The 144,179-nt window shown below is 44.7% G+C and overlaps 5 protein-coding genes across 7 annotated transcripts; 2 read left to right on the top strand and 3 right to left on the bottom strand.

The window, feature by feature from the left end:
- The first annotated feature begins 59,613 nt into the window (after positions 1-59,613).
- Positions 59,614-64,095, top strand: LOC127316990 (uncharacterized). 2 transcript variants are annotated; one of them, XM_051347502.2, is made up of 4 exons: positions 59,614-60,163; positions 60,728-61,025; positions 61,117-61,908; positions 61,999-64,095. In XM_051347502.2, exon 4 carries the CDS (start codon positions 62,328-62,330, stop codon positions 63,927-63,929), a length of 1,602 nt encoding a protein of 533 aa, XP_051203462.1. In that variant the 5' UTR covers positions 59,614-60,163; positions 60,728-61,025; positions 61,117-61,908; positions 61,999-62,327; the 3' UTR covers positions 63,930-64,095. The 2 variants fall into 2 exon arrangements, with proteins under 2 accessions (XP_051203462.1, XP_051203463.1); XM_051347503.2 differs by having other exon boundaries at positions 59,624-60,163; positions 61,999-62,380.
- Positions 64,096-69,892: 5,797 nt separating this feature from the next.
- On the bottom strand, positions 69,893-89,669 carry LOC127316992 (phenylcoumaran benzylic ether reductase Pyrc5). The gene is made up of 5 exons (XM_051347505.2): positions 89,280-89,669; positions 71,471-71,605; positions 70,796-71,033; positions 70,453-70,656; positions 69,893-70,330 (listed from the first exon to the last, which is right to left on the bottom strand). The coding sequence occupies exons 1-5, from the start codon at positions 89,652-89,654 to the stop codon at positions 70,164-70,166; spliced, it is 1,119 nt and encodes a 372-aa protein (XP_051203465.1). The 5' UTR covers positions 89,655-89,669; the 3' UTR covers positions 69,893-70,163.
- Positions 72,249-87,881, top strand: LOC127316994 (uncharacterized). The gene is made up of 2 exons (XM_051347507.2): positions 72,249-73,247; positions 87,535-87,881. The coding sequence occupies exons 1-2, from the start codon at positions 72,956-72,958 to the stop codon at positions 87,672-87,674; spliced, it is 432 nt and encodes a 143-aa protein (XP_051203467.1). The 5' UTR covers positions 72,249-72,955; the 3' UTR covers positions 87,675-87,881.
- A 5,664-nt stretch (positions 89,670-95,333) lies between the features above and the next one.
- LOC127316993 (phenylcoumaran benzylic ether reductase Pyrc5) lies at positions 95,334-98,011 on the bottom strand. The gene is made up of 5 exons (XM_051347506.2): positions 97,725-98,011; positions 97,075-97,209; positions 96,201-96,438; positions 95,883-96,086; positions 95,334-95,764 (listed from the first exon to the last, which is right to left on the bottom strand). The coding sequence occupies exons 1-5, from the start codon at positions 97,920-97,922 to the stop codon at positions 95,598-95,600; spliced, it is 942 nt and encodes a 313-aa protein (XP_051203466.1). The 5' UTR covers positions 97,923-98,011; the 3' UTR covers positions 95,334-95,597.
- Positions 98,012-111,799: 13,788 nt separating this feature from the next.
- Positions 111,800-115,551, bottom strand: LOC127316995 (uncharacterized). Of its 2 annotated transcripts, none has more exons than XM_051347508.1 (5): positions 115,045-115,551; positions 114,141-114,960; positions 112,445-114,024; positions 112,252-112,374; positions 111,800-112,156 (listed from the first exon to the last, which is right to left on the bottom strand). In XM_051347508.1, exons 1-5 carry the CDS (start codon positions 115,470-115,472, stop codon positions 112,039-112,041), a joined length of 3,069 nt encoding a protein of 1,022 aa, XP_051203468.1. In that variant the 5' UTR covers positions 115,473-115,551; the 3' UTR covers positions 111,800-112,038. The 2 variants fall into 2 exon arrangements, with proteins under 2 accessions (XP_051203468.1, XP_051203469.1); XM_051347509.2 differs by having other exon boundaries at positions 115,039-115,160.
- Positions 115,552-144,179: the final 28,628 nt, after the last annotated feature.

The following is a 144,179-nucleotide window of genomic DNA, read 5'->3' as shown; positions in this document are numbered from 1 at the left end:
AGGTGATGGTGGACTTGTCCTTGGTAGCGACAGGAATGGCGTTACTCCCAGTCCTTGGAGCGGTGTTGGTGTTGTTGTTGTTGGGGTTGGGGGCTCTCATTGGGGCACGGTTGAAGTTGTTGGTGTTGTTCTAGTAGTTGTGGTTGTGGTTGGGATGGCCTCCTGGCCTGGGGTTTCCTCCACTCCGATTCTGAAAACCGGGGTGTGAAGTCTGCATCTGGGGCTTGTTGTTTCTGGGGGCAAAACCTCCGCTTGAGCTGGGGCGATACTTTGGAGTGTTGCTGGGCCCACTCTGGTGCATCATGCGGCGTTTGCGGTTCTCATTGGCTTGATTCAACTTGCCCTCCATTTGGATGGCGGAGTCCACAAGGGCTTCAAGGTCGGCAAAGGGAATGTTGACCAGGATAGTCTGCATCTCATCATGCAGTCCGTTCAGGAATCTCTCCTGCCTCTTCTCAGTGGTGTCAGTCTCATCGGGGGCGTACCTTGACAGTGTAAGGAACCTGTCGCGGTATTCTACCACCGTCATCTGTCCTTGCTTCAGTTCGCGGAATTCATCCCGCATCTTCTTGATGAGACCCGGGGGCACATGGTACTTGCTGAACTTGAGCTTGAAATCTGCCCAAGTCATGACTTGACCTCCGTTCATGGCACGGGTGCTGGTCCACCAGGCTCGGGCTGGTCCGGCAAGATAGTGGGTTGCAAACAGGACCTTCTCATTGGCTTCCACTCCGGCGACCTCCAAATTGTTCTCCATAGTCTGGAGCCAGTCGTCGGCGTCGAGGGGTTCTTCAGTCTTGCTGAACACCGGAGGGTTGGTATTCTGGAAGTTCTTGAGTTTGGATCCGGGATGATCATGATTCCCATGGCCTTGGTTAGCAAGGTTTTGCAGGGCTGCGATGTTGGCTTGACGTTCAGCCCTTTCAGTCTCCCTGTCTTGAAGCAGGGTTTGCAGCAGTTGCATCATGGCATCGTTGTTGTTGCGATTGGGAGGGGCCATCTGAATATACCGGAGATTATAAGATAAGAGGGAAATTCTATGGTTTATTTTGAATTGAGTTCAAAAACTTGTAAAAACTTGAATGCTTTGGATGACACACACAAACATTCATTCATTCATTCCACATCACATATTACAAACTAGTAGTTCAATACTCCAATGGTTTTAAGAACCATTTCACATGCTACGATACAACCGACGGGATACAACTCATGCCTACATCAGTGCTCAGGTGTGGCTGCCCTCATCCTCAATGTCGATGTGAACGACATCATCAGGTCCTGGCTCCAGGAACGCGTAATCCTCCTCTTCAGTGAACTCGTCATCCTCGAAGTCGTCATCGTCACTCAGGAAGGCACCTCCTCCCTGAATATCGATACCGGCTTCGTCTTCCTCCATCTCCTGCAGCTGCTCCTCCTGGGCCTTCACCGTGGTCTCAAGTGACGCTATCTGAGCGCGAAGGCGCGTGATAGTGACATCCTTCTTCGCACACCGCAGGCGAAGCTTGTTGCGGTCCCGAGACAGCATCCTGATAGCGTCGCCATGGGTGGCCAGGGCGAGGTGAGTCTGGTTCGCGTACATCCTGGCGTTATCCAGATCCTGCTGAGTATGGTACAGCATGAAGTCTAGATGCTCGGCGTGATGCCTCAGCTCAGGGTGAAACTGCAGAGCCATGGGTACTCCTGCGGCATCATGCTTCACTAGGTGAGCGAAACGGGACGCAAGCAGGCGCACCGCGTTCTGTCCGCAGAGGCGTGCCAGTGCTTCCTGCAGGCCGCGTGCAAGGCCATCGAGCCAGTTGCTCTCACGGAAAGAGAACAGGATTCTCTCCTCGGTAGGAGACTCCATGTTCCCCCTCAGATCTGCAGTAATGATCCATTGCATCTCGCCGCCAGGCTGATCGTTCACTTGGATCCCATGGAACTCGGGCTGGAGGCGCCCCAGAAAGTTCGAGACCGCAGTGAGATCATGCTCGAAAATCAAGCTGCCTCCGTTACCAAGTTGGTAAAACTTGGTGTTGACGGGTGCGTTGGGCTCCATCTGAAAGTGAATTGGGAGAGTAAGTTAGAGATTTGAACAATTGTGGCAAAATTTTAAGTAGACATAGTAAGAAAGAGCATGTTTTAACCACTTTCGAAAAATCCTCCAAGACAAGAGTACGAATAAGTTTTTCATAAATATTCTTTTCATTTTGATTTCAAAGTTAGGTTTTTATGAACGCCCATTCTAACTAAGGTTTTCTAAGGTCAAATAATGGCTCTGATACCAACTTGTCAACACCCGGATTTTTAGGTCCAGATGCCTATTATGTCATTCATCGCAATCCCAGGATAATATTGTTGCGAGGCATAATAGTCGAATATCACAGTCATTATTTATTACAAGCCATAATGTCTTACAATCTTGAATCACATGATTCATCTTACATAAATAGTTGATCTTTCAATCAACATCCAAGCACAAGTTCATACATAGCGGAAGCGTAACTATAGATGGACTCTCTAGTCCACAGGCCAACATTTGACGTCAGAAACCCCTAGTTGTCGTAGGCGTCCTGCTGGTCATCCTCGTGATAATTCTGTTCATCATCGTACTCTGGCCATTTGAATAGCCAGGGACAAAGCCGTAAGTACTTTAAGTACTTGCAAACTAATACTAGTGTAAAATGCTAACTAAAGGTATTTAAGCTCTAGTTTAACTTGCATAAGCCAAATTTTAGTTCACAAGCTTGGATCGTGTACTAACTAACTCAAGTGGGAACATTAGTGTCATTTCCACAACATTGGTATAATTCCAACAAGTCACCAATTCACCATTCACAATCACTAATGTTTTCAAAAAATCTGACACCGGAAACTGTATGGCCCTTCCAACCGTCCGTAACCGTGGACACGGCTATTCGAATAGATTTACACTCTGCAGAGGTTGCACACTTGTGCCACAACATTTGATTTCATCCGTCGGAATAACTCCGAGTCACCGTAACACAGTACGCGGATCATCAACCATAACCTTTCACTTACACATCCTAGTATGAGCACCTCTCCCCATGAGCTTGGCCTCCCAGTGAAAACCAACTGTTAACCTCGGAACTGCACAGGGCTTGGCCGTACAATTTCACCTCAATTCACATCATATCTTAACAACGGAGGCAGCCTCGGCATAACCCCTATGACGTGTGTTCAGAGGGAACTCATACTAAAATCTATAAACTTCCAGTTACGCCCTACCCATAATCAGGTATTGTGGGGGTACTCAAAAATTGGAAAGGTATCGCATTCAAACCAATATCAGAATTTTATCAAAAATCACTATCTTCTCTTGTTCACCATCAACTTCAAAGCATTCAATGGAATGCTTCATCATTCCAAGGTTTCAAATTCAACCAGTCATATGTTCCCATCTAGAGCAGTCAAATTTTAATATTTTAGCACTAGCACTAATCATGCGGGGTGCTACATTGCTTTGCTATCTATAAGACTAACTTTGCTACTCTAGTAGTTTTACTCACCTATACCATTTGAAATCACTCTTTGAAAACACAACACGTAAGACTTGTATGATATAAATGTAGGATAGGATTGTATGAAGAAAGATAAGAATCATGGTGCCTTGCCCAAGGAGGGCTTTGCACTTTGCAAGAGTATTAGCTTGCCTTGGTAGTTCTCTAGGTTTTCTTCTTCCTCTTCTGGGTAGAATTCTCCTTCCTCTTGGAAATCTCCGGTGCTAGCGTCTAAATTTGAATACGAGGTATAATCACTAAACAAACTCAAGGACTATGCTAAGCACATCATTATCTCACAAAATCTAGGCTAAGCACACACACAAAATAATTTGGTGCATTGGTTTCTTTATTAAAGAAAAGTGATTTCCTCTCATAGCATATGTAGTTAATAAATTTCCATTTAGTTCTTGAGGAAACTAATTTCCTCTCATTGAAATCTTCTTAAGATTTAACTTCTCAAATAACCATACTTGAATTCATATTGACCAAAGTCAACATTCATTATCAGTATTTGAGAAAATGATTTAAATGAGGTATGTCACCTCATACCATTTGATAATTCTATAAATGATTTAAATCTCCAAATATTCATATAGGAGTGTTTGGACCAGGGGTACAAACATCACATGAATTCATTTGGGACAAGATTTAATTGAAGTAAAATACTTCATATGCTTTACATAATAGTTTTGGACAATATCACATAGCTAAACTAGCCATATAGTCCATTAATTAATCTAGGGCATGATCATGCAAAGTGACCACACCATTTTCTTGCAGAAACAATTAGTGTAAGTCAAATGTGAGCTATGGGCGTTGGAATGAATTAGATATCTATTTTGGTTGATTTTTAATAATTATTTGAATATGAAAAAGTCCCTGCCTTCTTCTTTTTATCATTTTATTTCCACAACAGATCTCGAGATGAGACCAGTGGCATAATGTAGATCTTTTTACTAGCTTTCCAAATATATAAAGTTTGTTAAATTTGGCCAAGCCAAACAGATTCTATGAATTTTCAAAGTTGGGTTCTGTATTGAATTTAAACTAAATTTATTAAACGAGGTTTGAATTAAAAAGGCCGGCGGGAAAACTAACTGGGCCCAAACGTTTAAAACGGCCTAAGGCCAGCCCACCACGCATCTGTGCACACGCGGGCCGCCTGACAGTGGGCTCCACTCGTCAGAGACTCATAACGCCCGAAGCGGTATGGATCAACGAGGCGCGTTGGATTAGAACGCGATCTAACGGCGCACAGGAATCGTCATCGACGGCGAGAGAGGGGCTCGCCGGCGGCGCAGGTAGGGGGTCGGAGGCTCACCGTGGCTCCAGCTAGGGTCAGGCAATGTGCGCGGTGAAGTTGTGGACGACGGCGAAGCTCCTGGTACTGGTGGCAGCTCCAGGGGCGGCGTCCTTCTCCGGCGATCGTCGGCTACTGTGGGCGGCGGCGATCTTGCAATTGGGAGCTTCTGGTGGCTAATCAAGCATGGTGAGATGCTGAGGCGGTCGAGGAAGGAGAGGGGAGTGTGCTGGTGTGAAGAGATGGTCGAGGCGAGGCCTCCTTTTATAGGCGCGACGGTGGCTGTGGTGCTGCGGCGTGGTCGACAAGGGCGCGGCTTCTCCGGGGGTCTAGGGAGCTAGGCGGCGACGCGGTCGTGTTCACGACGTCACCACGGTCCTCGGAGCGTCAACGGCGCAGTAAATGGTGGCGTACGGTGGTCGGGCGGGCGCGTGTACTGTCGCGGCCGTGGCGGGCGCGTTTGTCCTCTCCGGCGGCCGTGGTCGCCAAGGCATGACGTCGGCGTGTCCGGCGAGCTCCGCGTGGCGAGAAGGGTACCACGGCACGCGGATATGGTCGGGGTACGGCGAGATTTGGCGGGCGCCGCGTGGCCGGGTCGCGCGCGTCCGTGCGCCAGTGACGTCGCCCATGCCGCTCGCGGCGTACCTGGGCGCGCGTTGTCCGGGGCTTGTCGGCGTCCTCGCGATCGATGGCGAGTACGGGCGATCTCAGCAGGGCGTGGGCTACGCGTTGGACATGGTGGCCGTGGCGATGGTGGAGAGAAAAAGAGGGAGGCGTGTCGAGGGCGACGTGGCCGGCATGGCCATGGCTGGCCATGATCTGGTCGTGTCCATGGCGTGCTCTGGCGTGGGCTAGGTAGAGGGATGTCCAGGGAACTTGGTTGAGCCAAGAAATGGTCAAGGGGCAGCAAGGTTTGATCAAAATTTGGAAATTGAGATTGTTGAATCTGTTTCAATGTCTCATCTTGGCATGCTTATATCTTGTGATTAAAAATGAATTTGGTATCATGATCTTTACAAAAGTTGTTCACCTTGTTGTGTACTTGGATGACATGCCAAGAGTTGGATTTGTTTAGTTTAGAAAATTTGAAATAGAGAGGCTCAAAGTGGTGACCAGACTATAAAAGTCAGAAATGACCATTATCATATGTGATCATATTTTCAAATTTGAATTTGGTTAAATTGGTATATCTTTGATTCTCAAAGTTGTAATTACTCATTAATATCATATTACAACTATTGGTGAAGATCAAATGGGTCTAGGGTCAAATTTACAAAAATGCCATAGACCATATGTTAGGGTTTTTAGGGTTTTTATAATATTGGATTTCTTTCTCCTTTTGATGGTTTTGATTTATGAGGATCACTTGATCACTCTAGGGTTTTGGAGTTCATTACATACACAAGGTAACAATCATCATGGTATATCACTCAAAATGCACAAGTCCTATGCAGAGTACTATATGCAAAGTAAAAGTTTTTGTTGGTTCTGAAATTTGGATATTTGGAATTTTTCTTCTTCCTTTATTTGAAATTTGGGATGTTACACTGATCAACGCCGAGACCGGCGCCAGCTTGAGGAGGACGCGCGGGCTGTCCGCCGGCACTCGTGGTCCGAGGTGGAGGTCCTTGGAGGATGAATGTCTCATCGAGGCGTGGAAGCAAGTGAGTTTTTGCCCCATCACCGGCGCAAACCAAACCGGGGGCAAGTACTACAAACGCATTCTCGATTGTTTCAACGAGAAGAAGAACTATGGTGATTACGCCACCATGGAGATGAACCGGAACGAGGGCACCCTCTCTCACCGTTGGAACTTGATCAAGGCGGCGTGTAGCAAGTTCCACGGCTACTACGAGAAGATCAAGGCACGGAAGGAGAGCGGCAAGACGATGGTCGATTGGGTATGATCTCTATCTTATTTGCGTATGAATTGTTGATCAATGTTGTTGCATATGAATTGATGATGCATATGAATTGATGATCAATGTTGTTGCATATGAATTGATGAAACATATGAATTGATGATCAATGTTGGTGCATATGAATTGATGATCAATGTTGTTTCATTGTTTTGCATCATATGTTGTTAGACGCGCAATGCCCTCGACATGTACAAGCACCAAAACGAGGACAAGGACTTCCCGTTTATGCATTGCTACAACAAGCTCCAAGGTTGCAAGAAATGGGACGACCTCCTATCCACTCTCTTGAAGGACGGGGAAGATGGGCCGGTCGATCCAGCCGGCGCCTCCACCAGGCGCCCCATTGGCAACAAGAAGGCCAAGGCCGACAGGAATGCGGTGCCGGTTTTGGCAGCCATGGACGCCTCCATCGAGAAGATGATCACCTCCTTCTCGGTGGAGAACAAGGAAGCTGCCGATAGAGCCGTCGTCGTGTGGAAGGCCATCCTCGACAAGCAAGACGCCAAGATCGAGTTGTAGAGGGAGAGGGTGGAGGCGGCGAAGATGGAAGCTCACGCCGCTGCCATGAAGGCCACCAACGAAGCGACGCAGCTATCGTTGGCCAAAATGTCTCAAGAATCGAAGATCTTGATGGCCAACATGGAGAAGATGGACCTCTTGGTGCGGGCGTGGCACGAGATGTACCGCGAGCGCATCGGCCAAGAGGTTATGGCGGTGCGAGCTGCGTCGGCGTCTCTCCCGACACCGTCCACGTTCATGTCTACCCCGGCACCGTCCCCGTTCATGTCTCCCCCGGCACCGTCCCCGTTCATGTCTGCCCCGGCACCATCGACGTGAAAATCCTGTTGCAACGATGGAGCTGCCGCCGGCCACCGATGAGGAAGCCGTCGAGGTTGCGCCGCCCGTGACCTCCTTCGTGTGCATGTGATCATCTGGCTTGGAAAGCCCTTTTTTTGCGCCGGAAACGGCGATCTGATGGCCGTGTGTTGGCCCAAACTTCTTATTGCAAAACCTATTCGTATTTGGTGGCCGTGTGTTGGCCCAAACTTCTTATTCGTAGACTTATTCGAATTTCTATGGTTATGTTTGAGATTTCAAATTCAAATTATCTATCGGGGCCGCCTGTTTGGGGGCGCCGGTGTGGGAGCAGCTCCCCCAAATGGAGGATGCTGTGCTGGCGCCCCCCAAACGGAGGTGCCGGCACCCCTGCCGGCGCCTATTTGGGGGGCGCCGGTGGAGATGCTCTAACATCATCTCCACCCGGGAGCCCAATACCACCCTCAATAGTAATTTGGGGGCAGACGACAAAACTGGGCTCACACCTGCGCGTCCAATAAAACGACGGCGCCGTTTCGAGCTCAATAAAACCACCGGCAACTTCCTGCGGGTCCCTTCGTGCGGGGTGTCGAACGGGCGCGCCACGCCGGACTTCTTCTGCAGACCCCACTCGTTAGCGAGACATGGTGTCGGCCGTGTTTTTAAAGACGAGTAATGGCGCTCGTCGCCGGAAATTGAGGCGGCGAGAAGGCCAGACATCGTACGAAAGCCCACACGGTCGAATCCGTCTCCGCCAGACAAACACACCGCCGGTGCCGATGGAGTACCGCCTGTCGCACGGCTGCCACCTATCCTACACCGGCTACGCGGTGCCGCCGCCTCCTCTGGATGGACCGGAGCTGCGCTTGCTCATTGAGGAGCGGCGCGCAGATGACGCCGGAGGAGCACCGCCGTCTAGAGTGGGCACCAACCAGCCCGAAGTGGTACCGCTTCATCCAGCAGGAAGCTACATGCAGCTCGGCCTCCAAAACATCGTAGTCTACCTATGCAGTGTTATCATGTTAATGTTTATATTATCCTCAATTGTACTCCTTAAATGGCCACACCATGTCAAACTTTGTTGGTCCGGCTTATGTGGGACCAGTTAGTCGGTTCGGCTATCAACACTAGTGGAAAATGGGGCTTTTGCACCGGTTGGTAAAGCCCATATTTACCGGCTGACCAACCGGTGCGAACCGGTGCTAAAGGGGCACCACGTGGCCTGCAGCCGAGCGCCCGGGCGGAGGACCTTGAGCACCGGTTTGTAACACAAACCGGTGCTAAAGGTTTCTGCCGCGGCAGCGTTTTGGAGCCCTTCCCTGCCGCGGCAGAGAATTTCACGAAAACGCTGCCGCGGCAGACTCTACCGCGGCAGGCAATTTCACGGTAGAGTCTGCCACCACGCCTCCATTTGAAACACGTTATAATGCACACATATAGGAAACCATTATATTACATAAAAATGTTATGAATATATCGATCGAAGTGACACACTTCATGCATATATGTCTACATCAACTTCCAAAATAATTTCTATGGATCAGCAACCTCCAAAATTGATTGGGCGCTTATGGTATTCTCCGTTTGGATCTATGACTTGGTCAAGTAAGAATCCCATCAATTCTTCTTGAATTTCTCGTACACGCTTGGTTGCTAGAATACCGTCCCGCAACCGTTGAATCTAATAATTTCAAGAAGGTGGTTAGTATATATATATATGAATAAAGCACAACACAATTGATCGATGGTGATAAAATAAAATTATGAATGTTGTTTATGTACTTCAAGTTGATCTAAAATTTTGTCCACCTAGTGGGTCGTCTGGAAAATGAACTCGCAAACTTAGAATCCGTATAAATTATTCCTGTCTACTTGCCTCAAGCACTTTACGAGAACAGAGTTCAATCAAAATAATAATCAAGGATGGTAATAATGATACTGAAACTAGAATTAAAGCGATGTGCGGGCCTAGCTAGTGGTACTTACTGGTATAGGTCTAAGTTCATGCTCTTTTTTCCACACACTCGGAGCCTTCTTGGTGAACCGTTTCCAAGCCCTCTGGAGCATATCAGCCATGTCCCCCCACGCTGCAAGGGGTTTACTTTTCGAGTCCATGACTTCCACTACTCCGACGTCAGGTTCAATGACTAGCAGGATAAAGTGAAACCTGCGCACATGCATAACTCATCAATTACCTTAACATGGAGTAAGCGAAAAAATATTTAATGTGTTCAAGACAGTAACACTCACAAGAAGTTATAAGGAAATAGTATTTCCCTTTTGTGTGGGTTTTTCCTTAACGCCGATACCAAGTTATCCCCCGTGTCCTTGGGATAGCGTACGATACTATACTCATGCACGGTATATGGGTCAACAAACCCAATGTCATAGATTTATCCAAATCGGCATTCGCTGACCTTCATTCTGCATAATATAGTGAGTATAGTTCTATGCATGCAATGGCCGAGCCGCGGTAGACACTTAATTGCATAAATAATACTTACAAACAATAGGCTCTCATCACAGATTTGTTGAGGGCGTTTTGATTGAATAACTGAAATAATTCAGAAAATTCGATGTTTATCACGTCATTTCCATGCCCGTAGTGCTCATCTTTGATTGCCAGCATAGTGCTCATCTTCATTCTGCATAATATAGTGAGTATAGTATATGCATCCAAGTACCACTTATCCAAGTTCCTCCACTGCGACCCATCAGCGGGGTGTCTCACCATCTCGTCTTTCTTACGGTCTTCTTTGTGCCATCGCAACAACCTGTCATGCTCTTTGTTTCTGAACAGAAGTTTCAACCGTGGTATTATAGGAGCATACCACATAACCTTGGCAGGAACCCTCCTCCTGGGGGGCTCACCCTCAACATCACCAGGGTCATCTCGCCTAACCTTATATCGCAGTGCAGTGCATATCGGACATTTTTCCAAATTTTCGGACTTCTCACCGCGGTAGAGGATGCAATCATTAATGCATGCATGTATTTTCTGCACCTCTAATCCTGGAGGGCAGAGAACCTTCTTTGCTTTGTACATACTGTCAGGCAATTCGTTATCCTTTGGAAGTTTCTTCTTCATTATTTTCAGTAACTTCTCAAATGCCTTGTCTCATATACCAGCCTCTGCCTTCCATTGCAGCAACTCCAGTGTGGTACCGAGCTTTGTGGTGCCATCTTCGCAATTTGGGTACAACTTTTTTTTTGTGATCCTCTAACATGCCCTTTAACTTCCGCTTCTCGTTTGCACTTTCTGCTTCTCTGTGTGCATCAGCGATGGCCCGACGAAGATCATCATCAACAGACTCATGTGATTCCTCCACATCTTCAGCTCCCCTGCCTCTTCATCTTCACCATGCTCCGTTGCAGTATCACCGTAGGTAGGGTACATATCATCATCCTCTTCTTCTTCATTGTCTTCCATCATAACCCCTCTTTCTCCATGCTTGGTCCAACAATTATAGCTGGGCATGAAACCTTTCCAAAGCAGATGGGAGTGAAGGACTTGCCATTGACGGTATAGCTTTAAGTTCCGGCAATCAACACATGGACAACACATAAAACCATCCGCTTGTGGGTTTTCCTCAGCCACACGGAGAAAATCTTTCAGGCCTGCAGTGAACTCGGGTAGGCGTCGGTCAACGTACATCCATTGCCGCTGGTTCATCTACATCATATAATTAAGTTTATCAAAAAACCATTACAAAACATCATAATATAAATAGTGAAATGACCACTTTACAAATGAAAGGGTAAAGTTGCTTACCTTGATCGAGGAGGAAAGAAAGTGGAGAAAGCTTAAGTGTCGCTCCGGCACCTCATATCATTTTTGTTTTGTGTGAAACCAAGCGGCATCATTCTCTCAGACATTTCATCGAGCACCTCATGTGCATGGAAAAGAAAAACAAACAAGCACACAACCCTCACACCTTCCACCAAGAAAAAATAGAGAGGGCTGGCTGGGGGTGAGCTGAATTTATAGGCAAAGGGGGGCTTTAGCACCGGTTCGTCTCACTAACCAGTGCTAATGTTTACGAACCGGTGCTAAAGGTTTTGCGTCTGCAACGTGCCGGCGACAAACCTAAAGATCCTGCACGAACTGGAGCTAAAGCTTTGCTGGTCCCCTGCAACGTCCTAGCCACACGAACCGGTAATGCTACCTTTAGTCTGGGTTCGTAGCACAACCGGTGCTAATGCTCTTTGGAGCAAAAAACCAAAGCCCTGTTTTCTACTAGTGCAACGTTAGTAAGATGAGTCTTTAGGTTGGGTTGCAACAGCTTAGACGTAGATATGGTGGAGACTGCATAATTTCTGTCCATATGGTGATCTGTGCAATGAAGTGAGCTAAACCCGGTGAAATGTGCAATTCCCTCCCTAGTCTCGCATCGGGGTCATAATTTTTGGGTCGTTTGGATGTCCGGTGGTCTCTATGTTCTTGCACAACACGGGTATTAAAGCAGAAACGCCCGGTTTGGCCTTTTTCAGGGATATGCCCGGGCGCAATGAAAATCGACAACGCCGTTTGCGAACCTAAACTATGTAGAGGCTACAACGAGATCGGGAGAGGATTGCCAACCTAAACTACATCTACAACTACAATAACGTAGAGGCTAGCCAAATGATTCGGATGAGAAAAGACCCTTTCTATGCACTTGTCAAAACACCAGGAAGAGATGACTGCTTGGAAGGCAGTGTTTCGACAAGAACTTCTTTTATTATCTTACAGAATGAAGAAAATGAGAGCTGCTACTTACAAAGTTTGGCTTTATATCTTTCTTAATAGATTAGTCTAGGCTTGCCTTTTGTTCTTTTCTCCCTCTTCCCTCTTCTGTACACCTTGTACAGCTTGTAACTTTGTAAAGTCTTTTTTCTTTAATAATAAAAATTGCAGTGGGGTTTTTCCCCACTGTTTTACCCTAAAAAAAAGAGATGACTGCTAGTTGATAGCATACACACATCTGTCAAAGAACAAGTCGCAATGTTTCTTCACGTCATGGGCCATAACTAGAGGTTCAAAGTGATCCATAACACATTCAGGCGATCCACGGAGACTATCTCTCGATACTTCCAATAAGTGTTGTATGCAGTTGGGTAGCTCAGAGGTGAAATGATCAAGCCACCATCAAACAACATACCACCCAAGATCAAGAACGGCTACAGGTGGTTCCTATATTTCAGGGAGAGTATGTAAGGGTAAACTCTACCCTAAACTATATTCTGGTTAACTATGACACGTGGGCGTCCAGGCCGGCCCGGGCCAAAGGGGAAGGACACACACGCGGTCCATGCCGCGACCGCGTCGACACATTTCTAGCCCAAATTTGGGCTTGGTTGGGTCTCCGCAGACACGATGGCCCATTTGCGTGGGTCCACTGGGCTAGGTTTTCCAGGTCCTCCTGTCCTCAACGCAAACCAAAATGGACCGAAGCGGTTTGTTTGCGTCGGACCGCTGAAGATGCCCTAATGAACAATGTTCTACATTTGAGGTGAAATTCTAGCTTTTACTGGTTAGATCCGGTTAATATCTGTGTCGTGTTATTGATTAGATAGAAATCTTTGGTATGTGTAACATCCCAAATTTTAAAACAAAGAGAAAATGAATTTCCCTTTTTCCAAAAATGAGCACCAACAAAAACTTTTATTACATATGGTGCTATGCATAGTGCTCATACTTAATCTTTGTGTTATTGCCATGTTGTGTGTTTACAATCTTTGACAAAGTGCCAAGACCCTAAACCTTACCCCTTTTCAAAACCAAGGAGAAATAAAGAGAGTAAAATAAAATAAAAGGGATTTCTATTTTCGTGCCCTCGGGTCGTTAGTTGTACTCAGTTTTCCCCAGCCCCTTAGTTTTTCCTCAGTTTTCCCCAAGCCTATGTCTGAAACCCGCAGAAGGAGCTCAGACGGAAGGAATCCGTTTATTTGGATGTTCTGTGCTGACGTGTTGCGCCGCGTCGTCTGTGGGGCCGCGTCGTGTGGGGCCGCGTCGCGTGGGGCTGGTAGAAAGGGACCGCGTGGGACAGGACGAGAAGCGTTTGGTTGCACGTGAGCAGGAGCTGGGTTTTGTCTCTCTCGGCCCAAATTGGCATTTTTAAGAGCACCTTTTCCCCTCTTTCTCTCTCTGTCTTTTTCACCAAATTAGTATCAAATCTAGAGAAGCTTCTATTTCTGTCTTTCTTCAATATGGCAGCAAATATAGTAGCAAATCTCTGGGGTTATTTATGCCTTTTGGCCCTCGTTTTTTGCCCAATATGGCAGCAAATCTAGTAGCAAATCTAGAAGCTAGTATATGATAAATTGACAACAGCATAATCACAAAACTAAGTATAATACATAAACTGCATACAGCAGCCAAAAGCAGGCAATAACGTTGTTAATGTTCACGACAAACTAAGCTGAAAAATATACAAGACGCACGCAATGTATGGACAACAAGAAGATTAGGATGAATGAATTTGTTCTTCATTCCTCCTCATATATTTCTTCGTCGCTCCATTTGTGCATTTCCCCAAGGAAATATTCATTGAACTCCTTCCGTCTGCAGTGTGCGGCCAATACATCCTCCAAACGGTATGGCTTGTGTTCATTTCTCATACCGTAGCTTCCTATTCTATCCACACGTACTGGCCACTCATCCCAGGCCTTTGTATCATGAGAGTACTCTCTGATATAACCCAAATCCGCGTAGTAGATGCTGCCAGGTCGAAGTGTCGGGTACACTCTGGTGTCGACGGAGATACACCGGATATAATTCACGAAGAAGGCATTACGCCAATGTTATCGACCGGATGGAGAGAGCGGCTCTGAGTGTCCACACGGTACACCAAAGGTTTGCCCGCCAAAGCCTCGCTGACCAACAACACAAGCAGCAGATCACCATCCGACTTCACAAGGTAGAACTTCTGACGTCCAAGTTCTGGAAATGAAATTAGTGTCTCCATCTTGACAGTGCTCGCGCGCTGCCGCAACTGTACATTGGTGCACACTATTCTTCCGATCTCAAAATTGTCCGCAGCTACTGCATACAGTTCACCATTGAACGGGTTAATGCAACGCAGACAATGGTTCTTGATCGAAAATCTTCCTTCTCCCCAATCTTCATTTATATCCTTAGTTGGAGTGCTCTCATCGACCCAACCAATTTCCGACGGGTAATGTGCGGCAACGAAGACCATAGTCGGGGATTTGATAACAGCGACTGATTTCAGAAAACAGATGGCATCTGCGCCTCAAACATAGTGTTCAATTTCTTTGTGAGTGGGTTCAGCAGCCGTATCTTGTGCGGCGGGTTCTTCTGGGCAAGCACGATGACACCACGGCAAAAGCCGACGAAGTAGTATCTAAAATATATTGATGAAGATAACATTCAGCACTAAGATGTGTTTAAGATTGAAAATAAAAAGGTAGATATGGAGGAATTTGAACCTTGTATGAACTTCCGATAGATCTATGGTGACGTAGCGTGATGTGCCGAGTTGGAGGAAGGTGAACTCAGCGACGCGTGGAAGGGCGTGGTGTAGCATGATCCATTCGTCCAGGTGCACGTCGGGCTCAGGCAAACCCGAGCGCCAATTTCTACAGACTTGCCTCATAGCAGAGTAGGTGTCGGCGTACTCCTCGTTCACCAGTAAGCATTGGCCGATCTTGTGAAGTGGTCCATCAGCCGAGAGAGAGGCCCAGTTCACGGAGGCGCCGCGCTTGGATGCGCCGCCCTCGGAGGCGACGCGCTCGGCGGCGGCGCGCTCGGCGCCGATGGGCTCGGCGGCGCCGGGCTCGGCGGCACCGGGCTCGGAGGCGACGGGCGCGGAGGCGACGGGCTCGGAGGCGACGGGCTCGGAGGCGACGGCCGCCGGCGCATTCTTCTTCTCCATCGCCGGCAGGGTAGCGTGCGTACGGCGGTTGGGGTTTTTTCGATTTGGAGAAGTTGATGGGACGTGAGAGGGGTGGTTTCGTGCGTGAGCGAGAATGAGACGACTGTGTGCAGAGGGAGGGAGGGAGGGGCTTACGCGTCCTAAATGCGACCCGTGTCCTACGCGTCCACTATTTGCACGTCTGCACCGCGACACGCGTCAACAATGGCACGTCTTGCACTTCTGCACCGCAACACGCGTCCTCGGGTCTAACCCTGGAAATTTGGATATACTCAGGTATACCCCCGAGTCATATACTAGCATTTTTTGTGTGCTCAGTTTTCTCCTTGAGTGCTAATACTGGCTAGTGTAATATACTCAGTTTTACCCTCAAGTGGCTGGTCAACAGAGAGTCAACAAATAGGATTAACTAGTTAAATGAGTTATTTAATGTGCAAAAAATTCCGAAAAAGAGTGTCACTTAATCATGGAGTCTTTACCACAAATTGCCACTTCTCAAATCATAGATAAATCATAGATAAATCAAGTTTCACCACAAATTGCCACTTCTCAAATCACCTAGTAGCTATGAAGGTGCATGGTTTTCCATAATAAGCCCTACCCAAAACAGCTTTCCCCAAAACATACTTTGTCTGAATGAGGCCATAATTTTCACACTCATGTAGATTTGTATTGCAAATAGTTTGAGGTAGGCCAAGATGGGTTTCACTGTACAAAACACGCATTTTCCATTTTTTAAATCTCATATTTGAATCCCTTAGTCTGTTTACTACTCACTTGCCCTTGGTTTCTTGATACTACTCAGTTTTGCCCTCTCCCTTCACAAACTCTCACAGACGCCCAACATTGCCCTGATTGGTCTAGCCCATGTCACGCGGATCGTGCCCGCCGACCGTTGATCGTATGATCTAACGGGCAGGATAACCCCTATCTCTCTCTCTGGTCGGGGGCACCACCCTCTCTCTCTCTGTCGTCGGTTAGCTTCACGCAAAGTTTGGGTTTCTGCATTATTTTTCACGAGCTAAATTATAAACTCTTTTTAGGCATTACTTTTCATGCAAAAAATGATAAACCATCACCGATTTGTTGTAGCCATTACTTTTCACGCAAAAAAATGATACACCATCACCCATTTCTTGTAGGGATTGTACCCATTACTTTTCACGCAAAAAACGATAACATCACCGATTTTGTTGTAGCCATTACTTTTCACGCAAAAAATGATACACCATCACCCATTTCTTGTAGCCATTACTTTTCACGCAAAAAAACGATAAACCATCACCGATTTGTTGTAGCCATTACTTTTCACGCACAAAAATGATACACCATCACCTATTTCTTGTACCCATTACTTTTCACGCAAAAAACGATAAATCATCACCGATTTTGTTGTAGCCATTACTTTTCACGCAAAAAATGATACACCATCACCCATTTCTTGTAGCCATTACTTTTCACGCAAAAAACGATAAACCATCACCGATTTTGTTGTAGCCATTACTTTGCACGCAAAAAATGATACACCATCACCCATTTCTTGTAGCCATTACTTTTCACGCAAAAAACGATAAACCATCACCGATTTTGTTGTAGCCATTACTTTGCACGCAAAAAATGATACACCATCACCCATTTCTTGTAGCCATTACTTTTCACGCAAAAAATGATAAACCATCAACGATTTGTTGTAGCCATTACGGTAAATGATAAACTATCACGAATTACCATTTCTTTTAGGTATTACTTTTCATGGTAAAATGATAAACTTATCACGAAGTTCCATTTCCGTCAAGATAGTCCGCATTACTTTTTTGTTGAGATATATACCCCCACAACGGTCGTCTCCTCCTTAATTTATTGTGTAAACCCCCACAACGGTCATCTCCTCCTTAATTTATTGTGTAAACCCCCACCAACGTTCACCTCCTCCTTATTTTATTGTGTAAACCCCTACAACGGTCATCTCTCCCTTATAAACACCCACACGGCCATCCCTTGTGTCAATAGGTTCTGCCTCTCTCTTCTTCGTTCACATACACTTGATCATCCATTGCCATGGCTTCCACGTCTCGGACGCGGACCGGAAGGGGAAGGGGAAGGGGAAGGGGAAGGGGAAGGGGAAGGGGAAGTGGATCATCATCATTGCCACCACCACCGTCAACACTGCCATTGATCATAGAGAAGTTCTTCATCGTCGTCTATGAAGACCCTTTGGTCAAGAAGGTACGTACGCGTTCCCACATATATGATACATGTGATTAACTATGGGCATGTTCTCAAAAACCTTTAATTTCAAACGATCGGCGCTCGATCTCTTTGCAGGAACTCCCAAAAAAGTTTGCGGACTATCTTGACGGCCAGGAGCCAGCTAAGGTGTATCTGCGAGCAGCTGACTGCGGTCCCCATCTCTGGACCGTGGAGGTCCTATTTGACGGACAAGGCCGGATGTACCTCGACAAGGGCTGGGAGAAATTCGCTATCGCGCACGGTGTGGATTTCGGCTGCTACGTACACTTCAAATATGAAGGCGATGATGTGCTCACAGTGAAGGTGTTCGACGGAACAATGTGCAGGAGGTACTACTACTCAGACGACGAAGATACTGACGATGAAAGCGACGACGACGTGAAGCCATGCATCCATCCCCTTTAGATAAGGGGATTATGACCAAGAATATATATGTAGCTTCATATGCATCGATTTAGAGATCTAGCTATTTTCTATATATTATGCATGTAAAAAATAATATCGCATTTCCACTATTATTCGGGCACCACATCCTCCAAACGATGCCAATGCCGATGCCAATATTGGCATGGTCAGAACGGCTATGCTCGCCGCCACTGCTAGGTCAACGTCGGGATGCACAATGTTTAGCATAAGAGTCACTTTAGATTAAGCTGCGAAAATAGTCACCTGCCACAGCGGTCATTGGCTGCGGAGGCCCCACAGAGCGGCAATATATAATTTTCTATAAATAAATAGACGACCCACTGGTCATTGGCTGCGGCAGCCCCATAGAGCGGCCCCATTTGTCATTGGCAGCACCGCGCATACAATCAGGAAATAAAACGGCCCACTCGTCAGCGGTAGATGGATGGCTACCCGTCAGCACGAGACAGTCAGAGAGGAACTGACCTGACGGTAACGGTAAGGCCTCTGACCTGACGGCAACCCGCGTCTTCGAGGGGTTTCAAACTAGAGGGAGGGGAAAGCTGAGGAAAAACTAAGGGGCTGGGGAAAACTGAGTACAACTAACGAAGCAGGGGCACGAAAATAGAAATCCCAAAATAAAATGTGAGGCATATGTGGGCTAATGGCTAATTCTCCAATAATTGGCCTATGCCCTATTTACCTTACCCAAATGGTTGGAAACCATGAGTAAACCCAACCAACCTCATTTGAACCCAATACCATGATCCTTTGGATCAAAGATAAAGAAAGAAAAAGATTTGAGAAATTGCAAAAACCCTCACATATGGCTTATGACCATTTTTGAAAATCTTTAACCTAGGCCATATAAATTTGTGCCAATGGTTTGGAAACTCTTTTAAACTCAAAAGGATCCCTTTTGCATCAAAGAAACCAAAATCAAATCAAAGAAAACTCAAAAACCTAGTTACATGTGATAATGGTCACATGTGACATTTTTAACATCTTACCCTCTTTGAGACCCTGTATTTAGAGTTTTCTAAACCAAACTCTCCCAAATGTTTGCACCTCATCCAAGACCTTATCAAGGCGAACAAGTTTTGTGTTGACCACCTTGTCTATATCTTTCTCCATTTCTTTTGGCAACCAAGCAAAGTGGTGACATTGAATCAGATTCTAGATTCTACCCATTTTGGATTTTCACAAAACTACTCACCTTTGCAAACCAAGACCACCAAAATGTGCCAAATCATATATGAATCACACCCATAAAATTTGGTGCCAAAATTCCAAAATTTCTTTCTTGCGGCCATTTGACCGAACACCTAGTGTGCACAATATGGAATAAACAAGACATGCTAATATCTAGCGGATTTTGACCTAAACCATCACCCCTAAGTCATCATCAGAGCCTCCTAGCACCCAGTAGGCATTGCCATGCGTTGGAGACACAAGTTGATGACGTTTTTGACCAGGACAATGCCATGCCGAGGCCACCATGCCACTCTCATGCCAACTCCTTCCCCTCTCCAATCCAGGCCACGCAACCATGTCCTGGAGACTCACCATTCACTGCTGATGACGCAAGACAAGGTCCTGAGCCAAGAAGAAGCCGACAAGCACTAGAACACGCGACGCCCAGACACGCCCAGGCATGCCATGCCACACCAGAGCGCGCACGGACACAACGTCGCCTGGCTAAACCCGTTGATCCCTTTGCTCTCTCCCTGCGCCAGAAGGACCTCCGTGACCTCAGCAACCACAGAGACACGCTCACTAGCTCCCGCTTGACCTGTCGCCGTCGCCATCATCGACGCCATCCGCCACGGGCATGAGAATGCGAGGACGATGACGAGCGCTACGGACCACCTTTCTCTGCACCGTCAAGTCCCACGCACTCACAACGACGTCGCCTACTCGCCTGCGTCATCGCCAGGACCTCTCCGCCACTGTAGACTCGTCGTCGATGATGACCTGCCCCGCTCCCCGCAGCACCCTTGGACGCTAGGCCCTCCCACGACGGATTTCTCACACAACTCATCTCCTCCCATCTCTCTGAGCTCCCTCGACCTCTTTCCCCTCTCCAATTCTCACCGTAGCCATCCAATTTGTCGCCGGAGTCCGCGGCGGTGCTGAGAAGGGCGCCGTTGATTTCGGCCACCATTGGAGTCATCGTCGGTACCAGCTGCCTCACCGTCGTCCGCAACGTCGCCCTGCATCAACGCCATCGATCGCCGGAGTCCAGGCTCGCCTCCGACCCCCTACCTCCGCCGTGCCAGCACTCGCTTCTCATCGACGATGACGACGACGCTCGACCGTCAGATCCTCGCCTGATCCAACGTCCCACGAGCAGCGTACCGTTTCGGTAAGTTTAAGTCGCTGACAGGCGTACCCCACCTTGTCAGGCGGCCCGCTCGCGCCAGACGCGTAGTTGGGCTGGCCCAGTCCTTTTCCCCTCTCGCTGGCCCAATTCCTTTCCCGCCTAGCCCACTGAATCAAATTCAAATATTTCGAATTAAATCAATTTCCTTGCAGATGTTGTTTTCAAAATTAAATAGAATAAAATCTACTGAACCAAATTTAATAAATTTTATATATTTGGAAAGCTTATGAAATTATATAAATAAATACACTGGCCTCAACCCTAGATTCATTATAGAATTAATGTGGTAAAAATAACAAGGCAGGGACTTTTCAAATTTCAAATATTTATTAAAAATCAACCATAAATGATTTTGAGTTCATTCCAACTCTCAAAAATCACATTTCATATTGTCTATCTGAATATGTAAAAATATGACATAGTAGTTTGTATGATCATGGTCTAGATTAAATAATGGCTCTATGGCTATTTCTAGTCCATTTAAATTATCCAAATCTATTTATTAAATCATATGAGAGGTAGTTCTCTTATTTAAATCTTGTCTCAATTAACTCAACATGAGGTACTGACCATGGTCTATATTATCTCATGGGATATTATTTGGTGATATTAAATTATTAATGAGATAGTATTAAATTGCATGAGGTATATTACCTCATTTAAATCATTTTCCCAAATGATGATTATGAAGTGTTGACCTTGGTCAACATGGGTTCATACATTATTATTTAAGGAGATTAAATCTTAACAAGATTCAATGAGAGGAAATTATTTCTCGAAAGAATTAAATAGAAACCCTAATCAATATTTATAATGAGAGGAAATTATTTTTCTTAAAAAGAAAACAAAGTCAACCAACATGATAATAATGTTGTGATGCTAGATTAGCTTATGTGAACCTTGTGTGTGCTTAGTCTAGCTCTTAAGCTTTGATTGGTGATTGTTACCTCGTATCCGTTTTTAGACGCTAGTACCGAGGAGTACCAGGAGGAGGAGGTCTACTTCCAGGAAGAAGAAGACCACTTTGATCAATTTACCACTGAAGGCAAGCTAATATTCTTGCAAGCTACCCTAAGGCAAGGCCTCATCACAATTTACGTTATGCTTAATGATCCTATCCCAAGTTTTTACCTTACAAGTTTTTGACTTTGGTTTATCAAAGATTATTTTTGATTCATGATTCACTTGGTCTAGCTATGGAGTAGTACAAGAGCATCACACTTAGCCTAGAAAGCTATAAGCTAGTTAGCACCCCTCATGACTAGTTGCTAGTGCTAACAAATAAAATTGACTACTCTAGATGGGAACATGTGAAAACCAATGACTTTGAAAACCTTGAAATGATGGGTCATTCTATTGAAAGATTTTGAAGGTGAATGTGACTGGTGAATGACATGGTGAACTTTACAAAAACTGATGGTTGGGTTCGGATGCGATACCATTCCAATTTTTTAGTACCCCCACAATACCTGATTATGGGTAGGGCTTAACTGGAAGTTTATGTGTCTTAGTATGGGTTCCCTCTAAACAAGCGTCATAGGGGTTATGCTGAGGCTGCCTCCGTTGAAAGTGAAATGATGTGAAATGACGTGAAATGAGGTGAATGTCCGGCCCAAGCCCTGTGCAGTTCCCAGGCTGACGGTTTGTCTTCACTGGGAGGCCAAGTTCATGGGGAGAGGTGCCTATACTAGGATATGTAAGTGAAAGGTTATGGTTGATGATCCGCATACCGAGTATTATTATTCAGGGCTATCCCTGACAGATGGAATCAAATGTTGTGGCACAAGTGTACAACCTCTGCAGAGTGTAAAACTATTCGAATAGCCGCGTCCACGGATAAGGACGGTTGGAAAGGCCATATTGGTCCGTCATCAGATCAGTTTCAAAAATGTGACATGTGACTTGTGACTTGAACTTGAAAGTTGAATTTGAATTGATCACAACAGAGTTGTGGGAATGACACTAATGTTCCCACTTGAGTAAGTTAGGCAAATGAAGAGTCTTTTATTACTAAAGTGCTTATGAAATAAAACTGGCTTTATGCAAATAAACCTAGAGCTTAGCACCCCCTTACCATAGTTGATAGTACTTACATTAGTATTAGTTTGCGAGTACTTTAAAGTACTCATGGCTTTGTCCCTGGCTATTCAAATGGCCAGACTATGAAGAGGAGTATCAGAACCCTGAAGATGGATAGCAGGACGTCTATGACAACTAGGACCACTCCCGACGTCAACAGTTGCCTGTGGAACAGATGGACCACAACTGCTACTACGTTTCTTCCGCTGCCTGTTTTGTAATTGATCAATAGATCAACTATTGTTGTAAGACTTGGATCATGTGATCCTTTGTAAGACGATTATGGTATGTAATGAATGATGTGTTGTGATATCAATCTATTATGTCTCGCAAAAACAATATTCCTGGGATTGCGATGTACGGCATAATAGGCATCTGGACTTAAAAATCCGGGTGTTGACAGTATGGTAGTGACAAGATGCACTTAGAGCATCTCCACAGGCACGACTCAAATAGGAGTTAGTAGAAGTGCCGACACATGATTGGCTCGTATTGGGAGGGGTTGCCCACACACGCGCCCCCAATAGGCCGACCCCAATAGAAATTGTGGCCAAAAACGTAAATTAAAATCACAATAGGAAAACAAATTTAAAGTCTAGGGAAGGAATACACATTCAAAGTCTACCACATCCGAATATAAAAATAAAATGCAAGTTCCAGCCGAGAGATCAGACCACCAAATCAAATTCTAGCTACCAAAAAAACATAGACTTCATTTCGAACATGGATGAAATGAAAGGGGTTGGCACTCCATCACCTCCGGCTCTTCCGTCACCGGTGGCTCATAAATTTCGGGCATGTTCCCGAACACATGGAGGTCATCACTGTCATCATCCCTGGACAAGCTCAAGGAAGGCCGGTGCTGTCGGTCGCGTGACCGTCGTCACCGCTTGGTCACTGACACAAGGCAGGTGAGTCATTTTAGGAGTAGTTGAGTCCGAGGAGGACACCCTCGCGTCGTGGAGCTATGATAAGCGAGAAGGCGACATTGGGATCAGTGGGCGCCTCACTCTCGCATTTCTTGGGGTAATCAAACTGCATCTGCGAGAGCAACGTCAAGTCATACCTCATTGTAGTACAACGACAATGACGGTGGGGGGGTGCCTAAAAAACTGGCGGTGGTGCTACCTTGTGTTCCTCCGTTGCGAGCGTAGTATCCAAAACCTCCCCCGGATTGGCTGAGGTTGTCTCCACCATGGCCTGATGGACCTCGATGTCTTTGCGGTCCACCCGCATGATCTTGCACCGGTTGTGCTCAGCCTCCCAAGCTTCGCCATACATGTTCGTCGGCTTCACCTTCAATTTCTTCTTGCACTGTTGGGCCATCATCACTACCTTCTTCTTTGGAGGCATACCGGTAGCGGCGGCTGACATAGGCATCCCCAATGGGCCTGCTGATGATAGTACCCGGGGTTTACTGAAGGCCCACTACCCGAAGAATAAGAAGACTCGGAAGCCCAAGATATTGTTAAGGAAAGCTAGAGTTGTAATAGGAAGCATTATTTGTAATCTTGCGGGAGGAGTTAGAAACCTTCCCAGACTCTGTAACTTGTACAATACGAATCCCTCGGCTTCGCCTCCTATATAAGGGGGAGTCGAGGGACGTAGAAGGCATCAAATCATTGTTTCTCAAACCCTAGTTTTCATATTCGTCGAGTACTTTTCGGCTGAAACCTTCGAGATCTACTTGCCCTCTACATCCAACTAAACCCTAGTCTACAATCCGTAGGCATTGAAAAGTTAATACCTTGTCAATTGGCGCCGTCTGTGGGATCTAGAGGCGACAAGGAGCTGATCTCGATGGCACGTTCAAGATCGTCGACTTCATCAGTAGCAAGCAACATCATGGACAGAGGTAAACAGATCGAAACTGGTCTCGTTGATTTTATTCCTCACCCGCCCTCCCGTTTGGATGCATATGCGTATCTGGAGGAGCCCATGAAGATGACGTTTGGAAAATTCCACTTCCACGTCGAGAAAGAAGGATCGTATCGTCTCGAAGTTCCGATCTCGTCGGGATTACCAGCGGTTGGTCCTGATGTCTCAAACTCAGTATCATCCGTCGAGTCAAGCGACAAGGAGATATCGTCGCCACGTTTCATCGGCAGCGGGGCAAGTGAAAAACTCGCCAAAATCTTCAGCGACATGTCCTTCAAGTCATCGGCGGACTCCTATATAAGCGATGATTCGAGCGACACCGATAGCTTCGACTTCATCGACAAATCCATCTCTATTGGGAAAGTCTTCACCAATCTCTATGATGGTGTCACCAAACCAAACAAAGCAAAAACTCCAAAATATCACCAAGTTTATGCCATTGGAGAAGCAAGTCGCGATCAAGAGGAAACATCAGAGGCTTTCGACGATTTGGGAAACCCCTATGTCGATCCCTCAGATCTAAGGAGAGGTTTGGGCACTAAATATGTCGGGCCCACACCACGTGCCAGAGTTCAACTTCCACAAGCAGCCTGGGATAGAGCTGCGAAAGCTTTGGATGGCTCTGAACCAATGGAGACAACTGCTACAGTCGAAGAACTGCAAGCTTATCAATATAGACTCGCCCGAGCTGGAAGAGAGTTGGAAAAACAGACAGCTGCTTTGAACAGAAGAAGGGAGGCAGCTTCCGCATCAAGCAGGCGACGAGCGGAATTAAGTCGACACTCAGAAACTTCGGGAGATAGTCACAGAGAAGCTCGGAGGAGAGCAAGATCTCGGCTGCAAAATATACCGGAAGCCGAAAGAGAGACTCTAATCCAAAACCTCGACATGTCCTTTATGTCAATCGACATGAGGGGGAATATTATCCCAAAAACACCGGAAGCAGGATACATGGCGACACAAGCTTTCATCTTAGCGTCCAGGCCACCTCCTGGAGATCCAAGAGAAGCGTTGTACAACATGGCCATGGCAGGATGTGGAGCCATGGGAGCAGCGTTCACAGCCACACATCCCGAAGGAACTGCAAGGCAAAATAGTCCGAGACCTACCGCAGCAGTGCAAGATCCACCAAGAACAAGTGGAGCCAGGGACACAACAACTCAGGCCAGAGTTGACAGAGCGCGACAAGAAAGAAGGGAACGCCGACATTCACCAGAACTTGCTGAAGAGGACATGTGTGGACTCCCATGTTTCACACGACGGGTCCGAAAAACTCGAGTTCCATCAGGATTCAAGCTACCCGATAGTTTCAAGAAATTCGATGGCCTGCAAGACCCCGAGGATTGGCTTGTGGATTACCTCGAGACAGTAAAATTGATAGGAGGGACCAGAGCGACAGCCATGCAGAGCATCCAGATACATCTGAGCGGAGCCGCCAGATCATGGATAAAAAAGCTTCCACCAGGTTCCATCGACAGCTGGGAAAGTTTCGAAGATGTGTTTATCAAGAATTTCCGGTCAACCTGCAAGAAACCTGCGACACTAGAGGAGTTGAGGTCATGTCGACAAAAGCATGATGAATCAAGGAGGAAGTACATCCAAAGGTGGAACATCATCAAAAACTCGGCAGAAAATATATCTGACGAAAGAGCGATAGATGCATTTGTTGCAGGAGTTCGACGAGGAGATTTCGTGGAGGACTTGGGGAGGACAAACCCAAGAACAGTATCAGATTTAATGGAGATAGCAAACAGATGGGCAGATGGCGAAGATGCGGTACATAACAAACGATATAGGTCCCCAGAGGAAGATCGCAGTCGAAATTTTCAAAATAGACGTCGATTCCCCCGTCAATTTTCAAGTTACGATGCACCTGGCCAAATATCGGCTGGCTTTCGGGGAAACAATGGAGGAAACAGTAGAGATGACTACCAGAGAAGTAATGCACAACAAGGCGACAATAGAGATAACAGGCAAAATAGCGGGCCAAGGTTCCAGAGACCTTTTGTGTCTCCCGAAGAGATGATGAACGGGCCGTGTCAGATGCATTTCTTTCTCGATAGCAATGGAAAAAGACAGTCAGGACACTTGCAAAAGGATTGCCGAAATTTCCAGGCAATGCTAAGATGGGCAGGACATGCAAATGCTCAGGCAGCACACAGAAACCCTCAAGGATCTAGGAGTGAGATTCACTTGCCACCTCCTCCCGCGGTTACAGACGAAAATCGACGTCAACTCAGAATAGCGGCAGCACCTGTCCCACCGCCCTACGTCGATCCTAACTCTAACGGAGCGGTCTCGATGATTCAGAAAGGCAGGCCATCCAATAGAGCTCAGAAAGTAATCTCGCGACAGGTGTTTATGGCAGAGAAGATGCCACCACCAACAGTCGAGTACCTTAACTGGTCAGGGCAAGATATTGGCTTCACAATAGCTGATCATCCATAGCAAGTTCCTCGACCAGGGCAGTCAGCACTAATCTTACCAGCAGTAATTGCGGGATTCGATGTATCTCGAGTATTCATAGATGGCGGCAGCAGTCTAAACCTTATGTACGTAGATACGCTAAGGAAGATGAATATTTCCCTCGCAAATTTGAAACCAACCGACACACGTTTCCACGGCATCACACCAGAGAAGCCAAGTTACCCACTGGGGAAGATCAATCTCGACGTTCAGTTTGGGACCCGAGAAAACTACAGGATAGAGAGGTTGGAATTCGAAGTTGTGGATTTCCCGTCGCAGTATCACGCTTTGTTGGGGCGACCAGCATATGCCAGGTTTATGGCGGTACCACATTACACGTACTTGCTTTGGAGGTTACCTGGACCTAAGGGACCAATCACAGTCAAAGGAAGCTTCGCGCTAGCCGATAAATGCGACAAAGATTTTCATCGACTATCAGAAACTTTCGGGATGCAGGCAGAGTACGCAGCGTCAAGGCTCATGACTGATTATGATGTGCTGCCAGACGTAGGAGGCCCAACAAGGAATCAACTTTCAATACAGCAAAAGATTCTAAGGAAGTGCAGATTCACCCGACAGATCCGAAGAAAACAACATCCATCGCAACAAATATGGACCTCGCATAGGAAAGCGCGCTCGTCGAGTTCCTCCGTGAGCACTGGAAAATCTTCGCATGGTGTCCAGCTGACATGCCAGGAGTACCCAGGGAACTTGCCGAGCACCACCTAAACTTGGATCCTATTGCGAGACCAATCAAGCAACCTTTGCGGCGTTTTTCGGAACCAAACCGCAAAGCCATGCTGTCAGAAATTGATCGACTTAGAGAAGTTGGTTTCATCAAAGAGATATCTACTGAGGCCACTTGGGTAGCTAACCCAGTGATGGTGCCGAAGAAAAACACGAAAGTCCTTCGCATGTGTGTCGACTTTACGTGCCTCAATAAACATTGTCCAAAGGATCACTTTCCCCTCCCAAGGATCGATCAGATTATCGACTCCACGGCAGGATGTGAACGTCTTTCCTTCTTGGACGCATATTCTGGTTACAACCAGATCAGATTAAAAGAAGACGACGAAGCCAAGACAGCGTTCATCACACCGTATGGCGTATTTTGTTACAAAACAACGCCCTTCGGATTGAAAAACGCGGGAGCAACATATCAACGGATGATGCAGAAGTGCCTAGCAACACAGATTGGGAAAAATGTACAAGTATACATCGACGACGTCGTCATCACATCAAAAAAGGGGGCAACATTAATCGAGGACTTGAAGGAAACTTTCGACAACCTCGACAAATTTTGTCTCAAGTTGAATCCGACGAAATGTTCTTTCGGCGTCCCTGCAGGAGAACTTCTCGGGTTCCTAGTTTCAGCGAGAGGGATCGAAGCAAATCCCGAAAAAATCCAAGCTATCGTAACAATGTGGAAGCCAACAAAGTTGAAGGAAATACAACAGTTAACTAGGCGAGTCGCAGCTTTAAGCAGATTCATCGCCAGGCTAGGAGAAAAGGCGCTACCGTTCTACGCCTTAATCAAACAAGGAGAGAAGTTCCAGTGGAACGAAGATGCAGATAGAGCCTTCGAGGAACTCAAACGGAAAATTTCGACACCACCAATTCTAGTGGCGCCAAAAGAGAAAGAACCACTCCTGTTATATATTGCGGCTACACCTCAGGTGGTCAGCACGGCGCTAGTTGTCGAAAGAGAAGAAGAAGGAAAACTCCATGGAGTGCAGAGGCCAGTATATTTCATCAGCGAAGTATTATCGCCTTCAAAACAGAAGTACCCGCAGTACCAAAGGCTAGCATATGGAGTATTCACAACCGCAAGAAAATTGTGTCACTATTTTTTGGCGCATCCGATAATAGTGGTCAATGAGGCGCCTTTATCCAACATACTCAATAATCCAGAAGCTACAGGCCGTGTCTCCCTTTGGGGAATAGAACTTTCTCCTCGGGACATCACGTATGAAAAAAGAAAGGCAATAAAGTCACAAATTCTACCAGACTTCATCGCAGAGTGGATGGAGTTGCAAAACATAGGACCTCCGGATTTATCGAGAACCTGGACTATGAACTTCGACGGGTCCAAAAGGTTAGAAGGAGCTGGAGCAGGGGTAATACTCATATCACCTGAAGGCGACAAATTGAAATACGTCCTGCGGATGACGTTCCCAAACGCATCTAATAATGAGGCAGAATATGAAGCCCTTATACATGGGATGAAGATGGCGAAAGCCTGTGGCGCAACTCGACTAAAAATATTTGGCGACTCACAGTTGGTAGCTCAGCAAGTCATGAACCAATGTGATGCGGTCAATGATAGCATGGTGGCGTACAAAGAGATGTATAATGAGCTGGAGAAGCTGTTTGACGGATGCGAGGTAAACCATATCAGTAGGCTGAGCAATGATGAAGCCGATGTTCTTGCAAACATCGGGTCGCAGTGCCTCGCAATTCCCCCAGGTGTGTTCTGGGAAGAAATAACAGAGAGGTCCACGAAGCCAAAGAAACCAACAAAGAAAGAGAAGAGCGAGAAACCCTCGGGGCTGTGAAAGAAGCATTGGAAGAAGAAGACGAGGAACAGGATCTAGTACTGATGGTACAAATCCCATGGATGCAAGCGTACATATCATACATCCTAAGAAAGACAATACCCGATGATCCAGTTGAAGCAAGGCAAGTTATTAGGCGATCCAAAGCTTTCACGGTGGTCAAAGGGGAGTTGTACAAACGCAGTATCTCGGGTGTGTTACAACGGTGCGTCACACCCGAAGAAGGAAGGATAATTCTGAAAGACGTACACGAAGGAGTATGTGGCCACCACGCAAGCAGTCGAGCTATTGCAGCCAAAGTTTTTCGAGCAGGATTTTACTGGTTGACAGCAATTGAGGACGCGAAGGAGATAGTGCGAACTTGTGACGCATGTCAGAGATTTGCTGCAAAACCTCACTCTCCGGCAGCAGAATTAATGCCAATACCCTTATCTTGGCCTTTTGCTCAATGGGGCCTCGATATGGTGGGAAAATTACACAAAGCTTCGCCAGGAGGATACGAGTACATGTTGGTTGCTGTTGATAAATTCACCAAGTGGATAGAAGCAAAGCTGATAAATTCACCAGATGCAGCATCAACAATAAAGTTCGTGAAGGGCATCGTTTTTCGATTTGGAGTACCTCACAGCATCGTCACAGACAATGGCAGCAACTTTACGTCAAAGGAGTTCAAGGCGTACTGTGCAGAGGTAGGCATTAAATTGCACTTCGCGTCAGTTGCACATCCTGAAACCAATGGTCAAGTCGAGAAAGCCAATGGCATCATCTGCAATGGCATCAAGAAACGCTTGTTAGGACCACTGGAAAAAGCTCGATATACCTGGCCAGAAGAGTTACCAAGTGTGTTATGGAGCATCCGAACAACACCAAATACAGCAACACAGGAGACCCCGTTCTTCCTAGTCCACGGAGCAGAGGTAGTACTGCCGATAGAAATAGAGCACGACTCCCCTAGAGTCACAGAGTACAACGAAGAAGTTTCCAGGAAAGCTTTGGAAGACGACGTCGACGCACTCGACGAAGCTCGAGACGAAGTATTGTCAAGGGTAACTAAATATCAGCAGGACCTGAAAAACTACCACAGTCGACGTTTGCGACCAAGATCCTTTCAAGTTGGAGACCTAGTTTTGCGACTCAATCAAGAGCGTACTGAAAAACTCGAGTCACCATGGCTTGGCCCTTACGTCATTACGGAAGTAATCGAAGGAGGAGCGTACAGGATAAAAGACAAGAAGACAGGGGTTCCCGAGAAAAACCCCTGGAACGTGGCACAGCTAAGGCGTTTTTACGCTTAGTGTCAAAATATAGTCCTCCTTGTAAAAATACAATGTACTGAAACGCCCGCGAGTTTTCAGACGCACTCTTTTCCTTTTTTGGGGCACCGAGTGGGGCCGAGAAAGGTTTTTAATGAGGCGGGCTCGCGGTGCTGCAATATAATAAAGATAGTGGAGATATACTTCTTATTCTTCGACATGCTCGGGGGCTCAATGCCTTCAAGTTACAAAATACATACAATATAGAAAAACTAGACTTACCGAAATATTTCGCCTTGGTACAAGAATACCTCGCCAAATAGAACATCGGAAGCTAACAACTGTAAATATAGCGTACTCGTCAAAATATTATTGCTTTGGTCTGAAAACCTCGCAACAAAAATATAGAACGTCACCACCAAGACACTCGGGGGCTCATGCCCATTGATAGAAAAATATATATACCTTCTCGCAATAAGAGAAAAATCTTCGGGATAACAAAATAGTACAAGCCCCAGCCAAAGGCTTGGGGGGCTCGACGATCAAAAATAAAAACAATACATACTTACAGAATTGACAGCTTTACAATATAGATCATGTTTACAAAGACGTGTCAATGGTGAAACTACAGTGAGAAAAAGAAAAAACCCTCAGTGGATACCTAGCACATGGTCTATGGTTACTCGTTCATTGGAAGGACGGGTACTATGCTCGGCATAGCTACCCTTCACAAAGAACTCAGCGTCCATCCGAAGAAGTTCATCCATCATATCTTCGGCTACAGGAGTCACCAGATCATCAATCTTGCCCACGTATCTCTTTTTCTTCGACATTTTAGCCAGGCACGTGGGAACAATTTGATCCATGGGCAATTTTGGATGGCAAATCTTTATCATCATCATAGCAAATCTTGCGCCAGCAGAAAGTTGAGCCCGCACAAAGCCATGGATTCGAGGAGCATCTCGAAATTTTTCCATTAATGCAGGAAGAGTTTCTGGCATTTTGTTGCGAGGGAACATGGTTCCATAAACTAAAAATAAGGTCTTCGTACAGAAGTCAAGGAAATCACGGACCTGACCCACGCGATCTTGGAATCTGACCATTTGACGGGTACGCTCGGGAGTAACCCAAAAGTTAGAACCATGTTGTGCAGCCAGTCTTAGCAGAGCATTGGCTCGAGCTTCAACACGTTGATCTTCGGCAGCAGTATCCAAAAAAGAGCCTGGTACAGCGAATAAATTGACGAGGAAGGAAAAATAGCAAAAACAACATCCATCATGGTTATGAACAAGAAACATACCTGTCATGTCTAAGCTGGCGTCAGTCATTAGCTGAAGCATATAATTTTCTCGTGAGGAAGCTTCGGTAGCCTCAGTAACAACAGCATCCTTTGCAGCAATGGCTTCTTTTGCCTGTTGAAGAGCAATATTCTCTCTCTCAGATGCTTGTCGAGATCGTACCATCATCGCAAGAGTTTGTTTTTTCATGGATTGGAGTTGTTGGCGCAATTCTTGCAAATCTTGCGACAGATGTTGTCCTGAAGAACTGTCGACAAAGTTATCATTGACTAGTGTTTTCTTCGAGAAGGAGGAAGCAGGAGAAGTATCGGCAGAATGAGGATCGGTAGAGTAGTTATCAAATATCAACTGGAAAAGAAAATTCCAATATCAAAGGATTGCACAAGACAGAATTCCATTGATCGCCAAAGCTAATATGGCGACAATAGCTTAAGAAACAGAAAAAATAAAAAGAAGGAGCATTCAACTAGACCTCCGGCTTTGATGAGCTAGGAGTTGAAGATGGCTTGATCCCGAGATAGGACAGGATTTTCTTCGTGTTGGGCTTTGCCGCCTTGATCAACGATCGCCATTTTGTCTGCTCTATTTGTTCTGTGTCGCCTACTTTCGCCCAGTCGATAGTTTGTTGGCTATCAGCGACCAAGCCAACAGTGCTTTCAACAGCAATCTTTATGTTCTCCTGGCGCATCTTCAGTCCAAGATCTTCTGGTGGATTAAAGCACTTGGCAAGAGCAAGGAAAGTTGCGGGTTCCTCTTTCTTTGGGAAGAAATAGGGGAAGAGTCGCGACAACCCTGCTTTAGCTTGATCAATGCCCTCTCGTGCTTCTGTTCCATGAAACTCAAGGAACGAAATGGCGTCAAGAAGAGGATCGTTGTCGGGATCTTCAAGTTCAAATTCTTGAGATGTTTTACCTATCAAGATAAAAACTTATCGATCAACAAACGAGTGAAGGAAAGAAAGTCGAAAGGATGTGAAGTGGTTCAGATACTTACTGACAAAGTGACGGTTTTGCGACCTTACGCGCTTAATGATCGCTTCCTCGCGAGCAGATTGTGCGGCTATATGCTCGCTCAGCGAAGTTTCGGCATCGTGAAGTTTCTTCTTAAGATCTTCGACACCAGCAGCATCGGTCCTGGCCTTGTCAGCCTCTGCTCTAGCTTGAATAGCATCTGATTCGGCCTTCTTACGAGCCTCTTCACTTTGCTCTAATTTTTGAGCAAGTGCGTCGGCACGCTCGTTGGCCTCCGCCAGTTTTTCTGCCAAGAAAAAATTAAATTTAGTTAAAAACATCGACAACGAAGGAGTAAGAAGGCAAGGGCAAAAATAAGCAGCAAGGCATTACCTTCAGTCTTACTGGCATACTCACGGTACCCAATGAATTGGGCACCAATGCGAATAAGCTCTTTGATCATAGGCTGTCAAAGAAGGACAAAGAAAAATGTCGATATGGGAAAAATATGATGGCACAAAGAAGCAAACACAAGAAATATAGACAGTGACAAGAAAATTAAGAACTTACATCATCCAAGAGAGGGTTAGAGGAGCTACTCAATTGGAGAGTAGGCTCCGGGATTGTTTCAATCCTTGCCCTTTTTGGTGAAGGGACAAGGGGGCTTGAAGGAGGAGTAGAAGCGCCGACGTTTTGTTGAGGAGGCGAGGATTCCTCTCCATCAACTGGCGTCTCCGAAACAACTAAAGTATGTGACGTACTCGTTCGAGCAGCCACATCAAAAGCTGGTACTTCTTCCTCATCATCACTGCGATTAAATGTTGGCAGCATAAAAAGCAAGATAGACAAAAATCTTCGAGTACAAAAATAAAAAAAAAGAGGTGACTTACGAACTGATGAGGGCCTCAAGGTATGGATCATAAGCTGCCTTCTGATGTGAAGGAACAGCTTCTTCGGCTTTGGAGGTGCCGGAATCTTCGACATCACTCCTTTTCCTTTTGTTCTTTGGAGAAACAGCAGGAGGAGGAGATTGTGCTGATGCAGTACCTTCAGAGGCAGCCTCCTTTTCAACAGATCCCGCAGACTTTCGAGAATCTGCGGGTTCATTCACAAAAGAGGGGGCATCTTGGTTGTCATCAGTGACAACGGCCCTTTCCTCGACTTCTCCACCTTCAGGAAGGGGAGGAAGCGAGACAAGATTTGGATGGTTCTATATAAAAACAGGGGAAGATGTCAAAAAAAAAGGAGTTACAAAAATATAGCAAGGCAATAATAAATCAATCGACAAAGTTTACCTTGGGAAGCGCATTGGTGGCGCTGTACGGTTTTACACGTCAAGAAGAAGGGACAGAATCTTTTTTGCTGAGAGAGGAGATTTTTCGGACAAGCTTTTCTAAATCCTTGACCTCCAAATCCGCTGACAACCGATCTACGTCCTCGTCGCCAGCATATTTCCAGAGAGGGTATTTGCGAGCCTGAAGAGGCTGCACTCTGGTTCGAAGAAAATACGCTGTAATTTGGATACCTGACAATTCTTTGCCGCGAGTATTTTGCAACTCATGGATGCGAGTCATCAAGGCCTCTGTCGATGTTTTTTCTTCCTCGGTAGCCTCTGCATCCCAGGAGCGGCGGCGAAGGATTTTCTCGGCACCATCGAAAGGAGGGATGTTGTCTTCGGCGCATCCATGGTTCTCCTCCTGGATGTACAACCACTTCTTGCGCCACCCTTGAACTGAGTCAGGGAGTTTGACGTCGAAGTAATCGACTGTGGGGTGAACAGAAATAACAACGCCACCTATATTATAGGCGACGTTGGGGGAGCCATTGCGGCGACAAAAGAAAATGCGCTTCCATAGCGCCCAGTTAGGCTGGACGCCAAGGAAGGCCTCACAGAGGGTGATGAAAATGGAGATATGGAGGATTGAGTTGGGCGTGAGGTGGTGAAGTTGAAGACCATAAAAAAAAAGCAATCCACGGAGAAAAGGATGAATGGGGGCGGAAAGACCGCGGATGAGATGGTCGACGAAACTTACCCGATACCCCATTGGAGGGGTTGGGTAGCTTTCTTCACTAGGGAAGCACAACGCTTTGGGCTTCTTGCTAATCCCTAGCTTCTTCAAGAGATTGATGTCCTGAGAGGAAATTTTGGACCTTTCCCACTCCGCGCTTCCCAGATCTACGGCAGCCATTGACGATTCAGGCGTACTGCGCTTGATCAACCGACGCGGTGGCATCAACAATGGCGCAGGAATGCATCTTGGAGAAGATGAGCTTAGGAAGTTGTGGGGCGCAGGCGGAGGTTTTGCAAAGGAGAACAGGAGAGCGGCGTGAGCGGAAGTGCTCGAGGAAGAAGAAGGAGATCTTATATAGAGGTGCGGCGAAGCGGCGGACCGTTGGATGGAAAAAATGTGTGATAGATGATAGCCACGTGGAAACAAGGGTAAAAAAGTATTTTAGCACTGGAGAAGTTACGGTACGTGCGTCAGGAAAAGCGGAGGACGTGTGTCCCCCACCTACACGACGTGTCAAGATAATGGATAATTTGGGCCCGCAAGGCAGTGGGAGAAAACTTCTCGCCATTTTCGGATTCGCAATCGTGGCTATCGTCAGCAATAACGTCACCTTGTCAGGGAGAAAAATTCGACTCAACAGCGGCATAAAAAGGCGAAATGAAAAAATATTGGAAAGCCTTTGATCAAATACAAGTTTTTGATCAAATGCTCGGGGGCTACTTTGAAAAAATGAAAAGATCAAGAAAGACAAAATAGAAACGGCATGAGCCTATGATCAAATACAAATATTTGTTCATAGCCACGGGGACTACTCCCATCGGGAGCACTGTTCGCGCACCCGAGAAATTATAAAACTTCGGGAGAGAAAGAAAATATAGCGGCATAAGGCGTGGAGCCTACAACCAAGAACAAGTCCTTGGTTGTAGCCTCGGGGGCTACTCCCATCGGGAACGCTGTTCGCGTGCCCGATGAAATTATAAAAAATAAAGAAAGAATGGAAAAATGAAAGATAGAAGAGCAAAAGAGTATATTTCGAGTTATAAATAACTCTGCATATACTCCCATCGGGAGAGCAATATAAGTCATATTTGACTCAATAAAATGTGCCATTCCAACAGCCGAATAAGCACTCGACAATATATTCTCAGAACGCCAAAGTTGCGATCAATTTCTGAATGCCGCAAAACTTTGCGAAGATAAGACCCCAGATCCGTTCTGTGAGGCGTGGCGCCGTCTCTGACGTCGGTTTGCTACTTTTATCCGTATCAACAGATACGAAGAAAAATCCTAACGGACGCGTTAGGTACCCGATAAATATAACTGGGACTCGACAGAATGGTAAGACCTTAAGCGGCACCTGTCGAAGTTTACACCAGTATCCCGAGATCATGTCCAGGGACGTGATTTTGAAGTAGGTTTTTGCGGATTGCCACTAGAGCAGTTAACTAGTACCTGATCCGTCAGATGAACTAGCCCCAACTACCATTATCCCTGCAAAATATAGAAATTTATGTGAAGAAATATAGAAAGGTTTTAAGTTGTCGAGTAAAAATAAACAGCGGAGATTTTCCCTGACTCTACGATTCAATCAAAATCTCGGGGGCTACTGACATAGGCATCCCCAATGGGCCTGCCGATGATAGTACCCGGGGTTTACTGAAGGCCCACTACCCGAAGAATAAGAAGACTCGGAAGCCCAAGATATTGTTAAGGAAAGCTAGAGTTGTAATAGGAAGCATTATTTGTAATCTTGCGGGAGGAGTTAGAAACCTTCCCGGATTCTGTAACTTGTACAATACGAATCCCTCGGCTCCGCCTCCTATATAAGGGGGAGTCGAGGGACGTAGAAGGCATCGAATCATTGTTTCTCAAACCCTAGTTTTCATATTCATCGAGTACTTTTCGGCTGAAACCTTCGAGATCTACTTGCCCTCTACATCCAACTAAACCCTAGTCTACAATCCGTAGGCATTGACAAGTTAATACCTTGTCAGCGGCGGTGTGGGGGAGGGCGTACTCTAGGTGAAAACTGAAGAGGCGGGTGGGGGAATGGAGTGGAGGGGGAAATTGTGGATAGTTGTAGGGTTTTGGGTTGTGTGGCTGCCAAGTGGGCCCCACAGGCAAAATCTAAAGTGGCGACACGTGTTGGTTCCCTCACTGTGGCTCTTGTGGGTAGGGGCCGGCGTGATGTTGTCGGCTATTTTATTGGCTCCAATTGTGACGACTAGTTATGGGGGGGGGGGGGGGGGGCTCCAGTGTCAACCATAAAATTTGTCGGGGCCCCAATACGCCTATTGAAGGTGGTATTGGGTCCGTTGGTTGAGATGCTCTTAGGAGCACTTCACCATAAGTATTCTCTCTTCTTTTAGGGCATCAGTATGGAAGACGATGACTTGGTTAGAAGGTATTTTCTTTTTCATATCACGTTATGGTTGTGTCTATTGTGTTACTCTTGAGTGGGAGGGTACTAGAGCATCTCTAGCAGATTCCTTAAAATACCCCCACTCGTTAGTGGGAGGGACATTTTAACGCATGATGTCTACGCACACTTCTATTCTTGTACACAGTGTTGGGCCTCCAAGTGCAGAGGTTTGTAGAATAGCAGAAAGTTTCCCTTAAGTGGATCACCCAAGGTTTATCGAACTCAAGGAGGTAGAGGTTAAAGGTATCCCTCTCAAGCAACCACTAGTAGGAAAAGCCTCATCAGTGGCGCACGAAAATTTGATTCTGTGGCGCATGGGTGGTGCGCCACAGAAACGTCGCCACAAAAATAACCTTTCTGTGGCGCACCTGGCCGTGTGCCACAGAAATAAGGTTTCTGTGGCGCACTTGGTCCGGTGCGCCACAGAAATAAGTAGTTCTGTAGCGCATGTGATGTAGCTGCGCCACAGAAATAGGTGCGCCACAGAATTATTTTTTGGTGCGCCACAGAACTATCTACAGGTATACTCGATTTTGTGCTCCCTGGTGTATTATACAGGTTTTATACTGGTTTATACACCGTATACAGGTTATATACTGATATAATATAGACAGATATAATATGGACATATATAATCATCACATCATCATCACATTACTTAGAGCCCGATCGAGTTATACATATAGCTCCATACAACTCATAATCCATGCAAATTAAGAAAGTTCTCATCATCTCTAGATACAAACGAAGTGACACCGGCCGCCGCCTACACTAGGATGAAATAGAGTACCGCCGCGACGATGGTGAGCAAGAGCGAGAGCACAAGGAAGGTCTTCATCTTGCTCTTGTTCGCTTGGTGCGCCCTCCACTTGGCAACCGCCTCGTGTCTAGTCGGGTACCCTTTGTAGCAGTTGCCGCTGAACTTGTGCACCTGTTTCTTGCACTCCTCCCACTCCTCGTACACTCCTGGAACCCGCCCCTCGAACACGACGTAGTACGTCATCTCTATGGACACAAGGCATATTAGTATATAACGCAATGGAAAGAGTTAGAGGGTTCACATGCATACATATTCACAAGAATTAAAGCAAGGAAATAATAATAAACCTAAAAGAAATATAGCATCGGTATCACATAAGTAATATGGTTCAACGATAACGACTACAATAGTAATTGAAGTCCAACAACGACGACCACCATTTCGAGCAAATTAAGCAAGTTTAGTTTACAACACGGTACAAATTGTCTATCGATTCAAAGTAATGCTAGGCACACCGGCCTCGGTCAACGAGACGTCTTCTTGAGCGGCTCCGGGAACGGCTTGTACAAGTCCTTCGTCGTCCACGTCCTTCCATCACCCTGCTTATGTAGGCGTTCTTCGATATCCCTCTTAGGCAACGCTCTGGCTGCGTGTAAGAGCCCCGATCCGTTGGATACATCTTGTAAGATAATTTCCGAGAGCTTTACTTGGATGCGATGGAAGTCTTCTCTAAGATCATCATCACTGATTTCCCCCGACATTTTAATGGGGTCTCGCTTACTAGGTGGCAGAGACATCATCTCTGCATCCTCGACAAACCCTTTAAGGTGATGGAGGACATAGAAGGCCTCCTTAATGCTGCCAGCTGGCTGCTTGATACAAGGGAAGTTGATCACGTGCTTGAACCCGATCTTTTTAGTGTCCGGCCTGATATATTGCCCATTCTTGTCGAAGGTGCCTCCACTTTTGGAGTAGCCAAGGATAGCCTCATCGAGAACACCCCTTATTCTCGTGTAGTCTTTCTTCGTCGTCGTACTCGACGAGTCGAAATACTGGGCTAGTGACCACTTTGGATCTAGGATGATGAGTGTGCGCATTTGTCCCTGCTCAACACATGCAATTGAAATGGAATGTTGGAAATGATCGGCAATGGAAGAAATATATAAGAAAGCATAAGTTACGACGGCCGTGAGCGGATGTGTACTTACTCGGGAAAGACAGCGAGAAGAATGGTGTTGCTCTCTTTGTGCATGAGCATGAAGTTACGGAGGTACCGCACCGCCTTGGTCCGTGTCCTTGAGCCGTCCTGGAGCTGGCTATCGCGCATGTAGTAGGGATCCGCTACCGCGATGTGGCGGGGTCTCTCTCTGTTGATCTTCATCTGAAGATTGATCGCGTATAGGCGGACCAAGTTATAGTCGAGCCGTTTCGAGTGAAATAGATTGAAGACGTCCTCGAACGCTATGAAGAAGATATCCGCGGGGTCTTCATTGACAAAGTTCTGGTTGGACGGCACCTTGACCGAGAACACCGGGTAATTTGGATCCTTTTCTTTAAGAAGGACGCTCTCTTGATAATGAATAGAGTGCTGCAAAGGGAGCATTTGTCCACTTGCGAGGTGTTCCATGTCCGGAGGCAGTATAGGTTTACCAGCTTCATGACACCGGGGCAAGCCATCCGGTGTAGGTGGTACCATGTCGTCGGCCCGGATCCTCTTAGGAGCAGGCTGGCTCGAAGATGCGCCCTTCTTGGCTCCTCTCTTCCTTGCCTTCTTCACCTGACCTACTGGGGTGCTGGTGGTGCAGATGGTGGTGCTTCGGGTGCTGGTGGTGCTTCTGAGGTTGCTGGGGTTGATTTGGGTGGCTCCCCGATGATCGTCTTACGCAGCGTGTTAGGGCTGAAAACGGTAGCAGGCTTGACTTGAGCTGGATTGCCAGCCTCCGGAGGAGTGTCTTGAGAAAGACCCGTGAAGACCAGGCGCTGCTTCGTGACTGTAGGGGGACGACTAAGTTGATCGCCGTGTGTGCGGAAGGCTTGTTCATCCATAGGAGGCATGTACATATCTTGGCTGCAGGCGCGCCAGTGTTGATGTAGGCATCGATGTCATCATCATCATCTACATCGTTGCCATCAAGTGGCGCCATGTCCTGGACCTTAGGTGGTGGCGGTTGCGATGCCGCCGCTTGGCGTACCGTGCGTCTAGTAGACGGTCGTTGCGGTAGCGCTCCCAACAACTGTTTGTGGCGTCTGGTGGTGACGGCGATCGTCGGTTCCTTCCGGGTGGCGGCGGCGACCGCCGGTTCCTTCAGGGTAGTGGGGGCGGCGACCGCCGTTTCCTTAAGGGTGTCGTCGGCGCTGGCGATCTTGGGCCGGATGATAGGGGAGGTGGCGCCGGTGCTTTTCTTACCACTCGGAAGACCCCCCCCCCCAGACGAATCTGGTTCTTCGGCCATGTCATAAGCCATGAGGTGCAATCCCCAAGGGGCAAAACGTCGCCTTCGTCTGTGCCCGGAGGTTGAAAGGGGGGATGGCGTAGCGGTACTCCGGCACTACCATTACCAACTTGACCTTCGCCACGTCTTCCGCCAATGTAGCGCCGTGCATAACGCGGGAAGCCATGACATAGCTGCTAGCAACTTCCACCAACTTGCCGCCGGGCTCCACCGTTTGCAGAAGTATGCATTGTTCATCCTGAGTCAGGGGCGCCATGTTGGGCATCGTGAGATGGCGATCCACGAAAGGCATATATAGTTAAAGAAGATGACGCGAAGGAGTAACTAATGAGTTTACCTCCTTGATGGCGTCGATCTCGGCTACTGTCGATACAAGGGCGGCGGTTGGGGGCGTCGATGCGACCAGTTGGAGCTGCGGCGGCGGTTGGAGCTGCGACGGCGTCTGGTGGAGCCCCGACGCCGGCGTCGGGTGGAGCGGCACCGTCAGCGACACGTGGAAGCTTGAGTTGCTGCCGCTAATGCTGGGCACATGTATCGGCCCCACTTGACCTCCCGCATTCCAAGCAGCTAACCCCTCCATCAACCCAGGGGGGATGATCTGCCGGATCTTCTCGTCCAATAACTTGTTCATCATCTCCGTGTTCTCCACAGGCTTTTCGGCCACCAGCTTCTCTAGTGACTCCACCTTCTTCTTCAGCTCCTGAACCTCGGATTTATCCTTAGCCGATGACCTCCTCTCCAGCTTTCTCGTCTTGGCATCCGATCCGTAGTACTCGGATAGCTTCATACTTGTGCCAAAGCCGGACACACGGCCACCCGACGTCGGTGGCTTGTCTAGCTCCCTCTCCTTGTATTTGTTCATCGCCCTGTTGAAAGGCGTGTCCCACGGTTCCGTCGACCCCTGGGACGACGGGCCAGCCTTCGTCAACTCTTCATCCTTCAGACAAAGGAACTTAAGGTTAGCCCATTTGGCTTCATTGCCTAATAAGATGAGCGAAATAATATAGAACTATCCTTACCAGGTACTTCTCGAAATCCCTCACGTCTTCGTGATTCGTAATAAATTCCCCCGTCTTCCAGTCTAAGTAGTAGCGGGACCGGACAAAGTTCCTAGCCTGTTCATCCTGGATTTTGTGCCAGGGGTTTTCTTTCCCCAGACGTACCATCTCGGCATCCTCCTTGTCCCAAGTGGGCTGTTTTCCTCGGTAACCGCCGCTTCCGCAATGGTGGGTCCCTAAGTTCAAATCCCGCATTTTCTTCCCCCAGGCGGTCCATTTTTTAACAGCGTCACTCTGTAAGTAAGACTTGAATGCATTAAAGTCTTCTAAGGAGAGCGACGGGTCTTTGCTACTTATCCTCTCCCAGCTTTCACCGGCCTCGATCTTTCCCTTCAGCCGGTTCTTCCAGCTGCTCAAGGCGGTGCTCATCTTCGTGAGAGCTAAAGAGTCCACCTTCTTATTGAACGGCTCCGGGAACGTGTATCGTTGGTGAAGCTTCTGGAGGAGGGATTGGGCGATAGCCTCGTTCTCCTTGCTTCTGAGGTCCTGAGTTAGGATCGGCACGGTTTCACGGACGATGCACCCTAGTTGCATGCCGTACCCTTTGGCAACCCACGAAGGCTCCATCGGTAGGCCACTTTCGGAGACTACCGTGACAGCATCGGTGACGTTGGCGAGCACTTGCGGCCTCCGATCCCTCCTTGGCCTCCTCGCCGTCCTCTTCTTCTTACCCTCCTGAGGGTTGCCGCCGCTATCACCTTCCGTGCGGTTGGCCGCGTTCTCTTCACCGGTCGTCTCTTCACTGGTCTGGGCGGCGTCGTCCCAGGTATCGTCATCGTCGCCGATGTCGGCGGCGGCCCCCCGGCCCTCTCCCTCGGAGGCAGTGTCCCGGCCCTCTCCCTCGGAGGCGGCGTCCCGGCCCTCTTCCTCATCATCGGGCGACTCGGCGGCGGCCTTCCGGGGCTGCTCGTAGCCCTCCTAGAAGTCCTTGTTGGCCTCTCTCGCTTCTTCGTTCTGGCTCCTGGGCTTAGAAGTGTTGCCCGACATGTTTATTTGCACTTCATTAAAAAGAGGCAACAAGTTAGTACAAAAGTCAACCAGAAAATTCGGCATGACTTTTGCTAATTTTTCTACGTAGGAGTGTCCATTTCTCAACCGAAACGGAAGTTAATCAACGCTTCGGGAGAAATGGGCAACTCAATGAAATCCCTGCAAAAATATCCACCATATATCGACCATACAAACTTGCCCATCTACAATACATCAAACAAAAGCCAACATAAACCTGGAGCATCTATTTCAGCATATTTTTTAACCTAGCTGGAGCAGTACAACAACAATGACTTTCTTAACCTGGAGCATCTACCACCTGGAGCACTACCACCTGGAGCACTACAAATCTGGAGCACTACCACCTGGAGCACTACAAATCTGGAGCACTACACAACCTGGAGCACTACAAAAACCAGAGTACATTAAAGCTAGCACTTCACAAAGATATATGGGCAGTACCATTGGTACAGCATATAGCGAACACTGCACAAAAGCATATACAAGATAATGAGCATGAGCATGAGCATGAGCATGATCATTTCATAAATGAATTCAAATAGTAGCATTTCATGTACTAGTAGCATTATAGAGCATAAACAAGCATACAAGCTTATAGAGCAAGCCAACCAGTAGCTACTGCCAACATGTGACTTCAAATGAAAATGCTATTATTCCAGATATAATTAAATAGCAGAAGCTTGAGCATCATATGGAAATGCTAGTGACTTCAAATGAAAATGCTATTACTCATAAATATACATTACAAAAGGCAGTAGCTAGTGACTTAATTTTTTTTATAAATTCAAAGAGAATTATACCAATAGCTAATCAAATTTTAGTAGATAATTACTTAAATTTAAAAAGGCAGTATAGAGCAAGCCAACCAGTAGCTACTGCCAACATTTGAGCATGAGCATCATTTAACCTTACATTACATACATTATTTCCTACCATCTGCATAGAAGCATTACATAAACCCTTTTATTCATCATTGCATGGAAGCATTACATCAACCCTTACATTACATAATTATTCAGACAACCTAGGACACACTAAAACTAGATGGCTGAAACTACAACTAACTACAACAAACTAGGATAGCAAATCTTTGATTTTTTTCATGCCCTTCCTCACCAAAGACAAGATAACTCCAGCTTTAACCTTTTCTTCAAGATTTGGTTCTACATAGTAGGGCAACACCTCTGTGGGTCCTCCTTCCCTCAACTGATGCTTATACTTTTTTAGTTTGATCTTGCCCTTAGGTCTGGATTTTGGAACTGGGAGAACTTGTGTAGTGTATGTGAACACACCTAGCTGGTTCAAGCCATCTGCTGCTTCTTCTTCCCTGAACCTCAGCGTGAAGCTTCCCTCTCTTGCACACTTCTCCTACGATACACTAGCAACTCCTTGTCTGCCCTACCCATAGAAAAAGTCTTGGAAAGAGTGGCATCCCTAGAGCCAGAGGCACCAAGGGAGCCAGTGCTCCTCCTCTTTGCACTCCAGGACAGGTTGTCCATGTTTGGTGTGGTTTTCAGGTTCACTACACTAGGCATTTATATAGGATGGAGGGCATGCACAGAGGGTATGAGAACACAAGCTGAACAGTTGTGTTACATAGGACAATGCCATCAGTTTCTTTTTTTGAATTGTGATGCCAATCCACAAGAGGGAGAATATTCTCCAAAATGGGTCAGAGACAAGCCATTGGGAATATTCCCCAAAATGGGTCAGGAGAGCCTGTCCATTTTTGGTTCAGGAATATTCTTCAAAATCTGTCATATTTGGTCAGGATCAGAGACAATGTAGTGATGGTTCTTGCTAGGCAGAGGCATTTTTGGTAGGTCTGTCATATTGATAGGCAGAAGAATATTCTTGCTAGGCAGAGGCATTTTTGGTTCAGGAATATATACTATATATATACTAAAACCATCTATTTAATCAGTGGCCAGAGGTGAACTAAAACCATTTATGCATTCTCATCTTGCAACCAGGGAGCATGAGCATGATCATTTATTTAGATATATGGTTGATTACTCCAAGTTAGGAAGCAATAAAGCAGGAGACACAAGTGATTCACTAGCACATGTAACACACACATGATCACTAACTCTCACCCTAATTCTGTTCTTACTAAATGACAAGATTAATATCTACATTTCTCTGCCAATTCGAAAACCTAAATCACATTCAGAACATTACCTAGCAGTAGTAAATTTGTATCTACATTCACTAACTACATTCAAAACCTAAATCAACCAATTCACTAACTACATTCACTAACCAATTTGTATCTGCCAATTCACTAACTACATTCAATCAGACGATTACATGGACAAATTCCAAGTTGCGAGCAAGAAGGAAATCGAGCAGGACGCTCGCGGTGGCAGGATTGGGGATGGGCACAGGGCAGTGAGGAGGGGGACAAGGGAGTGGGGACAGGGGAGAGGGGCTCTCACCGAATGGCGGCGGCGCAGGGTTGCGGTGGCAGCGGCGTTGTCCCCCTCCTCCTCTGCGGTGGAGGCTCGGGCTCGCGCGTCCCTGCTCGGCGGCGGTGTGGCGGTCCTCCTCCTCCTCGATCTGCAGCGGCGGCTCGGGCTCGGGCGTCCTGCTCGGCGGTGGCATGGCGGTCCTCCTCCTCCTCGGCGGCGGTGGCGTGGCGGTCCTCCTCCTCCTCGGCGGCGCTAGGCGGTGGCGGTGGTTGCGAGAGCAGAGTGGTGGGCGCTAGGGTTGGCTCGTCGGGGAAGAACTGTTTCTGAGTGGGGAAGAAAGAAACGAGTCGATTATTTCACCAAGTGTCTAAATTCTGTGGCGCACCACCTATACATGCGCTACAGAACTAAGCATTCTATGGCGCATCAGCTTAGACATGCGCCACAGAATTCCTTAATTCTGTGGCGCACCCAAAGGGTGGTGCGCCACAGAATTAAGACACTTAGCAAAACAAAACGGGTTACTGCTGTGTCCTGACAGATATTTAGTACTAGCCTAGTGGTTAAGGCCAATGTTAGCCCATTAGTAGCCAGGTTCGAACCCTGGCTGCCACACAATTTTTCTTCCTTTTTTTTCATCTTTTAGTTACATTTCAATAAATAACACAACATTATTTAGTAATTAGTAGGAAATTATAAATTACTTGTCTCATACAAACATGTTCTTGTTTCTCTCACACACACATGCATGTACTTGTCTAACACACACACTCACACACATGTGATAGACCAAAAAAAGATCTTCTTCATCCCGGCTCCGAGCTCTAGCGTCTCTTCGCAATCTTCTTGCCCTTTCGGTTGTTGGCGATTGAATACTTTATGCTGGCCACCTTGAGATTTCTTCGCGTGAACGGACAACCTTTAGAGGGTAGGGAGGTCTTCCTTCTTACTTTACTAGTAGTAGGCATGTCGAAGTGCCTGTCGAATTCCTCCTCCATCTTCGGGTCACCGTTCTTGTCCAAGTCTTCCTCGTTGGCGTCTCCTTGCATTCCTATGATGCTCCTCTTGCCCCTCCTCACGACAACACGGCTAGGCCTCGACGGATCGGTGATGAAGAAGCATTGGTCAACTTGGCTACCGAGTACCCATGGCTCATTTTTCGCGGATGCGTTCTTCGATTTTGCATCGGGTATAACCATGGTTGTGAAATATCGGCCTTCTTTTTCGACCTTCTTGGCCCATCTCACACGAAACATTGGCACCGTCTCTCCACAGTAATTGAGCTCCCATATCTCCTCGATCCTTCCAAAAAATCTTTCCTTGACATTAGTCTCGTCATCGGCGTATGACAAAGATAGTTACTCCCGAGTTTTGATTTTCACTATTTCTGTCCTTTTCCTCGGTGTAGAATCTCAGAATCGTTGATGTCGTACTCGATAGGTCCTTACGTTATGCGCGGGTCCCTGTGATAAGGTGTATATGAGTTTTTCATCTTCGGTAGAAGGCGTATTTCTCTGTGCTTCAACCAGTTGAGTTTGCTTGAACCAACGCGTGAAGCTGGAGTTGTGCTTTTTGGTTACGTCTCCCATCTTCCTCGGCCGGCCCATATCGATGTAATTCTGCTCGACCATGCTTTTGTGCTCTTGCACGAAAGGTTCGGTCAGTTTTAAGTGTTGTAGCGCGACCCGGTGAGCCCTGTCAAAGTCATCGCGTCGATTTTCAATGCCGACATGGATCGAGCGGTAGCCCTCGCGGTGACCGACTCCGCCGAGCCTCCCGAGGTGCGTCCCGGGGGTAGACCAACATGATCCTCATCGTCCTCGGTGCTTAGATAATTCGGCGAAGGAGATGCACTCGTAGGTTAGAAACCCCTTGGCCATGCTTGCGTCTGGACAGGCCCTATTGCGAACGTATCCTTTCATGACACCGTTCTGCCTTTCGAAAGGCATCATGTTGTGGAGGAACGTTGGTCCGAGCTGCTTGATGTCTTCAACGACATGGAGAAGGAGATGGACGCATATATCACAGAATGCAAAGTGGAAGTAAATCTCGAGCTCACATAGTATCACCACGATCTCATCCCGTAGCATCTTGAGCTGCCTCACGCCGATCGACTTCCGGTGATAACGTCAAAAAAGTTGCATAGGCCAAACAGCGTATCACGGACGTGCTCGTCCATTATGCCTCGGATCGCAACGGGAAGTATCTGCGTCATTAGCACGTGGCAATCGTGAGACTTCATCCCGGTGAACCTCTTCTTCGCTACGTCCGTATATCTCGCTTATATTCCCCGAGTAACCGTGAGGAACTTTCACTCCTAGGAGGCACCGAAAAATCGCTCGAGCTCCTCCGACTAGTTGTGAAGCAGGCAGCGGGAAGCTGCACCGCGTTCTTCTTAGCCCTTTTACGGAGACGTTGAGTCCCTTCCGTCTGATCATCATCATCATCGTCAGTATCGGGGGCTTGAAGATCTTTCCTGATGCCAAAATGTTTAAGATCGTATCTTGCTTTCGGTCCATCCTTGGACTTTTCTGAGTTGCAAAGAGTGCCAAGCAGACTCTCGGTAACGTTCTTCGTAATGTGCATGACATCGAGGCTGTGGGGCGTGTGGAGGACCTTCCAGTACTCCAAGTCGTGAAAAACAGACCTCGCTTTCCATACACCGAGCAGCGGCCTGCTTCGGTCGCTTCTTTCCGGCGCTGGGCACTCCTTCCAATTTTTCGTAAGATCATCGATTTGCGCCGCTCCTCGGGCGTGGGGTCCATCGGGCTCATCTTTACCATTGAACAGATCACCGCGTTTTCTCCACGGGTGATCCAAGCGAAGCCACCTTCGAGCACCTGGGTAGACGGTTTTCGAGGACCCGGGATCCCTTGGTAGTTGTAGATGCGGGGTATCGTCCATGCACTTCACACAGCCGTTGAATCCGTGGCCCACCTGGGTAGATACATATGCGTAACCAGGATAGTCCGTGACCGTCGTGATCAACGCGGCTCTCATATCGAAATAAGTTCTAGTGTAGGCGTCCCACGTACGGGGTGGCGTCTTCCACAACGTGTCTAACTCCTCTTTCAGCAGCCCGAGATACAAATGCATGTCGACACCTGGTTGTTTCGGCCCCTGAATAAGAATACTCAGGTGTATGTACCTTTGCTTGGTGCACAGCCACGGGGGTAGGTTGTAAGGCCATACAAACACAGGCCAGGTGCTATGCGTGCTACTCTGGTTGCCGAACGGATTGAGTCCATCGGTGCTCATACCCAGCCTGATGTTCCTTGCGTCGCCCCCGAACCTAGGGAAGGCGATGTCCAATGCTTGCCACTGTCCAGCGTCTGAAGGGTGTGTCAGCATATAGCCCATCTCCGGATCTTCTTCGGGCTTCTGCCTTTCCGCGTGCCATTGCATGAGCTTTGCTTCCTTAGGGTCCACGAAATACCGCTGCAGACGGCGAGTGATAGGAAAGTACCATACCACCTTTCGAGGTACCTTCTTGTTCCCAACCTTGTACCGTCCGTGGCCACACACCGGACATGTGGTTCTGTCCTTGTACTCGCACCTATAAATCACACAATCATTAATGCAGGCGTGGTATTTTTCGTGCGGTAGGTCAAGGGGACACATGACTTTCTTGGCCTCCTCGGTACTACTTGGAAATGTGTTCCCCTCCGGGAGACGATCGTGCCAGAATTTTAAGTTCTTGCTGAAGCTGGAATTGGTCCACTTGTTCTGCGTCTTCATCTGCAGGTAATCAAGCGTTACATGCAAGCGCGTATCCTGCGGACGACACCCAGGAAAGATCGGAGTCATCCCGTCTTTCTCCATTTGCGACAGCTTGGCTCTCTCTCTAGCTGCAACTCTATCGTTGCTCGTCTCCTGGAGGAGATCTTGAACATGAGAGTCCCGCAAGGCCGAAATTAGCGGGGTCGCGCCGGAATCTTCTTCATCATGATGATGTTCTCCGCTGGCATCTTCTTCTTCATGATTATCTTCTCCGCCGACTTCTTCTTCATGATGATAGTCCCCGTCGGCATGATGATAGTCTTCTTCATGATGATAGTCATCTCGCTCGACATGGTCTTCATGCGCACCATTTGATGGGGCCGGCCGCGCCTGGTTGTCTTGCATGAAACCGTGCCTCAGCAGGTGCTCCTCCAGTTGTCCGGAATCAGGGTTGATCCAGCGCTCGAGTTTGCATGATCGACACGGACATCTTATCTGGCGCCTATTGTTCCGAATCATGTCCTCCTTCGCGTCTATCTTGTATCTAGAGATTCGAGCGGAACTCATCGAGAGGACCATGCTTGCCTGCAAATGGTATACATAGAACAGGAAATTAGAACCGCACCAAATGCACACACATGCATGGGCCGTACCTCTCCTCAAGGTATTACATGGAGCGGAAAAATTCAGCATGACCTCTCCTCAAAGTAGGACATATGGGTAGTGCAAAACTTGCCAAAACGGAAATGAATCAACATTTCGGCAAACATCCATGCACCACACCGGCACACACACAAGCGCTTCACCTGCAACAAGCATCCATACACACGACGGCCACACAAGATCTACAAGCATATGCATGTCTCCTCCAAGCATATGTATGTCTCCTCCAACTACTCACCTTCTAGATTCGATACCGAGACGAGACCGCGATCGATGAGTTCGAGAGGAGGAGAGAGTATGGAGAGCCTTCTCCTCAACTCCAATTAAGTATCAACCAAAGTAAGTGCAATAAATACCCAAGCAAGTGAAAAGTAGAGTCAAAATGGTATGAGAGAGAAGGGGGGGACGAGCTAGATGGAGGAAGAAGAATGGCTTGTGTAGTGTGGTAGGTGGGAGGTTGGCTCACTTTTGTATATCTGGTTCGCTAATTCTGTGGCGCACCGACCTCAGTGCGCCACAGAAACGAGCACAGTGCGCCACAGAATACCTTATTTCTGTGGCGCACCTAATACAATGCGCCACAGAATACCTTATTTTTGTGGCGCACTGTTGCCGTGCGCCACAGAAGAAGTAATTTCTGTGGCGCACCGCGTTTGTGCGCCATAGAAATAGTAAAACCAATGATTGGGGGTGACAGGTTGTGGGGCCCACCAAGTTTTTGTGGCGCACGGTTCAGTAGTGCGCCACAAAATTAAGCTATTTCTGTGGCGCACCGTGCCTGGTGCGCCACAAAATAAGTTTCTGTGGCGCATTCAAAACGGTGCGCCACAGAACTAAGCTTCGCCTATAAGGGTTTTCCTACTAGTGAACCCTGCAATGACGATACAGGAAGTCTCTTGTGTCCCCAACATACCCAATACACTTGTCAGATATATAGTTGCACTTGTTCGGTGAAGAGATAGTAAAATGCAAGTGATATGGATGAATATGAGTGGTAATAACAATCTAAAATAAATATGGCAGCAAATAAATATGTAGTAAAACAGTAAATAAACGGTGATTTGATGCTTGGAAACAAGGCCTAGGGATCATACTTTCACTAGTGATCACTCTCAACAATGATATCATAAAGGAATATAAATATAAGCACTTCACTATGTTACTCTGAATTACTCTCCGGTTGGATAACGAACACTAATTCACCGCGTAGGGTTGCAAATGCAAACCTTAAAGATGTATTCCCAAGTACTAATGAACACCCCGCGCTGCACTTTGAGCATTCATAGGAGGTACTAACACACCATAATTTAATAGAGACATCCAAATCATAATTTAGTGAACAAGTATTCTGTGAAATATAGCCTAAGAGACCCACACGGTGCACACACTCCACCTTTACACACGTGGGACAAGGAGTCTCTAGAGATCACATAAGTAAAATTCACTTGAATAGCATAACGACATCTGGATTACAAAGCTCATGGTCACATAAAGATCACACCATGGGAGAGAGAGACAAACCACATAGCTACCGGTAGAGCCCTCAACCCCGGGGAGAACTACTCCCTCCTCATCATGGAAGTCAGTAACGGCGATGGAGATGGCGGTAGAGTCGATGGAGATGGCTCCGAGGGAAATTCCCCTTCCTGACAGGGTACCGGAACAGAGACTTCTGTCCCCCGAATCTTGTCTACGATGGTGGCGGAGCTACGGAACTTTTCATGGGCGGAGGCTAATATATTTAGGGTTTTTGCATCGGGAGCTTTATATAGGTGGAAGGGCGAGGTCGGTGGAGGCCTGGTGGCCCCAGACCACCCCTAGGCGCGGGCTAGGTCCAGGCTGCGCCTAGGGTAGGTCTGGCAACCCTGTGGCCCTCCTCCGTTTCTGCTCCGGACTCCGTCTTCGCTCCGGGAAAAATAAGAACTTTGGCTTTTGTTTCGTCCAATTTCGAGAATATTTCCTGTGCAACTTTTCTGAAATACAAAAATAGCAGAAAACAGGGAACTGACACTGTGGCATCTTGTCAATATGTTAGTTCCGGAAAATGCATAAAAGTGCCACGAAGTGTAAACAAAACATATAGCAATTGGTGTAAAACAAGCATGGATCATCAAAAATTATAGATACGTTTGAGACGTATCAAGCATCCCCAAACTTAACTCCTGCTCGTCCTCGAGTAGGTAAGTGATAACTAAATAATTTTTGAGGTGACATGAAGCCAACACAATCTTGATCAAGCATTGTAAAGCATTTTGAGCTGGGATCAAAGTACTCTAAACATAGGCATGATAGATATAATTCTAACAATAGAACTTAGCAACTATGTTATAACATGAAGAGTAACTCAAACAAAGGATCATGAATAATAGTGCATTAAAAGCAACTGTGTGTTTATGATCATAGAGTAAACATAACAAAGTGGTACTCAACATGTCCTTTATGGAATAGAAAGAAATAAATGCTAGGACACCTTCAAAGTTCAGAGGGTGACTAGATGCAAGTAATTTAAGAACAAGCAATAGCAAAATCATGAATCAATCAATAATAATTTTGGGACTATGCACATTGCACTAAGAACAACAACTATGGTCTCTTAATCGGTGCATAAAGTAGAAGGTGAAGACTCAACATAAAAGCAAAAGAGAGACTCTTTGCCGAGTAAGCAAGATTAACAAGTTTTATAAACCTTCCAAAAAGTATGGTACTTATTAGCTTTGAGCTCTTATTGCCCCTATCATCTAGTTTCTCCCATCTAGTAGATTAGATCTTGGCTTTTTCCTAGACTGGATCTTGGTTTTGTTTGTTCTTATGGTAGATTTTTTTGTTTTCTATTCTACGAACCCATGAGTGGTATCAGAGCCGATCTTATGCGTAGATGTGTTGCACGAGTAGAACATAATGATTTTGTGGGTTTTTATGCTTTTGTTGTTTACTCTCTCGTGTACTTTGCATCTTACGGGATGGTGGGATGAAGCGGTCCGGGCAAATCTTATATGTCTTCGTACACAAGACTTGCTTCACGCTTGACGTGCAAATCGCATTGCCCAAGTGGTATTGCGGGTGTCTGTCTCTCCCACCATAGTTGAAATTCAATTTGCAATTGGTGGCTTGATAACATTTGTATCAGCGTTATGGTTCTTGTTCGTAGGTAAGAACAATTCTTATTTCAAAGCCCTAAGCCATGTGAAACATGCAAAAAAATTAGAGACATCTAACTTGTTTTGCAAGAGCATGTAATGTGATATGGCCATTATACGATATTCTTTTCTTGCACTATAACTTTGTATGGAGGCAGCCAAATTTCAGTAGTCCAGCAAAGAGAGTAAAAAACTTCTTAGAGCAATTAAGTGTGTCACTGTTCCGTTGTCAATTGTTCTTGAGCAGTAATATTAGACAGTCTCATTTGTTAATCATTAAATCCCAGCTTCGCAAATGATCATGTTGAAAGTAAAGCACAGAAAGTCGCAAACAAAGTAGTCTATCTCGCCAGTCGAATCCTGCCCAGGAACAACAACAGCCTTAAGCACAGCTTTTGGAGCTTGCTTCGAGCAACAAGAACGCAGAGAAGTCGTCTGAAGGGGAGTTCCATAGAAATGTTCAACTTCGATCAACCTTGGTTTGGTCCCATGCCTGAAAAGGCATTCACACTCCTCTATCCGGCTCTTCTTCAGAAATGGCGTGCGTCAAAGTTCGGAGCACCGATCCCAGGCACTAGGGAGGCCTGGTTCTCTCGGGAGCTTCAGAGCAATTCCAATAGTGTAGCCAACTGCTGGCTATAACAAGATGCCATGTCATTTGTAGTCACCATACAGCTAACATGTACAATAGTTGGCTATAAGAATGAAGTACTTTACTAACATAAGGCCCACATTTCACTCTCACAAAATGCCTAGGAGCACGTGCAAGAGCTGGCTATTGCATAGTAGCCCACCTCTCTTCTCTCTCCTCTTATCTCTCTTCCAACTCATCTAAAATATATTATTTAATGTCTTATAGTCAGCTGACTAGACTCTATTTTTGCTCTCAGAACGCAACTGATTCGCCCTGTAGATCGTCATGCAGTTTATGCACCTTCCCCACATTAAGCGCACGCGCTACACTCTAACCAAGATATGGCCATTGTTTTTTTATTGACTCGAAACTTGTGGAAGCAAACCAGGACTTATCTGAAAAGACTCTTGTACCGTAAGAGTGAAACCAAATGTATACTCGTCCTCGAGAGCATTTAGTCCAGCCAAAATTCAGCTGTAGCACGCGATCTCTCTTTTTAACATTTACCTATTTTCAATGTTCAATACCTAGTTTCTCATCTCACCCACCCCCCAGCGCAAGCGCTGGGCAGCTGACCCTACAACATCTCTTATCGACCTCATGTCCTGTGTATATAAATATGACGATGGTTAGTAGGTTGCTGAGTACTAGTTCTGTTCGAGAAACTATCCACACAGGCAGATGTGCATGTTCGGGATGTCGTAGCTGCAGGCCAAGCACATCCCACTTTGGTGGCCACTTTGTGTGAGGTTTTGGAACTACTAGTAGTAGATTACATTATGTTGTCTCATGCGTATGTGAACTGGAACGTGGGCTGCGAGTGCGAGGCGTTGGGAAGTGATGTTATAGACATGCCCTGGAGTGGTCTGCGTCAATGTGCTCCTCTAGCTCCATACTTCCACGGCTCATCGGAGTAATCCTCCTAAGTAGTAGTGGGTTTCCTACAAAAAGTCCTTGGTCCTTCATATAATGGCCGGCCGTTCCGCGTTGATCAAATCCGTCATCACCTCCCAAGCTATCTACCACTTGACACCTCTATCCATCCCGGTGGAAACCATCTCCTTCATCAACAAGATTGAAAGAGCCTTCCTTTGATCGGCAAAGGAACATACTACGGGGGTGAAATGTAAAGTAAATTGGGAGATTGTGTGCCGTCCAAAGAAGTTTGGAGGCCTTGGCATCCTCCATATGGGAAAGTTCGCAACGGCCCTCCGTCTTAGATGGCCTTGGTTGGAATGGAAAGACCTCAACAAAATTTGGATAGGCTCCGGTAACCCGTGCTCCGAGCAAGATATGGAGATCTTCTATGCCGCCACCACCATCACGGTAGGCAACGGGTTGAAAACACCGTTCTGGTTTGCCCCTTGGCTTGAGGGGAAAAATCCTATTGAGGTTGCACCGCTAATTTTTGCCTCCTCGAAGCGAAAAAATTGGAAGGCGGCACAAGCACTTCATGAGAATGCTTGGGTGAATAAGGTGGATTTTGGGGAAGATATTACTTTCGAGCACCTTTCCCAATTCATTGAGCTTTGGAGTCTAATTCAAAACTTCCACCTCAATGAAAATGTTGAGGATGAGATCTCTTGGAAGCTCACTGAGAGTGGGCACTATACCACCAAGTCCGCCTAAAATTTGCAATTCTTGGGACTCACCTACTCAAGTTTATACAAGTCAATGTGGAAGATGTGGGCCCCTTCCACGATTAAGTTGTTCATATGGCTTGTCTACCAAAATAGAATATGGACCGCCGACCGTTTTGCTAAGCGTGGTTGACCAAATTGTGGAGCTTGCCCACTTTGCAACCAATGCTTGGAATCCGTTGATCATCTTCTTGTCCATTGCCGCTTCTCGTTATGCCTTTGGGACAAGGATAAAGAGAGATTCGATATTCCTTTCATTCATACCAACTCTTGGACGGATCTATCCTTCACGGAATGGTGGAACTTGATATCCTCGGGGCAAAACCGCAAGGGGGTGGCATCACTTGCCATGCTCATTATTTGGGAGATTTGGAATGAGAGAAATGATAGAGTCTTCAAGAACAAGCGTGCTACGTCGCAAGTCATCTTTGATAGGATTACAAAAGAAGTAAACCTTTGGGTGGTAGCCGGTGCTAAGAGTTTGAGTCAATTGATGTCGCGGGAGTAATTTGTAATATTTATATTCGAACCTTTTACTTTCTTGTAAACTCCTTGCTTAATCAATGAATGGGCAAAGCTTTTGCCCTCGTTCGAATTTTTTTTTTCTAGTTATCTTAGATGGTTAGAGGATTGGCAGCATTCTTGTAATGACGGGAAAAGTTCAGTATCGGCATGCATGAATTTGAGAGCCCCATGCATAATTCTTCTGCAAGTTCCTTCTCATTGACCCAACCGATTAATACATTCTGCAGAGGGTCCTTCAATTTCAGCACTCGTCACTACTGAGCCCGTGGTCTATTTTTGAGGCTTGACTCTTTTTTTTTCCTGTATGAGTGGGAGACTCTTTTATTCAAACTAGAGGGTTCCCCGCGCATTGTTGCAGGATCTGTTGTGTTTAAATATAAGAATTGTGAAATAATATATCACTTGTTAAACACAAAAGGTGCATTATGTTTTGTACGTTGACACTAAGCGACCCTTGCATGAAAATGCTACCAAATAATCTTGTTTGGTGTGAAAAATGCAATTGATGGGTTGGAGAGTGTAGCGAAATACTTTACTGAAGATCTTGCGGTAAGAAATAAATCTGGGCATAATAGAAGTATGCATGTTCTTTAAAGAGCATTAGTGTGTTCAGAATTAAGACAGTAACATCGAGACTGCTATGTAGCAGATTAGATTTCAGGTGTTCCATATAAATGTTAACTTAACTGCATAGTACATAAAGAGAACCCAAAGGAGCATTTTCAAAAAATATATGAATTGCATTCAGACAGGTTAATGTGAAGTTAGATGCCCAGCCAAATAGTGCAGACTATGAGTTAGAGCATCGAATTTGTCAGAATGAACCTTCAACTTCGAGGTCAGGTTTTTGTTGATGTACAAATATAATAGCTGAAACTGATTAACTCTCAGAGCAGATTTAATCTCTATGTTTTGCGCATCTTAATTACCATATACTCAAACATACGTGATGATTTAGATAAAATGTCTCCCCGTTATGCTGGATGAAAAGGAAAATGAGCCGACAACCCTGCAAGGGAAGAAAAGGTTAAAGTAAGTATCGAAATGACTCTTGCACCTGACATGAGAGATAGATCCACTAAGTGAGAATACTATGGAGAAATCGTGTGATGATTATTACAATCTAACACTTATTTGATGCACTACCCGTAGTCTGCATCAAATAAATCTTTCGGTGAAGCAACAGTGCCCTTGTCTCACATTATCAAACTGTAATTTATATTAGAACCATCATCACATAACTACATATAAAGACAACATAACGGAAATTAAACTTTGCAAGGAATAATAAATCATGAACTAAAATTGTGCCAATGGTAACCATGGTTTTAAATAGCCGGCTATAGCTTGGCTATAGGGCTATAGCCTTTCAGGAGACCTACCGCTGCGGCTATGCCCTTTGTAGGCTAAATGAGAAAAAACTACTAATAGCCTTCTATAGCCTAATTTAGCCCCTGTTTAGCCTCTAATTTAGCCGCTAAACCTCCTATATTTTGAATTTATCTTCTCTTTTATTTTTTATTTCTTGTTTTCCAAATTTGCGTTCAGTATAATTAGATAAAACTTGTGAGTTGAATATCTGAATACTTATTTGCCTTGAATAGTTAAATAAGTTGTATCACGAATCATATTTGAGTCATAGTTTTCCTCTTCTTTTGGTAAGATATGACAAAAATATTTCAAAATTTTGAAAAAAAGCTAAATGGAATAGCCCGCTATAACCCGGCTATAGCCTTTTATAGCCTCTAAAAAATTGCGGCTAAATGAGATAGCCCGCTATTTTAAACTATGATGGTAACTTTGACGTATGTGGTGACTAATTATCACCTTGAGCCTGAATAAGATGATGCACATTGAGGGCTGAAAAAGGAAAGAAACTGTAATGTAAGATAAGAATATGGATATGGGTTCAAGAGTCAAGACAGGTTCGACCCAACACAACAGTCATGCTGAACATACGAAGCTGACATGGTTTACAAAGATATTCACAATTGACCAGAATGAAGCTGACATGGTTTACACAGATATTCACTACTTGGCAGAATGACTTGGAAGAGCAATCACTCAATGCGTGAAGAGAACCCAAACTGCATAATAATTATTTGTAAGAAAACGATGGAAGTATACAGAATTAATCTCAAGCTACTCAGACCGTGAAAACTAAATTGTTGAGCTGACACGCTTGAGGAAAGTATTCAGTACGTCAAGATTAAGCACAATGCACTGTTAGAACCATTAATCACTTCTTCAGATTCGAAAATCAAATGAAGGGATGGAAAGTTGAAAATAATATAATATAAGATTTCATTACAAAACTTTCTATATTGGTTGCAAAATACGGAGCGGGTGTGTTTTACTAGTCCAAATTTGTGGTCTGGCAAAAATTCAGCGGTCCCTAAGCTTTCCTGATGCTACAAATAAACAAGTCAACAAACTTGTATGCAATGTAGAGTATTGCGTTCCAACCAAATTTCAGCAGTAGACCACAGATATATTTTACCTCTTTTAACTCCCTTGACATTCAGTAGCTATATTGCCACCTACCTTTCTGTGCAAGCTCTAATGATCCTACTTTATCTCTTATTGTCGACCTCTTGTTCTATGATATAATGCTTGTGCTTGCATGTTCAAGACATGCTGGCTCAGCCAGTCACATCTTACTTTGGTATTGCTTCATCCGCTGCTTTAGAAATAGACCAAAATATGTCATGCATGTGTATATTGCGATCGGGGCTGCGAGGCATCGGGATAAGATGTTGCTCCCAAGGTCTGCAGTGACGTGCATCACTGGATCGGTCAATTTAGCCGTCTTAACGACTGAGTAGATAAAGATACGACATAGTAGCACGAGTTCTCAACATAGTTTTTTCATTGAGTAACAGTAAAATTGACCTACGAGCCACCACAGCGACTTGACATCCAGGACCGTCAGATCAGCTCATCCAACGTTTCAAATCACTCCTAGCAACAACGAACAGTCGCTAAATGTTTTTAGGTCGTTCTGTCCCGTTCAGTCGCATTAATTGGGCCAGCCATCCGTTTTAGGGCTGCTACTCCACGAAACGAGTTAACCCATTTCTGCTTAATTGGGCTGCGAAGCGCTTATATGGGTCTTGGTCCTCCTTCATCTCTGTCCTGCCGCATTGTTCCCCTACATCTGCCCCTTCTATGATTGATGCTTGGTTAATGGTTCCGCAATCGATTCTTGCCGGCGAAGAACAAGCCAACTCAATAAATAAATGATGTATGCCTGCTGGCTTCCGATCTCCCTCGATTTTGCATCGATTAACAAGAGGCCACCCTAATACTTCTCTTCTTCTCCGGCGACGACGTCTTCTTCTCTACGATGGCGCGCGCCACAGCGGTGCGGATGGCACAAAAACAGCGGAGTGAGTCCTTCGAAGCGGGCTTGGCCTTCTTTGATTCGGTTATGGACCCGGCCCACCATCCGAGGAACATCCAGTTTCATTCGTGCAGTCTCCATGGATGTGCGAGGGAGCGCCTAATCCCCGCTTTAGGCGGGAGCCAAGGTCCCTCCCGCTTGCAGCGCTCTCTCCATGGGCCGAATCGACGTGGCCCAACAAAAAGGTATTGCCTTTTCTTTTTTCCTTTTTGTTTTTGTTTTATTTTTCTTTTTTTCTCCTTTTGGAAAACATTTTTAAAATCTGAAGTTTTAAAAACAAATAGAATATTTTCGGAAATTTAACTTTTTAAATTGGAACTTTTTTTAAATTTGAACATTTTTTTAAATTGAGTTTTTAACATGAACATTTTTTAAAAATAACTTTTTAAAGTTGAACATTTTAAAATTTGAACATTTTTAGAGTTGAACACTTTTTATTTCAATTTTTAATTTGAACAATTTTTAATTTTGAACTTTTTTATATTTGAACATTTTTTGTATTTGAACATTTTTTGTATTTGAACAATTTTGAATTTTGAACTTTTTTATATTTGAACATTTTTTGTGTTTGAACATTTTTTAAATTTCGAAAATGTAAAAAAATAGAAAACGAAGAAAACCATAAAAGGCGAAAAGAAAAACGAAAACCAGTAAAACCAAAAAAAAAAACTGAAGAAACCACTGAATCAGGAACAGACCGGAAGTTTCCAGAAACTTCCAAAACCCGGCAGAATAAAGAAAACCAACTGAAAACCGTTTACTGCTATTGTCGCTAAATGGGCCGGCCCAACCTATCGCGCTCTGAGCGTAACGCCAGATAGCTGTGAGTCAGCCTTCCCTTAATAGCTCCACGTAGGACACAATTTGACGTGGAGGAGAGAGAGAGTCAAGAAAAGCCCAAGTCTTCCCTTGCGTAAGAGATCTTCTCTTCTTAAGAACGAGAAGGCACATCTCAGCGTTGTACGAGTTGCTTTCCCTTATCCCCGATTTTTCCAAATCTTCTGCTCCGAACGCTGTTTCTCGTCATGTGGCGCGAAAATATTTTCTATGCGCGCCAAATTCTTCTTCTCCCCGCGCTGAATCCTCTCTCAATAGTATTTATTCACATCAAAATCAGAGGAAGAGGAGGCACACAAACCTACCGCCGCCAGAGCTGATCCATCCCAGCCACCACTAGCTACTCCGGCCATGTCTCGTCGGCCGGCGCGGAACGAATCGGATTCGTCTCTGGTCATGCGCGGTCGTGTTTCTTCATCACCAATTCCTGTGTATGCTCCCCCACCGCCGGACTATGCCGGATCTAACAGCGCCGCTTCACATGTTTGGTGGGACGGAGCAGCTGCTGGTAGCCCCAATCGTTCTTCTCCAGCTGATTGGTAAGCCTCACGTTCCCTCCTTTATACTCGATTTGTAGATCGTTTCTTATCTCTTGATTATGCTGCGGTCTGCAGTCTCATTTTTCTATAATTTTTGAAGCCTTCTGTACAGCCATTGTTGATCTGATCTCAGATTTTTTTGAGAGGATAATGACATGTGTGTTTGTGTAGTTCATAATTATTGTGCTAATGGCAAGTGTGCTGTATGGTCGATTAAGTAGATAGCTTGCAGAGTACGGTGGTAGCAATCATGTAGTAATCGTGGACCTGAAGGGCGCAGTACTGCTGGTGATTTAGCCTAATACATATGATAATTAAATTTAGAGGAGTGAACCTCAGCTTGAATGCGAACAAGTACGGTAGGAGTCTCCATTTCACAGTACGTGTATAGATTATGTATGTGATTTTATCAGAAATTGCCAGCCTTGGAATTATTCAAATGATCATCATATAACCTTGGAACTGGGGCTGGCATCTTTCCTGTTAACATACCACGTTGCAGTAGCCTGGTGGTATTTAATCTCTGTCCTATTATTTAATGCCTGAGTGTTTATCCTTGTGTAGGGTAAATGATGTTCACCCAGCAGGAGGTTATGTAAACCTTTTACAAACTCCTGCTAGTTTCTCTTTTCCACATCAAATTCCTAGCCGCCCAGACATGCCACATAACTACAATTTTGTTGCGAGTTCTTCACAGCATACTCCATTACCAGTAACCCAGCCATCTGCTACCAAAAAGATCAAAAAGGGAGCATCCAATAAACGTACACATTCTAGAAGTATTAATCTTGAAGATGATGATGATGGAGAATCTAGCAATAAAAAACGAATGACATGGACAACAAAGGAGGATGAAAGATTGGTAAGCTTCTCAATTTCTTGCATTCCTTACTCCATATGGCTGGATATGTACATATGTCAATGATTAACAGATGTTTCATTCTGCAATGTAGATGGGTGCTTGGCTGAGCAACTCAAATGATGCTATAAGTGGAAACTACAAGAAGAATGACCAGTATTGGGATGCTGTGACAGCTGAGTACAATAGCAACACCTCCGACAGCACTCGAAAAAGGCAAACGAAGCAATGCATGAGCCGTTGGCATAGAGTAAACAAATTTGTAAATGATTTCCACGCTATTTATATACAGTTAAGCCAAGTATATTCTAGTGGACAGAGTGAATCTGATTTGATGGATAAGGTCCAAATAAAGTATGAGAAGGATCATGGGCCGTTCCTGCATAAGGCTACTTGGGAGGCATGCAAAAAATTTCCAAAGTGGCATGCTTATAATGCACAAATGCATGGATCAAAGAAACGGGATGTGGCTGATCTGGGAGATGTGGGTGTTAAGTCATCTCCTGATGACATTCCACGTCCTCCTATGGGGGTAAAAAAGGCCAAGGCAGAAAGAGACGGCAAATGCAAGAATAAGCAGGTGTCAAAGGATATGGAAGAGCTCAATAGGTATATTGAAGCTCAGGAAGAAGCTAACAAAAATCGCACTGCGGTGCTAGAAGTACAGAAACGTATTTCGCATGATAAGGTTGAGGCATCACGGCTTGCCCTTGAGGCAGCAAAGGAGAACAAGGAGGCCAAGACAAAATCAAAAATGCTAGAGCAATACACTAAGCTCCTCACACATGACACTACCGGGATGCCTGATGATATGAAAGCTGAGCATTTGAAGGCAATTTCATTGATGCGGGAAACATTGTGGGGGAAAACTCATCAGAGTTGAAAGGTATGTTTATTTCTTATACAAATTAGCATGCTACACTGTTTATTATCATGTAACTAGCTGATGAGTTAGCATAAATATTTTGTTTTGTAGTGCTTGCTCTTGACTTCAAGGCCTGATGAAACTTGGGTGCAGTATCAAGTACTGATGGTGTTGGACTACCTACCAGTTGTCTCCAGGAGTATGAAGTGATTTAGGCATGGAATTCGTATCCATGTTCGTGTCAGAGTTTAAATTGAACGCATAGAAATAATTCATATTTGTGTTATCTTAGACTAGGTGTCGACTTTCTGCACGAATACTTCTCTACATTTGTCAAGTTTGATGTGTTCATCCATATGCAATACGTGTACTGGCTGGATCCAGTTTCTGTTCCCTTTCATCGTATTTATACTTAACCTGTTTTGTTCCAAACTGGGAGTATGTGCGTGTGTCTCAAGGAAATCAAGAGAGTTTACTTTGTTTTGGATCTAAATTCTGAGATTCACGAGTTGTATTTGTCTTGGAACTTTGGGTACTCGTACTGTGTCGTGCATGTTAAGGACTTCAAGTCCGATTTGTCTACTGCATGTATGCTTGCTTTTCACGTCAACAAGGCTATATATGTACGGAACCCAGCCCTGAATAAATCTTACACGCCAAACCATACGAGCTTCTGTTTGCAATCTATACAGACAATGTCTCAATCCGGCGATAGCTCCTCTGATGATTTTGATGCAACCGATGAGTTAGATCCAGCTATGGCTTACACACTACAAGATTTCTTGGCAGAGCAAGAGTTTCTAGATTCGATTGGTAGGCAGATTGCAGGGAAGTTGAAGGCCAAACTGGAGGAACAAAGTGCAGAGTCCTCTCGCCGTCGAAGTGGACCAAGAAGGCACATACCAAGAGACCATGCAGCAGCACACCAGAAACTTGTGGCTAATTACTTTTGTGAGAAGCCTCTATACACGCCGGAGATGTTCCGCAGAAGGTTTCGCATGAGCAAACCACTCTTTCTACGTATCGTAGATGCCCTCAGCAACTGGTCACCCTATTTTACCGATAGAGTCGATGCCATTAATCGTGAGGGACTTTCGCCGCTCCAGAAGTGTACAGCGGCAATGCGTATGCTTGCCTATGGGACAGCAGCTGACCAGCTTGATGAGGTGCTAATGCTTGGAGCCAGCACATCGTTGGATTGCTTGAGTGCATTTGCGCAAGGGATTATTGAGGTCTTTGGCGAAGAATATTTGCGCCCCCCTACGCCTGAAGAAATTCTTCGTCTTATGGAAATTGGCCATGCTCGTGGCTTCCCTGGCATGTTAGGAAGTATTGATTGTATGCACTGGCAATGGAAGAATTGTCCAATGGAATGGAGGGGTCAGTTCACAGGTCATCATGGAGTTCCTACTATGATACTTGAAGCTGTTGCGTCATATGATCTCCGCATATGGCATGCTTATTTTGGAGTTGCTGGATCAAACAATGACATTAATGTTTTAAATCGGTCACCGTTGTTCATCAGTACTTTGAAAGGAGAGGCGCCTAGGATTCAATACACTATCAACGGGAGGCAATATGACACCGGTTATTACCTTGCTGATGGCATATATCCAGAATGGGCTACGTTTGTGAAGTCAATACCGCTTCCTCAGAATGACAAGAACAAATTGTTTGCAAAGCTTCAAGAAGGGGCAAGAAAGGATGTCGAGCGGGCTTTTGCTGCACTCCAATCTCGTTTTAGCATTGTCAATCGTCCGGCCAAATTTTGGAAACGTGCAGCCATTGGATCTATAATGCAAGCATGTGTCATACTTCATAATATGATAGTTGAGGATGAACGGAAACCATTTAACGTTCCCTTAGACCTGAATCGCAACCCACAAATATCATCTGTTCTACCTCCTGAAGTTATGCATGGTGCTCACCCTGTGTTCGAAGATGTCTTGCGGAGAAGCGCCACAATTCGTGATCGAGAGACACATATTCAGCTAAAATCAGATTTAGTCGAGAATATCTGGGATCGATTTGGCGAGCAATAATATTTGTTTTCATTACTTTGAGTCAATTTTAATACACGATTACTATGTATACCTTTTATATACTATACAATTCTCATTTGTACCTTTTATATAAGAGTGAAGATATGATTAAATTCATCTTTGCCATGACTTGTTGATCAACCTTTTTTATTACTTCCATCGGCCCTAAAAATTACTTGTCACAAATTTAGGCTAAATGTAGGCTAATATATATCTACGTCTATTGATCCAGCGACAAATATTTGTATTTCATATTATACTATGAAGAGTTATACTCCCTCCGATTCATATTAATTGACTTCAATATAAATGTATCTAGAACTAAAATGTGTCTAGATACATCCATATTAGAGTCAATTAATATGAACCGGAGGGAGTATTATATATATATATTCAACCTCTTGAAGTTAAAGATCCATTTGTATTTGATGGACTATACGTAGCGTTTGCAACACAGCAGTCTACAATGGTGCTATTTATTGTTGATCCCTACGTTTTTGCAAGCTTTTAGCGCTAGAGATTAAAGCTAAGGAACAAGCATTGTACGACATGTTTTCTAGATCTTCTCTTGCCTCATCTTGCTGACGTGGAAGGCACAAGAGAAGGCAGCCTTCTCCAGCACTGTACATGCCCTAAGCGGCGAGTAGGTTTCGCCGATGTGCGATCTGGAACCGCCGCCGGCGCTGTAATAAGGGCGGTAAAAATTTGGCCCTCTCCCTCCTCTAATTGTGGTGATTATTCTGAAGGTAATTGTGAGTTTTCTTCTGTCCTTCATTCATAGTATATACAATATCTGCAGAGACCAGTCGTTTTTCTTTACCCCTTCGTCTAGCCGTCGGCCTCTTTCAACTTTATCATAGTGATACACGCGGTAGAGGTCTGGTTTTGCTGCATCTTCTGGAGGAAGAAAAACCTTGAAAACAATGGGTTACGGTGAGAAGAAGCCCAACAAAAGGCTCCAGTAATTGTATTTGTCCATGGCACACATCATGTTAGCAGCATTTGTTTTGGAAGAACCATATACGCAATCATTTCTTGTATTCATGTAGGTATTTCCCAAACGGTGCCTGATTTATCGTTTGGGGGACGTGTTTCGTTCGTGTTGCGTTTGGGGGATCTCGCTCCCCAGCCGCATCCCCCAAACAAAATTTCAGATTTTTAAAATTTAAGCGAAAACAACTAGAGTTATTCATACTTGCTATATATTACATAGATTTGAACGAATTTCGATAAAATTTAAACTAAACCCTAATCTAGTAGTACTTGCGGCGGCCAGAGGGTAGTACTGGTGGAAGTTGCACATGTCATCGACAACGACGTCCTGCTTGCTACGCTTGTCAGGCTCGTCCTTCACCGTGCCGCTTGGTCCAGCCTCGCCGTCATCGGTGAGGTCGACGAGTGGCTTCCCGGTGTCGCGGATGGACATGGCGATTGCCAAGTCAAGGTCGCCCCTCTAGGCGTCCTTGTCGTTCAGCAACGCTGCGAACGGCATGTGCACCCCTGGGCAGTCGTCGGGGTCGTCGATGATGGGGATGAGGAGTTGCTGGAGCTCGTACTCTGTCAGCTGCGCCGCCTTCACAGCTTCCTCGCCGTCCTACTCCTCCTTCACCTCCGTCTTCGGCCTATGCTGCTGCCAGCTGACGCTGTTGCCGCCGCGCCTCGGATTGACGGGTGGTGTCGCAAACTTCGGCTCATCCTTCACCTCGCGCTTAGGAACGGTGTAGGGCACGGCGCGGTGCGACGAAGGCACCGATCGCGCCGACCCTGACGAAGAAGAGTTGGAGGAGGATGAGTACGTCTTCCTCGGTTGCCAGCGTGCTGCGGACGTAGGAGATGGTGACGGCGTCGGTGGCATCTCGAGTCTGGGAGAGCCGTTGTGGATGCCGTCGACGACGTGCTCGAGGGTGCGCCCGGGGATGCCCCAGAAGCGAAGGCGCCCCTCCCTTTTCCAGCTGTTCCGCCGGCCGATGAGGCCGGCGGTGATGTTCATCTCAGCGTCGTGTTGCGCCTGGAAGTAGTCCACCCACCAGGCGTTGTTGCCGGTGGGCGCCCAGGTTGGATCGGCTCGCTCCTCGGTGGTGAGGTGAGCCCGCCGGGTCCTGATCGCGTCCCTCCAGCGCTCCATGCCCGGCGGCGCCAGCGGCGGGACGCCGACGCCGTTGACGGCCATCCTCCACCCGTTGCTGCTTGGCAGGCACATGTTCGGCGGGACAGGATATCCCGCGCGGTACAGCGCCCACGCCTCCGCCACGGTGAGGTTGCCACAGCCGAAGCCGTTCGCCGCGACGCTCTTGTGGGACGACGACATTGGAGCGGCGAGGAAGGAGGAGATTGCGAGCGGCAAGCTTGGGATCGGTGAGGGAGGAGGAGATTGGGAGCGGCGAGAGATTTGGAGCAGTAAGTTTGGAATGGGGAAGGAAGGAGGGCGCTCTTAATGCACAACGGCGGCAGGCGAAGCGGCAGCGGGGCGTTGGCCGCAATAAACGCCGTCGCGGATGGCCACGCGGCCATGCACGACGAGACGCGTCACTGCGTCGCCTGGGAAAGCTGGGTGCCATTAACGTCACTTGACCAGAGGTAGGCGACGGGGTTTTTAGGCTTCCGTGTCGCTAACGCATCGGTCCCGCCACTCCCCGCCTCACATTTTGTTGTGTTCGGCGTGTCCGGAGCGTCCCCTGTGGAGCGGGGACGGGCTCGGGGCGCCGGACACCGTATTGGGCCGCGCCGGACGGAAAGAGCCTTTGGGACGTGCGGTTGGGAACGGAATTTTGGCCGGCGCACTTCAAATCCCTTTCGGGCCGCTTTGGGGACGTGGATGGAGATGCTCTAATGATACAAAATTTGTGTAGTAGTTTTCTAAAGTATGCAGCCCAATGTTTAGTGCTTATTTTCTCACCTACCCTTCTGCACAAGCCCTTACCTTTCTCCATCTCTTATATATCTGCCTCCATCTCTTTAATTTTTTTCAATATTCAATGTGCATTTTATCTTGTCAGTTGTGACCTACCCATATGCACAACCTCTGACCCTCCTTCATCTCTTATCGACCTCTTGTCCTGTGCAAGTTAATATCACAATGATTTATAGGGGGTTGGGTATTTCGCTTCGGGAACAATACTCTGAAGAGTGCATGTTGGCCCGTTCGGGTCATCGTGACTGCAAGCCAAACACATCCCACTTTAGCGCCGGTTTGTGAGGCGTCAGATGTCATGCACATGTGTACTGCAATCGGGCCGGGGCTGCGAGGCATCGGGAAAAGATGATCTAGACAGAACCTGTACCTTAGTGCTTGAGTGCAAACATCAGGCTCGACGAATCCTTGGTGTTTTAAAAAAAATGCTTGAGTGCATCCATCCATTTCCGAAATTCCACGATTTGGTGGACTCGTCCTGTGTAGTAGTAGTCTATACACCAGAAAACGTTCTTGTACCAGCTTGTGATGTATTACTCGTTAGCTTAGATGGTTAGAAGATCAAACAACACTCTTCTAATGATGGAAACAGTTCAGTATTGGCGTGAGTGAGTTTGAGAGCGTTGCTCCCACATGATCACCCGGCACCTAATTCTTTTGCAAACTTCTTACCATTGACCCCAATCAATTAATTCATCATGCAGAGAGTCCGTGATTTGAGCATATTTCCTTGCACCTGCCGCATGCCCCAGACCAGATTTGTCACGCAGAATAGCACCCGAGCCACCACCAGAAGTACGGAGAAAAGGTGTCTTCGGGGCATCGATCATCACCGTGTGCTTGAGTGTTTCGTTTAAACTTGGGACAAGGTGCGTTATACCAAGTAAATTTTTGGTTCGTCACAATTTGTTTAAGACTAGTAAGTGTGCACGTGCAACGCACGACTCATTTTGAAAATTTGAAAAATTTCAGCCAATGTGCAGTAGTCCACTATCCCTAATTTCTGACTCGTTAAAATATTCTGAAACATGGTGTTGTTTTCATGAACGAATGTGCTTCCTGTACCCAAATACTACACGTTACTAATTTATGTTGCATAATTACATAATTTTTTTATCCAAAAGCACAGTTATATGGATGTATGATACTTCAAACAACGCATAGTATGAATGAAATGTTCAAGAGACTTGGCCCAATCTTTAGTCCATGTCAAAAATACACTCAATTAAAAATTGCAAGTAATAATATTCTTGTAGCATAACTGAGTGAAAATGCAGAATGCATTTTCTGAGATTTCAAAATACTATAAAAGTTTTATCACCAGCATACACATACAAAGTCGTGTCATTTACAAAAGGTGAGATAAGGCAACTGTGAGACTGCAGAGATAATTGCATCGAGACTGCGATGACTAAGCTATCTGGATAAGACTGAAAAAATTGGCACCAAATTACATACATTGGATAGGAAAATTGGGGATGTGCAACTCACAGATGAACATTGTATACATATGCATATACTTTTTTTTTTCCGAAACATATGCATATACTTTACATGAATATTCTCAAGTTGGAAAACTGATGAATTGACTGTCACACAACTATTACCGCCTTTATAGGTGTTACCATCATTGACCGGCGTTAAACCAGACGGAACAGAGTAGCATTAAAATGAACTGAAAATATTGTTTGAACCAATCCTGCCCGCCGATTCTGGATGGCAACTCCCCGTAACCCTTGGGTAACTGAAGCTTCTTCCAGTGTCGTCAGGTACAGAGGCGTGCCATAAGCTCTGAACAAAGCAAGAAAAGAAACTGCATGGCATCTGAAGACATTCTTAAATGATGGATCGACCTAGCAGAAAATGCTTAGCAAATGCTAACAGGCAAAAAAATGACCTGCTCATTTGTTCTCTGTAGACATGAACTATTTTCAATCAAAGATGGTTTAGATGCACGCAGCTGCCAAGCTCGCCCTTTTAACCATGCAAGAAGCAATTAAGTATATGATAGTATGGCTTACATAGATACAAAAGTCACATGTTAATTAGTCTGGAATTCATTTGTGGATCATGCTTTCATAAATTTGCACCTGATAAACTCGAGCAGTCATCCTTGTTTGCAAGCCAGCAACCATCAGGAGAAAACAAAAGGCTCAAGTTTCAAGAGAACACAAACATTGTACAGAGCATATGCAGTGATGCAGTGCATGTCCCCATTAAGAAAATATGAGCAGATTAAATCTGTATAAAACATGATGAAATGAGTTGTGGAAACATCCTGTAGTAACAGGTTCTACCCGATCATGTTCTATCAAGCCATTTTCCAGATTTATACAATTCAAATTTACAGAGGCATAAGCTCAAGGCAATGCACCTCACAATTTCGAGATTGCAATCTCACACCTTCTGATTACATAAGTCAAAATTCAAATGGCATTTTAATAAATCTACATAACATGCAACATTTAATTAAAGTATATGAATACGGGTGCCAAACTTCCAGTAGGATTTAGAAGTTCAAAGGATCCTGTTTAGATATTCATCCACCGTAATGTAATAGACATCAGGGTAAAGTTCAGTCGCTTCAACTCCAAATGATGGGTCCATCTCAAAGTTAGTGTGGCCCACCTTCACCCAGACAGAGTGGCTGATTGCCAGCGCTATATTCAGCGGAGCTGGAGACTCTGAAACATATCCAACAGAGCAGAATTTGTAAAAAACTAAAAATGGAACAAACATTCTTTTGGATGGAACAAAAAAATACTAATGGATGGCAACTACAGTGTTCCAAGTGAAAAAATATGAACTTTACTATGACCTTGAATTTATACACTGTTCAACGAAATAACTAAATAACTTCCTACCGAAAATAGTAGTAAGCCCCATTGACTGAATAAACTCCACTCTACGCTCAAGAAACTAGTTACAATGAACTGGATCTGGAAACATGATGTTATGTTCCTAAGTTTTAGAATAGATAAACTCTGAGCACAAGTAATAATACTGACATTTACACATTGTTGTAATGATGAAGGTTAATGTTCATATCATAGACTTTGAAGGCTTGAACTTTTTTATGTTACCAGATAAAACCAAAGTATCCATTATAGAAACATTACATTAACATGTTCAACCTTGTAATTTAGAGAGCCCTAAGATCAATGAAATGCATTGCCAGTATGGTCTGCATTCTTCCTCACAACTCACAAGATTGAGGTCTCACACTTTCTGATTACATAATTCACTTGGCATTCTAGTAAGATACATGACCTCCGATATTTATTCAGTGCATATGAATATTGGTGCCAATAGGAATTTGGAGTTCAAATGAAATTATTTAGGTATTCATCCACGGTAACATATTTCACATCGGGGTAAAGCTCAGTGGCTTCAACTCCAAATGATGGCTCGATCTCAAAGTTAGTGTGGTCCCCCTTCACCCAGGCAGAGTGGCTGATTGATAGTACTATATTCAGCGGCACCGGAGACTCTGAAACATATGCAAGAGATAAAATTCAATCCAAAAGTTGTTTGTGCAGAAACAAAAAAAAAGATAAGTATGGAGTATAGACAACAGCTTCAGTGTTTCAAGTGAAAAATATGGCTTATGACCTTGAATCTGCTTCAGGACTTCATCTTCTGGGATGTACACCCTCTCAATTGTCTTCCCAACTTTCTTCTCCCAAAGCGAGACAAGCTGGTTATGAGACAAAGTGTTGCTTGATGGCCTCAGATATAGGATCTTGTTCAAGGTCCTTGGATCATCTACAGCTTTAATAGTGTATGTGCCCACGTCCTCCTCCAAGGAAAATACTCCTATTGTCAACAAAAAAAACAAAAACAATGCAGTCATAATTCATTTCTTGTTTGACTTAAATACCTTATGTGAAATAGATATTCCTATCTTATATATAAAAAATGTACAATCAAGTAAGGGCATATTGATCAAATTTACCTTTCACATTACCATCTCCTAAAATGAGAATCTTGTCAGTTGGGGGTCCAGTGACCCCAATCTGTGCAAGGCTTGGCAGAAAACGACCAGCAAAGAAGTTGGAAGAGACATATGTGTAGGGAATTCCTTCAGCCTCGATGGAACGCCTTATACGAGCTTTCGCACCAAACATTGACTTTGCAGGCTCGACTGCATGTACATGATCCACATCATTACCAAACTCTGACGGGAAGAATCTCTGCAAAAAGCCCATCAATATGGAACCACAACATGAATTGCAGTAAAAAAATGACATCAGAAATTCATGGTATCAGTCTGTCAGATATAAAAAGAAGCACATTCAACATGTTTTAAACAAAATAAGCACAACCAATATCCTTCCTGCCATGTGAAGACAGGGAATATCCTAAGTAGTCAGCCCAGGTACTTAGTACCAAAATGAAAAGTGTTATCAGATATATATCAATGCTTGGACCAAATAAAATGTAAGAGTTTAGTTAAAGATGTCTGATGGATGCACAATCTAGTAACGACTAGAAGCGATTGTACATCAGTACTTCCTACTCTTTAATAACATATAAATTTGAACTATACCATCAGTTAAATTATGTTAGTAAGCCATGATGTGTGCATACAAAATAATTTGATACTGATGATTTGGAAATTGAAAGTTACCTTTACATTCCCAGCTTCCTTAATTGCCGCAATAATGAGAGTTTGATCTGGTAACTGCGCGTAACCCAAAGCCGAGATCACAACATCGGCGGATTTGATAGCTGCCACCAGGCTCTGACGGTCATATATATCACCCTAATGATCCAACCGTAATAAAACAGGTATACATGAGTGCGCAATCATATTATACCGTGAGGTGATTATTTTAGTAACAATCAGACAATGTTAATGTACTTGCTAAAATTGCAGTTTTTTCTTAGATGGCATGAAAGATTGTTGGGCTTGCTTAAGCCTTATCAGATAAACATCACAATTTATGGGTTGTCAGAAAAGTTTGTTGACCAGTAGGCAGACTACAATGTATTCTGCAGTGAAGATGCAAACCACGAACAAGTATTAATTGTAATAACACCCTCTGAGGCATTTTTACTACTACATCCATCCATAATAAGCGTCGTAGTTTTAGTTCAAATGTGTTGTACAATGGAGTACAATTTCAGGAAGACTGAAGAATGTTCAAGATCCTAGACAGAAGATTTGTTTGAGAAATAGCTTCTGTAGACAATCAGTGGTAATGGTTTGAATCACCTAATCTTTTGTTCAAATCACCTGATATGACTGTCTTACCTGATCGGTTGAATCGAACAGCATGAAAATGAACCTCGCCTTAACAGATTTCTGAGATATTTCTTTTATCTAAAGCAGCACATTTTCTTGATTTCAGTGTTGGTAAACATGCCACAGTAGAAATCAAGTTCACCACTATGTTTACTTGTTTAGTACTAGTGCACCGCATAAATAAAGAGCCTGAAGTAGAAATCCTAGTAATAAACCAGTACAGGGATGTCACAGCACACCATCTGCCGGCCGCGTTGGCTGTGATGAGGCGGGCCGCACGAAGACAGGAGATCCGCGAGGCCCACCTAGCTGTCCAGAATGAGGCCCAGAAGACAAAGACCAAGACCCAAGCTGCGATGGGCGTGCACGACAAGTAGCAGGCTCGCCATCGAGGAAAGGCATCGGATAAGAATCAATCAATTGTACCGAGCTGTGCTCGGTCTCCTTCCCCTTTCTCTGATGAACTAGCAAGTTCATCTGAGTTCTCTCCTCCTAGCGTGACGCTGGGGATTGTACTTGACTGAATCTGCTACTCCATGTATCATGTGAGAGATCTAGTGTGACATATGGTATCAAAGCCATCGTCCTGCGACACGCTTCCACTCTAATTCCCCACAAAATCCCCCCACAAAAAAATCCCCAGTAGTTCGATTTGGGCTTGATTTGGCTCAGATCTGGAAACCCTGGTCATCCACGAACCAGAAATCAGCGGCGATTGAGGCGGCGTTGGGGGCGGAGGAGCAGTTGCTCACAGTGTCAAATCCTGGCTCGACGGTGAGCTTGTGCGCTACGGGTGGCGGGTGCGGTCGGCGGCGGTTGACCCTTGCTCCGGGTGCGGCGGTGTGGAGGCAAGCAAGCGCAGCAACCATGGAGAAGGACCTCGCCGAGCTCAAGACCCAGGGCGCTCTCGTGGCAGAATCACTCAAGGCCATGAACGAGACCCTGCGTGGTTTGTCGGCGTGGATGCCGCAAGTGGACACCTCAATCACGGCCATCCAAAAGTCCATCGACGCGGTGGCGAGCCGTGTCACAGCACTGGAGGCGGTGCGATCTCCTGATGATGATCAAATGCCTCGGCCCAATGGGCATCACCAGCGAAACAACACCCAGGGTCCTGATTCGGATGTCATTCGTGCACCGTTTCACGCCCTGGTCAAGGGTACGAAAAAAATCCCCCACACTCCTGTTCATTTTGAAATGGGTGAACAATCTGGAAAGGATAGTCACCTTGATGACAGTAGCTACACTAATCATTCTACACATAGAGATTGGAATTACTCTCGCATGCCAAAAACTGATTTCCCTCGTTTTGATGGTGAAAACCCAAAATGGTGGAAAACGGTTTGTGAGAAATACTTTAACACTTATGAGGTAGACAGGCATTCATGGGCTAGTTTTGCCACCATGCATTTCCATGGTAATGCTGCTTTATGGCTCACAAACTATGAGGAAGTAAATGAAATAGAAACCTGGGAAGAACTTGTAGTAGGCTAGTAGCTGTGCATACCAAATTTGGGAAAAACAAGCATATCAAGCATTTAGAAGCTTTAGAGAGGTGGAAACAGAAAGGTACAGTAGAAGCATACTATCAAGGTTTTGAGAGTCTTAGACACAAAGTGTTGTTGCATAATAAACATTACGATGAAGCTTTTTTTGTAACCAAGTTTGTAGTTGGTTTAAAAATGGAAATTCAAAAAGCTATCCGATTACACTGTCCTAGAACAGTTGATGCTGCGTTATCCCTTGCTGAAACACAGGAAGAGATGTTGGAAGAAGGCCGTCAAGCAAATAGTGGACGATTCAAGCCAGAATACACTAGATCATCTTTCAGAAATGGGCATGCAAACAAAGGAATTTTGTCACAGTCGGGTGAAGAGCAGAAGAAGATAGAGAACAAGCCCCCTTGGTCTGACCAGCTCAAGTCCCTGAAGGCACAGCGCAGAGCTCGTGGTGAGTGCTTCAAGTGCGGGGACAAGTACCAGCCAGGGCACAAATGTGCAAAGACAGTCTCTCTGAATGTCGTGGAAGAGTTGTTGGAATTACTTCAACTCCAATCGTCATCTGAGGAAGAAAAAGAATCAGAAACTTCTGAAGAGGAGACACTGATGAAGTTATCATACTGTGCAGCAGTGGGTACAGCGGCCAAGAAAACCATCAGGTTACATGCAACAATCAGCGGTCAGCCTGTGCTAGTGCTGATCGATTCCGGCAGTTCGGGCAGTTTTATCTCTCAGAAAACAGTGGCCAGTCTCAAAATGTCTACCAAGCCGGTTCCAGAAGTGCAAGTGGTGGTGGCTGATGGAGCTAAATTACCGTGCAACACTGCAGTATCAGATGTGGTATGGACCTGCCAGAACAATGTGTTTTCTTCTACATTGCGAGTCTTTGAGCTGCAGGGCTACGACGTGATACTGGGCATGGACTGGCTGGAGGCTTGTGGTGACATGTGGATAAGCTGGGAACGGAAGACCCTGCGTTTCCGCCATGATGGCAAACGTATCACACTGCGAGGCATCAAGAGCAGGACAGACAAATGTGATCAAATCTCTGGGGTGCAGCTACACAAGCTCATTCGAACAGAAGCTGTCGCTCAGGTCATTCAGCTGTGTCCGGTGCAGGAAAAAAACCAAACGACCGAAATACCTCAAGTGGTGGCCAAGGTCCTGCTAGACTTTGAGAATTGTTTTGGTGAACAGCAAGAGCTTCCGCCACATCGTGATTTCGACCACCACATCCATCTGCACCTAGGTGTCAAACCTGTCAGCGTGCGACCATATCGGTACACACCACAACAGAAGGATGAGATAGAAAAACAAATCAAGGAGATGCTGGCAAAAGGGATCATACGACCCAGTCACAGTCCATTCGCTTCTCCGGTGCTCCTGGTTAAGAAAAAAGATGGTTGCTGGCGCTTCTGTGTGGATTATCGGCACCTCAATGCCGTGACAATTCCCAACAAGTACCCGATGCCAGTGGTAGAAGAGCTCCTAGATGAACTGGCTGGCGCAACAGTATTCACGAAGCTGGATTTACGCTCAGGGTACCATCAAATTCGGATGGCGGAGGAAGACGAAGCTAAGACAGCCTTCCGCACTCACAACGGTCACTTTGAATTCCGAGTCATGCCATTCGGGCTATCCACAGCTCCAGCGACGTTCCAGTCCGCCATGAATCAGGTGTTCGCGGCTCAAATTCGCAAGTATGTCCTGGTTTTTGTCGATGACATCCTCGTGTACAGCAAGACTATGGAGGAACATGCTCAACACTTGACGGTGGTGTTTGAATTGCTGCACCGCAACAAATTGTACATCAAGCGCAGTAAGTGCTCATTCGCTCAGCAATCACTAGAGTATCTGGGTCATGTGATCAGCAAGGACGGTGTGGCAACTGACCCCTCCAAGATAACAGCAGTGAAGAACTGGCCCAAGCCATCCAATGCAAAGCAGCTCCGTGGGTTTCTCGGTCTAGCGGGCTACTACCGCAAATTCATTCGCAATTTTGGGGCAATTAGCCGGCCGCTGACCAATCTTCTTAAGAAACACAAACAATTCCTCTGGAACCGAGACGAGCAGGCGTCATTCCAGGCACTAAAAACGGCCCTCATCTATGCGCCGGTGCTAGCTCTCCCTGACTTCAAGCAGGAATTTGTCCTGGAGACGGACGCATGCGACACTGGGATCGGCGCTGTCTTGATGCAGCGTGGCCATCCAGTGGCATTCTTAAGCAAGTCATTGGGGCCAAAGAACAGGACCCTCTCCACATATGACAAGGAGTGTCTGGCTATCCTACTGGCAATCGATAGATGGCGATCGTACTTGCAACACAGTCAATTCATCATTCGTACCGATCAAAGGAGCCTCGTGCATTTGACTGACCATAGGATTGCCACACCAATTCAGCAGAAGGCTTACTTTAAACTCATGGGTTTTCAGTACAAAGTCTTGTACAAAAAAGGGGCCGAGAACCGGGCTGCCGATGCCTTATTGTAGGATAACGTTGCATAGAAAACAAAAATTTTCCTACCGCGAACACGCAATCCAAGCCAAGATGCAATCTAGAAGACGGTAGCAACGAGGGGGTATCGAGTCTCACCCTTGAAGAGATTCCAAAGCCTACAAGATGAGGCTCTTGTTGCTGCGGTAGACGATCACTTGCCGCTTGCAAAAGCGCGTAGAAGATCTTGATCACGATCGGTTCCGGCGCCACGAACGGGCAGCACCTCCGTACTCGGTCACACGTTCGGTTGTTGATGAAGACGACGTCCACCTCCCCGTTCCAGCGGGCAGCGGAAGTAGTAGCTCCTCTTGAATCCGACAGCACGACGGCGTGGTGTCGGTGGCGGTGTAGAAGTCCGGCGGAGCTTCGCTAAGCAAACCGGACAATATGAAGTGGAGGAGCAAAGCTAGGGTTTGGGAGGGGGTGGCCGGCCACTCAAGGGGGGCGGCCAAGCTATGGTCTTGGGGTGGCCGGCCCCCTCCCTTGGCCCCTCATTATATAGGTGGATCCCAAGTGTTGGTGTCCAAGTCTTCGAATAAGACCCGAAACCAAAACCTTCCATAGGAGGGGGCAAACCTAGCCCAACTAGGACTCCCACCCAAAGGTGGGATTCCCACCTCCCATGTGGGGGGGTGGCCGGCCCCCTATGGTGGAGTCCACTTGGGACTCCACCCCCACTAGGGCTGGCCGGCCATGGAGGTGGAGTCCCTTGTGGACTCCACCTTCCTTGGTGGTTTCTTCCGGACTTTTCTAGAACCTTCTAGAACCTTCCATAGAACCTTCCGCGACATATTATTTCACATAAAATGACATCCTATATATGAATCTTATTCTCCGGACCATTCCGGAACTCCTCGTGATGTCCGGGATCTCATCCGGGACTCCGAACAAATATTCGAACTTCATTCCATAATTCAAGAACTACCATTTCAACATCCAACTTTAAGTGTGTCACCCTACGGTTCGAGAACTATGCGGACATGGTTGAGTACTCACTCCGACCAATAACCAATAGCGGGATCTGGAGATCCATAATGGCTCCCACATATTCAACGATGACTTTAGTGATCGAATGAACCATACACATATATTACCAATTCCCTTTGTCTCGCGATATTTTACTTGTCCGAGGTTTGATCTTCGGTATCACTCTATACCTTGTTCAACCTCGTCTCCTGACAAGTACTCTTTACTCGTACCGTGGTATGTGGTCTCTTATGAACTCATTCATATGCTTGCAAGACATTAGACGACATTCCACCGAGAGGGCCCAGAGTATATCTATCCGTCATCGGGATGGACAAATCCCACTGTTGATCCATATGCCTCAACTCATACTTTCCGGATACTTAATCCCACCTTTATAGCCACCCATTTACGCAGTGGTGTTTGGTGTAATCAAAGTACCTTTCCGGTATAAGTGATTTACATGATCTCATGGTCATAAGGACTAGGTAACTATGTATCGAAAGCTTATAGCAAATAACTTAATGACGAGATCTTATGCTACGCTTAATTGGGTGTGTCCATTACATCATTCACACAATGACATAACCTTGTTATTAATAACATCCAATGTTCATGATTATGAAACTAATCATCCATTAATCAACAAGCTAGTTTAAGAGGCATACTAGGGACTTCTTGTTTGTCTACATATCACACATGTACTAATGTTTCGGTTAATACAATTCTAGCATGATATATAAACATTTATCATAAACATAAAGATATAAATAATAACCACTTTATTATTGCCTCTAGGGCATATCTCCTTCAGTCCCACTTGCACTAGAGTCAATAATCTAGATTACATTGTAATATACCTAACACCCATGGCATTCTGGTGTTGGTCATGCTTTGCCCTAGGGAGAGCTTTAGTCAACGGATCTGCTACATTCGCATCGGTGTGTACTTTGCAAATCTTTACTTCTCCATCTTCGATGTACTCGCGAATCGAGTGGTAACGCAGCTTGATATGCTTCAGCCTCTTGTGTGACCTTGGCTCTTGTGCATTGGCGATGGCACCCATGTTATCACAAAGAATGATTAATGGGTCCAATGCACTCGAACCACACCGAGCTCTACAATGAACATCTTCATCCATACCGCTTCGATGAAGCCTTTGAAGCCGCTATGTACTCCGATTCGTTGAAGACTTCGCCACCGTGCACCGCTTCGAGCTTGCCCAGCCTTACTGCAGCACCATTCAATATAAACACGTACCCAGATTGTGACTTAGAGTCATCAGGATCAGTGTTCCAACTTGCATCGGTGTAACCGTTTACAACGAGCTCTTGGTCACCTCCATAACAAAGAAACATATCCTTAGTTCTTTTCAAGTACTTCAGATATTCTTGATCACTGTCCAGTTGTTCCATTCCCTGGATCACTTTGATATCTGCTAGTCAAACTAACAGCATGTGCTATATCCGGTCTAGTACATAGCATGGCATACATGATAGATCCTACTGCCGAGGCATAGGGGATGTTACACATCCTTTCTCTTTCTTCTCGTAGCCGGTCCTTGAGTTTTACTCAATACCTTGCCTCGGTAACATAGGTAAGAACCCTTTCTTACTTTCGTCCATTCTAAACTTCTTTAGAATCTTGTCCAGATATGTACTGTGATAGCCCTATTAGACTTCTTGATCTATCTCTATAAATCTTGATGCCTAATATATACGATGCTTCACCAAGGTCTTTCATTGAAAAACTATTATTCAAATAACCCTTAACATCGCTTAATAGTTCTATATCATTCCCGATCAATAATATGTCATCTACATATAATATCGGGAATGCTACGTAGCTCCCACTCACTTTCTTGTAAATACAGGCCTCTCCATGACATCAGTATAAACCCGAAGTCTTTGATCACCTTATCAAAGCGTCGGTTCCAACTTCTCGATGCTTGCTTCATCATAGATTGAACGCTGAAGTTTGCATACTTTGTCAGCATTTTTAGGATCGACAAAACCTTTGGGTTGTACCATATACAACTCTTCCTCAATGTCTCCATTAAGGAACGCCGTTTTGACATCCATCGCCAAATCTCATAATCGAAAAATGCAGCTATTGCTAACAAAATCCTCACGTATTTCAGCTTCGCTACGGTGAGAAAGTCTCATCGTAGTCAACTCCTTGAATTTGTCTGAAACCCTTTGCGACAAGTCGAGCTTTATAGACAGTAATATTACCATCGCATCTGTTTTTCTCTTGAAGATCCATTTATTTTCGACAGCCTTTCGGCTATCGTGTAAGTCTACCAAAGTCCATACTTTGTTATCATACATGGATCCCATTTCGGATTTCATGGCTTCTTGCCATTTGTTGGAATCTGGGCTCATCATCGCTTCTTCATACGTCGCAGGGTCCTCATCATTGTTATCCACAATCATGACATTTAGACAAGGATCATACCAATCAGAGTGGCACGTTCCCTTGTCGATCTGCGAGGTTCGATGGTTTCCTCGTTCGAAGTTTCATGATCATTATCATTAGCTTCCTCTGTTGCCGGTGTAGGCGGTACAGTACAACTTCCGCATCGCGCTACTCGATCAACGAGTATAGATTCATCAATCTCATCGAGTTCTACTTTTCTTCCAGTCACTTCTTTAGTGAGAAATTCTTTCTCAAGAAAGGTTCCGTTCTTAGCAACAAAGATTTTGCCTTCGGATCTGTGATAGAAAGTGTATCCTATAGTTTCCTTAGGATAACCTATGAAGACGCATTTCTCCGCTTTGGGTTCTAGCTTGTCCGGTTGTAACTTCTTTACATAGGCTTCGCAACCCCAAACTTTCAGAACGATGACTTAGGTTTCTTATTAAACCATAATTCATACGGTGTCGTTTCTACGGATTTTGATGGTGCTCTATTTAAAGTGAATGCGGCTGTCTCTAATGCATAACTCCAAAATGATAACGGCAAATCGCAAGAGACATCATACTACGAACCATATCTAAGAGAGTTCGATTACGACGTTCGGACACACCGTTTCGTTGAGGTGTTCCCCGGTGTCAATTGTGAAAGTATTCCGCATTTCTTTAAATGCATGCCAAACTCATAACTCAGATATTCACCTCCACGATCAGATCGTAGAAATTTGATCTTCTTGTTACGTTGATTTTCTACTTCACTTTGAAATTCCTTAAACTTCTCGAAAGTTTCGGATTTATGTTTCATGAAATAGATATACCCATATCTACTCAGATCATCTGTGAAGGTTAGAACATAACGATAACCACCGCGCGATGCTACGCTCATTGGTCCACATACATCGGTATGTATGATTTCCAATAAGTCGTAGCTCGCTCCATCATACCAGAGAATGGAGTATTTGTCATTTTTCCCATTAGACATGCTTCGCATCTATCAAGTGACTCAAAGTCAAGTGATTCAAGTAATCCATCAAGATGGAGTTTCTTCATGCGTTTCACTCCAATATGACCAAGGCAGCGATTGCCACATATAAGTAGAATTATCATTTAGTTTAATTCGCTTAGCATCAATGTTATGTATATGTGTATCACTACTATCGAGATCTAACAGAAATAAGCCATTCTTTTGTGGTGCTCGACCATAAAAGATATTATTCATAAAAATAGAACAACCATTATTCTCAGACTTGAATGAATAACCGTCTTGCATTAAACAAGATCCGAGATATAATGTTCATGCTCAACGCAGTACATAATAACAATTATTTAGGCTTAAAACTAATCCCGAAGGTAGATGTAGAGGAAGTGTCCCGACTGCGATCACATTGACCTTGGATCCGTTTCCAACGCGCATCGTCACTTCATCTTTCAAATAGCTTGTCGTTTATTCTTTAGTTCCTGCTTCGAGTTACAAATATGAGCAACCGAACCAAGATCAAATACCTGTACTAGAACGAGAACTAGTGAGATAAACATCTATAACATGTATATCAGATATACCTTCTTTCTTCTTCTTGACAAGGCCGCTCTTTAGATCAGCCAGATACTTGGAGCAATTACGCTTCCGGTGTCCCTTCTCCTTGCGCATAGCACTCGGCATCGTGCTTAGGGCCGTTCTTAGGTTTCATAGGAGGCGTGGCAGCTTTCTTGCCACCCTTCTTGAATTTTCCCTTAGACTTGCCCCTGTTTCTTGAAACTGGTGGTCTTGTTGACCATCAACACTTGGTGCTCTTTCTTGATCTCAATCTCAAGCTTTTAGCATGCCAAAGAGTTCGTAACTCCTTGTTCATGTTCTCGCATATTGTAGTTCATCACAAAGTTCTTGTAACTTGGTGGCGGTGATTGAAGGACACGATTAATCCCCACCGTTAGGAATCACTATTCCCAAGTCATCGAGTTTCTTCGCATGCCCGGTCATGGCGAGCATGTGCTCACTAACGGAGCTGCCTTCTTCCATCATACACCGAAGAAATGTTTCGATGCTTCATAGCATTCCATCGCCGCATGAGTCTCGAATATAGCTTTCAGCTCATTCATCAACTCATGAGGATCATGGTGCTCAAAACGTTTTTGAAGATCGGATTCCAGATCGCACAGATGGCACACCGAACTTGAGAGTACCGAGTTTTCCGAGTTGCGTAAACAGCTTTTACTTCATCGGATTCATCTTCTGCAGGAGGGTCACCTAGCGGTGCATCAAGCACAAATTGCAGATTTCCGCCGTAGAGGAAGATCCTCACATGACGGAACCAATCGGTGAAGTTGCTACCGTTGCTCTTAAGTTTCTCTTTCTCTAGGAACCGATTAAAATTGATTGAGGACGCCATCTCTACAACATATATTTGCAATAGTTTAGACTAAGTTTATGACAAATTGAGTTCAAATTTTAATTCAACATAATTAAAACCCTAGGTGAACTCCCACTCAAAACAATATCCCTCGCATTGTCTTAGTGATCACACGAACCAAATCCACCGCACCTAAACCCGATCATCACGAGAAAAGGTGTGATTTCAATGGCGAACACTCATAGTGTTCATCATATCAACCATATGATTCATGCTCTACCTTTCGGTATCACGTGTTCCGAGACCATGTCCGTACATGCTAGGCTCGTCAAGGCCACCTTAGTATCCGCATGTGCAAAATCGTCTTGCACCCGTTGTATGTACTTATCGAATCTATCACACCCGATCATCACGAGATGCTTCGAAACGATAAGACTTAATAACGGTGCTACTAAGGATGAACACTTTATTATCTTAAGATTTTAGTGAGGGATCATCTTATAATGCTACCGTCGCGATCTAAGCAAAATAAGATGCATAAAAAGGATTAACATCACATGCGCTCATATGTGATATGATATGGCCCTTTTGTTCTTGTGCCTTTGATCTTCATCTCCAAAGCACGGATATGATCTCCATCATCTTCGGGCATGATCTCCATCATCGTCACGTAGCACCAAGGTCAATGGCACCGTCTTCATGTTTGTCCTCCATGTAGCAACTATTACAACTACTTTGAAATACTACTCAACATGAAATTTAAAGACAACCATAAGGCTCTGCCGGTTGCCACAATACAATAATGATCATCTCATACATATTCATCATCATATCATGGCCATATCACATCACCAAACCCTGCAAAAACAAGTTAGACGTCTCTAATTTGGTTTGCATATTTTACGTGGTTTAGGGTTTTCGAGAGAGATCTAATCTACCTACGAACATGAACCACAACGTTGATACTAATGTTTTCAATAGAAGAGTAAATTGAATCTTTACTATAGTAGGAGAGACAGACACCCGCAAAGCCTCTTATGCAATACAAGTTGCATGTCGAACGAGGAACAAGTCTCATGAGCGCGGTCATGTAAAGTTAGTCCGAGCCGCTTCATCCCACTATGCCATAAAGATGCAAAGTACTCAAACTAAAGATAACAAGAGCATCAACGCCCACAAACCATTGTGTTCTACTCGTGCAACCATCTATGCATAGACACGGCTCTGATACCACTGTAGGATAACGTTGCATAGAAAACAAAAATTTTCCTACCGCGAACACGCAATCCAAGCCAAGATGCAATCTAGAAGACGGTAGCAACGAGGGGGTATCGAGTCTCACCCTTGAAGAGATTCCAAAGCCTACAAGATGAGGCTCTTGTTGCTGCGGTAGACGATCACTTGCCGCTTGCAAAAGCGCGTAGAAGATCTTGATCACGATCGGTTCCGGCGCCACGAACGGGCAGCACCTCCGTACTCGGTCACACGTTCGGTTGTTGATGAAGACGACGTCCACCTCCCCGTTCCAGCGGGCAGCGGAAGTAGTAGCTCCTCTTGAATCCGACAGCACGACGGCGTGGTGTCGGTGGCGGTGTAGAAGTCCGGCGGAGCTTCGCTAAGCAAACCGGACAATATGAAGTGGAGGAGCAAAGCTAGGGTTTGGGAGGGGGTGGCCGGCCACTCAAGGGGCGGCCAAGCTATGGTCTTGGGGTGGCCGGCCCCTACCTTGGCCCCTCATTATATAGGTGGATCCCAAGTGTTGGTGTCCAAGTCTTCGAATAAGACCCGAAACCAAAACCTTCCATAGGAGGGGGCAAACCTAGCCCAACTAGGACTCCCACCCAAAGGTGGGATTCCCACCTCCCATGTGGGGGGGGGTGGCCGGCCCCCTATGGTGGAGTCCACTTGGGACTCCACCCCCACTAGGGCTGGCCGGCCATGGAGGTGGAGTCCCTTGTGGACTCCACCTTCCTTGGTGGTTTCTTCCGGACTTTTCTAGAACCTTCTAGAACCTTCCATAGAACCTTCCGCGACATATTATTTCACATAAAATGACATCCTATATATGAATCTTATTCTCCGGACCATTCCGGAACTCCTCGTGATGTCCGGGATCTCATCCGGGACTCCGAACAAATATTCGAACTTCATTCCATAATTCAAGAACTACCATTTAAACATCCAACTTTAAGTGTGTCACCCTACGGTTCGAGAACTATGCGGACATGGTTGAGTACTCACTCCGACCAATAACCAATAGCGGGATCTGGAGATCCATAATGGCTCCCACATATTCAACGATGACTTTAGTGATCGAATGAACCATACACATATATTACCAATTCCCTTTGTCTCGCGATATTTTACTTGTCCGAGGTTTGATCTTCGGTATCACTCTATACCTTGTTCAACCTCGTCTCCTGACAAGTACTCTTTACTCGTACCGTGGTATGTGGTCTCTTATGAACTCATTCATATGCTTGCAAGACATTAGACGACATTCCACCGAGAGGGCCCAGAGTATATCTATCCGTCATCGGGATGGACAAATCCCACTGTTGATCCATATGCCTCAACTCATACTTTCCGGATACTTAATCCCACCTTTATAGCCACCCATTTACGCAGTGGTGTTTGGTGTAATCAAAGTACCTTTCCGGTATAAGTGATTTACATGATCTCATGGTCATAAGGACTAGGTAACTATGTATCGAAAGCTTATAGCAAATAACTTAATGACGAGATCTTATGCTACGCTTAATTGGGTGTGTCCATTACATCATTCACACAATGACATAACCTTGTTATTAATAACATCCAATGTTCATGATTATGAAACTAATCATCCATTAATCAACAAGCTAGTTTAAGAGGCATACTAGGGACTTCTTGTTTGTCTACATATCACACATGTACTAATGTTTCGGTTAATACAATTCTAGCATGATATATAAACATTTATCATAAACATAAAGATATAAATAATAACCACTTTATTATTGCCTCTAGGGCATATCTCCTTCACTTATCTCGCAGACCATCAGAGGAGTGCGGTGCCATGTCTACGGTGACGCCAAGTTGGCTGGACACTGTCACCGAAGGCTACACCAACGATCCCAAAGCTCAGCAACTTCTCCAAGAACTGAGCCTGACCACAACAAACAGCCAAGGGTATGCTCTCATAGATGGTGTCATACGACACAAGGGGAGAGTCTGGTTAGGGAATCATACACAGGCTCACAATGCAGTACTACAGGCGCTGCACAACAGTGGCCTGGGAGGCCATTCTGGCAACCTGGTGACCTATCAGAAGGTCAAGCAACTCTTCTCCTGGCCCAATATGCGCAAAGATGTAGAAGCTTTTGTCCAGCGCTGCACAATCTGCCAGCAGGCCAAAACTGAGCATTGCAAACTTCCTGGTCTCCTCAAACCTTTACCGATTCCTCCGGAGGCTTGGCACACGATCAGTCTTGATTTCATAGAAGGGTTACCACATTCTTACCACTATGACACAATTTTGGTCGTCATAGACAAGTTGACAAAATATGGGCATTTTATTCCCTTGAAGCATCCCTTCTCTGCCATGTCTATTGATCGACTCTTCCTGGACAACGTCTATCGACTGCACGGACTGCCTAAATTGGATCTTCTAGATTTGTTCAGTGATCTTCACACTGGACAACTAGAACTATTTCGTCTAAATTTTGGTGAAGTAATTTTGTTACCGAAGGTTAATGAGGCAGAAAGGATTCAACAATATAGACCTATTTGCCTCTTAAACGTCAGTTTCAAGATTTTCACGAAAGTGGCCACCATTAGACTTAATACGGTTGCGGATCATGTTGTCCAACCTTCTCAAACTGCTTTCATGCAAGGAAGGAACATCCTTGATGGAGTGGCAGTTCTGCATGAGACGGTACATGAGATGCATTCCAAGAAACTTAATGGGGTTATTTTAAAATTAGATTTTGAAAAGGCATATGATAAGGTCAAATGGTCTTTTCTGCAACAGACACTCAGGATGAAAGGTTTTTCTCCTGAGTGGCGTGCTCTTATTCACGATTTTGTGTATGGAGGTAGCGTGGCAATTAGGGTCAATGATGACACCGGCCACTATTTCCAGACACGCAAAGGGTTACGCCAAGGAGATCCGCTATCACCAATGTTATTCAACATTGTAGCAGATATGCTGGCAACACTCATAGAGCGCGCCAAGTCTGATGGTCAAATTGAGGGTGTGATCCCACACTTGGTTGATGGGGGTCTATCTATCCTTCAATACGCTGATGACACAATTCTTTTTATGGATCATGATCTCGAAAAAGCTCGTAATCTCAAATTAATTTTAGCAGCTTTCGAGCAATTGTCGGGATTGAAAATTAACTTCCATAAAAGTGAATTGTTCTGTTTCGGTGATGCCCAAAACGACATGACTCAATATACAGAGTTGTTTGGTTGCGGGCAAGGCCAATTTCCTATTCGGTATTTGGGTATTCCGATTCACTATCGGAGACTTACACTTGCTGAATGGAAGATTGTGGAAGAAAGATTACAGAAACGCCTTAGTAGTTGGAAAGGCAAATTGTTGTCCCTAGGAGGAAGATTGGTACTCATTAACTCGGTACTAACAAATATGGTACTGTATATGTTATCATTCTTTCTCCTGCCGAAAGGAATTCTGCATAAACTCGATTATTATCGATCCAGATTCTTTTGGCAAGGGGACAGCGAGAAAAAGAAATATCGGTTGGTAAAATGGAGTATAGTGTGCAGTCCCAAAGATCAAGGCGGACTTGGAATTCATGACCTGGAGGTTAAGAATTCTGCTCTGCTAGGTAAATGGCTTTTTAAGCTTCTTACTGAGAATGGGACTTGGCAAACTATTCTTCGGAGAAAGTATATTGGCTCGAAGACGCTCTCCCAAGTGGTTTGGAAACCCGGGGACTCTCACTTCTGGGCTGGTCTCATGGCGACGAAAAATATTTTCTTTCGTCATGGTACTTTTTCTATTAAGAATGGAGCACAGATACGTTTCTGGGAAGATGGTTGGCTGGACAATGCTTCCCTGAGTGAACAATATCCTGCTTTGTATAGTATTGTTCGTCGCAAAGGTGATACCATTGCTACCGTTATGGCTACCTCACCACCGAATGTGACGTTCAGACGGGTTTTACTTGGACAAAGACTAACAGCATGGAATACTCTAGTTCAACGATTGGGTGATATTCAATTATCCCCTGAACCGGATGAATTTAGATGGAATCTTCATGTAGATGGCTCTTTCTCAGTTAAATCTCTATACAATGCAATCCTTCATTCTGATTTACCAGTTGATAATAATAAGAAAATTTGGAAGATGAAGATACCATTAAAAATAAAGATTTTTGGATGGTACCTTCGTCGAGGAGTTATTCTCACTAAAGGTAATCTTGTTAAGCGGAATTGGCACGGAAGTTCGCGGTGTGTTTTCTGTCATCATGATGAAACCATCAAACACCTATTCTTCCAGTGCAGTTTTGCGAAATCTATATGGTCAGTCATCCAAGTAGCGTCTACCCTGTATCCCCCGACTAGTGTGGCAAATGTCTTTGGCAATTGGCTTCACGGTGTTGATTCAAGGTTTAAGTTGCTTCTTAGGGTGGGGGCGCTAGCAGTTATCTGGGCGCTATGGCTAAGTAGAAATGACAAGATTTTTAACGATAAAAACTGTTCTTTGTTGCAGGTCATCTACAGATGTACAGGTATTCTCCGTTCATGGTTACCTCTTCAGCGGGCGGAGAATCGAGACCTATTTACGGAGGTCTGTACACGGTTGGAGGCTACGGCGAGGGATACTTTTTCCCTACATGGGTGGCAGCATAGTCTACGGATTGCAGCTCCACCCTCTCCTTAGGCGTTCTACAGTTCATCGTCTCGAGATGTATTTCGCCTTTTTATGTTTTGTTCGTTCTGGAGACTTGAACAGCTGTGTGCATCCTGGTTATGCAGAGGCTGGATGTAATTGCTTTCCACAAAGTAATAAAGCATCCTTTATCGAAAAAAAAGATAGAGATAAGGTATTCATCAGCACCTTCTGGCGTCAGCTATTCAAATTGGCCGACACCACCTTGAACCTGAGCTCCTCTTATCACCCTCAAACCGACGGGCAGACGGAACGTCTGAATCAGTGTCTCGAGACGTATCTTCGGTGTCTGGTGCACGCAAACCCAGCTAAGTGGTCAGCATGGCTTCCCCAAGCCGAATACTGGTACAACACTAACTTCCACTCATCTCTTGGTCGCTCCCCTTTTGAGGTGTTGTATGGACACAAGCCGAGGCATTTCGGGATTCAGAATACACTGCAACCAGCTGTTACTGATGTGGAACATTGGTTGCAAGAAAGACAAGCACTATTGCCAATTTTCAAATAACACCTGGAACGAGCTCAGCAACGCATGCGTGCTCAAGCAGACAGGAAACGAGTCGAACGACAATTTCTGGTGGGTGATCTCGTATACCTCAAGCTCCAACCATATATCCAAACATCAGTGGCACAAAGATCATCCCAGAAGCTTAGTTTCAGATATTTTGGGCCTTACAAAGTTCTCAAGCGAGTGGGAGCTGTCGCGTACAAGCTCCAGTTACCTCCAGAGGCACGCATCCATCCGGTGATCCATGTTTCACAGCTGAAACAGGCAATCAAAAACACCGATGTGGTAAGCGCTGATCTCCCTGTGCATTCGATCACTGACAAATATTCAGTCCAGCCGTGTGCAGTCATCGCCGAACGCTTTGTCAAGCAAGGCAGCAAAATGAAGCCACAGGTAAAGCTGCGCTGGAAGGGGCTTCCAGATTCATGCTCAACATGGGAACACCTCTATGCTGTCGTCGCCGCATTTCCGGAGGCACCAGCTTGGGGGCAAGCTGGTTCTTCACAAAGGGGCATTGTCACAGCACACCATCTGCCGGCCGCGTTGGCTGTGATGAGGCGGGCCGCACGAAGACGGGAGATCCGCGAGGCCCACCTAGCTGTCCAGAATGAGGCCCAGAAGACAAAGACCAAGACCCAAGCTGCGATGGGCGTGCACGACAAGTAGCAGGCTCGCCATCGAGGAAAGGCATCGGATAAGAATCAATCAATTGTACCGAGCTGTGCTCGGTCTCCTTCCCCTTTCTCTGATGAACTAGCAAGTTCATCTGAGTTCTCTCCTCCTAGCGTGACGCTGGGGATTGTACTTGACTGAATCTGCTACTCCATGTATCATGTGAGAGATCTAGTGTGACAAGGGATTTCTTGGTATCTTTGTTTCTGCTATCATAATGACCCCAAATAACACCATCCACCGACTTGGGTCATGAACCAATACAGTGAATCTCTTACTCTGCTAGATGGCAACGTAGCTAGGACCACCAACCAACTTGACGGAAGAAGAGAAAAAATAGCAGAACTGAATAACAAGAAATACAAAGAAGAGAACGGCGACTGACCACGACGAGAGTGACGCCTGCATCCCTGAAGCCCTGGAGGACCGCGGCCTTGGCTGGGTCAGCGGGCGCGGCATCGCGAACGAGGACGGCGGTGGGGTGGCCCTCTCGTGCGCTGGCGGCGACGATGAACCTGCCGATGTACCCCGTGCCGCCGATCACCAGCACCCGGCTCTTCCCCTCTACCGCCGCCATGTATACAGCAGGGTATAGTACAAGGATATTTCTGAGAGGCAAAACAAATCCTGAGAATATTTCTTTTTGAACAAAATCCTTAGGATATGCAAAAGCAAACTGAGTAGAGTGGGAATAGGCAAGGACGCCACTCCAAGTTAGGGAAAGGAGAACCCGGGAAAACGATGAGATAATTAAGTTCATTGAACATAGACACGTTTGCTAGTACAGTAGTTAATTACCCACTGTTTATTTTTCAATTTTTCTGGCCAGGGAATCGTTCTTGAGATTCACGCTCGAAGATTCGCCCACTAGGCAAACTTCGGCTGTCACATGTTTCGCTCTCGGGGCCCAACTTTTGTTTTACTCCTTTGTCAATTCATTTCCCCTAACGATGAATTGAAGGAATAATAACAAGGTTTGTGCTTTAAGGTTTAAAAACAGCCTAAACCTCCAAAAAGGGCTTGTGGTATCGTTTAATCTTAATCATCCTAACTCTACTCCCAAACAGTCGTTCATGTGTTTCACTCAAGGAAACTTTCAGCCTTGGGATAACAATACACCACCTCCGAACTCTTCGTTCCAGAGAATCCACCTCGTCTTAGCTCACAGATATCACCAGATCTGACGCCAGCGAACACGCCGAGAAACATATCTCACCAGATTTAACGAAAGGCGAGAAGACCAAGCTGCGGATTTAAAGGATCGACAAGCACACGATACCATCAACTCTGAGACACCGTCATGAAGATCGGTGCCGGTGTGGGAGTAGAGTTGGGGATCTTGGTCTAAGCTAGCACGGGGACGTCCCCCGATCGACGTGCCACAACGACACGTGTCCCCTTGTTTGTAGCGGGTCTGTTCATCGACTCACAAAGTGTAGTCCCTGTTAGCGATGGTGCTCATTCGGACCTAGCAATGGTGGAGGCTCGACGTCTCTTCCAACGCGCGTGCAGCAGCGTTGGAGTTTGGTGGCGGCCGATGGCTTAGGCGAGTGTAGGAAACACTAGGGATAGTTTCTGCAAAGTTTCCAGAACACGTTCTTCTTCTAGTCTGTCTGTTAGTTTTCATGTTTGTTTTTAGATAAAAGGAATATATTAATATCAAAAGATACCAATTACACCCAGCCTCTGCAACAACGCCTCACCCTAGTGGCAGTACGAATGCACACAACCAAAAAAGAGTAAAGAAAACTAAGAAATAAAAGTCCCGCTATAACATTCTAGACCTAGAAACAACAATACAACCACCACCGTGACAACACCTGAAATACAAAACTCTCCAAAAGTGACGCTTCCAAGAAGGGAACAGTGCACCAGCACCGTCGTCGCTCGACCAAAGGTCTTAGGTTTTCTTTCACCCTGAAGATAGTCCCCACTCTCAAAACAGTGCCTCCAACAAAGGTCATTGCCAGACACAAACAGTAAATGCCAGACCTTGGGTTTTCACCCTGAGCCGCCCCCACATGCATACCACTGCTGCGGAGCCCGGAACGTCAAGCAAATCCCTCAGCACCACGGAGACTTGAACCTCCTTTAGCCAGTCCACCAATCCGGCCTTCATGATGTTCCTTCTTCTGACTTCACCATGTACCAAAAAGTCACCTGATGTCAACACAGAATAGAGCTTCGCGCCGCTCCCTCCGGAACCAAACGGTCGGAATAAAAACATGGGTGCGCGCGACCGAATACCACCCGATCCAGCAAACTCCACGCAAAAGATGCACTGTTCCATTCGCTAGCGGAGCTTTCCGGAACTCATCTCTCCAGCCAGATCAAGGCAAACTAACCTCTGTTAGGTCTTCATCTTCGCTTGCGAGAGACCTGAGGACCGCCACCAAAAACAAAGCAAGACCAGCAACCCCACGCCGCCAGTCCCTCTTGCCGGATCACCAGGGAAGAGGACGGTGGCGTGGATCATGCGTACCACCGCCGAACCGTCACCGGGGGCAGAGGCCGCCACCGCTCCACCGAATCCTCCATGGCTGCCAATGGAGAGCATCAGGCCCCGGCCAAGTAGCCGTGCCACCCGACTTCCTCCACCGGCGCGTCATCACCTCCCATGGAACGCCGCCGTGGAAACCCTCTCCTCCCCCTCGTCGTTCGACGGAAGGGGCACCGCCACCGCCGCCAGAGATGGGGCCGAGGCCGGCAGCAGCGACGACTGTGGGGCGGCGGTCCGGGGGCGGCTGCTCGGGGCGGGGCGGGCGGATCCTCCGCCGCCGCCCGGGAGGGGCGGAAGAGGAGGAGGTAGGGTTTTGCCAGCTTTTCAACTGGTTGGGGGAGTGGATGTACAAACCCAGCACCTGAATTCAAATCTTCACGGACGAGAATTAAGGTTTCTATTTATACTTAAGGCACAGGCTGGTCCTGATACTCACGCAATTTATGTTCAGGACTATACTTTAATCTTAACCAAGATTAAAAATCTTAGTACTCATGCTAAATGGTTGTGTGCATCCCTGATTGGTGCAGAGGCTGGGAAGTAAAATTCTCCCTATTTTTTTCATGTTTGTTTACTTAGGTAACTTGATTTTCTATTAATAAATACGTGGTTGCTCTAAAAAAATCATTGGGTGGCATTTTGTTTGTGGCGGCATGTAGAGAGGGAAGAGGGGTTGGTGAAAAAATGGCTTTGAGTGCCCGAGATCCTATGGCGATATAGAGCAAATGTGGGCGGAAACTTGAGGAATCGGTGGTTGCCGTCGATTTTTTTGTTTTCTTTAAACTAATCTTTGTTTCCATGTCTAGAGGTCCCCTCCTATAGCACTCAACCATTTTGCTTCCCACAATTTGGCTTCTTTGTCTCGATATACTATGGTTTGCTGCCGCTGGTTTATTTTTGTATCTACCAACAATATCTGAGGGGAATACATAGAATGTTGTTTTGCGCCAAGAGATGGTGCTCGAAGAGCGCGGAGCTTGGTATATGAGCTATTTGTCTTTCATTACGCCATGTGTTTGTGTGTTATGTATGTAGTTGGAGAATTGAACTCTCTTACAAACGTCTAGGGCTTGCAACCGATTTTGATCTTTGCTGACGCTAGTGATGGTTACAAACTCCTTAATTTGCATACCAAGTGTAATATTATTTCTTGGGGGGGGGGGGGGGGGGGGGGGGGGGGGGGGCAAATTTATAGTGCTTATGTTTTCTGCAGTGTGTTCATATGGTATGTTTTAAAATACACAGTTTGCCAGCTTGATTGCTTTCATGATTCAGTACAATTGGAAGATTTTGCAACACACATCGCTTGGTATGCAAATATGTACCAGTTCTTGGGCAAAAGACAATCCCTCATTTACAAGAGGACATTCGTGAAGATGCGGCTAATGTGGTGTTCTAGTTGCTTTATCTTCATGTTTGACTATTTTCCTTTCCGCGTGCTTTTTTACATAAGAGTCCCTATATGCGGACACTTCATATTTTATTTTCTATTTCGTAAATTTACCTTTTGATTTGTTGTTAGGATCTGTCAGTGGAAGATGAAAAGTTTGATAATGCATTGTTGGGGTTTTGTTAATCATGCAACTTGTTTCCGTTTTTGTGGGCATCTACCACCTCTATGGTCTCTAATATGGTTTGATGTTTTGTCTTTCCAGACAATGAAGAGCTTTCAAACCGAAGATTACATCTAACTTAGTGTATTAGGGCTTTTTATGTATTACATTATTTTTCTTTAATTGATGAGTTTTCCATTTTTTCTAGTTTTTTAACTTCTTGTTTCTATCTTGTGTAGATCAAGAAGGCAAAAACAAAGGGTGCACGTACAAATAATTATACACAATATGCTATCAAGTACATACTTTTCATTTTAGATAATTGTTTGACTATGAGGCAAATATCTATCATGACAAATTTTTGACTTAGAATGTTTGCTAAATTTCAACAAGAAGTATGCCCCCACTTAGGTTTGTGAAGGGGGTAGCAGGGAACTTTGACTGCATGCTTTCTGAAATCTAGTGGACCAAAAGGACATTCCTATCACGAAAACAAACTATCCACAATACTCTTGATTTACGAGATGAGGGGATTGAGCTTGTACCATATTGTGAGGCTAGTCTTGAATATATTTTGTCATATTTTTATCCGAATTCCACCCATCAAGCCACATTTTTTTTGCAAACACGCTGACATGGATGGGATCATGGGATACTATGCTCTCGAATTGAGTCTTTGATTGCCCAGTTACAGAAAGCTTTATTCGGTTTTTTCCTTTATCCATTTTCACAAGTCTTAGTTTTTACCCTCCCAAGGAATGCACCTAACTACAACAACCTACACGTGTGTCCTACTCGGATAATTGTCTTTGGGTTAAATTCCATCCCTGAAATGTTTCCAATTTTGCTTGTATGAAAAGGGGACATAATAGCATATTGCTTAGATTTTTACAAGAACAACTCCAACTCGTGTGCATCGTAAAGGCCTCTGAAACGCTTGTCATCTTTAACAATTATCAATTGTTCTCACTTTTTTTTGTTTCCCTTCAGCAATGCTTCACTTTTCTGCTTTTATTTCACCTTACCCGTATGTGTTTTTTGATGTAGTTTTTTTGTACCCTTAAGCTAAATGTTCATATGGAAATGCTTTGTGCAGCAAGTTTGATAAGGTCTTAAATTCATGATCAAATTTTAGCGAGAAACTAAAATCGTTTCACAACCTACCTACACAAAAATATTTGTACACGGTTATTAAGTTTGTTATTTTTTTCATTTAGATTATGTTTCTTTCAACAGACTCCCTTTTAGTTATTTTCTAGAATAGGGTTTAGGGTGGTCTGAAAAACTTGTGTGCCACGTGTTTATTTTTTGTGTCGGTCCTCCTCAAAGTCAAAGGAAGATGCTGACACCAATTTTGTCGAATCATTACACTGATTCACTAAATGATTATCAAGTGGTTCTTATTCGAAAAACCCTTAGTCTAGCTTTAGACTCAATCATCGTGGCTCTAGTATGAATCTAAGGTATTAATTGAACTAATTCATAGGATCGTGACAAGATAATTTCTACATTACGACTATGCACAAAAAAACGAATCCAAAATAGGGAAGAGAAAAGTCAAGAGGCCTCTAATGACTGTCATAAGGGAAAGGAAAAAAGATAGATGAGCCAACTTGATATTTTTTGGCATTATCATCACAAAGAATATCTTCAGAATTTTTACTATTTCATATGTTCAAGGCAAATAAACCCAATCCAGTTGCTGATGAAGTTTTGAAACTTTTTTCTAATATTCGTTGATAACTTTTGTGTTTCTGCTTGAGCCGCACGAGATGAAAATTTTAAAAAACAGGAGAAATCGAGGACGAAAACATAATGAGCAACAACCCAAAGCAAGTACAGTTTCCTTTTTATTTTTTAAAATCTTGCATAGAAGCACATTATTGTTACAATTTACCTCATTTTTTTATTCATTGTTTGTAGGCATGCTAGAAGCCAACTATTAATTGATGGTGTACAAAATTCCAACCAAATACATTGTGTAAATGACCGGATTTAATTTTTAATTGTGGTTTTATTCCTTCTCTTTTTTGTTCCCATTTGTTGTGCTTTGTCACACCATCTAAGACTCAGCCATGGCTCACAACATTGCCATGAGGGTTGGAGGCGTGGACATGCCAGTTATTACGTGTTTGTTAAATGAGTTTTCATGGTGGCAAGTACCTTCAGCGAAATAACTAAATAACTTCCTACCGAACATAGTAGTAAGCCCCATTGACTGAATAAACTCCGCTCTATGCTCAAGAAACTTGTTACAATGAACTGGATCTGGAAAGCTGAATGATTTTATGTCCCTAAGTTTTAGAACAATATAAACTCTGAGCACAAGTAACAATACCGACATTTACACATTGTTGTAATGATGGAGGCTAATGTTCATATCATAGACTTTGAAGGCTTAAACTTTTTGATTTTACCATATAAAACCATAAGTATCCATTATAGAAACATTACATTAACATGTTTACAATCTTGAGGCCTAAGATCAAGGCAATGCATTGCCAGTATGGTCTGCATTCTTCCTCACAACTCAAAAGATTGAGGTCTCACACATTCTGATTACATAATTCATTTGGCATTCTAGTAAGATACATGACTTCCGATAATTATTCAGTGCATATGAATATTGGTGCCAATAGGAATTTGGAGTTCAAATGAACCTGTTTAGGTATTCATCCACGGTAACATATTTCACATCGGGGTAAAGCTCAGTGGCTTCAACTCCAAATGATGGCTCGATCTCAAAGTTAGTGTGGTCGCCCTTCACCCAGGCAGAGTGGCTGATTGATAGTACTATATTCAGAGGCACCGGAGACTCTGAAACATATGCAAGAGAGAAAATTCAGTCCAAAAATTGTCCGGGAAGAAAAAAAAAGTATGGAGTGTAGACGATAACTTCAGTGTTTCAAGTGAAAAAAAAAACATGGCCTATGACCTTGAATCTGCTTCAGGACTTCATCTTCCGGGATGTAGATCCTCTCGAATGTCTTCCCATGTTTCTTCTCCCATAGTGAGACAAGCTCGTTATGAGTCAAAGTGTTGCTTGGCGGCCGCAGATACATGGTCTTGTTTAGAGTTCTTGGATCATCAACAGCTTTAATAGTGTATGTGCCCACGTCGTCCTCCACGGAAAATACTCCTATTGTTGACAATACACATAAAGACGCAGCGATATTTTCATTAAATCGATCATGTCTTCAAAATAGACACTCCACTGTCATGTAATAAAAATGTAAAGGCATATCAAACTTACCTTTTACATTTCCATCACCTAATATGAGAACCTTGTCAGTTGGTGGTCCAGTGACCCCAACCTGTCCAAGGGTTGGCAGGAAATAACCAGCAAAGAAGTTGGAAGACACGTATGTGTAAGGAATCCCTTCAGCCTCAATGGCACGCCTTATATGAGCTTTCAAAGCAAATATCGACTTTGCAGGCTCAACCGCATTTACATGGTCCACATCATTACCAAACTCTGAAGGGAAGAATCTCTGTGAAGAGCTCATCGGAAAAATGACATCAGACATTTGTAGCAGTCTACCAGACATAAAAAAAAGAGGCGGAATGTCAAATTTTGATTTAAAAAAACAATGCCTTTCATTTTCTTGTCCTCAACAGGGTAGAACTATTTTACATAAAGGGCTCCTTTATTTGGTAGGATAGGAAAATCATTGAAATATGAAAAGTATAGGATTGAGATGTCACGGCTAGTTGAATCATACAGGAAGATGAGTTGTGTTTGATTGTCCCGAAGAAAATTTTCCATGAGGTATGACATAATGTTTTATTCCTATAGGATTTGCACTACACGATTCTTATAGGATTAGTTCGTATAGGATATTGTTTCTAGTAATCAAACAACTAGTGTAGGAAAAATTCACATAGGATCTAAATATTACACAATTCCTATACGAATCCTTTGAATCAAAGAATCCCAAAGAAATTCAATGGATACACAATTTGTTACTGGTAAAACCTACAAGCCGTTGTGCATTAGTACTGCATACTCTTCAATAATATAGAAAACTGAACTATACTAATATCAGTTTAAACATTCTTAGTAAGCCATAAAGCAGTGTGCACACATAATAATTTGATATTGACGATTTGGACCTCTTGAAGCTCACCTTTACATTCCCAACTTCCTTGATTGCCGCGATAATGCGGGTTTGATCTGGTATCTGTAGGGAACCCACGGTCGAGATCACAACATCTGCGGACTTGATGGCTGACACCAGGCTCTCATGGTCATATAGATCACCCTTCAGGATGAATAGTAACGAAACAGTTTGGCATCACTATGCAATCTTATAAGAATATGTGATTAATCATAGTAAGGTACTGACACAATCAGAGATGGTAATTGTACGTCCTTGCTACAATTGTTGTTTATTTTTAGATGGCACGAAAGATTGTTGGCTTCGTGCAGGTGCAGCCTCATCAAATAAACTTTCTTTGTCGAACAACAGAAGGACTGTTATGAAACACTACATAGACGTCATTTCTGTATGTGTTCCTATGCATCTAACCCTATTATCAGATTGTCAATTTATTGTTGGGTGTTTGTATCAATTTTGGGGCTGGTATTCGGCCACCTCTCTTCTCCTAGTTAATGAAAATGGAAAATATTTTATCTTGTTTCAACAAAAAGTGTATATTATAGGTGATTTGCAGAGTTGATGCTCAAATAATAGCTGTTTTTTTAAACCAAGTTCACAACACCTAGGTAGAACCACTAACCACACGAAGCCAGAAGAAACATAAAAAAGGGAACCACCTTGACGAGGGTGACGCCAGCATCTCGGAAGCCCTGGAGGACGGCTGCCTTGGCCGCGTCGGCGGGCGTGGGATCGCGGACAAGGACGGCGGTGGGGTGGCCCTCGCGTGCGCTTGCGGCGACGATGAAGCGGCCAATGTAGCCTGTGCCGCCTATCACCAGCACCCGGCTCTTCCCCTCTACCGCCGCCGACGCCATGTACACGGCAGGGAATAGAGCAAGGCAAGAACAAGAATAAATTTGATAAATTGGAAAAGCAAATTGAGTAGAATGGGAATGGACAACTTGCCAATGCTCGTACTAATAGCAAGGAAAAAAGGAGAGTAGGTGAAGAGCCGAGTGGGCCTGGGAAGAGTACGAGATAATCAGGTCCACTGAATGTAGACTTATTCTTGATAAATTCACTGAATCTAGACATACTGTGGGACGAGCCATTTGTTCTCGTTAGACCATCTTTAGCATCTAGACACCCCAAACCGTACTTAAATATGCGTATCCACAGGTTAAACATTTTTTGCAGGCTGGAAAACCGTCGCGTAGTTTAGACGCGCTAAACGCGGCCCGCATAATAGTATATTCCCGAATATGTTGTTGTGTGGGCCAGTTTGGCGCAACTGGGCTACACGACGGTTTTTCAGCCCGCAAACAAAAACCGGAAACACAAAGTTTATGTAAATTATCCGATAATTTTCAAATGTAGCAACATAATAATACAAATAGATTGTTCAAAGTACTCAATCATGCATGAAACACGACATCAAAATATGATCAAACATCAGATCATGAAGGAGGAGAATGATCAAGCATCACCGCCGGTTGCCGGCGCATCGACATGGCCGCCACCACTCCCTAGCATCATCACCTCGGGCATTCATGGCAACAATGGCAGCGTGTGTACAGCTTCCCTCCTTCGCGTCAAGATCTTCATCTTCATATGATTCCACTACACGATGCGTTGCCAATACCTCTTACCGGTTTGATCGGTGCCGATCACAGCATCCATCGAAACCGCCTCCCAAACCCTGATCAAGATCACGTCATCAAATTCAGTGTAGTTGCCGGACCAGATCGCTCTCCCCTTCGCTTTGGCCACCGCCCCATCAAACGCCCCCTCTTCTATCTCTTCCAAGTCATCTTCCTCGTCGCCGCCATCGTCTTCTTCTTCCCCAAACTCATCACCCTCGAGTCCCTCCTCCAAGATGTCGTTGTAGTTCTCGTAATCCGCGAGCGGCGGCGAATCGATGTCGACGAACGCCTCTTTGATCATGTCAACGTACGACTCCGGCGCAACATCAACGGCGGGACTTTCGTCGACCACCTTGTGCGCAATAGCCGATGCCGACGGTGCCTTCTCCATCGCCGCCGTCAAAGGTGTCAACGGTGCCATCTTGGCGGCGGCTGGCTTCTTCGCAGCTGGTTTCTTCGGTACCAGTGGTTGGCTTCTTCGCAGCGGGTTTCTTCGGCGCCGGCTTCTTCTGCGCCGGCGGCTTGTTGGCCGGCTGCATCACCCGCTTGGTCGGAGCGTGAGGGGCAACGGGTGCGGGAGAGGAAGCGGTAGTGAGAGGGCGGCGACGACGAGCTTCCCCAGCCGCTTCCGCTTGCTGTTGGGGTGGACAACTTGCTGCGGGGCATCGACGACGAGGCCCCTCGGTGGCGGTTGCTGCGGCGGCACTAGATCCAGCTACGGTGGGTGTAATCGATCCGCATGGCGGGACCTGGTCCGCGAGCAGTAGCGAGTTGACGGTTTCCATCTCGATGTGAGTGCCCCGCTGCGGAGGCCGGAGAGGGGCGGAGGTGGCGGAATCAGGGGCGGTCGGAGGGGCGGAAGCGGGAAAGGGAGAAGTTGAATGTTCCTTTGCGCCAATGTGGGGGAGAAGATGGGGTTCACGCTCGCACAGCCTCGCTAGCCCGGGAACTTGCGATTTCCGCGGCGCGAAACTGGATGGCTCGGATGTTTTTTGTTATGGGGTTCCGATGCGGTGTCTGAACTGGCCCTTTTTCCGCCCAAAACCGGAAAATGATGGTTATTATGGGGATGGGGGTCCGATTGTGTCTGCTAGAGATGCATGCTCTTAGGTAGCTTGAGTGGAACAGAGGTTAGCGAGCGGAGTCCTCCCCCGCTTGCTCCCGTCGCCACCCACAGTGACCGGGGCGTCCGATCCTCTCCCAGGGCTGCCACCGCCGCTGGGAGCCATCGGGCAAAGCCCGCGCGGTGCCTGTGGCGGCGGATTTCCTCTTCCCGCGCGCCTAGATGGTCCATAGGCGCGGATCTCGACTTGGTGGTGGTGAAGCTCGACGGTGTCGGCTTTGGCCGTCGCACCTTCGGCCGTGGCAGGCGGCGCGGCTCCCAGACTTGGCGTTGTCGGTTGCGACACTACCATGGCTACCGGCAGTCTCGAGCTTGACTGCCTATGGTTCATCCAGATCTGGGCTTGGGGCCCAGATTTGGGCCTATCAGGGCCCGGCCGACCTCTCCTTCTACTGTGGCGAGGGCGAACTCTCGTTGCGGCGGGCGGTTCTGAGCTCGTGGGCGCTGATTGTCATGGGTGTGGCCAGATCTGGGCTTGCGGGCCTGGATTTGGGCTTGGTGGGCTTGGATGGGATCTAGATGATCTGGGTGGTCGGCGGGTTCTGCTAGGCTGCTGGCCCGTTGCCAAGTTCCCCTTGGGATGCTGTTTTCGGTGCGGTAGAGGGTTGTTGGCGCAGACATGATCATGATCGCTCCGATGCAGCAGAAGACATAGTTTCCTCAACCTGGTGCATGTTGGCGCTTTGGCCTAGCTTGTTTTGTGTTATCCTCTCTGTTTGTTGGTGTGTGTTTTGTGTATCTATTGTATCTCATGTGTAACTTCTAGCCGGTTGATAGTTTTATTAATTTAAAGCCGTGCACACTTAATACGTGCCATCCATCTAAAAAAATAGAGGTTAGCATGATGCATACAGACAATACGTACAAATTGTCCCCGGCTTCCATGTAGCGCCTTTTTTTCTTGACAAGCCATGTGTTCTCGTTAGGTAGCTTGAGTGGAATGGAGGTTAGCATGATGTATACCAGACAACACAAGTTGTTCCCGGCCTCCATGTAGCGCCTTTTTCTCTTGACAGGCCATCTGTTCTTGTTAGGTAGCTTGAGTGGAATGGAGGTTAGCATGATGTATACCAGACAACACAAATTGTCCCCGGCCTCCATGTAGGGCCTTTTTTTTCTCGACAAAACTCAAAAATGTCATGGAGCTTGAAGAATTTCCTGAAAATTGCATGTATGCGTATATAGTTTTAGCTGGAATGTAGTTAGCATGATGTTTACTACTCCCTCCGATCTGGAGAAACAGTCGGACGAACCGTTTTGTAAAATGACCCTTGCAATTTCTAATTCCTTAACCCGCAGTCCACTCGTTCCTGCTAGAGCGATGGGGAGAAAAAGCGATGTAACGATGGGCCACATGCATGCGAGGGACCCAAATCTGTTTGCATGACTGCGCGCGTGCATGCACCATCAATGCTGATTTTTTAGAGGGTTTAATTACAAAATATAATTGCATTGACTGTTCGACATTTTTTTAGGATCAGAGGGAGTACCAGGCAACACAAATTGGGACTTAATGTTAGTTTTAAGGTTTATAAAAGTTGGGACTAATCGGATCACTGGTATTGCGGAAAATGTTGTTAAGCCAACACATACTGCTTTTATGCCCGGTAGACATATTTTAGAAGGTGTTGTTATTCTCCATGAAACCATCCATGAGCTTCATAGAAAGAAGATGGATGGACTACTTTTTAAAATAGATTTTGAAACAGCTTATGATAAATTTAATTGGGATTTCTTGCAACAAACGATGCGCGTGAAAGGTTTTGATCCAATTTGGTGCCAGTAGGTTCAACGCTATATTGAGAAGGGGGAGTGTCGGCATTAGGCTAAATGATGATATATATGGTGTTATTTCCAAACTAAAAAGGGGTTGCGTCAGGGGACCCTCTATCCCCTATTCGTTTTAATATTGTGGCTGACGTGCTCGCTATTATGATTGAGAGAACAAAGCACGATGGTCAAGTAATTGGGCTGATTCCTCATCTAGTGGATGGAGACATTTCTATCCTGCAATACGCTGATGATACTATCTTTTTTTATGGAGCATGATTTAGACAAGACCCTTAATATGAAATTGGTTTTATGCCTGTTTGAACAGTTGACAAGCCTCAAAATAAATTTTCACAAAATTGATTTTTTTTGTTTTGGGAATGCTAAAGATTTTGAGACGGAATATAAAAACCTTTGAAAGTATAGAGATGGTAAACCTAGAGGGGGGGTGAATAGGTTTCTACAGATTTTAATTCTTTCTTTGCAATATTAGGCTTTGCGGAATATAAAGGTGAGCCTAATGCAAACTAGGTGAGGCAACCTATATGAGGATACAACTAACTCAAGCACGAAGGCTCTCACGAGCGATTAAATCACAAGTAAGGAGTTCGGTTTAGAGATAACCGATAGCACGCGGAGACGAGGATGTATTCCCGTGTTCCCTTGCTTTGCAACAAGGTACGTCACGTTTGGAGGAGTGGAGGTCCCACGAAGGATTCCCCGCGCCACGAAGGCTCACCCTATTCTCCGGAGCCTATCCCACGAAGGAATAGCTCACTCACTTGTGGTAGACTTTGAGGTAGCCTCCAAACCTTCACAAACTTGCCCGGAGCAAATCCACAGCCCGGATGCTTCCGGACTCCTCTTGCCCACCTAGGGTTTCCAAGGAACCCTAGGAAGCAAGCTTCTCAATGAATACAAGGGGGAATGAGATTTTGGCTTGGTAGAACGGTAGATCGGGTCCTCCTCTAACGATTCCCCGGAGGGATTTGAGTTTGGGTGGAGGAGGAGGGAGATCTGAGCCTTTTGGTGTTTCTAGCAATGGAGTAAGAGAGAGAGAGCTCAAAAACAGCTTGTAGTGTAGTGCCTAACTGTTCAGAGGTAGGAGAAGGCCTATTTATAGTGTTCTTTGAAATACGGCCGTTGGTCACTTGCCACATCAGCAGATTCGTCGAGGAACCCGGTCGACCGGATTTGGCGCCGGACAGGCCGGTCCACAGCCCGGTCGAGCCAGACCTGGCCAGGCCGGTTTCCAACCGAGCTGGGACCGGGTCTTGACCGGGCGAGCGTACGAGGTTACCGGATGGCGCCGGATGGCACGAGCGCAAAGGCGGTTGCTGGCCGGGCCGCTCGGTCAGGTGCCCGGTCCGACCGGGCCGTGGACCGGAGCAGCCGGTCCAAACCGGGCTGACGACCGGACGCCGACCGGAGGGCTTGCCCTTCTTTACTGGAACATGTCCGGATGGCACCGGTGCTGGATCCGGTTGGTGACCGGGCTGTCCGGTGCCAGGGCCGGTCCGACCGGATCTGGGACCGGCCAGGCTTTGAGAAACTTGCTGATTTTTCGTCGAATTGGGGGGGTCTCCCGTTGCCTTCTTGTTCCATTGCTATACCATCATACCTCTTTGGCTAATACCTGAAAGTCATCTTGTAGACATGTATTAGTCCAAATACTCTAGCACGGTGTCATAGATACCAAAATAATGGATAAGGGTAAAATACCCTTACAATCTCCCCCTTTTTGGTATACGATGACAAACCGAGCTAGAGTAACATATAGATATTATGATAAGCTCTAAACCTTGATTCCATATAAGATATTACGACCGCTCCCCCATAATGTGTGCACTTGGAGAATTTGCGTTTGAATGCAAAGTGCACCATTTGTGAAATATGAGAAGCTCCTCTAATATCTTTAGGAAACAAGCATGGTATGGACAAGTATATCAAGATATATAAGCATAAAGCATGATTATCCATAAAGCATGATTATCCTAACATAGAGTAGCACACATAATAGTCGTCCATACATATCCATACATGAATTATTCAAAGTAGCAAATGGTTCTTGAGAAATCAAAGCAAATACGCACAAGCCATATAAAATCCAAATAAAGCAACTCCCATGGCCTTGTGACAATCAAAGAACCCCGTGGTCCTAGACTCTACTCTCTTCTCCCCCTTTGGCATCGGAACACCAAAAAGGCGAAGAAAAGAGGAGAGATGCTAGCGCCCCATCAATAGAACTCGTGCCCCGCGGATGGAGAGCTGCCATCACCATCCTCATCGTCATCCTCTTCATCATCATCCTCGCCATTGTCATCCTCAGCACCTTCATCCTCTTCATCATCAGCATCAGCATGAGGTGCACGAGCAGGTCTAGGAGGAGGAGCACCAAAGTACAAGGAAGGATCAAAGTTCTGGAACATCTCATCAGAAAGGAGAGGCATCTCCCAGTTTGGTGCGTGGACAGGCTCCAACTCAGGGCCAGGAGGAGGGACAGGTACATTCCTAGTAGCCATGAACTCATTTTGGCGCCTCCTTGTCTCTTGGTTCAAAGAAAGACTTTGATGTGCAACATCATTGGTATTTTTGCATATCTGCCATAAGCTAGAGAAGAACCATGAGACACCATGCTGTGGGCGCCTAGAGGAGCTGGAGCTAGCATGGTCATGGCGTTCCTTGGACCGGCGCTCAGAAGGCATCATCTCAGGAACAACCGGTCTATCACCTTGGGCAGGTACCTTGAAAGCGTCCATCCTGACCCGCTCACCTTGAGTATTGAGAGGTGCGGGCACAACCTTGTTGATGAGCAGCTGAACGTACTGGGCAAGATTAGGAGTCAACCGCTCGCGAACACAGCGCCGTAACTCACAGTAGATGAGATCACAGCCATCAATAAGTTTCCGGTGCTCAGGGTGACAGTAGTACATCAAGTTCAGATGATATGCACGGCATTCACTTGTATCGCCGGACTTGCTGATGAGGGTCTCATGGAATAGCTTGGCAAGTATAAGGTAGGAGTAGTACATGCCAGAGATGGTGGGAGGTCCAGAGGTGGGTTCCGGAGGATAGCAAAAGGCAATGTCCCCTCTGTTGAACTTCTGCTGAGAATATATCTTGAAACCAGAAGCACTCCCTCCACCAAACCCCAAAGTTTCACAGAAATCAAGATAGTTGCAAGTGTATTTCTGTTTGCCAGTCATCCAAGTCATAGTCCGAGCTGCATCATCATGGAAAAAGGCATGCGGTGGAAACTGTCTCACCAAGGTTGGACAATAGCACCCATCAGTAGGTGTCAAGCACATAAGATCATACAACCCCATCCGCCTCAAGGTCGCAACCACAAAGCGAAACTTGGTGGCTTCATACATTCCAATGACATCCTTGATGGCCTTGGGCATAACAATGGTGCCTTTCTTCATGTGCTCGTGGGAGTCATAGTAGTCATCCCACATGACTTGCTGTGTCTTGGTCCAGAAAAACTGATCTCCCCCTGTGTAAGTGGGTTCCTCAAAGCGATAGGGGTTGGACTCTCTGAGTCTTCTCCATGCACCAATATGTACATCACCAACATGGAACTCTGGCAGTACCTCATCACCATCCTGTGCTGCATGTTTATCTTTCCTCTTACTGGCAGATGTCTTGGTTCGGCCCCTAGATGAGCTGCCACCAGTGGGCTGAGATACACGACCACTAGTACGGCGTGGTGGGTGTCCTGCATGCCTCCCTCTCTTGGCAGTGGTGTCACGGTCCTCACCGCTCCAGTCTCCTGTGAATAAGCAATATAGGGCGAGGAGAGCAATGAGGTAAGTGTACATGTCATCAGCATATATGAGGAAGCCAAAAGCATAGCCTATATTCAAGTGTTTCGACGAGATCATGCGAGAAAGCTGGGCGAGCCGGCGCAGGGGCCGGTCCGACCGGACGACAGACCGGACGAGCCGGTTGGCCATCCGGTTGACCGGGCGGTGCGCCGGACCAGCCGGTTGAGAGGCCGGTCGAACGGGCTGTAAACCGGGTCGTGCTGAGTTGTGATGTTTGCCCAGAAATTTGACACAAAATCATGCAAAACTCACAAACTTGAACATAGATTATACCAGGAGAGTGAACAATGTGCATAGGAGGGGTGTGACACTCTAGGTGGCATGAGGACTTACTAACCCTAACCCTAACCCTAACTTTTCTCAATTTTCCTCAACATGTGGCAATGGGAGAGGGAAATCAAGAAGGAGAGGGAATAGAAGGGAAATTTACCCGATGACATTGTCCTTGTTGCCCAAGTGAGCAAGAAGAACACGTGAAGAAGGCTTGAGGGCCAAATCCCCAAGATCTCCCAAAATAGCTTGAGAGGGACCAAATCCTTTGGTGAAGAGGCTTGAGAGATCCCGATCTATGGTTGTGTGAAGTTTGGGGAGAAACTAGTGGTGGGAAGTGCCTAGGGCGTGGTGGAGATGGTGGAGGCGGCGGCCATGGAGGTTTGAGAGGTGGGGGATAATGAGGAAGAAGATCCCCAAGGGGTATCCTCTCCCAAGACATAATAGCCCGCACGGCCGGTCGGGCGCCCGGTCGACCGGGCCAGACGCCGGACGACCCGGCGCAAAGGCCGGTCCGACCGGGCCAGTGACCGGCCGGAGTCAATTTGCCCAAAAATGTGTCATTTTGCCTCGTTTTGCCCCTATTTTTTTGTGTAAATGTGTGTGAGTGCTCAGATGATAACATGTACATATAGATAGATAGATGATGATGAGATGAGCATAGACATGGGGTTGGAAACACAAAGTTCTCTAGGCATACCCATTGGAAAGAAATCCAAACAAAATATAAATAGCGACAATGGGTATGATTCGAAGTGTATATCAAGAATCATAAGTCATTTTGGAAATGATGCTCGCAATAAGATCATTGGGCCTTATATAGTCAAATCAATGTGTAATGAAGGCTCAATGAGGGGCGGGGGATTACTCCCCCTATGTGAAAGCGCAAATGTCATGTGACCGCGAAGAGACATGCTTGGGTCCATATAATGACATTGGGTCTATTTATGTTGCACACATAGGTATGCATCATACCAAGACATGGTAAGATGACTATCCCTATATGTGCTATGCCTCTAAGCTAGATAGCAAGATAAATGCAAGAATATAGTGCAAGAAGTTAATCAATCCAAGTTTTTAGGATCAAGAATACCAAGTTCTCCTCTCAAGTTAACAAAGCGGGCTTCATCCAAAGGCTTAGTGAAAATATCCGCCAATTGGTAGGTTGTTCCCACATGAGTGAGATCAATATCCTTATTGGCAACATGATCACGTAGGAAGTGATGGCGAATGTCAATATGTTTGGTGCGACAATGTTGAACCGGGTTATTGGCGATCTTTATTGCACTTTCATTGTCACAAAGAAGAGGCACCGTACCAAGAGACACACCGTAGTCTTTCAAGGTTTGCTTCATCCATAACAATTGAGTGCAACAAGATGCCGCGGATATGTATTCGGCTTCAGCGGTGCATAGGGCGGTGGAGTTTTGTTTCTTGGATGACCAACTCACCAATGACCGGCCAATAAATTGGCAAGCCCCGGAGGTAGACTTCCGATCAACCTTATCACCGGCTCAATCGGAATCCGAATAGCCAATGAGTTCAAAGGTTGACCCCTTTGGATACCATAGCCCGAGAGTAGGAGTGAGAACAAGGTATCTTAGTATCCGTTTGACCGCCACTAAATGGCTCTCCTTGGGAGCGGATTGAAAACGAGCACACATCCCTACACTTAGCATGATATCCGGCCTAGAGGCACAAAGGTAGAGCAAGGATCCTATCATGGAGCGGTATACCTTTATGTCCACATCCTTATCACCGTCACATGAACCAAGTTGCCCCTTTACGGGCATGGGTGTCTTCATTGGACTCGCATTGGTCATGTTGAATTTCTTGAGCATGTCCTTCACATACTTTTCTTGAGAGATGAAGGTGCCTTTTGCAAGTTGCCTCACTTGGAAGCCTAGAAAGAACTTCAACTCTCTCATCATGGACATCTCAAATTTCCTAGTCATCAATAGCTCAAAAGCTTTGTTATGATTGGGGTTAGTTCCACCAAAGATAATATCATCAACATATATTTGACATATAAAGAGGCCACCCCCTTTAACCCGCTTGGTGAAAAGGGTGGAATCGACCGTACCCATGCAAAACCCATCATGTAGTAAGAAATCCCTAAGGAACTCATACCAAGCACGTGGAGCTTGCTTGAGACCGTAGAGTGCCTTATGGAGTAAATACACGTGGTTGGGTCGGCATGGGTCTTCGAAACCCGGGGGTTGAGCCACATATACGGTTTCTTTTAGGGGACCATTCAAAAATGCACTTTTCACATCCATTTGATATAATCTGAAATTGTGGAAAGATGCAAATGCAAGCAAAAGACGAATAGCTTCAAGACGGGCTACCGGCGCAAAGGTATCCTCAAAATCCATACCTTCTATTTGGGCAAACCCTTGCGCCACTAACCTTGCTTTGTTTCGTATAACAATGCCATTCTCATCTTGCTTGTTCTTGAATACCCATTTGGTCCCAATGACATTGATGCGATGATCCTTGGGTCTCTCAACTAGAGACCATACTTCATTACGAGTGAAACACTCCAATTCTTCTTGCATGGCAATTACCCAATCCGGATCGACCAAGGCTTCATGTACCTTAAGTGGTTCAAAACTAGACACAAAAGCATGATGTTGACAATAAGTGATAAGTAATGCATGGTGTCTACGAGTTACCACTCCTCTTGAGATGCTCCCAAGGACTTGATCCACTTTCATGTCACTTGCCCTTGTAGCGGCCTTGATCTTCCGAATGGTTCCTTCATGATCAATGAATTCATCTCTTGCTAGTACTTGATCATGAGGGACCACTTGAGCTTGATCATGAGTTGAGGATGTTTCGTGATCGTCATCATGATCTTGCTCCATGGAATGAGGATCTTCTTCTTGTTCTTCGGATTGAGACTCATCTTGAGTAGAGTATGGTTCTTGAGTTGCACTTGATGGTTCGGCTTGAGTTGAGCTAGGCTCCACTTGTGGCATGCTTGAAACATCTACTCCATCATCTTGATCATCATTATGAACCTCCATGGGCCGGATGTGTCCAATGCCCATATGCTTGATGGCACTAGATGGATCATCATCATTACCTGCAACACATGGAACAACTTGCTCCACTTGGGAGCCATTATCCTCCAAGAACACCACGTCACAAGATACTTCAATGGTCCCGGAGGACCGGTTGTAGTATCTATAGGCGTGAGAGTTCTCCGCATATCCAACAAATATACCCTCTATGGTTCTAGTTTCAAATTTACCGAGCTTTCCTTTGTTGTTCTTAACAAGGCATTTGCATCCAAAGACACGAATATACATGACATTAGGCTTGTTACCGGTAAGGAGCTCGTATGGGGTTTTGTTGTGGAGGGGACGGAGGAAGAGCCGGTTGGAGTAGTGGACGGCCGTAGAGATGGCTTCTCCCCAAAAGTTGTGGGGTGAGTTGAATTCACTCAACATGGTTCTTGCCATCTCAATGATAGTTCGGTTCTTCCTTTCAACAACACCGTTTTGTTGAGGAGTGTATGGCGCCGAAAACTCATGCTTGATGCCCTCATCATCAACAAACTCTTGCATAGTGTAGTTCTTGAACTCGGTGCCATTGTCGGTCCTAATTGCCTTGATCTCGGATTCATACATACGTTGAGCTTTCTTGGCGAAGGTGATGAACTCTCTATGGGTCTCGTCCTTAGATTTAAGGAGAAAGACCCAAGAGTATCTTGAGTAATCATCAACAATGACAAGTCCATACTTGCTCCCACCAAGAGTATCATAATGTGATGGCCCAAAGAGGTCCAAATGAAGGAGCTCCAAAGGCCTAGATGTGGTAACAATACTCTTGATGGGATGCTTCTTCTTGAGTTGCTTTCCGGCTACACATGCACTACAAACACGATCTTTCTCAAAAGAAACGCCGGTTAGTCCCACAATATGCTCACCCTTTAGGAGTTGTTTAAGATTCCTCATGTTAACATGACCAAGGCGGCGATGCCACAACCATCCTTCGTCATGCTTGGCCGCCATTAGACATGTGGAGAAGGAGGGGCTCTCTTTCGAGAGGTCAACCACGTAAAGGTTGTTCTCCACATATCCAACAAGGACCAATTTGAGATTGTCACTCCTAAAGACTTGCACATAATATTTAGTGAAATATGAATTGTACCGGCATCGGCAAGATGATATATAGAAAGTAAGTTATAGCCAAGGTGTTCAACAAGCATAACCGTCTCAAGGCACAAGTCCTTAGAGATTGCTACCTTGCCATACCCAAGTACCTTTCCCTTTGAGTTGTCACCAAAGGTAATGCTTGACTTCTTGTTGATATCTTCAATGAATTGATCAAGCACACCTTTTCCTCCGGTCATATGATTGGTGCATCCACTATCAAACACCCATTTTGGACCACCGGAGGAATACCCCTACAAAATCAAGTAGAGGATTTAGGAACCCATCGATTAATGGGTTCCTTTGCAATGGCAACAATATCTTTTGGTACCCAAATTGAGTACTCTCTATAAGCATAGCCATTAGGAGGGCCAACATAGTTAGCATAGACATCACCATAATAATCAACAAATAATGCATAGTGATCGTTTGGCCCCGTGCGGTCACCACTAGTGGCTTTGCCCTTTGAGGCTTTGCCATTGTTAGTGACCTTCTTGTTCTTATCTTGAGCGGGTTTCTCCTTGTTGTAGTTGTTCTTCTTGTGGGACTTGGGAGTATATCCAAGTCCATACTTTTGATTGTTTGACCTTTGCTTACTCAAGAGGTCATCCAATCCCATCTTGTTCTTGGCGGTGGTGAACTTTGCAAGTTCCTTTGTTAGCCTAACATTTTCCTCAAGAATAGATGCTTGCTCACAAGAAGATTCATTAGGATGATAGTCAAGACCATATTTGGTCACCAAGGACTCAAGATATGCATTGGTCTCAACATGCAAAGAAAGTTCCTCTTGTAAACGAATATGTTCCTCAACAAGTTTAGCATGCTCATTAGTAAAGGAAGTGGAGGAACAAGCAAGCTTTTCAACATCAATGGGATCCTTCATTGATCCAAGAGCCCTTTTGTAGGATTCTTGAAGTAGATCATGGTTCTCTCCAAGTTTCTTGAGCTCATCCTTGACAAGCTTGTTAGCTCTTTCAAGGTGGTCAAGATCCCTAGTGAGAGAAGCATGAGCAACTTCAAGTTCCTCCTTTGAGGCATTGAGCTCTTGGGTCAATAATTGAGCCCTATCAATAGTTTCTAGGTCCTTAACTTTATCAAGTTCATAAGTTTCAATTTGTTGCTTAAGGCCTTGAGATATGCACCTTTCGGTTTTTAGCTCTTGTCTTAGGAGATTGAATCTCCGTTCCTTCTCATTCAATTGATATTCTAATTCCTCAATGGACTCATCCTTTTCTTTGAGTGAGTCCATCAAGAAATCAAACTTGACAAGGGCTTCACCACGAAGGGTGCATCTAACATCATAGAGTTCCTTAAGCATAATTAATTCTTCTTGATCTTCGTTTTCATCATCAAGAACACTAGATAGGGAAGGTGGAGGTTCCATTACCTTGGTTTCCCTTGCCATAAGACAAGAGCCAATGATTGGAGAGGAGGGAGAGTCATCGGAGTCATCATCTTGAGTTGTTCTTGCCATGAAGGAAGAGCCAACATCATTCTCCGTGGAGTAATCTTTGGAGTAGTCATATGTGAAGAGTGACCCGGGCTTAGAGTAAGCTAAACCGGCCACTCCGGCCTCCTTCTCCTCATCTTCCTCTTCTTCATCGGACAAGTACTCGGCCCCAACAAAAGCTCTTCCCTTGTTCTTCTTGTACCGTTCGTTGATTGGGTTTGGCTTCAATCTTGGCTTGACCCCTTTGATGAACTTTGGCTTGTCTACCCTTTTCTCATAGAGAAAATGGCTTCTATACCATTGACAAACTCATCAATGGCTCATTTGCCATGCAACAAAGCAGAAATGCTCATGTACCAAACACAAACAAAATTCAGTGCTTATTTGCCACTGGCTGTTAGTCCACCGTTGCCTCACATAATTTGTGCAACAAAAGGACTACATTGCCCTCAATGGCAAATAAGCAGCAATTTGTATAGCAGGTTCTGGTACAAAAAAATGACAGCATATTTGCTCTATTTTTAGCATTTCAACAAAACAACAGGGATATAATAGAACATGTGAAACAACAGGGATATTTCAGCAGCAAAATAGCAGTTGATCCAAGTTCAGATCATGCATAATCAGGTTCACATGTTCTAAAAGCATAATCAGGTTCACATCATCTAGAACCAAAAGAATACAACCTCTCCAATAAATCATGACATGCATGAATAAGTGAAGTATGTAAACAAACGAGCCCAGAATTTCAGAGTTTCAACTTCTTTTTGGTTGGAGGGGCCGTTGCTTGGTTGTTTGGCGCAATTCTCTTCTTGCTTCTAGTGCTCATTGCAGGGCTATCATGCGCAGCAGATATAACCTTTGATCTACATCAAAATTTCGGATTACATGCTATGAGGGAACAGATACATGTGTATTTCGGATTACAACAATATAACTTGACTTAGTGCAGATTTCGAACCTTGTAGATTTCTTCGATGGGGTAGACTTGGCCACCTTGTCTTCAATTGCATCACTTGGACCTTGAAGCAGAGGCAGTGGAGTTCCAGTAGTCGTATTGATGGATTTTTTCTTTCTTTTGTCCCTGCAGGAGTTTCACATATTAGGTACATTAAAGCAATAAGCGGGCAGCATAAAAATTGAAACAAAAGTACCTTTTTTGCTTTGCTACTTCAGCATAGGCATCTAGTGCTTCCGGAGCAGCATCTTTGCAACTTTGCCATCTATGTCCATAGGCCTTGCAAATTGGACATTGGTGCTGACCTTTATTTCCCTGGCTCTTGCTATTCTCAGCACCACTTTTGTGTCTCTGCACCTTTGGCCTCCCAGGGGCCCTCCTAAGGATTGGGGGATTCAAAATGAAATCTTTCTTCACACTTGGCCATTGAGACATGTCGGTCAGGCCAGGAAGAACATGGGCATAAGTTGCAGTGAACTTGGCAACACTATAATAATCATCAACAAAATCTTCTATGGTGACTCCCCTAATTCCAGTAATAAAGCTGATTGCATGCTTGCAAGGTTTCCCGGAGACTTGAAATGCCCTGCATGTACATGTCCTATTTGCTAGATCAGTGATGTGGCGCTTGCCACCTAGCGCAGCACTCTCACTCACCTCTGCAGTCATGTCATCTATTCTCTCACAATCAATATCTAGGCCCCTACTTTTGTCATTCAGCTCCTTCATGACACTTGGAAGTATACGCCGACCTTGAAATTTAGTAGCCACCCTTCTCCTCTTCTCGTGTTTGACGGTAATCTTTCTCCTAATCTTGTCCATGAGCTGAAACAACATTAGACCTTTGTGCTTGTGGATCCAGTTGTTGAAACACTCAGCCAAATTATTTGTGACATAATCCACTTTTGAGGAGGTTGAATATTTGCTCCTTGACCATAACCTGTTGTGGTACTTGTTTAAGTATGCTATTGCAGAAGCCTTTTTCTCCTCTATGGCTGCCATGTGATAGTCAAAAGCTCGAGGAGTCCATGAATAAGCAGCTGGCCACAAATGATCATCAAAAACTTTACCATGAAACTTTTTTTTGAAGTTCACAACCAAGTGCCGCATGCATTCCCTATGTTCTGCATACCCAAACACTTGTTCTATTGCAGTATCGATCCCTTTTCCTGCATCTGAACATATAGCTAGACCGGGGGGACAACCAATGGCCTCACGAAGCTTCTCCATAAACCACACCCAACTTTCAGTAGTTTCTGAATCGATAACTCCATATACTACAGGGTACAACCAATTGTGCCCATCAATAGCACAAGCAGTAGCTAATTGGCCTCTATACTTGCCTGTCAAATGAGTGCTGTCTATCGCCAAGAACGGTCTGCAGCCAGCCAAGAATCCATCACATAGAGGCTTCAATCCGACAAACATCCGTATGAAATATTTTTTCTGATCATACTCCATGTGGTCGATGGCAACTATGCTTCCGGGAGACCTCTTCTCAACCTCAGCTTTCCAGGCATATAGCTTGTCAAAAGAATCATCCCAATCACCAAACAACTTAGCCATTGCTAGCCCTTTGCCACGGAATACCTTTGTGTAATGGATCTTGATCTTGTACTTGTCAAGTAGCCTCCTCCTTAACTCCATCGGGCGAACACTAGGATCTTCTTTTACCCAGTCCATGACTTTGTCACATACCCATGCCTTTGAAGCACTACGTTGCTTCTTTTTCTTCTTTGTGCTAGAACATGTGTGCTCCTCCACGTGAACTTTGATCTACATTAAACAAAGTAATGGGTAAATATATTAGTGTCTTGGATCCATAGCTATAACAGCAACTAACATACTTCAGCAACTAAAATAGTTATAACAACAACTAAAATGGTACATACCTCCATAGTTTCTTGGTCATCCAACCTCCCAACATGAATTCTCCATGTGCAGGTTTTGCCCCGGCGACAATAAGCCCTGAATCGACTAGGTTCACTTTTTTCAACCTTAAATTCAAACTCTTTCTTTATGGCGTATGTAGCAATTGCCAACCTAAACTCTTGAATATTAGGGTACTTTGCGCCAATATGCATCGGTGGGTTATCTTTATCATAAGCTATTTCTAGAACAACATCCGGTCTAGCATCTTCCGCAACCCACTCCTCATCATCGCTGCTATCCTCGACATACTCATTATTTGGTATATCTTTTTCTCCAATCTCATCATCACTATCCAAACCAGCACTACCAATTGAGTACTGGTTCTCCTCATCTACACCAACATGTTCATATTCCTCATGTGGATTAGCTAAATATGCATCTGTAAGAGATACACTATCTTCACCATTTTCATTACTTGGTTTACTAGGCAGTGCTATAGATGGTGTTTGATTAGAAGGAGCACATGGAACATCAACAATGTCATTTGAGTCACAATGTTTGATGATCAACTGACCACTTCTATTCTGATGAAAAATCTGGTACATTTTCATGCATTCTTCATCACTTGACACAGAAATAAATTCTCCAGTAAAGCAGTTAAAGTACTCAAGTAATATTTTGTCCTCTGAGCAGAATGGAAAAGAGAAAGTTCCAACAATGCAGGACATCAGATCCTTCATGTTGGTACTAGTACCCTCAACAATCTCCCAATAGAATGTAGAATTCCCACCAGTGCCACACACCTGTACCTCTACCGTGTAGCTACATGACTGTATCATCCTGTGGATGGTGCAAAGGATGGTGTCAATCTCTTGACTATTTTCGCCCCATAAAAAATGCAGAAGAGAAAGAACGAACTTTTACCTAGCACAAATTGCAGAGAGGGATGTGGAGTCCTCATCCATGTCGTCGTCCATGGGCCTGGATATCTCGAGCAGAGGAGCTGCATCGACCTTGTTCACCTCGCCGGAATTCCCAATCCTACGTTTCTGGGCGACATGCTTGGAGGGAGAGGCTGTGAGGGCGGAGGCTGTCGAAGACTCAGAGGATGGTCGGGTGAGAGGCCCAGCCGTGGCCGAAAGCGGCGGCAGCGTCGCGAGCAGCAGGGGAATCGCCGGTGACGGTTCCGCTGATGGCGTTGAAGGAGCAGCGGCAGGGTAATCAGACACGTCGGCGAGGACCATCTGCAGCGGCGGAGGTTGGTGGAGGGGCGGCGGAGGTTGGGGGAGGGACGGCGGAGGTTGGGGGAGGGGCGGCGGGGAACGGGCGAGCGCCGGCGGCGGCTCCTCCATCGCGTGCGTGAGGACGAGGATAGGGTTCAGACTTCAGGTCGCGTGCGTGCGTGGAGAGTTTCTGGTCGGGTCGGGTCTGTCCGGCCGGCCGGCCGTGTGTGTTTCTTTTTTCTTTTTTTTCATTCTTCTCCTCCATAAACCAGGGGTAAACCTGGAATTCTGAGAGAAGCTGACAAGATAACGGAGACATTCTACCGTTGACATAACGGTGATGGCAAATAAGCACTCAATTTTCTTTGTGTCCGGTACACAAGCACTTGCGCTTTGTTCGATGGCAAATAAGCCATTGACTTGTTCGTCGATGGTATACAAGCAATTTTCTCTTTCTCATAAGGGCACTCATTTGCAAAGTGGTTATCTTCATCACAATTGTAGCAAGTTCTCTTCTTCTTCTTGTCATTGAGGAGCATTGGGAACTTTGCCTTGTACTTCTTGGCAAAGAAAGCAAAGTCGGTAGCGATGTCACTAGTTGAAGTCATCTCTTCATCTTCTTCAATTCCATAGTCTTCTTTGCTTCCATGGTCGGCTCTAGCTTTGAGAGCAAGGTTGTGTGACGCTTCATGGTTGTGTGAGGCTTCATCAACACGGTTCATTGCCTTGAGCCTCTTTCCGGCTTTGGCCATGCTTTCATTGGCGGCCACATAGGAGACTAGATCATCGGAGTTGAGATCGGCACTCTTGGTCATGATTTGCAAGTTGAGTGCAAGGTTGGTGTCTTCTTGTTTGACGGCAATCATAGCAATGACCTTGGATTTTATGAAGGCTTCGTTCATCTCGAAGCCGTCATTGTACTTCTCAGCACCAAGTCCCTTGACCCTTACTTTCAGAGCACCAAGCCTAGCATAGGCATCGGATACGGATTCTCCATCTCGAATCATGAACTGGTGGGCCTCTTGCTTTGCGGTCTCATAAAGAGCTGATTGGATCAAATCGGTTCCCTCTTGGAGTACTACGATCCGATCCCACAACTCTTTAGCGGAGACAATGTCATCGACTTGATCAAGAAGCTTGCGGTTGATGCCACTTCTAATCTTATCACGTGCGGATGCATTGAGTTGACGGTTGTAGAACTCGGTGGAGGTCAACCGAGTAGGATCTTGTGGCTCCCGATGTCCATGAACAATGAGCTCCCATAGCTCCACACTGCAGCTGCGAATATGAGATTCCATAGCAGATTTCCAATGTGGAAAGTGAGTTCCATCATAATGGGGAACGGTCCCACTATGGTTTATATGAGGCATGGGTGAAGTGTTTTTGGGATAGTCATGGTTAACATCATGGTAGGTTTCCTTAGAGGCCGAAGCCCCACTAGGAGTTCCACCCTTGATTAGGTTCTTAAGCATGGCGAGTCATTTGTCATTTGGTTTTGTAACTCATCCTCCTTTTTCTTCTTCTCGGCATCATATGCCAAGAATCTAGATTTCATCTCTTTAACCGAAAGGTTAGAGTCGTCATCTAGACCCTCGAAGAGTTTATCCATCTCACTCTTAAGGCGGTGAATCCCTTAATAAGAGTCCAGGCTCTGATACCAATTGAAAGTATAGAGATGGTAAACCTAGAGGGGGGGTGAATAGGTTTCTACAGATTTTAATTCTTTCTTTGCAATATTAGGCTTTGCGGAATATAAAGGTGAGCCTAATGCAAACTAGGTGAGGCAACCTATATGAGGATACAACTAACTCAAGCACGAAGGCTCTCACAGGCAGTTAAATCACAAGTAAGGAGTTCGGTTTAGAGATAACCGATAGCACGCGGAGACGAGGATGTATTCCCGTGTTCCCTTGCTTTGCAACAAGGTACGTCACTTTTGGAGGAGTGGAGGTCCCACGAAGGATTCCCCGCGCCACGAAGGCTCACCCTATTCTCCGGAGCCTATCCCACGAAGGAATAGCTCACTCACTTGTGGTAGACTTTGAGGTAGCCTCCAAACCTTCACAAACTTGCCCGGAGCAAATCCACAGACCGGATGCTTCCGGACTCCTCTTGCCTACCTAGGGTTTCCAAGGAACCCTAGGAAGCAAGCTTCTCAATGAATACAAGGGGGAATGAGATTTGGCTTGGTAGAACGGTAGATCGGGTCCTCCTCTAACGATTCCCCGGAGGGATTTGAGTTTGGGTGGAGGAGGAGGGAGATCTGAGGCTTTTGGTGTTTCTAGCAATGGAGTAAGAGAGAGAGAGCTCAAGAACAGCTTGTAGTGTAGTGCCTAACTGTTCAGAGGTAGGAGAAGGCCTATTTATAGTGTTCTTTGAAATACGGCCGTTGGTCACTTGCCACATCAGCATATTCATCGAGGAACCCGGTCGACCGGATTTGGCGCCGGACAGGCCGGTCCACAGCCGGTCGAGCCAAGACCTGACGCGGCGGTTTCCAACCGGAGCTGGGACCAGGTCTTGACCGGGCAGGCGTCGAGGTTCTTGGATGGCGCCGGATGGCACAGCGCAAAGGCCGGTTCTTGGCCAAGACGCTCGGTCAGTGCCCGGTCCGACCGGGCCGTGGACGGAGCAGCCGGTCCAAACCGAGCTGACGACCGGACGCCGACCGGAGGGCTTGCCCTTCTTTCTTGGAACATGTCCGGATGGCACCGGTCTTTGGATCCGGTTGGTGACCGGGCTGTCCGGTGCCAGGGCCGGTCCGACCGGATCTGGGACCGGCCAGGCTTTGAGAAACCTGCTGATTTTTCGTCGAATTGGGGGGGTCTCCCGTTGCCTTCTTGTTCCATTGCTATACCATCATACCTCTTTGGCTAATACCTGAAAGTCATCTTGTAGACATGTATTAGTCCAAATACTCTAGCACGGTGTCATAGATACCAAAATAATGGATAAGGGTAAAATACCCTTACAACCTTTTTGGATGCGGTATTGGATCCTTACCTTTCAGATATTTGGGGATTCCAAATCATTTTCGAAAATTAAAAAACGTGGAGTGAAAACCTGTTGAGGGTCGCTTTGAGAAAAAAATAGTTTTTAGGCGGGCAAGATGCTCTCCTATGGTGATCGGTTAACACTTATTAATTCTGTCCTCACAAGCTTATCAATGTTTATGTTATTTTTTCTTGAGATTTCGATTGGGGTGAGAAAGAGACTAGACTTTTTTAGATCCCCTTTTTTCTCGGAAATTCAATTCGGCTCCCGGGTGCGTATGCTCCCTATACCAAAAAATTATATTTCGAGTGGTCGAAAAAATTTGACAAAAAATTCTACATGTACATCTCCATAATATATGTGCATTCGTCAAGTTTCACAAAAAAAATAATATTTTTTGTGGTCTATGTAAAAAAGAGAAAATTTATCTTGTAAAAAACATTATTTTTAGCACTGAGTTTTGTCTTTTTTACACACATCACATGACAAGTCCATTTTTTATGAAACAACTTTGTGAGCGTGTAGCACGTGAAGAGGTACGTGCGAATTTTTCGTTTCATTTTTTTTGAAATTCAAAATATGTGTAAGATGAATTTCAAAATAGAGGGAGCATATGCTCCCATGTTCCAAAACACCACTCCCCCTTTTTTCTAGCAAAGTGATGATCATAAGAAAAAGTATAGGTTGACTAAATGGGATATTATTTATAGGACAGAGGATCAGGGGGGCCTAGGTGTGGAAGTACTTGAATTAAAAAACAAGAGTATGATTAGCAAATGGCTATTTAAACTTATAAATGAGCAAGGGCTTTTGCAAGAGTTTTTTCAAAATGAATACCTAAAGAACAAAACTTTATCTCAGCTTTCAGCTAAACCAACAGACTCGCATTTTTCGAAAGGTCTAATGGCGGTAAAAGATGATTCTTTCATAAGAGGTTCGATGAAAGTAGAGAATGGTCAGAATACTATGTTTTGGGAGGATACTTGGCTAGGGGATAGACCCCTTTGTGAACAATACCCGTCATTGTATCGTATTGTCAACCATACCAATGTTTCGGTTGCCCATGTTATGAATGAATACTATTAAATATAGGTTTTAGGAGGTCGCTCTCGGACAATAGATGGAATCGATGGGTTCATCTTGTCGGCCGCCTAATGGAAGTTCAAATTTTAGAGAATGATGACACATTTCATTGGAATCTCAGTGAGTCTGGACTTTTTACGGTTAAATCAATGTATCTTGATTTGCTTGATGGTAATGCAGGAGATGCAAAAAAAATTTGGAAGATCAAGGTTCCACTTAAAATCAGAATTTTTATGTGGTTCCTTCATAAGAAGGTCATTCTTACAAAATATAATCTAAAAAAAACTATTGGCATGGATGTTCCAAATGTTGCTTCTGTGATCAAGATGAAACAATTCAACATCTATTCTTTGCCTACCCTTTTGCTAAATACTCTCGTGTATTATTTATATGACTTTCAATATTCCTGCTACGTCAAATATGACTAATTTTTTTGACAATTGGTTAAATGGGGTAGCGAAGAAGGATAAATGCCACATTAGAGTGGGTGTGTGCGCTTTATTTTGGGCTACCTGGAAGGTTCGCAATGATTTTATCTTTAACAAAAAAAGTTTTCCATCCTTTTTTGCAGGTTGTTCCTTTGGTTACTCAATGGATCCATATGAGGTCCTATATTCAGCAGGAGGATGCGCGCTGGAACATGGATATTGGGTGCAACCACTTGGCGACGGTAGAACAGGTTTTCTATCGTACTGATAAGCGACTCACATGAAGATCTTGTGACAACTTGTCTTTTTTGTCTTTTTTAGATGACTAGTTTTTGTCGAAACTTTGAGTGATCTGTATGTAATAAGTGTGTAACTCAGATTTCCAATATAATGATAATAAAGGGCCGCATGCATCGATTCAGGGCCGGGCGGATGGGAGTGCGGCCGGTGCGGCCGCACAGGGCCCTCAATTTTTTTGGGCCCCAAATTTTCAATTTGATACTTGTCACAAGGCCCTAGCAGGAGCAGCGAACCAGGGACAAGCAGCAGCGGCGGCCGCCCTGGATCTCCCGTGGCCGAGAAGGTTAACGTCTTTACGTAGCCTCCAACAGCGCGGCAGCCACGCAGGGAGCAGGAGGTGATGTACGCCGACCTGGTCGACACAGACCAGGCGCCGCACACCCCCTAGGCGGGTTGTTGGGCCGGCCCTACATTCGCACTCCCTTTATTTTTGTTTTTTTTTTTGCTTTTTCATTTTTATTTTTAAGTTTTTCAAAAGCTAATTCTTTTTAGATCCGATTTTTTAAAATTATTTAATTTTTTCTGAAATTTAAATATTTTAAAAATTTGAACATTTTTCAGATTGGAACAATTTTCAAATTGGAACAAATTTTAAATTGGAACAAATTTTCAAAATTTACTATTTTTTATATATAAATAATTTTCAAATTTGAACAATTTTAAAATTTGAACAACTTTTAAATTTAAACAATTTTTGAATCCGAACAATTTTTATATTTGAACAACTTTGAATTTGAAAAATATCATATTTAAACAATTTTCGTATTTAAATAATTTTTATACTTGAACAATTTTCAAATTTGAATAAATTTTATACTTGAACAATTTTCGCATTTGAACAGTTTTTATACTTGAACAATTTTTTAATTTGAATTTTTCTCGAATATTTGAGATAGAATATTTTACATTTAATAATATATTTAAATTAAAAAAATCTTAAGAACAAAAAAAATAGAAAAGAAAAAGAAATAGAAAAAGAAAAGTCTGTGAACCATATTTGTGGCAATGTTAGTGATGATACCAGTGTTTGGCATTCTCGTTTATGTCACATTAATTTTGGTTTAATGTCTCGGCTATCCAGTTTAAGTTTAATTCCGAATTTCACCATTGCCAAAGGTTCTAAGTGCCACAGTTGTGTGCAATCAAAGCAACCTCGGAAGCCTCACAAGGCGGCCGAGGAGAGAAACTTGGCACCTCTAGAACTCATACATTCTGATCTATGCGAGATGAATGGTGTGTTGACAAAAAGTGGAAAGAGATATTTCATGACATTGATTGATGATGCGACTAGATTCTGCTATGTTTATTTGTTGCGAACTAAAGATGAAGCTTTAGACTACTTTAAAATTTATAAGGCCGAAGTTGAAAATCAACTAGAGAGAAAGATCAAGCGTCTTAGGTCGGATCGTGGTGGCGAATATTTTCCTAAAATCTTTGATGAATTCTGTGAGGAACATGGCATTATTCATGAGAGGACGCCTCCCTATTCACCCCAATCAAACGGGGTTGCCGAGAGGAAAAACCGCATCTTGGTGACTTGGTGAATTCCATGTTAGCCATCTTTGGTTTATCAAAGGCATGGTGGGGGGAGGCTTTGTTGACTTCATGTCATGTCCTGAATAGAGTTCCTAACAAGAATAAAGATAAAACCCCTTACGAGGAGTGGGCTGGGAGAAAACCATCACTTTCGTATTTGCGCACATGGGGATGTTTGGCGAAAGTCAATATTCCAATTACTAAGAAGCGCAAACTTGGACCAAAGACAGTGGATTGCATCTTTCTAGGTTATGCTCCTCGGAGTGTAGGATATAGATTTTTAGTAGTTCAATCCGAGGTACCTGATATGTATGTTGATACTATTATGGAATCTCGTGATGCAACATTTTTTGAGAATATGTTTCCTATGAAAGATATGCATAGCACTGCTAGAATTTCTAATGAGATAATTCCTGAGTCTAGTACATCTAATGAGTATTTTGAACAGTCACATGAGAATGTTACTGAGAAGGATGACAATGAAGCTCCTAAACGGAGCAAGAGACGAAGGATTGAAAAATCCTTTGGTGATGATTTCATTGTGTACCTTGTGGATGATACTCCCACGTCCATTGTAGAGGCATATGCATCTCCAGATGCAGATGACTGGAAAGAAGCTGTCCATAATGAGATGGACTCGATTCTTTCTAATGGAACTTGGGAGTTGTCAGAACGACCCCATGGATGCAAGCCTGTAGGCTGCAAATGGGTGTTCAAGAAGAAGCTAAGACCTGATGGTACTATTGAAAAGTACAAGGCGCGGCTTGTAGCGAAAGGCTACACACAGAGAGAAGGCGAAGATTACTTCGACACCTATTCACCTGTCGCTAGACTTACCACCATTCGAGTACTACTATCCATGGCTGCCTCCTATGGTCTTATCGTTCATCAAATGGACGTAAAGACAGCTTTCCTTAATGGAGAGTTGGAAGAGGAAATCTATATGGATCAGCCTGATGGGTTTGTAGTAAAAGGTGAAGAAAGAAAGGTGTGTGATACGTCTCCGACGTATCGATAATTTCTTATGTTCCATGCCACATTATTGATGTTATCTACATGTTTTATGCACACTTTATGTCATATTCGTGCATTTTCTGGAACTAACCTATTAACAAGATGCCGAAGTGCCGATTCTTTGTTTTTCTGCTGTTTTTGGTTTCAGAAATCCTAGTAACGAAATATTCTCGGAATTGGACGAAATCAACGCCCAGGGTCCTATTTTGCCACGAAGCTTCCAGAAGTCCGAAGACGAAACGAAGTGGGGCCACGGGGTGCCCAAACCCTAGGGCGGCGCGGCCCCCCCCTTGGCCGCGCCGGCCTGTGGTGTGGGGCCCTCGTGCCCCCTCCTGACTTGCCCTTCCGCCTACTTAAAGCCTCCGTGACGAAACCCCCAGTACCGAGAGCCACGATAAGGAAAACCTTCCAGAGACGCCGCCAACGCCGATCCCATCTCGGGGGATCCAGGAGATCGCCTCCGGCACCCTACTGGAGAGGGGAATCATCTCCCGGAGGACTCTACGCCGCCATGGTCGCCTCCGGTGTGATGTGTGAGTAGTCTACCCCTGGACTCTAGGTCCATAGCAGTAGCTAGATGGTTGTCTTCTCCCCATTGTGCTATCATTGTCGGATCTTGTGAGCTGCCTAACATGATCAAGATCATCTATCTGTAATTCTATATGTTGTGTTTGTTGGGATCCGATGAATAGAGAATACTTGTTATGTTGATTATCAAAGTTATATCTATGTGTTGTTTATGATCTTGCATGCTCTCCATTACTAGTAGATGCTCTGGCCAAGTAGATGCTTGTAACTCCAAGAGGGAGTATTTATGCTCGATAGTGGGTTCATGCCTGCATTGACACACAGGACGATGTGAGAAAGTTCTAAGGTTGTGTTGTGTTGTTGCCACTAGGGATAAAACATTGATGCTATGTCTAAGGATGTAGTTGTTGATTACATTACGCACCATACTTAATGCAATTGTCATTGCTTTGCAACTTAATCTTTTGGAGGGTTCGGATGATAACTTTGAAGGTGGACTTTTTAGGCATAGATGCAGTTGGATGGCGGTCTATGTACTTTGTCGTAATGCCCAATTAAATCTCACTATACTCATCATGATATGTATATGCATGGTCATGCCCTCTTTATTTGTCAATTGCCCAACTGTAATTTGTTCACCCAACATGCTGTTTATCTTATGGGAGAGACACCTCTAGTGAACTGTGGACCCTGGTCCAATTCTCTTTACTGAAATACAATCTACTGCAATACTTGTTCTACTGTTTTCTGCAAACAATCATCTTCCACACAATACGGTTAATCCTTTGTTACAGCAAGCCGGTGAGATTGACAACCTCACTGTTTCGTTGGGGCAAAGTACTTTGGTTGTGTTGTGCAGGTTCCACGTTGGCGCCGGAATCCCTGGTGTTGCGCCGCACTACATCCCGCCGCCATCAACCTTCAACGTGCTTCTTGGCTCCTCCTGGTTCGATAAACCTTGGTTTCTTTTCGAGGGAAAACTTGCTGCTGTGTGCATCATACCTTCCTCTTGGGGTTCCCAACGAACGTGTGAGTTACACGCCATCAAGCTCTTTTTCTGGCGCCGTTGCCGGGGAGATCAAGACACGCTGCAAGGGGAGTCTCCACTTCTCAATCTCTTTACTTTGTTTTTGTCTTGCTTAGCTTTATTTACTACTTTGTTTGCTGCACTAAAATACAAAAAAATTAGTTGCTAGTTTTACTATATTTGCTATCTTGTTTGCTATATCAAAAACACAAAAAAATTAGTTACTTGCATTTACTTTATCTAGTTTGCTTTATTTACTGTTGCTAAAATGGCCAACCCTGAAAATACTAAGTTGTGTGACTTCACAACCACAAATAATAATGATTTCTTATGCACACCTATTGCTCCACCTGCTACTACAGCAGAATTCTTTGAAATTAAACCTGCTTTACTAAATCTTGTTATGCGAGAGCAATTTTCAGTGTTAGTTACGATGATGCTGCTGCCCATCTTAATAATTTTGTTGAACTATGTGAAATGCAAAAATATAAAGATGTAGATGGTGACATTATAAAATTAAAATTGTTCCCTTTCTCATTAAGAGGAAGAGCTAAAGATTGGTTGTTATCTCTGCCTAAGAATAGTATTGATTCATGGACTAAATGCAAGGATGCTTTTATTGGTAGATATTATCCCCCTGCTAAAATTATATCTTTGAGGAGTAGCATAATGAATTTTAAACAATTAGATACTGAACATGTTGCTCAAGCTTGGGAAAGAATGAAATCTCTGGTTAAAAATTGCCCAACTCATGGACTGACTACTTGGATGATCATCCAAACCTTCTATGCAGGACTAAATTTTTCTTCACGGAATTTATTGGATTCAGCTGCTGGAGGTACCTTTATGTCCATCACTCTTGGTGAAGCAACAAAGCTTCTTGATAATATGATGATCAACTACTCTGAATGGCACACGGAAAGAGCTCCACAAGGTAAGAAGGTAAATTCTGTCGAAGAAACCTCTTCCTTGAGTGATAAGATTGATGCTATTATGTCTATGCTTGTGAATGATAGGACTAATATTGATCCTAATAATGTTCCGTTAGCTTCATTGATTGCACAAGAAGAACATGTTGATGTAAACTTCATTAAAAATAATAATTTCAACAACAATGCTTACCGGAACCATTCTAGTAACAACTATAGGCCATATCCTTATAATAATGGCAACGGCTATGGTAATTCTTATGGGAATTCTTACAACAATAATAGGAACACACCCCTGGACTTGAAGCCATGCTTAAAGAATTTATTAGTACACAAACTGCTTTTAACAAATCTGTTGAAGAAAAGCTTGGGAAAATTGATATACTTGCTTCTAAAGTCGATAGTCTTGCTGTTGATGTTGATCTTTTGAAATCGAAAGTTATGCCTAATGAGAATCATCATAATAAAATTGTTACTACAGCAAATGCCATCCAAGTTAGAATTAATGAGAATATAAGATTAATGGCTGAACTGCGTGCTAGGTGGGATAGAGAAGAAAATGAAAAACTAGCTAAAGAGAAGAATATAGCTAAAGTTTGGACTATTACCACCACTAGTAATGCTAATGCTACACATGTTGCTGCACCTCCTACTATTTATAATAAAAGAATTGGTGTTAGCAATGTTTCCACTTCTAATGCAAAGCGCGAGAAACTGCTAAAGCGCTAAAGCTACTCGCAGATAAAGCTGCTGAAATTTTTTCCAACATTGGGGATGATGATCCCATTGCTTTAGATTATAATGGTTTGAATTTTGATGATTGCCACATCTCTGAAGTTATAAAGTTCTTACAAAAACTTGCTAAAAGTCCTAATGCTAGTGCTATAAATTTGGCTTTCACACATCATATTACAAATGCTCTCATAAAAGCTAGAGAAGAGAAACTAGAGCGCGAAGCCTCTATTCCTAGAAAGCTAGAGGATGGTTGGGAGCCCATCATTAAGATGAAGGTTAAAGATTTTGATTGTAATGCTTTATGTGATCTTGGTGCAAGTATTTCTGTTATGCCTAAGAAAATTTATAATATGCTTGACTTACCACCGCTGAAAAATTGTTATTTGGATGTTAATCTTGCTGATCATTCTACAAAGAAACCTTTGGGGAAAGTTGATAATGTTCGCATTACCTTTAACAATAACCTTGTCCCCGTTGATTTTGTTGTCTTGGATATTGAATGCAATGTATCTTGTCCCATTATATTGGGAAGACCTTTTCTTCGAACTGTTGGTGCTATCATTGATATGAAGGAAGGTAATATAAAATATCAATTTCCTCTCAAGAAAGGTATGGAACACTTCCCTAGAAAGAGAATGAAGTTACCTTTTGATTCTATTATGAGAACAAATTATGATGTTGACACTTCGTCTCTTGATAATACTTGATACACACTTTCTGCGCCTAGCTGAAAGGCGTTAAAGAAAAACGCTTATGGGAGACAACCCATGTTTTTACCTACAGTACTTTGTTTTTATTTTGTGTCTTGGAAGTTGTTTACTACTGTAGCAACCTCTCCTTATCTTAGTTTAGTGTTTTATTGTGCCAAGTAAAGTCTTTGATAGAAAAGTAAGTACTAGATTTGGATTACTGCGCAGTTCCAGATTTCTTTGCTGTCACGAATCTGGGTCTACCTCCCTGTAGGTAGCTCAGAAAATTAAGCCAATTTACGTGCATGATCCTCAGATATGTACGCAACTTTCATTCAATTTAAGCATTTTCATTTGAGCAAGTCTGGTGCCATTTTAAAATTCGTCAATACGAACTGTTCTGTTTTGACAGATTCTGCCTTTTATTTCGCATTGCCTCTTTTGCTATGTTGGATGAATTTCTTTGATCCATTAATGTCCAGTAGCATTATGCAATGTCCAGAAGTGTTAAGAATGATTGTGTCACCTCTGAATATGTTAATTTTTATTGTGCACTAACCCTCTAATGAGTTGTTTCGAGTTTGGTGTGGAGGAAGTTTTCAAGGATCAAGAGAGGAGTATGATGCAACATGATCAAGGAGAGTGAAAGCTCTAAGCTTGGGGATGCCCCGGTGGTTCACCCCTGCATATTCTAAGAAGACTCAAGCGTCTAAGCTTGGGGATGCCCAAGGCATCCCCTTCTTCATCGACAACATTATCAGGTTCCTCCCCTGAAACTATATTTTTATTCCATCACATCTTATGTGCTTTTCTTGGAGCGTCGGTTTGTTTTTGATTTTGTTTTGTTTGAATAAAATGGATCCTAGCATTCACTTTATGGGAGAGAGACACGCTCCGCTGTAGCATATGGACAAGTATGTCCTTAGTTTCTACTCATAGTATTCATGGCGAAGTTTCTCCTTCGTTAAATTGTTATATGGTTGGAATTGGAAAATGATACATGTAGTAATTGCTATTAATGTCTTGGGTAATGTGATACTTGGCAATTGTTGTGCTCATGATTAAGCTCTTGCATCATATGCTTTGCACCTATTAATGAAGAAATACATAGAGCATGCTATAATTTGGTTTGCATATTTGGTTTCTCTAAGGTCTAGATAATTTCTAGTATTGAGTTTGAACAACAAGGAAGACGGTGTAGAGTCTTATAATATTTTCAATATGTCTTTTATGTGAGTTTTGCTGCACCGGTTCATCCTTGTGTTTGTTTCAAATAAGCCTTGCTAGCCTAAACCTTGTATCGAGAGGGAATACTTCTCATGCATCCAAAATACTTGAGCCAACCACTATGCCATTTGTGTCCACCATACCTACCTACTACATGGTATTTTCCGCCATTCCAAAGTAAATTGCTTGAGTGCTACCTTTAAAATTCCATCATTCACCTTTGCAATATATAGCTCATGGGACAAATAGCTTAAAAACTATTGTGGTATTGAATATGTAATTATGCACTTTATCTCTTATTAAGTTGCTTGTTGTGCGATAACCATGTTCACTGGGGACGCCATCAACTACTCTTTGTTGAATTTCATGTGAGTTGCTATGCATGTCCGTCTTGTCTGAAGTAAGAGAGATCTACCACCTTATGGTTAAGCATGCATATTGTTAGAGAAGAACATTGGGCCGCTAACTAAAGCCATGATCCATGGTGGAAGTTTCAGTTTTGGACATATATCCTCAATCTCAAATGAGAAAATTATTAATTGTTGTTACATGCTTATGCATAAAAGAGGAGTCCATTATCTGTTGTCTATGTTGTCCCGGTATGGATGTCTAAGTTGAAGAATAATCAATAGCGAGAAATCCAATGCGAGCTTTCTCCTTAGACCTTTGTACGGGGCGGCATAGAGGTACCCCTTTGTGACACTTGGTAAAAACATGTGCATTGTGATGATCCGGTAGTCCAAGCTAATTAGGACAAGGTGCGGGCACTATTAGTATACTATGCATGAGGCTTGCAACTTGTAAGATATAATTTACATGATACATATGCTTTATTACTACCGTTGACAAAATTGTTTCATGTTTTCAAAATCAAAGCTCTAGCACAAATATAGCAATCGATGCTTTTCCTCTATGGAGGATCATTCTTTTACTTTCAATGTTGAGTCAGTTCACCTATTTCTCTCCACCTCAAGAAGCAAACACTTGTGTGAACTGTGCATTGATTCCTACATACTTGCTTATTGCACTTATTATATTACTCTATGTTGACAATATCCATGAGATATACATGTTACAAGTTGAAAGCAACCGCTGAAACTTAATCTTCCTTTGTGTTGCTTCAATGCCTTTACTTTGAATTATTGCTTTATGAGTTAACTCTTATGCAAGACTTATTGATACTTGTCTTGAAGTGCTATTCATGAAAAGTCTTTGCTATATGATTCACTTGTTTACTCATGTCATATACATTGTTTTGATCGCTACATTCACTACATATGCTTTACAAATAGTATGATCAAGATTATGATGGCATGTCACTCCAGAAATTATCTGTGTTATCGTTTTACCTGCTCGGGACGAGCAGAACTAAGCTTGGGGATGCTGATACGTCTCCGACGTATCGATAATTTCTTATGTTCCATGCCACATTATTGATGTTATCTACAAGTTTTATGCACACTTTATGTCATATTCGTGCATTTTACGGAACTAACCTATTAACAAGATGCCGAAGTGCCGATTCTTTGTTTCTGCTGTTTTTGGTTTCATAAATCTTAGTAACGAAATATTCTCGGAATTGGACGAAATCAACGCCCAGGGTCCTATTTTGCCACGAAGCTTCCAGAAGTCCGAAGACGAAACGAAGTGGGGCCACGGGGTGCCCAAACCCTAGGGCGGCGCGGCCCCCCCTTGGCCGCGCCGGCCTGTGGTGTGGGGCCCTCGTGCCCCCTCCTGACTTGCCCTTCCGCCTACTTAAAGCCTCCGTGACGAAACCCCCGATCGAGAGCCACGATATGGAAAACCTTCCCGGAGACGCCGCCAACGCCGATCCCATCTCGGGGGATCCGGAGATCGCCTCCGGCACCCTGCCGGAGAGGGGAATCATCTCCCGGAGGACTCTACGCCGCCATGGTCGCCTCCGGTGTGATGTGTGAGTAGTCTACCCCTGGACTATGGGTCCATAGCAGTAGCTAGATGGTTGTCTTCTCCCCATTGTGCTATCATTGTCGGATCTTGTGAGCTGCCTAACATGATCAAGATCATCTATCTGTAATTCTATATGTTGCGTTTGTTGGGATCCGATGAATAGAGAATACTTGTTATGTTGATTATCAAAGTTATATCTATGTGTTGTTTATGATCTTGCATGCTCTCCGTTACTAGTAGATGCTCTGGCCAAGTAGATGCTTGTAACTCCAAGAGGGAGTATTTATGCTCGATAGTGGGTTCATGCCTGCATTGACACAGGACGATGACGAGAAAGTTCTAAGGTTGTGTTGTCTTTGTTGCCACTAGGGATAAAACATTGATGCTATGTCTAAGGATGTAGTTGTTGATTACATTACGCACCATACTTAATGCAATTGTCTGTTGCTTTGCAACTTAATACTTTGGAGGGGTTCGGATGATAACTTTGAAGGTGGACTTTTTAGGCATAGATGCAGTTGGATGGCGGTCTATGTACTTTGTCGTAATGCCCAATTAAATCTCACTATACTCATCATGATATGTATGTGCATGGTCATGCCCTCTTTATTTGTCAATTGCCCAACTGTAATTTGTTCACCCAACATGCTGTTTATCTTATGGGAGAGACACCTCTAGTGAACTGTGGACCCCGGTCCAATTCTCTTTACTGAAATACAATCTACTGCAATACTTGTTCTACTGTTTTCTGCAAACAATCATCTTCCACACAATACGGTTAATCCTTTGTTACAGCAAGCCGGTGAGATTGACAACCTCACTGTTTTGTTGGGGCAAAGTACTTTGGTTGTGTTGTGCAGGTTCCACGTTGGCGCCGGAATCCCTGGTGTTGCGCCGCACTACATCCCGCCGCCATCAACCTTCAACGTGCTTCTTGGCTCCTCCTGGTTCGATAAACCTTGGTTTCTTTCTGAGGGAAAACTTGCTGCTGTGCGCATCATACCTTCCTCTTGGGGTTCCCAACGAACGTGTGAGTTACACGCCATCAGTGTGCAAGTTGCTGAAATCTTTATATGGCCTGAAACAAGCACCTAAGCAATGGCATGAGAAGTTTGACAGAACTCTAACTTCTGTAGGCTTTGTTGTCAATGAGGCTGACAAGTGCGTTTACTATCGCCATGGTGGGGGCGAAGGTGTTATACTATGTTTGTATGTGGATGATATTCTGATCTTTGGTACAAACATAAAAGTAATACATGAGGTCAAGTCTTTCTTGTCAAAGAGTTTTGATATGAAAGATCTGGGAGAAGCTGATGTAATTCTGAACATCAAGCTGATTAAGAACGAGAGTGGGATTACTCTAACGCAGTCCCATTATGTTGAGAAGATCTTGAGCCGGTTCGGCTATATTGATAGCAAGCCTTCTTCAACACCTTATGATCCCAGTGTGACACTACGCAAGAACCGGAGGATTGCCATAGATCAATTGAGATATTCTCAGATCGTTGGCTCACTCATGTACTTAGCGAGCGCGACTAGACCCGACATCTCTTTTGCTGTTAGCAAGTTGAGTAGGTTCATGTCAAACCCGGGTACTAATCATTGGCATGCACTTGATAGGGTCATGCGCTACCTATGTGGTACAATGAGTTATGGGATTCACTATTCAGGGCACCCAGCTGTGCTTGAAGGATATAGTGATTCGAATTGGATCTCAGATGTAGCTGATCTGTACGCCACAAGTGGGTATGTATTTACCTTTGGAGGTGGCGCAGTATCATGGAGATCTTGCAAGCAAACCATATTGATGAGGTCAACTATGGAAGCAGAACTTACTGCTTTAGACACAACCACTGTTGAATCAGAATGGTTGCGTGAGCTCTTGATGGACTTGCCTGTGGTTGAAAAACCTGTTCCGGCAATCCTTTTGAATTGTGACAATCAAACTGTAATTGTCAAAGTGAACAATTCTAAGGATAACGCGAAGTCATCAAGACACGTCAAGAGACGTTTGAAGTCTGTCAGGAAATTGCGAAACTCCAGAGTAATAACTGTTACATATATTCAAACAGACAAAAAAAACCTGGCAGATCCCTTTACAAAGGGACTATCACGTAATGTGATAGAAAGTGCATCGAGGGAGATGGGTTTGAGACCCGTTGATGTTACGCCATAGTGGTAACCCAACCTTTGTGATCGGAGATCCCGTGAATTAGGACCTGGGAAGAACAAACTAGTGGTTTAATTGAGGAGAGTATTATGTAACCCTCTCTATGTGAAGATGCACAACTCTCAATTGTTGTAAGGCAGGTTGGCAACAAGCCTTAATGTGTTTATGTTGGCTATTTTAGCAAAGGTGGTGTCCTACAGAGCATTCTTGAAATAACACACCTATATGAGTCCGATTGTTAAACGTCGCAATCTATGAGATTTGGGTGATCTCTAGTAAACTCATGAAGAGACCACGAAGTATGACGCATATGCTTCACCCGCGGGGTAGGCTACTGGCAGCCATGTACTGGTCATGACTTTGAGTGAAACCCTGTTCACGCAAAACTTGCAATTCAAGGCTTAGTCCATTGTTCAAGTGTGAATGGATGTAACTTAAGGTTCTAGGTGGAAGTTCAACTTAACAGTCTCTGCTGAAACACTGGTATATAAACAAGCAGCGAGTATTGGTAAATCTCTAAATGGGGATTTGAGATCTGGTGGGGGATTGTTGAAATATTGGGCCCACATTTGGTGGCCCAAATTAGATTTCAGTTTTTCTATAAATCTCAAAGCCCACATAGTGGCAGCCATGTGAGTTTGAGCCCAAGTTGATGGCAGCTCATTAGGGAGTGGCAAGAGGTGGGAAGTTTAGTCCCACATGGAAAGTTGGGAGGAAGTTAGACCACCTTATAAGGTGGGTTGTTCCACCACTAGTAAGTGAGTGAAAATAGGAGTGTTACACGCGCGCTCCTCCTCCTCCTCCTCGCTCGCTCGTCTCGACTCGACACGACACGTCACGACGCGCCGCGCCGCGCCGCGCCGCGCCGCGCTCGTGGTGAGTGGATTGAGCCTCGAGCCGAGACTTTCCTTACTTTTTGCAGCTCAGGAAAACGAACAGAGTCCTAGACGGACGCGTCGCAGTTAGTCGGTTCGGGTCGCTCCCGGATCGTGGGCTATCTGTAACCGACTCGAACCTAGGGTTTCCCGAGCCTATATAATCTCCTGCCCGGCTACCGCAGAAATACATCATATACACGAGTTAGGGTTTCCACCTCTCTCTGCTTGCGCCGCCATCGTAGCCTACTCCATCCCGTGAGCCGACGTGCATCGGCGAACGGGAGAGCAGGTCTCCGGAACCGCTCGTCCTTGCGATCCTGTACGGGAGAGGGCGGGTGGGTTTTGGGAAGCGCTGCGCGGCGCTCAAGCTCTTCATCACGGGTCGCCTTCCGTCCAAGTCGGGCGGTGCGCCTACCGTCGTCTTCAACGCCGGCTACTCCGACCCGTCGTCCCCCTCGTCACCACCGTTGTCATCAACAACGTTACTGCTGCGACATCATCTGCTACACCTCCACCGCCACCACCACCAGATCGGTACGTGCGACATATCTCGATCTGTTTAGCGATGGATGCTTTACCGTTTGCGCTGCTGCTACTCATGTTGATTAATGCATCTAGTATGTTCGAGTTTCACATGTTAGTAGTTGCTGCCATCATGTTTTATATTCTGGAATTAATCATGGAAATTGTGCCTAATTATCCAACAATGAGGTCCTATATTCAGCAGGAGGATGCGCGCTGGAACATGGATATTGGGTGCAACCACTTGGCGACGGTAGCACAGGTTTTCTATCGTACTGATAAGCGACTCACATGAAGATCTTGTGACAACTTGTCTTTTTTGTCTTTTTTAGATGACTAGTTTTTGTCGAAACTTTGAGTGATCTGTATGTAATAAGTGTGTAACTCAGATTTCCATATAATGATAATAAAGGGCCGCATGCATCGATTCAGGGCCGGGCGGATGGGAGTGCGGCCGGTGCGGCCGCACAGGGCCCTCAATTTTTTTGGGCCCCAAATTTTCAATTTGATACTTGTCAGAAGGCCCTAGCAGGAGCAGCGAACCAGGGACAAGCAGCGGCGGCCGCCCTGGATCTCCCGTGGCCGAGAAGGTTAACGTCCTTACGTAGCCTCCAACAGCGCGGCAGCCATGCAGGGAGCAGGAGGTGATGTACGCCGACCTGGTCGACACAGACCAGGCACCGCAAACCCCCTAGGCGGGTTGTTGGGCCGGCCCAACATTCGCACTCCCTTTATTTTTGTTTTTTTTTTTTTGCTTTTTCATTTTTATTTTTAAGTTTTTCAAAAGCTAATTCTTTTTAGATCCGATTTTTAAAAATTATTTAATTTTTTCTGAAATTTAAATATTTTAAAAATTTGAACATTTTTCAGATTGGAACAATTTTCAAATTGGAACAAATTTTCAAAATTTATTATTTTTTATATATAAATAATTTTCAAATTTGAACAATTTTAAAATTTGAACAACTTTTAAATTTAAACAATTTTTGAATTCGAACAATTTTTATATTTGAACAACTTTGAATTTGAAAAATATCATATTTAAACAATTTTCGTATTTAAATAATTTTTATACTTGAACAATTTTCAAATTTGAATAAATTTTATACTTGAACAATTTTCGCATTTGAACAATTTTTATACTTGAACAATTTTTTAATTTGAATTTTTCTCGAATATTTGAGATAGAACATTTTACATTTAATAATATATTTAAATTAAAAAAATCTTAAGAACAAAAAAAATAGAAAAGAAAAAGAAATAGAAAAAGAAAAAGAAACACAAAAGGAAAAAATAACACGAACTGGGCCAACCAGGCCGGCCCATACCACGCGCACGTGGGTGTATGGCGCACGGTAGCCACCGACCTGATCGGCATATAGGATTTGGGAGCGCCTACTATCCGCCTTAAGCGGGAGGCAGCGTTCGCTCCGCCTGAAGAGATTCCCCGTGGGCCGCTCCAAACCTGGACCCAACAAAAGGTACTGCTTCTCCCTTTTCTTTTCTTTCAGTTCAGATTTTTAAAGATGTTTAAATTTAAAAAATGTTCAAATCTGAAAAAGTTTAAAAGTAAAAAAAGTTCGAACTAAAAAATGTTTGAATCTACAAAAGTTCGAATCTCAAAAATTTCAAAATTTAAGAATGTTCAAATTTGAAAATTGTTCAAACATAAAAATTGTTTAGAATTGAAAAATGTTCAAATTTGACAATTGTTTAGTTTAAAAAGCAAGGAATTTTAAATCGAACAAAATTCATATTTGAACAAAATTCATATTTGAACAAAATTCATAGTTGAACAAATTTCATATTTGAACAAATTTTCAATTTAAACAAATTTCGAATCTGAACAAATTTATAATATAATTTTTTTAAATCAGAGCAAAAAAACAAATCTGAACAAAATTCGAAATCAGCAATCCAATGCAGCAAAAATTAAAAAGAAACCAGAAAAAACCGACAAAACCTGAGGAAAACCGAAAAACCAGAAAACAAAGGGAAAAAACCATACCTGTTAGCCGCTAATGGGCCGGCCCACACTGTCCGTCGCTTGTGCGGGAGCGAATCGCTCCCGCATTGAGCGGCGAATAGGGATTGCGATAGGATTTGCCGGGAACAACGCCATGGACGTGGCTGGAAGCTTTCTGCTCCAGGTAGAAGGGGTATAATCGTAAGGAGAAGATGATGGCCTTTTTGGGCTTAAATGAAAAGGCCCAATACATAAGGCCTGAACGGTGCCTAGCGTTGCTTAATCTTATCCTTGAAAACAAATCGGCTCAATCTATACGTCCGCTGAAAAAAAGGATCCATGTACACATTTTGGTTCTCCTGGAAAAATCACGTATTACTCAGCCCACATTTTATTCAAGCGTTAACCGTCTTTATAATTTTTCCTTCAGTTGTTTTTTCATACCCTTAGCAGTTGATTTGTTTGCATCCTGAAATTCAGATATTTTGAGCACCATTTTTAAGAGTAAACTTATCCTTACCCCTCCCAAATTTCTGATGTATTTTTTTTTTCTAATTTGTATGCCCCCACAAATCTTTACTCCTGGATCTGCCATTGGCTATCGTCGTTTCTAAAACCTCAATGTATACATGTATGTAGCATTTCAAAAATATAAGATCTGACACGTGAAAGATCAATTACACATTGGCAGTTGTATTATTCAAGGTGGTGTACCTCGCCGTCTTCTTACCCTTGGTAGTTATATTATTCATTAGTTAAATTTTTTAGTGGGATTAGGGGACCATTTTAAAGTTTGGCACAGGGCCCCGGATTATAGCGGCCCGGCCCTGCATCGATTGATGTAGAGGCTGGTGTTCACCCCGTATTGAAAAAAGGCAGCACAAATTGTTCCCAGCCATTGTGTTTTACACTTTTACGGTATAATTTAGGTTTACTCCTGTAATCATCGTAACATCTTTTCATATTCATAATGGAATACTTATGGTTAGCATGGCATGTCTCAAATTCAGGATTCACTTGTGTTCCATTTCATTTATCAAAATAATCACAATATTATGTGTTGCAAATTGAGTATCAAACAAAACACAATATTATGTGCTGCAATTCCAGAATAACACGATTATATTAGTACAAGATTAACTTCCTCTAACTTTTTGTTTAACACTGAAAAATGAATAAGCAGCATGATAAAGACTTTGCAATTATTTTTTCTCGCGATTTATCGCATTGTCTTTAACCATGAAAAACTAGAACCCACTTTGTTCCGAATTAGTTGTCATAGCTTTGGTCAGATTTGGTCTATGTGTTTAGACGCATTTCAATGTATAGGTTTGCACATTTTAGAAAAAGCCAGATCATCTAATTTGAAACGGAAGGAGTAAAAAACTAATTACTCTCTCTGACCATAAGTACTTTCGGCACATTTAGGCAAAACATATGCTAAAATGTGTCCAGATTCATTGAATCTTTGACACATATTTTGGACCAAATAGATATTAGAATGTATTCCAAAGATAATCTAGCAAAAATAAATATAAAGGGACTACAACAAGCAAGCGGGCCGCGACGCCGCTGAGGCCTGCCCATAATCTATGCGCTCGCGCTTAGAGCATCTCCACTCGTCTCCCCGACGAGGCCCCCGAGCGACGTTTTTTCCATCCGGATGGCGAAATTCGGCCCAGTCGCGCCCCCGGTTCCTCGTTTTCGTCCGGATTTGGCCCATCATCCATCCGGCGAGCCCACGCCATCCCCGGTCCCCCGGGGATCTATCGGGAACTCCGGACGAGTGAAAAGCGGGGAAGGGCCCGATCTGTCGGCGACTCGACACACGAACCCCACCGCCACCTCGCTCAAAATCTCCCCCACCCCTCGTATCTCTCTCGCCGCCAGCTTGTTGCCCAGATTCCGCTGTCCCTCCTTCTCCACCTGCCTATATTCCGCCGTCTTTCGACGAAGGCCTATCTGGCTGCTCCTCTGCCGGCCTGTTTTCCGACTTTGGCCTACTCCTCGTCGCTCGCGGCTCGGGTTGCCTCGACCACGCCCGTCAGGTGTTCGTCCATTTGCCTCGCCGGCCATGGACTCGGACGAAGAGGAGGAGCAGATGTTCGTCGAGCTTATGCGAGAAGAGATGGCAGCCGCCGCCCAAGACGGTGATCACATGATGATCCTCGGTTGCTTGTCAAGCATGTACGCCGGACTGACAACTGGTCGACGTGGTGGGTCGGCACCAGGTCACCGGAAGTGCAAGCCGAGACAACGAATGGAGGGCTACTGCATGTTGTACGCCGACTACTTCGCCGACAATCCATTGCACGGTGAGAGTGTTTTCCGGCGTCGTTTCAGAATGAGCAGAAAGCTATTTCTGCAAATTGTGTATGCCATTCGAGACTTTGACCCCTACTATAGATGCAAGGCGGATTGCACTGGTTTGGTTGGATTTTCGTCACTGCAGAAGTGCACAGTGGCTATGAGGATGCTGGCGTATGGAGCTCCCGGTGATGGTGCAGATGACTATCTTCGGATGGCGGAGTCCACCGCCCTTGATTGTTTCTACCGGTTCTGCAGGGCCGTCATAGCAGTGTTCGGGGACTTTTACTTGAGATCACCCACTGTCTAAGACAATCAGAGGATCGTTGCAACAAATGAAGCTAGGGGTTTTCTAGGGATGCTTGGAAGCATTGACTGCATGCATTGGAAATGGAAGAATTGTCCGTTTGCGTGGCAGGGAATGTACAAGGGTTACAAAAATGGCTGCACTGTGATACTTGAAGTAGTGGCTACCCATGATCTCTGGATTTGGCACTCTTTCTTTGGTATGCCTGGATCCAACAATGACATCAACGTCCTAAACTGCTCCCCGATCTTTTCCAAGCTTGTTGAGGGTCATGCTCCCCCGGTGAACTATGTGATCAATGGTCGGCACTACAACAAAGGATACTACCTTGCAGACGGTATCTATCCAAAGTGGGCAACATTTGTGAAGACTATCTCGAAACCTAGCACCCCCAAACTTTGCGCGTTTGTGAAGAAACAGGAAGCTTGCCGAAAATACGTCGAGCGTGCATTTGGTGTCCTCCAGCAGAGATTTGCTGTCGTCCGGTTCCCCGCTATGACTTGGTCCAAAGATCAGATGTGGGAGGTGATGAACTGCTGTGTGTGCCTACACAATATGATTATTGAAAATGAGCGAAAACATCCGGCTCCTCTGACTGAGCAACAAGCACCATATGAGAGAGAGGGACCTCTTGTACAGCCTAATCATCAGGTGCCGACATCATGGGCCGCCTTCATTGCTATTGAAAGATCGAGATGTCGCCTAGAGGGGGGGGGGGGTGAATAGGCAATTACAAACTCTTGCGGATTTGTCTTGTATGAATGCGGAATTAAACTATCGTTTAGTTTACAAGCACAAACCCTAAATATGCTAAGCTCAACTAAGTGTAACAATAGCAACTAGAGCTAAGCAAGATAGGCACAAGATATATGTAGCACAAGTGATAGCAAGATATATGTACTTCAAGCACGATGGCTATCACAAGGAAAGAGAGCTCGGGTATAGAAATAACCGAGGCACGCGGAGACGAGGATGTATTCCCGTGTTCCCTTGCTTTGCAACAAGGTACGTCACGTTTGGAGGAGTGGAGGTCCCACGAAGGATTCCCCGCGCCACGAAGGCTCACCCTATTCTCCGAACCACACCCACGAAGGATAATGGCCCCTTCCTTATGGTTAGCTTTTCCTCCGCTCCGGAGATGGCAAGCTCCACAACCACTTCACAAGCTCCACGAAGGAGAAGCCCGGGCCTCTTCACAATCTTCTTGAAGAGATCACCGGAGCACCAATCACCAAGCCAACTAGGAGGTCACCCTCCAAGAGTAACAAGCTCACGGTCTCTCACTCGAACAAATCGTGGTGGAGAGCTCAACACAATGCAATGATGCAAAGCAAGAACACCGGAGGTGTTCAAGTCCTTCACACTCAAATCCCACCAAAGCAACGAATGCTAGGATGAGATTGGAGAGGAAGAACAAGGGGGAAAGTCAACCAAAGACTCCAAGATCTAGATCCCAAGAGATTCCCTCACTTAGAGAAGAATTGGTTTGGTGGAAGTGTAGATCTAGATCTCCTCTCTCAAATCCTCAAATATGAGCAAGAATCATGGGGGGGAACAAGAGAGAGAGCAACTTCTTCAAATGCAACAATGGAGGTGAGAGAAAGGGAAGAAGTGTTGTGGCTCAAGGTGGAAGAAGCCTATTTATAGCATGGGAGCAAATAAAACTGTTGGGGGAAAAAGACAAGAAAAACGGGCAAAAAAACAGCTCTAGAATCGGCCCAGCTGCCGAAGCCGGTCGACCGGCTGGCACCGAGGAGCCCGGTCGGTGGCCTGGTCCGACCGGCCCAAGAACCGGATCGGGCAGCCGCGCTGGGCGGCGGATAAGCAGGAGGAGCGCGGGGCAGGTGGGCCGCGTCGGGGCGTTAAGCCCAGCCGGCGGAGAGGCCGGTCCGGCCGGGGCCTCCACGCGGCCCGGTTGGTAACCGAGTGTCGGGCGGATGAGGTGGCCAAGCCCACTGGTTGCCACCCGGATGGCAATGGCGCCGGCCGGATCACGACCGGGTGGGCCGGCGCGTGGCCCGGCAGACCGGCCGGCCGACCGGCTGCCCCTCCCTTTTTTCTTTTTCTTTTTATTCTTTTTCCTTTTTCCCTTTTCTTTAATAACTATTGCTCCCGAACTCCGAATCGCATGAAACCAATTTTGTTGGAAAGATAACGACGAATAGAACCCCAACAAAAACTGGAAATATGGAGACTCCTCACAGAACATTTTAGATGATTTTAGAGAGGGAGTCTCCCACCGTCAAGAAACGGTAAAGACGTCCAAACTCGAAAACGCAATAGAAGATGCATGCGGATTCCGTTTTCGATGAACTTGGGCTTGTTGTAAAGCTAGCAACAAGCTCAAGAACCTCACACAGAGAAACACCAAGAAGCAATAGGGATATGCAAAGTATGCAAAGGATTGAGCTCCCTAAGACGATGCGATCAAGTTACCCAACCGAAAGCCCCTCTTGATAGTGCGGCTATCTATCCAATAATCCGGTCTCCCAACAACCACCTTGAGACCGGTAAAAGGAAAACCTAGCAAGGCCATACCTTTGCCTTGCGCATCCCGCTTGATCTTGATGACAGCTCTTCAAGCTCCACTCAAGCCGGAATGCCTAACTTGATCATCGTCGCTTCGTGAAGACTCACAAATGCTCCCCCATACACCATGATGGGAAAGCTCTATTGATGCACATCTTCACATGTCCATCATCACCAAATGGACGGCAAGCTTCAAGTATGTGATCCACTCAAGATGCTCAACTTGAACTTGCCCAACTCAACCTTGTATCTTCTCATACTCTATCATACTATCTTGAGGTGTATAAAGAATTCTTCACTTGGAATCAAGCTCTCAAGATCTTGATCATTCATTGCTTATCTCATAGGATAGAGCATGGCTAATATTGAGTTCCACATAAGAACTCCATCTTCATTTCTTCTTCTTGATCATATCACATATATATCTTCATACCGATGATCTTGATGCCAATACACAAGGTATATCTTTATCTTCATGGCATCCATACTTGAATCCAACACATGGAGAGCAAGTAGAACCTATGGAATATTCCTTCATATAAACTCAATGAAAACATTAGTCCATAGGGGTTGTCATTAATTACCGAAACCACACATAGGGGCAATGTACCCTTACAATCTCCCCCATTTTGGTAATTGATGACAACCACAATAAGAGGGTTTATATAATGAATATTAGTGACAAGTACGCAACTTATCCGAGAATAAGTTGTATACAAGAGGTTGTATTTGATATGGTCAAGTAACACAAAGCTACTAGTCCATATCAAAACCGACTCTACTCACACAACTACAACAAATGCAATGGATGTGAGTACAACCAATATATATAGAGAAACTCCCCCACAATGTATGCACGTGTGATGAACATGAATTCATTGCATACATTGTCAAGATTAACCTTTGGGATAGTTTCCACTATATATATACAACCATGCAAGACATAAAATATGGAATGAATGCATGAGAGGCAAAACACTTAAGCACAAACCAAGCTTAAGTATAAAACCATTCCCTTAAACCCTCTAAACTTCTCCCCCATTGGCATCGATTGTCAAAATGGGTAAAAAAAAATTTAGAAGGCCAATATAATGTGAGTTCCTCCCCAAAGTGTGCACTTCTCATAATTTGAGTGGAATCAAGTGCACATATCCAATGATGAATACTTGAAGGAAGTCAAACTATATTGAGGATCAAAGATTGCATAAAGATAACATGGTGAAGTGAGCTTCAACAAATAAAGCAAGCAAACAAAGATCCAATTTGGACAAACAAAGATATCATGATAAGAAAGATATAGTGCTCTAAAAATAAGAAAGCTCCCCAAGGTTCGTGCACAATTTATAATGTTTGCATTTGAATACAATATGCACAAATATGGAATCCTCACTCCCTATATACCATTTAGAACACAACAAAGATAAAGAGAATATGCTTATCAAGAACAATTTGAGTCCAACAATTACGAGATATGAGTGCATGAAGAGAAACAAATAAACCGAGCACTCATAAATCTTCTTTACCAATAACACTAAAATCAAGAGGATAAGAAGATAGTTGGCAAAGAACAAGGATATCAAGGTGATGGATTAACGCTCTTATGTATATGAGTTTCTAAAGTGGACAAAGTGATCCATAAAGAAACATGCACACACAAGAGGTTAACAAAAATAGATAAGACGAGATATCCAAGATGAAGTCATAAAATATACCAAAAGATGTTTGCTTAAGAAGCATATATAGCCTATGGCTCCAATTTTCACTTATGGTATATGAATGAACTTCAACCAAGTTAAACCTCAAAAACAACACAACTAACAATAAGGGAAGTAGAGCTAGTTGGAGTGTTTTGAGAAAAGCAACAAGTATCACAAATACGGATTTATTTCACAAATTCATCAATATTGCACACAAGAGCTCTTTGAGGAATTGATATGCAATAAATTGCTAGAGGGCATATTTGTGATAGGTGAATCATAAAATATGATATATATATAACCTATCATATGCATCTTCTCAAATTACTCAAATGTTCAATAAGAAGTTTTACTTTAAAAGGGTTTTTCAAGAACCGCAATATTTTCGAAATAAATAATTTCATGCCAAGATACAACCTACAAGAGGTTGGATGCTATATGAGAGTGCATGAATAAGATACTTGTTACCGAGATAGCAATGACTTGATGTAGTAGATAAGAGTTCATTGATAATCCTAGCTTGACTCCAATTCTCATGTGGTGATAACACCTTCCTTATAGATGAGACAAGCCTCCATTGCATCTCCAATGTACCTAAAACATTATTCAAGTACATCTTGGTCCCCAAACTTATTGGGTCCAACATGGTTAGACTAACCACAATATATAGGACACACTCCATATAAACATGTGCATATTTAGATGAAGTTTGAATTTCATGCACATCTTAGCCATTTAGGATTTGATGGAGTATATCCTACATAATGGATCAAAAGAAAGCAAGCATACTACAAGTATAAACAATTTATAAAAAAGCATGCACCAAAACCTTTAAAGATCCAAGAAAGATATACTTTGGACAAAACATCAAAAGAATTAGATATGGCATAGAGGTGCCACAAAACAAATTTGTTGTCCAAGTTATATCTAAGAAGCAAATCACAAAAGATTTATTCAACAAAGTTCAACAAATGAACTAAGAAGAGACCATTGAGCATAGAGGATGAAATAAAGCAAACATGCTCAAAGATTTATCTCATTCAAGCTAATAAAATATGTAAGAAGGAATGAGATAGCAAACTCCCCAAAAGAGCAAGGTTCAAACAAAATAAACCAAACCCTATACACTTTTCACAATGGCACAATGTACCGTAAGGAAAAGGTTTGTCTTCCAAAACAAACACTTGATATGAATCAAGAGAATTTATCAAAAGATTTTTCAAAGGGACAAGGAAGACGCATGGGAGCAACAAAGATTTGTTGGAAATAAAATAAGGCAATAAGAAACAATCCAAAGTGAAGATGATCCATAAGTTCAACCACATACAAGGTTATCAATTGTCAAAGACAATGAGAATATTGGAATTAGCTTCCGGTGGTATATCAACAAGGATAGTAAGGATCAATTTCACAATAAAAGGCATAGGATAAGTATATAGAATTAAGCACTATACAAGGATGAAGATTCTTGATAACTTCAACTAGTCACACAATCACGCACGGCAATGATTAGAATAACTTGAAGCAAACGGTGTCCCAAATGAGATATAGAGATATGTATTTGAGGAAAAACCGCACCAAGAATTTCATATTCAAACAAGAGCCCACAAGATAAGTAATAAAATATTTTTATTAGGAATGGAGCTTGTTTGAGCAAACATGCCACCTAGGAGCAGGATAATTAAGAGCATCAACTCTAAGTGGCATAACCTCATATGTTCACATTTTCTAGGCTTGTGATATGTACAAAACATATTACTCCCCCATAACGTGATAAAACATTTCTTCTAAATAAGAGGCAACTAAAATTCAACTAGAGATGATCAATGGATATTTAGAATTTGAATTTCTCATGAGTATGACACAACACATAGTGACTAGATAATCTTGCAATATCAATACTAAGTGGTGGTACCCATATACCCACATTTTATAGAAGGAGAGATGCACAAAGCATATCACTCCCCCAAAATGGGATGTTCCATTAATCACTCAAAGAGAGCCAAATAAGATATCATCAAGATGCATTAGGCTCCAAGAC

This window comes from Lolium perenne, chromosome 7, assembly GCF_019359855.2.
Source record: "Lolium perenne isolate Kyuss_39 chromosome 7, Kyuss_2.0, whole genome shotgun sequence".
Classification (NCBI taxonomy): Eukaryota; Viridiplantae; Streptophyta; class Magnoliopsida; order Poales; family Poaceae; genus Lolium; species Lolium perenne.
Note: the sequence above shows the minus strand (reverse complement) of the source record. Positions and strands in the feature narration are given on the sequence as shown.

Coding starts and splice junctions, on each gene's coding strand:
- LOC127316990 (XM_051347502.2), top strand. CDS start 62,328: ATGTGCGTGTGTCTCAAGGAAATCAAGAGAGTTTACTTTGTTTTGGAT.
- LOC127316994 (XM_051347507.2), top strand. CDS start 72,956: ATGGAGAAGGACCTCGCCGAGCTCAAGACCCAGGGCGCTCTCGTGGCA. Junction 73,248..87,534: donor GTTTCACGCCCTGGTCAAGG/GTACGAAAAAAA, acceptor TCTTTGTTGCAG/GTCATCTACAGATGTACAGG.
- LOC127316992 (XM_051347505.2), bottom strand. CDS start 89,654: ATGAACTTAATTATCTCATCGTTTTCCCGGGTTCTCCTTTCCCTAACT. Junction 71,606..89,279: donor CAGGCGTCACTCTCGTCGTG/GTCAGTCGCCGT, acceptor TTGGATCATTAG/GGTGATATATATGACCGTCA. Junction 71,034..71,470: donor AGGAAGCTGGGAATGTAAAG/GTAACTTTCAAT, acceptor GGCTTTTTGCAG/AGATTCTTCCCGTCAGAGTT.
- LOC127316993 (XM_051347506.2), bottom strand. CDS start 97,922: ATGGCGTCGGCGGCGGTAGAGGGGAAGAGCCGGGTGCTGGTGATAGGC. Junction 96,439..97,074: donor AGGAAGTTGGGAATGTAAAG/GTGAGCTTCAAG, acceptor AGCTCTTCACAG/AGATTCTTCCCTTCAGAGTT. Junction 95,765..95,882: donor AGTCCTGAAGCAGATTCAAG/GTCATAGGCCAT, acceptor CATATGTTTCAG/AGTCTCCGGTGCCTCTGAAT.
- LOC127316995 (XM_051347508.1), bottom strand. CDS start 115,472: ATGGAGGAGCCGCCGCCGGCGCTCGCCCGTTCCCCGCCGCCCCTCCCC. Junction 114,961..115,044: donor CTCTCTGCAATTTGTGCTAG/GTAAAAGTTCGT, acceptor CACCATCCACAG/GATGATACAGTCATGTAGCT. Junction 114,025..114,140: donor ATGACCAAGAAACTATGGAG/GTATGTACCATT, acceptor TGTTTAATGTAG/ATCAAAGTTCACGTGGAGGA.